We start from the raw sequence: 144,179 nt of genomic DNA, 5'->3' as shown, positions 1-144,179 counted from the left end.
AAAAATTCATTTTGACTAACTGCATACATACCCCATAGGATGCACACTTCCCTAAAGTGCCACGCAAAATTCTGCACTATTGTAAATGCTTTATAAAGACTTCACTGACCAGATAATCCCTGGAAAAGTGAAGTGGAAAATATGAAAATTTAATCCATTATCTGGAAAACCAAAAAGAGAAAGAATGTATCTTTTAAATCAGAGGGTAGCTCCTAGTGAAGAATTTCACATAGCATGTTGAGGCATCTCAACCAGTTTTACAGTTTGCAAGAGGGGAAGAGAGACTATTAGATACAAACCTCAAATCTGCACTGTGATGGTGCTTAAGCTCTTTTGGGAATGGGGCCTTTATAGATGTCGGTGGAGGTCCCTGTGGACACTGTTATTTGGCCATTTCTTCTTGGCGACCTGAACTCTTGCTCCTCTTTCTTCCTCTGTGTCTTCTAAGTGCTCTCCATTTGAAAATAGGTCAACGGCTTGTTTAAAAAGCCAGAGAGAAGAGAAACAGAAGTATGGGTGGAGACAGGAAATAGCTGTTTCTAAGATGAGAGCTCCCAAGAAGGACGAGTTGACATTGGACAAGATGTGTATGTTTTGTTCAGGGGACAGAAGGAAGAGGGAGTGAATAATGGTTGGAAAGATGATGATGTGGCTCAGGTTGACCTCCTTTACTTCATAAAGGAAGAAAGAAAGAAAGAAATGGTTTTTTGAATTTCTGAAGATGATACCTTTTGTAAATGAAAAGACAAAGAATGCTGGATTATCAGGGGTCTTCCTTCTGTGTCCAAACAGCTCTTAGGTCGATGTTTCTCTCTTCTCTCTTTTTTTTAATCGCTCTTTGGCACTGTTAACAAAATCTATTTTCATTGAAAGGCAGGGCCTGGCTACTTTAAAGGCACCTGGGCCTTTATTCATGGCCCTTGGACAATCGTGTGGCTGGGGAGGAAAGGGAGTGATGGCAGCACAGGCCTGGCCAGTGTGGGTGGCCCAAGGCATCCTCCGTCTCCCCTGTGAAGGTCCTAACCCTGCACCCTAGGGCAGCTCACCAATATCCCACCCCAAGTCTCAGACATAATTATAGAGAGGCTGCTTTTGCCTTAGCAGGCACAGTGTACAGTTGACCCTCGAATAATGTGGCAGTTGGGGGTGCTGGCCCCTGGTATAGTCAAAAATCCATATATAATTTTTGACTCCCCCCGAGCTCAACTACTAATAGCCTAATAGCTTTATTTTATTTGGGTCAGCATACAAAGTTTTGCAGGAGAAAATGCCACACTTTCGTATATGTACTTTCATGTGGGTGTACTAGATCATAGGAATTTGAGATCACTAAATCTATACTAAATGGCAATTCTTCCCTGCATAAGTGTTCTTTTTCAATAGCAAACCAAATACTGGCTATGTCCAGTCCTGCCTAGCTGGGAATTGTGAGGGTCCAGAGTGAGAGAAGACCATTCTGCCCCCACATCTTATTGTATCCTGCTTACATTTCTTTCCTCCTTCTATAACATCTCATTGTACAAACTTCACTAAAAACTGTTTTCATATCTTTCCAGGAGCAATGTATTTTTTAGCATCTTTAGTGACTTACTCCCAAGGTGGTAATGCTAAAGAGAGCTGTTTAGATAACCCCTTCAATTTACAATTCAGGAAACAGACACCTCCATGTTTACATTGAAAAAATTAGGGCCTGCCATTTAAGTATCCAAGTGGTTTATTACCTGCTTCTCTCTGGCTGCCTTGATTTCCCCTTCAAATTCCACTATGGTCCTATCAGAGCAAACACCCTTAGTGCTGTCTCTAATTATTTTGAATAATTCATGTTGTATGCTTTCACATCATTCTGTCAGATATGCTTGGAGGGTCATTTCCAACTAATTCCAGGCTGCCTGTCCATTCATATATTTGGTCAGTTCTTTTCAGCTTCCTGAACTCCTTTTCCTTTTATTTTTTATAGACATAGGTCATCTTTGATTTCAGAATTCCTTTAAAATTCTATAACATGTAAGCTGAAGAAACTTTGAGAACATAGAGCCCAGAAAGACTGTCCAGTATGAAGCCCAGAGTAATAGCTCATTTTCAACAGGGATCTAGACAAAATTTGCAATGCTGGTATAATAACAGTAACAGCTAACTTCAGTCAAACTCGCTAACTCCAAAGGTGTAACCAATTCATAAAAGAGCTATTACTGTTCAGGCCATAGAGACATTCAAGTGGCTCAGCTGGCTATGGAGGAAAAGGTTCAGCTCCTTTTTCTTCCTTTTGTGGTTGTTGATACAGCTCAGTTAAATACTGCACTGAAGGAAGGTTGAACAGCAAAGACTAAAGTGAAACCTTGTGAAGTGTTTGCTGAGGGATCTCAAATTTCTAGATGCGTGCCAACCACAGAAGGCAACTATATTAAATGATACAACAAAAACAAGATTTCGAACCTTGGGATTCTTCGGACATAACAGAGTCATTTGGAGCAGACTTTGTTTAGATATAGGATTATCAAATTGTTCCTTATAAGATTAGAAGCAGCAAACGCCTAAGCAACTATTTTTTCTAGTAGTTTTTATCGTTATCTGGATTATTATCTTTTTTGAGATTCTCATAAAAGCTATAAAGCTGAACCCAGAAAAACATGTATATGTGCAGACACAATATTTGGCCCATAATTTCAGGGAACTCATGAGTATCATCAGGCCCATTAGTGGATCCTACAGGGGATTGAGAAAACCCAGATTTAAGAGCCCCTAGTTTGGTCCAACAGCAGAGGTGGCAACTGAAACTCAAAAGAGTAAGCGAGTCATTCAGCTTCATCATTTTCTTTCTGTTCTCCCTTTCTTTCTTTGTTACTTGTACTTACCATTTTTTCTTCAATGTTAAATTGATATGTGTGCACAAAATTTATTCTTTTATTGCAAATCTCCGCCTAAATGATGGGTGATGGAAAGTCTGCTTACTGTCTCTCTCTGCCTCATTTAATTGATGTGGCACCATAAACTCCATCAAAGGGCCAATATAATTGAGCTTTATTACAATGGAAGTCTGCCACGGTGTTAAAAATTACCAACATGTCTGCCGATGCTATAGTCAGGAAAAACCACAAAAGGTCCTGGGAACTTTGTGGGGCAAAGGTCAAGCCAAGATCTACTCTGTTCCCTTAATGGGTAGCTATAATCTATTAGTACTTATGCCAAGTTCACTCTGAAGTAGTGTGGCCCTTGATTTAGAAGCTATTGGCACACCTAACCCCTTATTATTACAACACCCTTTTATAAACACTTAATGTTGGAAAATTATACATGTTGATCAAAAAGCTTCTTTGTCCTTCTCTCACCCAGCCATGAGCAGCAATATAAATAGCACTTTGGCAATCTCCTGATGTTAATACCAGACAATGTAGGAAACAATGTCTACACAAGCATTCTGGATGCTGCTGAAAGAGCTTCTACAGCCCAAGGAAGAAGCTTTCAGAATCCTGCGCTTTACTCCTTTTGCCCTTTAGAATAATAGCGTGTCCTTGCCATCTTGATCTGTAAAAAGTCTTTCTCTCTTTCTTTCTCTTTCCTTCCTTCCTTCCTTCTTTTTTTTTTTTTTTTTTTTTTTTTTTTCGTAGTGTCGTTCTATTGCCCAGGTTGGAATACAGTGGCACGATCTAGGATCACTGTAACCTCTGCCTCCCGGGTTCAAGCGATTTTCCTGCCTCAGCCTCCTGAGTAGTTGGGACTACAGGCGCCCACCACCACACCCAGCTAATTTTTGTATTTTTAGTAGAGACAGGGTTTCACCACGTTGGCCAGGATGGTCTCGAACTCCTGACCTCATGATCCACCCACCTTGGCCTCCCGAAGTGCTGGGATTACAGGCATAAGCCACAGCACCTGGCCAAATATTTTTTGTCCTAATCGATCATCTTATAATTCACATCAGATTCTCTCATGTCACTTGAGACGTAGATGCTATCCTACCCAACAGGCTTTGCTCTGCTTATGGCTTTATTTTGTTTTTATTTTTTATTTTTTTGTCATTTTATGCTATGTCCTCTTAAAAAATCTTGCTACAAAAGTGGGTACCATGTTCTTTGTGTCTTGGTAAAATGCTAAATAAATGATTGTTCTGACTCACCTTTTTTTGGCCCTAAATTGATATTTGAAAAAAGAGCGGGGAGAGGGTTAAAGTCTCGTGAGATATGCCTATACCTGACGAAGAAATTCTAACTTGAGGTTGGCATAATGACTGTGCCTTGACAGAAAACACCCATCTTCAAAGTTTTCTACTTAAAGCATAATACAAATAAAAAGCAACCACTTAAGGAGGCCAGGAAAGTAAGTTGCCATTTGTGAGCAATATTTGCAAAATGATAGGATTCAAGGACTACCTTCTGTGGAAAAGCTTCTAACCATTTAAATCACCGTCCTAGTGTTATTACCTGTATCACCTCTGGGAGTCAGGTACACACCTGTGATCTGCTGGTAATTCAGCAAAGGAAGCAGCACTCCCCACATCCTGCTTGTTGATTTTAGGTGGTTCTGGTATAGTGAACCATGCACAAAACTTTGGATGTGCAAAGACGATATGGTGATAAGTTAAGGTTACTGCTCTGCGCCTAACACTCAGCCCACAAAGCTAATAGCAGGAAGTGTTTGGTGGTTTAGCACCTCAATATGGTGCACTTAAAAGATGCAAGGCTAGTCTGGGAGACAATAGATACTGAAGTACTTGGAAGGCAATTCAGCAATTCAGCTTAAAAATGAGAGTAAATGATGCATATTGGGAAGAGCAAAAAATGGTAGCTGTCTTGTTTAAACTAAGTGTTTAAGCCACGACATGGCCATTGGAATAATAATCTCCTGGAAAGCAATATTTAAATGTATCCATCATCATTTAGGTTTTAGACACACAGTTAAATATTATTGATCATTTGCAATTGTGTGCATCCATGTGTACATATATTAAACTGAAAAGTAACAGTAGGATGTAAAGTGTAGAAGACGAAGTGTAAAAATAGTACTTGAGTTTCTAATTACCAGTTTTTAATTAAGAAAGCCACAAGCAAATTATAAACATCCAGTTTATAGCATTGCAATCTTAGAGGCTTATACTCATGAATATGGTAATTTTTTATTTTATGTCCTCTTGAGATGTCTTGTTAAAAACATTTTATTGGGGATCCTAAAATTCAGTAAATTTGAAGCCCTTGGCACCTTGTAGATAGTTAAAGTTCTTCAAAAAAATGTCAGCAATAAATATTTGGCAAATATAAAGAATATGCACATTTTCCCAAGTGGGTGATTTTTTTTTTTTTTTTTGTAGTTCTTATATTCAAGTGATGACACTGCAATTCAGAATGTGAATGCATATTGATATTTTCCTCCAGAAACTGCATGGGTTGCTGGGAGAGTACTGCTCCCAAAGAGTGATTTTTATGCGGGCACCTGGAAGTGGTGGCACACTTGCTCTGGCTTGCAGAGCTCTTTTGGACAATCAGGTGTACATATGAGCAAGTGGTCTTTATTTAGAGCAATTAAAATTCTAACATTCTCCTCTCTTGACATGCAATTACTAGGGCTCTGCTGTTTCCACTAATTGCTCTTGCTGGGGACATTGGTGAGAAGCCAATGATTTTGATGGGTAGCGGATTATCATTTTTACTTTGCTACCTGTGAAAAAAATCATTTGCAAAATCCCATGTGTAATTAGCAAGACTCATGATTAATTGTCCTGCAAAATTAGCTTCACTGTTGCTTTTATTTTACTGCTTCAAATATTAATTAATGTTAACTCCTTCCCTTCAGTTCCAGCTTTTGAATATTCAACATGGCTTTGAAAAATTATCAAGGTTTCTACTTGCATTAGCATGCTAGAGCTTTGATTTCAGAAATAAGTATTCTGATTTAAAAGATCACACTTGGGTCATAAATAATTTTTATAGGAGGACAAACAAAGCATCAGAGCATCATGGGAAGGCATTCATGCACTAACTGAAAGTAAATTGTTTCAATAATGATTCATTCCCACATGCTTTGGGGGAAAACATCAGCAAATATGCACACCACTGCATTGTGTGGGGTAAAAACTATTCCCCAATGACAAGCAATCTACACAGGCATTTTTCTACCCGTAAATTTGTGGTAGGTGAGGCCCAGAGCCTTCGTAAGAAATCATAGACTCTCTAACAGAATCACAAAGGTCATCCTGTCCAAATATTCTGTGTCCTGGTGAGCTATAGAATCACTGTGAGTTTTATGAAACTTACAGATTCCTTAAGTCTCACTCCAGACCTAATGAATCTTACCATATGGCATTGGACCTGACAAAAGCATTTTCTTTTCAAAGTTCCCCCAGGAGATCGTGGCGAATGTCTACGTTTGGAACGCATTGATCTAGTTGAACCACCTAGATATCTGAATTCCCTCTATCACATCTGGGCCAAGTGATGCTTGAACACTTCCAGTCTTGGAGAACTTACTTTGTTACCCTTGAAAATAGCTTTCACCTGCATTTTGTCTTGAATGTTTATTCCTTCTGTTATGACAACGGCAGGTGGTTAATTTAGTGGTGCAAAACTGTTAATGCCTACTGCCTGTGTTTTAAGGGCAGCTCTCCATCAAATGCATGGGAATTAGACTGATGGTGTCTACCACACTAGAGTCAGAATTACACATGTCTAGACTCCTGGGAAGGAAACTGGTGCTTGTCCTTTCCTAGTCAAAACCCTACTGCTGTGTACCTCCTGATGCAGATGGGGTGCTGTGGTCCAGAGGACCCTGGCATTTGATGGCCAATATGGGTGTGAGCCCAGCTGCACCCTTCCACCTCCAGCCCGCTCTCGCTGTTCAGTTGCCCAACTCTGGAGTGATGGCTTTTGCAGATTGGCTGGGGAAAGTTTAGCTTGGCATCCTCTAATTAGGAGATTTTGTCTTCCCTGAGATCTCTTTTGGCATAAGAGTCTCTTCCCAAAAGCCTAGGGTGAAGGAGCCACAGGGGGTGGACTCTGCTTTGTATCTTCCTTCCCTGGCTTCAGGGAATCTGCAAGTGTCAGCATTCAAGATCTGCTGCTCCTCCTGGCATGAAGCAGTGTTTGCCCTGGATATAGGCTCCAGATCAGAATATTCCCAGCAGGTAGCAGAGTTGGAGGAGCCTTGAGGATAGGAATGGGCTATTCAGATTGTTGTTCTCAGAGAGCTTCCCTGGCAAGCTGATGCCTAGACAGCTTAGCAAGTATCCTGTGGAAATTGCTACTTTCATCTGCTGTGTGACCCTGTGGAAGTTACTTAACCTCTCAATGTTCAGCTTCCTCATCTGCAAATGGGGATAAGAAGGGTATCTGCTTCATAGGGTTCCAATGAGGCTTTAATGGGTTAAGGCCTATTATTTATTTAGGGAAGCCTATGCAAATAATTGCTGAACAAATAAAATGAAATGCTACAATGACACCTGTTTAATGGAAACACACATTCTAAATCCCCAAATACTACTTCCTAATGAATTTCAGGAATATAACTTATAAAGAAATTGTTAACTGGTTGCAGGACCTAACAAAACCCAGTCCTTGCTATATTCTAAGGTGGCAGAAGTTCACATTTAGATTCATTCTTTAACCTGGTACATTTCCAAGGTTATAGGTAGGAATCATATCCGAGTTTAGAAAACTACACACTCCTTATTAGCCAAAGTGGTTCAAAAGTCATCTTTACCCTTCTGAAGCTTCCCTTATAAAGTGAAGGTGGCCTCTATGTGTTTGTCCTGAGAACTGTATTGCCATTGTTAATGGGGTCCTAATTTCCTGCACACTCACTCCACACATCACAGTGATTAATTGTCCCTTGACTGGGAAGCTGAATGAAGTCAAGACTTGTCAGAATCTCATGGTCATGTTCCCAGCATCTCCACATTGGAGTCAGGACAGGTTTGTTGAATAGCTAAAAGAGCATGGAGGTGACGCAGGGTAAGGACCTGACGGAATAATGCCTGCTGATAGACACTAGCGAGGTTGCTTAGAAATCACCCAACACAATGGCAGGAGACACCATGAGATGTTTTCTGCTGTAGAAACTTTCTCATTAGAAATAGCCCATTTATACGGGGGACTGGCTAATGTTTTTCTATGAGTTTTATTAGCCAGTATCTCAAAGTGGTGAAGAGTAAGTATATGTCATCATTCAAAAGTAGCTCAGAATTTCCGAGAAGTGGCTTTTGTATATAATGCTTCAAAGAAATGGGTTTGGCCCAGTGGGGGGTGGGGGGAGTGCCTGTGTGGGTGAGATCTGAAGGGGCAGCACATCCGTAGTTAATGTGCATGTGGCCCTGCAGCTGCTTCGACTTACCGGGCCTGGTCTCTCTGTAATTGCGATAAGACATAAAACAGAAGTCCTGACTATCTGGGGTCATTAAAGGAGCCCATGCCCCCCTCTTCCTACCCCAGAGGGATAGTTTGGGTGCTCTGGTTGAGTTGCAGCTGAATTAACTGCCTTCTGCCTGTCAATATGCCCCCCTCCCCCACCCAGCTTTCAACCAAACAGGCTTCTGGGGCATCCTATCCTGTGGACGGAACCTGTGGAAGGCTAGGCAGGGAGTCAGGAAAGGCCGGAGTCACCATAGTAGGGCTGGGAAGCTCTGGTCCCCAAAGTGGGTTTGCATCCATCCTCTCATAGTACTCCTTAGGATTTTATTAGGAACATTTATCTTTATAAGAAAACTGAGGCACGATAATCTGTCTGGCTATGGTGATAGAAGTCTGAGTACTCTTCCTCCATATCAAGGTCACTTATCGGCATCTCCTCCAGTCCCAGAAGGAGGAGTTGAGGCTGACATGGGATCAACAAAGTCTTAATTTAAAAGCAGGATGAGAAATATTGTCTGTAGTCCTCTATAGTTGAGTTTATTTTTTTTTTTAATTTAGTTTAACTTTCTTTATTTTTATATTATTGATAAAACTGGTAGAGCCACTGGGTGTTGGCAAATGTTTGAAGTGTCAGAATATAGGAAACAGGGGATCAAGAAAAATGTGGTAGCTCATATTTCTGTCTAGCTATCTTTGGTAGATGAATATGCCATAATGTGATTGGATATTTATTGCAAGTGATAAAATGGAGAAGAGAAAAAAAGGAAAGGGAGTATCTTCTGATTGCTTTTATTCCATAGGTTTTTCAACTCTAAGAAATCTGAGGCTAACAGTTTATAAAGAACTGAAAAAACCAAACAATGAGTCCAAAGCTTATCTTAACCCTTCTATAGATTTTCATACCTTCTTGAAGCCAACTTGGAGCTTAGAAATATTTATTATTGGTATTTCTAATGAAGAATGTTCTTTATACACACCTGTCACCAACAGTAACCTCATGATTTAGAGGCATTAGCTTCTTTTCCTACAAGCTTAGTGTGGGGTCAAGGTTACCCCTGGCCCAGAATATCTGGCATATGACATATTTGCAGGTAAGCTGTTTAGTATTAAAATGGCTTTGACAGCATATTTACCGTTAGGTTAAAGGACTATAGACCAGTTGTTAATATGAGAAATATAGCCAGGAGATGACTCTAACACAACGCTAACAGGAAGGTAAGGCCTGTAGAAACACTACATAAATAGTGCTCCTCTTGTGTTATGTTAATTTTTAGAATAACCTCGCAGCAACATTTCATCATGGCATTCACATCTATATACCCTAGTGCAGCCTTAGGGTGCTTCTCCAGGCACAGAAATATGTTCTTCTTGCCTGTGGCTGCCAAAGTAAATAGAAATCAATGGAAGGCAGCAAAAGTGCTGAACTCATTCCAATAAGCGAAGCGCTTGTTAATTTAAATTTTGCACTTGACATTGGTAAGGACTAATAGCAGAAAATAATGTCCTAGGCTGACTTCTAAAGTCATTTTGCTCATCACTTATCTTGTATTTCTTTGTGACTGCAAAAATAGTGTTATAAATAAGAAGTTATCTAATTGTGATAGATCATTAAAGTAAGGGAGAAAAATAGAAGTTTTGTATGTCTGAGTTTGAGTAAGTACTTGGAAAACTTTTGCACGGAAAGGATCTTATCACGTTGTACTTGGATTGAGTGCCTCATGTCAGTGCATGCACGTATATGCACGTATGCATGTGTGTGTATTTCAGAAACTTCAAAAAGCACCTCCTGCTGCTTTCAAAACCAGGCAAATATGTTTGAGGCCTGTTGCTAATTTAAAATAGGAAGATATACACAGAGCTGAAGGTGGCTACACAGGAAATTAGAAAAGGCTTGACTCCACAGAGCAAAACGAATGTGCCATTGTATCACTAAATAATTGGAGGGGTGGGTCTGTGTTGCTGATGCTAAGCAGGTGTCCATAAATCAGAATAAATGTTTGTAATTAATTGCTATTAGTGTTAATAAGAAAGGGGTTTAACTATGCTAACTTGCTTTTCTCTCAGTTAAATCTTTTAGAGTGTGGGGCTTATCATTTCAGTCCTAAGTGGATTGAGAAGCTGCAGTGTTCTTGAGGTTTCATTGAATATCATAACCTGTAATCAGTTATTCTGTTGTTTTCCTCAATGAAACTCCTAGTTTTAGACAAAAGTTAGACTCTCTGTCTGAGCTATAGAGTCCCACATGCTGTTGGAACACCCACTTCAAAGCAAAAGTTTTTTAAACAAAGGAAATTCCCAGTTTGTAAATTCTGGGGTGAAAGTTTTAGATGGCGTTGTTAGGTCACATCAACCTGTTCTCCTATGTGTCTATCTGGCCTTGCACCTGACTCAAGGAGGTCAGCTTTGTTGGGTGGGCCCATAACATCTGCTTTCTGTCTTCCCCATTTCAGCTGTTAAAGAGTAACAGAATTCTCCAGATTCATTTCTCAGATTTGTGGGAAAGCCTGAGCCAGGCACTTTGCATCCCCCATGCCTTTCAAACCTGATGGTGAGGATTGTTGTTATTTAATCCATGTACATTTCTGTAAAGGAACAATCCTAGAGAGAAAGACAGGCTATGAACTTGTCAGATGCTAGGAAAAGATACTGCAGAAAAGAAATAGCACAGTGTCTGAATTTTGCTCTGTGTTCATTCTGGGACTGTAACCTGGAACAAGGAGAGACAAAGGGAAGGAGGAGTCTGGAGCCATATTGAAGATGAAATTGAGATATGGACTATGTGGTGGATCGTTTTTATAAGAGGACATAAAAGAGGATGCTAAAGCTAATTGCCACAATTGGAACTCAAAGACCTAGCAAATGCAAGGTGGTATTTATTCTAAACTCAGCAAAGTCGTAGAAAAATAGTTTTGAGAACAGTTTTAAGGAGACTAGGGTAACAGTGAGAAAAAAGTTCATGGCTAGTCTGGACTTCGGACTTTAGGGTCGGCCTGGTAAATTGAAGGGAAGCAGCTGATACACTCTAATTGCATTGTTCCTTGGCTTTTGATGCTCTCCCATGTGCCGTAGTCATCAGTAATCTGGAGGAAATGCTATAGAGACAAACACACCATTAGATGGGTGCTCAACTAGCTAACAGGATGTGACCACAGAGTAGTTACCCCAAGAGCAGGTCAGCATGACCCAAAAGGCAGAAGAGGACATGGTTTATGAGTGTTGGGCTGAGCTCACTCCTGCTTGCACATTTCAAGAACAATGTTAATGATGGAAGGGAGAGACAGTAGAGGAAACTCATTGAACTTGCCAAATATGAGACGTAGCTGGGTTGGCTCTATGCAAGCATGGCAGAAAAGCATTTAGAAGTCATAATACACTTAAAATAAGAGCTACCAGCATAGCAGTGACATGAAGAAAGCATGTGTTTTGTTAAAAAGTTTTAAATACTTCTATAAAAGATAGTAAGGTACAAGTTGTTTGCTCAATCAGCAATGCTAATTGCCTTTGAAGTGCATGCTTGGGGTTCCATGGAGAGAGGACCCTGTTTCTCCATCCCAACGCAGATTCACTGAGTTTATGTCAGAATGTTCAGAAGCCCCCTTTACAAATTCCTCTGATTGCCTTGTTATACACTGGCCACCTCCCGGAACCTGGGCCAAGATGTAGGTCTACACCTTGGCTTAGTTCTGCTATGGAAGACTTTCCTGCAGTAAAAGTTACCTTTCTGAAACATTCGGAAGAGTGAAATGCCACATCTCCGATGTCCAGCCATATATTTGTCTGCCATCATTTGACCTGGAAGCTTAAGCAGGAAGACCACTTGGAGCCAGACTTCAGAGTGATCTGTCTCTAAGGGATAACTTTCATACTGCAGTGTTTGGGTTTGCAATTCTTCCTAAGCTACTCTAAATTCTCAGCATAAATCTGTAGAAAGACTTCACCCTCCACATCAAACCCTTACAAGGATCCGTTTCTGCTCTCATTTTAGAATCTCTTTTCTAATAGCCAAAGGCAGACAGAAGCAAACCAAGAAATCCAGACACTGCTTCAACGGGTTAAATCATATGTCAAAGGTGCAGCCATAACGTATTACAAGCTTCTCATCACATAATACATCACTCAAGAAAAAATATTTGGGGCAGCTTTTCTAATTCATCTTCCTAGTGTTAAAGGAGCACATCTCCTGTGTTCATGTCTTCTGTTTCAATTTAAGCAATCATGCCTGCTTTTTTAGGAAACTAGTAAGGTTTATTACCTCTTTGTTTCACTGCTAATATTCAGTGTCTCCTCGTGGTCTCCTCTTCCAATACATATTTTTTTCCTTTCTATCTGGTTTTGCTTCTCAGCACAATATACAGCTTTGGCTATTGTTTGATAAAATGGCCACTGTAAAGATGTAACTTGTTTAACAAATATCAACAAGTGTTTATGGTTTCGTGTGTACTTGATTCATTGAGTGAGTGGAAGTGGGCAAGAGAAAGGTGAGGTGGTTCATGTTCCCAGTAGGAAGAGAGAATGTTAGTACTCAAAATAGCTAGAAAACAGTTCACCATCAGTATTGAGACAGGCATTTGATTACTGTATGGGTAATAATTAAGAAACTTAAAATAAAAACAGCAGCCCTCTTAATTAAGAAAGTCTTCCTGGAGAGGAGTGTAACACATTTATTATAAGTGAAGAAAGGGTAAAACATTTCAAGCAGAGAGAATGGCCTGAACATACAGTGAAGAAGGAGCAGGGATGTGAGTGAAAGAGTAGATGGAGCTTGTCCAATCAAAGGAGAGGGACCCTTCTGGTGAGAGAGTCAGGAGTGGGAGCTATTGATGGTGACCTTGGCTGCAGGAAGAAGAGGCACGGATTAGAGGCAGGGATTTCTGGAGGTTCCCTAACAGAGAAAAAAATGCAATGAAAGGAAGGGTATGTGGATTTACCCAGCAATGATGTACAGGACTCCCTGGGAGAGGAGACGGCAAGAGAATAACATCATAGGTATTTGGACCAGATGCCCATTAATGTTTCTTCCAATCTATTCTGAGCAACATAATTACATGATTTTATGCTAAAGGAGGTTGAGCAAGATAATACAGAGGTAGAGGTAGAGATAGTGGCACAGAGACACTCAATTGGAAGTATCTGTAAAGATGTCATAGAAGAAATGACATTTAAATGTGTTTCATGGAGATGGTTGAAAGAGACATTGCAGGCAGCAAGAATGGCATAAACAAAGGAACAGAAGGATAGGAAAGTGGAGGGCCATATGGGGCAAGCTGGAAGTTCAGGTTTTTTTGGAGGGGCATGTGAAAGGAATCCAGAAGTAGGCTAGAATGGGGAGTGCAATGGACTAAATGTTTGTGTCCCTTCCAAATTCACGTGTTGAAATCTATTTCCCAGTGTGATAGTATTTGGAGGATAGAACCCTCATGGATGGGATTAACCCTTATAAGAAGAGGCCACAGAGCAGCTTGCTCTCTTTCTACCATGTGAGGATATGATAAGAAGTCAGCAGTCTGCAACCCAGAACAAGACCCTCACCGGAACCCAGGAACGTTGGCACTCTGAACTTAGATTTTCCAGCCTCTAGAACGGTGAGAAATAAATTTCTATTGTTCAAGCCACCTAGTTGTTATAGCAGCCCAAGGCAATTAAGACAGGAAGGATACTGGGTGTTAGCACTCAAAGGTGTAAGGAGTCTGAACTCATCTTAACCAGTTTCCACCACCATAATGGAGGCTCTCTTTCTAATATTTATTGTAAGTATTGTCTAGCCTGTTCTTGAACATGTTCATAGGAAGCTCACCACCTCCCAAGAAAACCCATGCCATTGAAGAAGAATTTTAATACTTAGAAAACTCTTCATACTGCTCTGGAATTTGTCTTCCAATACTCTAGCTATTCATTCCCTTTCCATTCCATTCCATACTCTACTCATTCATTCCCTTTCCATTCCATTTATAAGCAGGAGAGGTATCAGTTTATAAAAACCTGAATGCCAGATACTGGGTGGAGGAGTTTGAGCTTAAATCTGGGAGCAGTAGATCTAGGAATTCTGAGTAAACTTCTCAGTTTAACTGAGGCATTAAAAGTCCTGAAGTTTTTTTTGTGTAGGAGAACAACAGGATTATTTCCATCTTAAGACCAACATGGCAGCTCTGTAAAAAGAAAGCCAAGTTAGAAAGAATGTTTTGGAGACAAAGAAGACAGTGTGGAAGGACAGGTGGAGAAATCTCTAACGTGAATGCTTAGCTGCACTATTGAGAAAATCCTAGTTATTTTTGGAACTCAGTTTTCTCCTTTCAAAAAATGAGACAGGTTCCCTCAAAGAATCTTTCCAATTCTACTATCCTGTTGTTCTGAGTTTTCAGAGCTAAAAAGGGCATTTTGAAAGATGGGAGAGTTTGCATTATTGTAGGTAAAAGTAGAGCAGGCCTGAAATGGAAATGGAAAAGGTGTTGAATCCAAAAAATATAGAGAAGACTCAGAAGGCCAAGACGACAGCTTGGCTGTTTAGGCCAAATGGAAAGCAAGAATTAATCATAACTCAATTCCTGGGTTATGGGGCAAGGATGAGTCTTGGTGCTTTTTACCTTAAAGAGGACTTTTTAAAGCAAAACTAGCCAAGAAAGAGGAAGATTTAACACATGGAATTTGAAAACATTGTAGGGCAATAAAGAGGATGGAAATGTGAGTGAAAGGCTGGGGTAAGAGGTGTAGGCGTCATGGCTGCAGAGATTTTGTTGGAAGTCTTGGGACAGATGGTGTTTCTTTCTAAGAGAGGGAGAGGAATAAAAACCATGGAGATTTTCAAAGTGTTAGAATGGGAGATGCTATTAGAAGGGAGAGAGAAGGAGCAGTCAGCTGGGTGGTAAGAGAGAGGCTTCACAAAAGGAAAGGAAGCAAACAAGAAAAGAAAAGAGGTATCCAATTTGCAGCAGGGGAGGAAGAGGGAGGTTCAAGAGGATGAGAATGAAAAAGCCATTTCTGGAAGTGGCTAAAAGAGAGTACTTTCAGTGAAGTAATAGGACTGTGAGTTAGTCTGTTTTGTGCTGCTGTAAAGGAATACCTGAGGCTGGGTAATTTACAAAGAAAAGAGGTTTATTTGGCTCATAGTTCTGCAGGCTGTACAAGAAGCATGGTACCAGCCTCTTCTTCTGGTAAGGGCCTCAGGCTGCTTCCACTCATGGCAAAAGGCAAAGTGGAGCCAAAGGGAAGCCATATGTAGATCACATTGCAAGACAGGAGGAGGAAAGAGGAGGAAGGAGGAAAAAGGAAGGAGGGAAGAGGGAGGAGGAAAAGGAGGGAGAAGGAGGAGGAGGAGGGAGAAAGAGAAGGAAGGGAGGTGCCTCAGGCTCTTTTTAACAATCATTTCTCATGGGAACTAATACAGCAAGAACTCATTATCTTGAGAACTCATGACCTAAACACCTCCTATTAGGTCCCACCTCCACCACTGGGGATCGAATTTCAACATGAGATTTGGAGGAAACAAATATTTAAACTATATCAGGCTGGAAATGAATTAGTAAAGAATTTTTAAAGGCATTCATTCATCCAACAGAAATTCATTAGCCTTTTAGGGGCCTGGTACTGCTCTAGGTACAGAGAATATAGCAGTAAAGAAGACACTTGAAGGAATAAACAAGAAAAATGCCAGACGGAGATTTACAACAGAGTGACATGACAGACTGGTGGGCACTGTCAGCAAAGGTACCAGCCAGGGCAGGCCCTAAGATGGTAATAGGTTGATAATATACAGAGAATAGAACAAAGAGTAGTGTATTAGAGTGTACAGGTAGTTCCTGAGAACATTATGAGATTATGTCAAAAAGGTTTCAGGAGCCAACAAAGCTAGGGTAAAGAATTTGCACTGCATCTCAGGTGTGTTTGTAGTTATGTTGAGAAGTGATGGTTTTAAGCAAGGGTTTGACATGATCTGATTTACCTGAAAAGGGTATCTTGTCTGTTTCCTTGAAAATGACTACAGAGAAATGTAGGTGGAGGCAGGGGCCCATTGGAAAGCATTTCAATAGTCCAGATGGGAGCTGGTGGTGGTCTGCACTAGCATGGTGGTGGTGGAGATGAAGGGGAGAGGAAAGACTGGAAATGTGTTTTGGAAGAAGTAAAATTGATAGGATTTGCTGATGGCTTGGATGGAGGAAGGAGGAATATATTATATTTAAATCTTTAAGCCACATACATTGATTTGATCAAAATTAACAGGACAAATACAAATCACCATTTTCAATTCAGTTTCATTTAATGATTATCAGTGGAGCTCTTACTATGTGTAAGACATAATTTCAGATTCATTCATTTGATAAACATGTATGGAACACTGACTATGCCCAGGTACTGCGCTGGGTACTGAAATCTTGAGCAAGATGGACACAGTCCTTCCCTCAGAGGTCTTGGGGTTGAGTGAGACAGAGAAATCATCAAACAGTGAATGCATGCATGCACATCATGAGAAGGGCCAAGAGGGAAAAAGACAAAATGACTTTGAGAATGAAAACAAACAGATCTCATCTAGCTTGTGTTGGCTGGAAGGCTCCCCTAAGAAGGTGACATTTGGGCTGTCTGAAGGATGATGGCAGTGAGAACATCATGTTCAAAAGTCTTATGGTAGGAATAAACATTGTCATTCAAGGAACAGAAAGAAGGCCAGTGTGGGAGAAGCCTAGAGAACAAGCAAGGCAGGGACGATGTGACGGAGTAGGCAGTCAGTGGTCAGATCACACAGGGCCATGCAGACCTTTCTATGGGATTTTGGTTTTTATTCTAAGGGCAAGGAGAAGAAGGTGATGTGATTAGGTTTTTAAAATTTTCTCCGGCTACAGAGTTAAGGACAGATTCGGTCTGCACATTTAGGGTCTCTAGGGGAACAAGTGGATTGGGTAAAGTCTGAGTCACATAGGCTGCCAAGGGGAGGAAGTGAGACCAAAGGAAAACTGGAGATCTGTTAGGAGGCAAGGAGAGGGAATTGCCTGCTCAACATGCACTAACACAATATGTCATGGTTGCCTTTCCATGTCAACACATCTAGAAAGACTACATGTTATTTCTGTAGCTACATAACATTCAACTGTATTGACAGGTTATACTTTAATATTTACCATCTCTCTATGGGTGGACATTTAAATTGTTCCAATTTTTTTTTTTTTTTTTTTTTTTTTTTTTTTTTTTTTTTTTTTACTGTGGCAAACAAAACTTTTTTGGAACATTCCTCAACATGTATCTTAGCTCTTGAGAGACATATAGAGGTAAAAATGCTAGGTCAGAGTGCAAGAGCATTTTAAGTTTTAATAGATGATGACAAATTGCCCTGAAAAATGTGATGCCAATTTTGAGCAGTATTTTAAGAAATAATGTTGAGCTAATGTGTCAGATCTAGTAATTCCAGAATCATGGCACTGAGGAAGGATCCAGTACAGTGATCCAGGGGAGAGGCGTTGAGTTCCTGACCTCCCATGATGGACTCTTTTGGAGTTTGCCTCCAAGTGGGAAATCCTCAGATGGGCAGTGATAGTCCTTTGGCTGACAAATCCTCCTGGACAGTAAATTCCTGAACTTCTGCTGCACAGGCCATAAGGATAGGAGTAGAAGTCTTCTGAGAAAGTGGCTGTTAGAAGCCAGAATCCCAGGTGTGTTCTCCTTGTTTAATTCTCTTAGTCCCACCCCTCAAGAATCCTAGCAGGATTTGGTAAAGCCAACGCCTCTTTCCTTCCTGAGATATTCTCCTTGTCTGATCACCATAATGTGCTCTACTCTTTTTCTTTTTTTCTCCCCAGGCCATTGTGTGAGCTTCTTAACCCTTGTCACGTTGTTACCTCAAACGTCGATGCTCCTCAGGCTTTTGGTTCTGGTCCTTCTTGGCCATCTCCGAACTCTCTCCTTTGGCAATCATGATCACACTCCTTCCCATGTTCAGTGTCTTTTATATGCTAACAAGTCCCACATTTTTATCTTCAGCCCAGACTTCTGAATTTTATAATTATATCCCTGCAAATTGAACTTGACTAAATACCACACTTAATCTTCACTTCCCATTTGTGCCCTTTCTCCCCCAGTATCTCCTATATTGGTAAAAGCCAATTCTATCCATTCAGTTGTTCACATGAAGAAACTAAGAGTTATCTGATTTCACCCCTTTCCTCATCCTCTCAATACAGTCTGCCAACAAGCCCAGTGAAATCCACTTTCAAAATATATTTGAATCCACCCATTTTTCTTCCTCTTCATTTCTCCACCCCAGTCCAAGCCACCATCTCTTCTCATTTAAATATCTACCTTTCCATCCATTCTGCACACAGCAGATAGATTTTTATAAAATGCAAATAAGATCATGTTACTCTCTTGCTTACAACTGTCCAAAACTTTCTGTTGCTTCTGGGATAAAAATGCAAATGAATTACCTTGGCCTATAAGACCATGTATGACCCATCCAGGGCCCATTCCCAGCACTATCCCTGACCTCCTGCACCCCCAGTCAGCTCACCAGGGCCCTGGCTTACTGCTTTCCTTTCAGCTTCCTGAATATGTTGAGCTTCTGTCATTTCAGGGCCTTTTCACTTACCATTTGCTTTGCCAGGAACTTTCTTCTCCTTGATCTCTGCCTCCCTCGTGTCTTTTTTATTTATTTTATTATTTATTTATTTTTTAATTTTCTTTTTTTTAGATAGAGTCTCACTCTGTCACCCAAGCTGGAGTGCAGTGGTGCGATCTTGGCTAACTGCAACCTCCACCCGCTGGGGTTCAAGCAATTCTCCTGCTTCAGCCTCTCGAGTAGCTGGGACTACAGGCACATGCCACCATGCCCGGCTAATTTTTTAATTTTTAGTAGAGACGGGGTTTCACCAGTTGGCCAGGCTGGCCTCAAACTCCTGACCTCAGGTGGTCCACCCGCCTTGGCCTCCCAAAGTGCTGGGACTACAGGCATGAGGCACCATGCCAGACTCCCATGTGTTAATAGAAGTGTTGGTCTTCAGATGAGCCTTCCTTGACCACCCATAACATAGGTTCCCTGTATTTGGCTTCTGTCTCAGTGCTTTGCCTGCTTCTTTCATACAAGTTATTACAGCTTGTCATTTATTTGTTACTTGTTTGCTTTTCAGCTCTAGAAGGGAAACTCCAAGAATAATGGCACCATGAATGTCTTGTTCAGTATGGATTCCTCAGTATTAATAGGGATCAGTAAACATTTATTGAATAAATAAATAAGAGTCCTGTTAATTGACCTTATTGTGTCTGACAAAAGTTACATTTCCCCACTGTAGTGAATCACTGGCAGCATCAATCTTTGCTGTATACCATTTAGAAAGTATAACATTAGTTGATTTTCTACTTTTACCCCTCCTTTTATGTCTCCAAAGAGACAGCATCTCCTTTGCCCATCTTGGCTATGAAATTATCTACTATCTTTTGGACTTTGTCAAATCGGAGACTGAAAAACTCGAGCAGGTCTTTTTCTCTGCACAAGGTATCAACCACATTTCGTATGCTATGCAGCACCCCTAATTAATTTTCAACAAGTATATTTTCTTTATGTATATTTTCCTTTGGGTCTAGACCTCTTCATACTTTGCCATCAAAATGTATTTAGTCAGCCTTATGAAGATGGGCAAAGATCTTTGAAGCTTTGGAGTAAAGAATGTACTGTTTGCTTTTGTGGAGTGGTCCTCATACTGAGATAGGATACAAGTAGTTTCCTTGATCAGCCTCGGGGAAAGGGGACAGGTCTGTCTCTGGAGCTCTATGTATTTTTTTCCTTTGCAGCAAAAATACTCCTCTCTCATTTGAGAGCTGATCAGTACATTCACCGCAGCCATTCCTCCCAGGGTTTCAAGATTGATCAAGCAGTACATGTCTGATGAATTAACCATGACCAGTCAGCTATTGGCTCTTTGAGGCATTTAAATTTACAAAATTTAGTAGTTAGCAGGACACAAATAACAAGAGTCCTGAGTTTTGTGGTTTGTCCATCTCCCACTTCTGGGGCCTCTTATTCTTAATCTGTAAAGCAAGGATTTGAATGTTCACCCTCACCTAACTCCTGGATTCACAAGTTTTCAGCCTCCACTTCTCCCTGTCCACACTGATATGGAGAAGGCTGAAGAAAGAAGAAGGGAAGGAAAAGAGCAAATCCTTTGTTGATCTAAGAAGTCATCGTAAAAGTCCTGTACTTGTAGAAGAACTGCATACAACTTTTCTAAATAAAGTAAATCTAGCTTTTACATTTTATTTATTAGGACAACACAGATTCCCATCTCAGTTTCAACAGTCTGCCAAATGTCATTTTTTTCCCTAAAATCAAAGTTCATCATTGCTTGAACATTGGAGAGCTCTAAAGGGCTTGATTTTATTGTACTTAAAAAATTTTAAGCAAATCTGTACTAACAATGTCTTGACATATTAAAAAGCTATAGTTATTAATACAGTGTGGTATTGGAGTAGGATCAGAAATGTAGATTAATCAAACAGCAAAGAGAGCTTGTAAACAGAGCCAGGTATATGTGAAAAATTTAGTTTGTGTCAGAGACAACATTGCAACCCAATGAAGAAAGGGTAGAGAATGGCTGTATACCAGAGAAAACATAAAATGGGATTTGTATCTTATATACAAACACACACACCATATAGATTAAAGGTCTAAATGTAAATAATGTAATTCTATACCTGTGAGAAAAAAATACATAAGTATTCTTGGGGTAGGGAAAGCTTTCTTTAACAAGATACAAAAAACACATACCGTGGAGGAAAAGGTACTGAAATCTGACAATAGCAAAAGTTCACCCCTTTTATGGCAAACAAAACCAAACAAATTCTCGACCCCATTGCAGACAAGGTTAAGACAATTGAGTAAGACATATGATGCTTTTGTGCTTTAATAAATAAGTGGTGAGAAAACAAAAGGGATGAGTGTTGTTAGGGATGAAAAGAAACTTAAGAGGCACAGTGACCAAATAAAACCCAGGGACATCCTTTGGATTGTAATTCAGAGAAACCCAATGTAAGAGAATGTTAGTGGGTCAGCTGGGGAAATTTGAATACTGACTGGTTATTAAGAAATTGTAAGAAATTGTTAACGTTTAAGGCATAATAATAATATTGTAATTTTTAAAGATTTGTATTTTTTAGAGGAACTGCTGATATATTTGTGATTAAAATTATACAGTACCTGGCATTTGCTTTAATGCAGCAGGTTTGTGGGGAAGGGAGCAGGGGTGGGTGTACAAATGAAAGGAGATTTGCCATATATTCTTAATTACTAAAGCCGAGGGAGGGTATAAGTGAGTTCACTATGTTATTTTAGTTTATTTTACTCTTGTTTGACATTTCCCATAATGATTTCTGTAAAATACAAGTCGTGGATTTAGAAACATGCCTGACCTATTATAAACATCAAATAAATGTTATCTGTTATTATTATATTAATTTTTTTAAAAGACAAGTGACACATTTCTGGTGGGAGTATAAATTGGTACAGACTCTACAGAGGACAATGTGGCAAAACCTATTTTTTTTAAAAAGGCACTTAGTCTTTAGTTCTCCTCTTTTTATGAATTTATCCTTCAGATATTTGTATGTATGAAATCATATGAATTGTCACTGAATCACAATTGTTTTTATTTAAAAATTTTTTTTTAATTTTTGGGGTACATGGTAGGTGTATATATGAGGTAGATGAGATGTTTTGATACAGGCATGCAATGCATTATAATCACATCATGGAAAATGGGGTGTCTGTCCCCTCAAGCATTCACCCTTTGTGTTATAAGCAATCCAATTATACTATTTTAGTTATTTTTAAATGTACAATTAAATTATTATTGACTATCATCACCCTGTTGTGCTATCAAATAGTAGGACTTTTTCATTCTTCCTATTTTTTTTTGTACCCACTAACTGTCCCTACCTCCCGTCCCATCCCCCCACTACCCTTCCCAGCATCTGATAAGAAGCAAATTTTTAATTACACTAAATTGGAAGTATCAATCAGCAGGAATCTAGTTGAATAAATTCTGTTCCATAAATAGAAAAAGAAGACTTTGTAGCCATTAAAATAGAAAGAAAAGAAAGAAAAAGAAATACCTCCATACAAGCTGAATGGAGCTTACAGAATGATGTCTAAAATATTTTTAAATGAAAAAAACAATATGCAGAATGAATCTTTTAAATTTATTTAAAACACTGTGGAGGAACATATAGACTATTTTTTGTATATGTATAGAACTCTTTGGAAGGGTGCACCACAGCACTGTTTTTTGTCTAAGAAGGGAAACTGAATGGGGAAAGAAGAGTAGATGTGAAAGGGAGACTTTTTCACTGTGGACTTTTGTAACTCTTTAAGTTCGTAGCATATGCATATATTACCAATTCAAAAATAAGAAAAGACATTTTCAGTGGATATAATATGCAAAAGGTTACTATCCAGGATACAAGTAGAACCTTTACAAACTGGTAATAAAAAATACAAATAATCTAACAGAAAAATAAGCAAAGGATGTGATGAAAGAAAATTGTTATGCCAATAAACCTGCAAAAGGTAGTTACACTTATTAATAGGCATGAAAATGAGAAATAAAACCAATGCTTAGGCATTATTGCTTAACCATCAAATTGGAAATGAATTTAGTGTCCAAGAACTTCAAGCTTTGGCCAGCATGTGGGGGAAATGGTTCCATTATCTTCTGTTGGCACATAACAGTCACTTTGGGAGTCTTTTGGCAGCACTTAAACAAACTAGAAATATATCCTAGCACCATGGATTCCACTACTGTATATATTTTCTACATAAATACTTGTATGTTTATACAAAGAGACAAGTATAAGAATGTTTATTGCAGCATTGTAGAAAATAGTAAGAAACTGGAAAGAACCTAAACATTCATCAGTAGTGGATTGGAAATGTGATATATACACAAGAAAGGGGAAGAACTAGATCTACATAGCTCAATATGGATAGAGAATCAAAAACCCAATGTTAAGGAGAAACAAAAAGCAAGTTGCAGTAACTATCAAGAATGGTGCCACTTATTTAAATAATGAAACACGCACATACAGAAAGCAATACTATTTATTACTTGTGGCATACCTGAGTGTATACAATATCTATATTTTAATGGATTGGAAGGACCCACATCCAGCTCATGAAAGTGGTTTCTCTTGGGTATAGGAGAGTAGGCTGGTTAGAGGGGATTAGGTTTGGAATCTGAAACATATTATTTCTTTTAAAAAAACACGAAAACTGGAGGAAAATATGACCAGATGTTAACAGTTGTTAACTCTGGGAAATATGAATGGGAGAGTTTAACTTTTCTGTATCTTTTAAATTTTTCAAGAGAAGGAGGAGGGAGTGGGAGAAAATTTGTTTCAGAGGAAAAGAATAAGATAGATTTCTTTTTGAACCCTGAAGGACAAAACCAATATGCACCCCGCTTATGACAGGAAGAAATCCTGAGGTCGGGCTTTGCTTCCTCTGGAGGAAACTTTCGCTGATGACAGCCTGTTTCCTTCTTGTCTCCTCTCCCCGGCCTCCCCATAGACAGCAAAAGCACTCTTAGGAAGGCAGCATTTTCTTTTTTAGATTTTACAACTTTATTTTTTTAATTTTTATTTTTTAACTTTTATTTTAGGTTTGGGGGTACATGTGCAGGTGTGTTTTATAGGTAAACTCGTGTCACAGGGGTTTGTTGTACAGATTATTTCATCACCCAGATATTAAGCCCAGCACCCAATAGTTATTTTTTCTGTTCCTCTCCCTCCTCCCACTCTCCACCCTCAAGTAGACCCCAGTATCTGTTGTTTCCTTCTTTGTGTTCATAAGTTCTCATCATTTAGCCCCCACTTATAAGTGAGAACATGTAGTATTGGGTTTTCTGTTCCTGCATTAGTTTGCTAAGGATGATAGCCTCTAGCTCCATCTATGTTCCCACAAAAGACATGATCTTGTTCTTTTTTATGACTGCATAGTATTCCATGGTATGTATGTACCCCATTTTCTTTATCCACTCTGTCATTTGTGGGCATTTAGGTTGATTCCATGTCTTTGCCGGATAGGTACTTTCAATACTAGGGAGATTAGGACCCTATCTCCCCATATGTGATTGCATTTGAGAACAAAGCATTTCCATGACCATAATTTGTAGTTTTTAAATTCTGCAGTGTCTGTGTATATGTTATTACTCCTGGAAAACTTTCTGTGTGATGGGGAATAAATAATAAAAGTGCATTAAGATGTGGAACTTAAATTCCAAAGATCAACTGCATTTTAAAAGAGAAGTTCTGAGGGAGTGAGCAGTCCTCCCACGTTTTTCCAAAAGAAAACATTGATCAAGATTTTTCAGAAAAAAATATGTTCAGAAATTCTTCAGAAAAGAAAAATTTTGGACAATGTGGTAACTTGATCAGTAAACATATTTGGTAGTAAAAGGCCTACTTCCATGGGCCCCTTCTACTGTATCTGTGAAAAAGGCTGCTTTCGAGCAGTAAGTAGATGTCACCCCCAACTCGTGTGATGCATGGTCGGTGGGCCATGGGAACAACTTGGGTGTTGGGCCATGGGAACAACTTGGGTGTTAGGGTAGAATGGCCCCTGTCTGGACCTGTCGCTAACACTGCACTTGAGCACAGGTGTGGACAACAAGAGCACAGAGCAGGCCAGTGGGCACCAAATAGTACCTCTTTTACATTTTGCTACAATATCAGCAGCTTATGGCACTGGCTTAAGGCTGCTACCAAACTCTGCTGTCATTCCCTCGCTGACAGTGATAGAATGGTGCATCTGTTCAGTATTTAGAAATGAGACAGGCTTGTTTTGACACCACTGTTTCTGCAAAAGAAAGGAACCAGATTGGAGGGTGTAGTCATCAATTGGCAGAATCAATTAAGAATAACAACAGCACAGTGTGCGTCATTTGGGAGAGGTAAAGCGTGGCACGAGGTGCTGGAATTCATTGGGAAGTGCTAGCCCAGCTCTTCCTCCCTTAGTTTGGACAACATCTGGTCTCATTTCCATGGCTTCTGCACACCCAGTTGAAGGGAAGCTCATCCCTGCTTCCCAACCACTTAACCTCTTATGATGCCTGACATTAAAACATAGTGTGTTAGCAACTATAGGGATTCCTACTTGTAGAGATAAGTCTTTGATTCTTATTTAAGCTTTGATTTATTGTCTTTGGTTGTTTTGGGTAGAGGGATGGCTGATTTTTAACACGAAGATAAACTTACAGATGGAAATTCTTGTGTGTCATAAATACCACTAACTTGCCTGTTGCAGGGAAGTTCAAATAAAGACACTGGGACTTAGCAGCAGCTGAAATGTTTTCCTTTTTTTCCCATTGGCAAAATATATATATATATATGCCTTGCCGTTGGTGGTTTCGCACCAGGGCCTAATCTGTGCCTGCATACATAAGCCATTCAGAGTTCCTATTGCATAGAAAGGAGACAGAGGATGACAAATTGGTCTACACCAGTTGACCTCCAAAGTGAAGGGATAACTTTACCCAGCAATCTCTGGAGGTTTCTTTATCTGTTTTATTTAGCGTAAACACTATTCTTCTCCAGTACTCCCTATTTCTCCTAGCAGACTCCAAGGATTAATTCTGGGTCACTAGCTAAATTCACCACCTCTGCTCTGCTCCCAAATTGCTTCTATCTTTTTCCTTAGCCTTATGCAAATCCTGGAAGATATCAATTCTGAGGGCTGGGGTGTATCTTGATCACCTTTGGAATCTACCACTGCATGGAGCACAGCACTTACCACCTAGTAGGTAAGCAATAAATGCTTGCTTATCAATTGATTTATTCAGTAGACTCAGTGCTGTGTACACATTAAACACCTGGGGAGCTTTAAACAAGAAACGAACAAACCAACAAATGATGCCTCAGCCTAGAGACTAACACAATCCTGATCTCAGGATGTGGGATCCCAGCACTGGTAAGTTTGTAAAGCACCACAGGTGATAGTAGTGCATGGGGAAGATTGAGAACTGCTGGATTCATTAACCTGTTGGTTTACTTGGCTGCAGTTCTGTTTGTTTCCAAGTTTGGAAGAAACATATTTGAATCCTTTTGAGGAATTCCAATCCCTGACAAGATGCCAGTGCTATTTTATAGCAAGAGTAGAAGAGAAAGGCTATACTATGTGGTCCTGGGCAAGTTATTTAAATTCTCTGTGCCTCAGTTTTCTTAACCGTAAGATGGGAAGAATAATAGTTACTACCTCTGGAGGCTGTTGTAAAAGTTAAATGGTTTGATCTATGTAAAACTCTTATAACAGTACCTGGTAGACAAGTGTGTGATAAATAAAATCCAATATGAAGAAGAGGATGATGTATTTGTTGTCATTATTGTTGTTCTTTGCTTCAGTTAATGACTCCAGCTTCCTCCCAGACTAAGGTCCCAGAAGACTTTTGACCCCAGCCTCTCCTTTGTCCCTTCCATCTCATCCCTGGTCAAGTCCTGCTCCTCTGACCCTGCACTATCTGGAATCTGCCCCTTCCTTTTCATGCCCCTGGCCCTAATTTTAATCCTCACTCTCATTATCTCTCTTCTGGATTATGGCAGCCACACCAACTGTTTTGCCTGTCAGCCACCCCTAGATGGCTCCCAAATTGCCTTAAAGTCAAGCTCTAAGCTTGGAGCTGCCAAGCTCAAAGCTCAACTTATATCCTTATTGCTGTGAAAATCCAAGCCCAAATTGTGTGATTTTGACAGTTTAGTTACTTTCTCTAAGCCTCAGTTTCCTCATCTTTTTTTGTTTTCTTTTTTGAGACAGAGTCTTGCTCTGACACCCAGGCTGGAGTGCAGTGGCGCTATCTCGGCTCACTGCAACCTCACCTCCCAGGTTCAAGCGATTCACCTGCCTCAGTCTTCCGAGTAGCTGGGATCACAGGTGCACACCAACATGCCCGGCTAATTTGTGTATTTTTAGTAGAGACGGGGTTTCTCCATGTTGGCCAGGCTGGTTCTGAACTCCTGGCCTCAAGTGATCCGCCTGCGTCAGCCTCCCAAAGTGCTGGGATTACAGGCACGAGCCACAGTGCCCTGCCAGTTTCTTGATCTTTAAATGGGGATCATCTAATAACACTTTCTCCTCAACAGGGTTATGGGAATAAAGGAATTCTTGTATATAAAGTGTCTAGAAACCTTCATGGCACACAATAGGGGCTCAATACAAGTTGTTGTTATTATTTGAAACTTGACTGCTAGCAACTCCTCACCAGCCATCCTGGGCACTGACCACATGGAAGTCCCTGCTGTTTCCAGACACTCTGTGCCTTTTTGGATTTGGGTCTCTGCTCACATGGTCTTTACTCTTGGGATGCCTGCCACTCCTCTCCAGGTGTCTGAATCTTAACAGTCTTAAAGGGCCAAATCTCAAATGCCAATTTCTTCTAGAAGACTTACCTGGAAGTCAATTACTCCTTTGACGTCCTACAGAATTCACTTCTTTTAAGGCAGGGGCTCTCCAACTTTAGCATTCGTCAGATTCACCTGGCGGGCTTGTTAAACCACTGACTCCTTAGCTGATCCTGGAGACCATAATTCAGTAAGACCAGGGTAGGACCCCAAAATTTGCATTTCTAATGAGTTACCAGGTGATACTGATCTGCTGGTCCATACTTAAGTAGCTCGGTTTTAGGGCCACTCATGGAACACCTTCCAACTTCTATGGCTGCTTGAATACAAATCTCTTCTCTGAGAAGACTGTAAGTTCTTCCCTAGAAGGGCCAAAATCTACTTTCCCTTATATCTGGTAGAAGGAGGTGGGCTTTGAGGCTGGGCCTTGAAGGCTGGTTGGGATTTGAATCCACTAACATCAGGCAAGAGCCTGCAAATGGGGAGCCCAGGAACAGGAACAGAGAGCTGCACAGCTGTGGGATGGTAAATGGTTAGGCTATTAAGGTGCAATGGAAAATGGGGCTAGAAAGCTGTGTGCCGCATATCCAATGTGATATGGGAGTTTTGAGAGGGGAGTGTGGAACCTTGAAAAGAGGCAGAGGAGTGCACATTTGATCCCATAACCTGCAAAGCACAAGGGCTGAACTGCAAGGTCTCCTCATGATGGTTCCTTCTACAAGCTGCTGTGGAGTTTGGGCTCTCTTTGCATTTTTAGCAAGGCACACTTCCTAGATGTGCAGGACATGTTTCTGTTCTACCTCCAAAAGTCTGTCATTCTTTGAATTACTGTTACCTACGAAAACGTGGACAGAGGTGAGGCTCAGGCCCCACACTGCTCCTGTGTGCCCGAGCCAAACCAGAGCCTTGAGGTAGTTGTGATTGGTGCCTCCTCCCCACAAATTCTGGGCTCTTCCTTCCCTTAAAATCACTTTTGCTGGTTTGGAAGTTGCTTGACCAAGAAGCTAGAAATATCATTGCTTCTAGAAAATGGATTCTTTCCCCATTTTCAGAACAAGCTTGGTTTAAAGGGATGAACACAAGAGGGAAAGAAGGAAGTGGCCACCTGGAAGCAATAGATCTGGGTTCAGTATGAAGCCGGTGGTTTTATTCTGTGGGTTTTCTGCTATGCCTGCCTCCCAGGTACAGATGAGGTTAAATAATTAATGTATGTGAATGTACTTTGTAAGCTCTAAAGCACTGCAGGAATATAATTAATTATGTTTATAATTACAGGTAATATAATTATAATTACTTTGTGGGTGGAAGCAGAATATATATATCTCATGCCCGTTCTATAGTAGGATACCCTTGGTGGATATCCTTGGTTAGATCATCAATTTGGATATTTGAGCTTGACTCAATTTCTCTGACTTTATTTTCAACATTGAGACATATATGAGACTTTGGCCCAAGGACCTCTGTTTTTTTTTTTTTAAATAGGGTAAAAGTGAGGCTGGGAAATTCAACACTCCAATAGTAATATTATCTGCCACTTATCTATCATGTAGATAAAGTTAAGGCAATTTAGTTAACTTGCCTATATACAGCAATAATACTTGCAGAGATCCTGTAGTTAAACACAAAAATATATACACATAACAGTTTCTATAAGTGATTTATATCTACATGTTACTCAAAGAGTTCTTTCTAGAAATTCACTAGACCCTACTACATTCTAAAATGATCATGTAATTACTAAATCAGAAATTTGTTCTATATTTCAGGCAATGCTCATTAATACTAAGATAAAAATTTAATGCTATACCATTTGCTTGTTTAGCAAAACTAATAAGCTTAATGGAAGTGCTGGGTAGTTATTTCCTTCAACATGCTTAATCTTAAAAAGTGATTGTATTTGGGTCCGTGTTCTGGGGCAAGAGTTGAGGTGTATTTGTACCTGAGGGAAACATTTCTGCCTGCAGTCTCCCTCCTTGAAACTGCCAGATTCTGCCCGAGAAGCTAAATGTCGCATTTCTTCAGCGTCTCTGACCTTCTACCATTGTTCCTATGCACTGTTAATTGTTGTTAATTTCTAACACATCATTAATTATTTGCCATTAAAGATGTGGGAGACAGAAATGCCCTTCACTCATGGGTGGTCACACGAATTAACCATTAATAATTACAAAAAGTGTTACTTTAAATGTGAAAAGTGAATTTGAGCCATTTGCATGAAAGTTGCTGTGTTTCTGTGGCTGTGCTGTGACACACTGGGAGCGTGGGTGGGGATACCATGAGTGATCCCGTCATGGCTGGGGAAGAAGCCATCTCCTCTTGCTTCCTTAATGACTGTCACATTTGGCCTCTGGAGCATGATGTACTTTTCAGGGAAATTTTCTCTTTACAACTTTCTCCTCCTTTGTACAAGAAGCCTAAAGTGGAACAGTTTTCTCTGATGTCACAGCCCCAAGTCAGTCACCCAATTAGTACTTATCGTGGAGTTCCTGACTCCCACTCCTATTCGGCCCACCAGACCATGCCGAGAGGTAAGCACTGGCAGGTGGAGAGGTCCACTCCCACCTCAGGCTTGCAAAATGATGAAGCCAAGGCCGTTTCACTGACATTGGGCTCTCAGTCTTTAAAAAAATAAGTGCCTGGATTGCCATTTAGTATTGAGATTTTAATGTAGTGCCTATCTTTAAAACACAGGCAGAAAATTCTTCCCACAAGTTTATCAGAGTGCTGAGAATTAAGAATTATATTGGAAAAGAAGCATCAGATATGGTCTCTAGGTTTCACCAATCAGAAGAAACTGTTAGGGTATAGATAAGAGATTTGGGGAAAGTGTATGAAATATTATTTTGTGAGTGTAGATTTCAACCATGAAATCAAGACAGCTTAGATTCCATAGCTAAAAGTTAGATTCATTACAAGGAGACTAGTTTGAACTTGAGGAGTTGAAGATGATTCTCTCTTGCTGAACCCCTTGTTTTGCTATTAAGAAAATGGAGATCCAGAGATAATCAAAAGACTCCTTAAGCTGTGAATGTGGGAAATAAGAAAACTGTGTCACTTAAGTGGCTTTAATGGTTTCATATTATGATTCCATTCTTCATCTGAACTGTGATCTCAAGAACAAGGGCAACCTCTTTTTTTCTTCCCCCTTTCCCCTCCTCTTTTTGTTCTTCTGTGCTAGACTAATAGAGAGATCAGAGGGGACGATGTTCTGCTTGCTGGAATAGACTGAACTAGACCAGGTAGCTTGGGGCATCTAATGACATCATGGGTGAAAGGCCAGGTTGGAAGTCTAAACAACAGCCTGCTTTCAAGAAATCACTTAGCCTTCAGGTCCCCCATTCCTTCTCATCTGTAAAATGAGGCACTTAGAGTTTAACTCTTAAGGCTTTAACTCTCAAGACAGTTGGATTCTAAGATCTAAATTCCTCTGAACTGTTCTATTGTTTTAACCATTTTTTGAAAATGCTACACAGTAGCCTACAGTCAACATATTTCACATTTTATTTATTCCCTCTTCTATTAATGGATATTTAGGTTGTTGGGAAGCTTTTCTTCAACTTAGAAGTAATGCTGCAATAAACATTTTTGTACAAAGCTTTTTATGTATACGTGTAAAAATTTCTCCAATGTTTCAGTTTTACCAAATGATGCCAAATCAACCTCCAGAAACAATTTACTAAGCTTTACTTCCTTTATCTCTACTCCCATAAACCATTATGGGGGGTTTGCCACCTTCCCACATCTAAAACTGGTGGACAGGACCCAGGTCCTTATTTTTATTTTTGGGACCTACGCCCACCAACATCTCTATTCCCATTGCTTCCTTCCAAATATCCCCTTCCATCAATCCTGGGAATCTTTTCTTTGGTAAGAGGTAGAAGGGAAAACCTACCTTAAATTCACATTATTTTTTCCCAAATCTTTTGCCTCTGCCTTAAGTCTTCACATCCCTGAGGGGCTCAGCTTTGGAAACATGCAAGTCAGGAAAAGAATTCTTCTCTTTAATACTGTCTTATTCTTTCCCTGAGTTAAATAGCAGAGACATGTCCAGCTTCTTGCATGGGGAAGGAGGAAGGTACAAAGGGAAAAAAAGAAATGAGAAAAAAAAAATCAGGTAATATTTAAACATTTTTATTCTTCAACATAATGAATTTTTCAAGTTGATTTTATTTAAAATAGTAAAATTGTATGAAATATGAACTACCTGGGCAATCTAGCTCTTGAGGCCATTGTTCCTATAACACTCATGATTTCTGCGTTGGATTATGGGTATTTCATTATTTGAGTGTTTTATATTTCCTACAGAAAGGCAATGATCTAGAATTAAGTAGACTAGATAAATCCCCAGGCAGGGAGAGGATAAGAAGAATTCAATAAACATTTTGAAGGGAAAAAGTTCGAATGAAGGGAAAGGAGGGAAGAAAAGCTCATGATTTTGAGGAGTGAAGCCTGGGAAACAAGAAAGATGCTTATTCCTTTGATAAGGAATGGAAGGAGAATGTAGCTTGGGGTGACTGGTGGAATATGATAGATCTGAATTTGCATGTATAGTACATTCATCTCCAAGAGATGTTCATGCCAGGAGATGTTCCTTTCCTTTAAAACTGCAGCCAGGATGAACCAATACTTTTGTTGTGTTTCCACATATCCACAAGGATACATGCCAGCATGCAGTTACCTTTTTTCAGCCTAAAGGTTGTAGTCATCCTCCTTCAGCCTACTGTGTGGCAGCTTTCTTCTTATTTGGTGCTTTCCATTCTCATCTCAAGTCCTGGACATCTGAGCTGTACATAGGATGCGCGCGCACACACACAAACCCACAGACTAGAGACCCTGAATGCATGCTTTCTCCCAGTGGAAAGGCAAACTTCCTTCTGAATTCTTAGAATCTGCCTTTTATTAACTTTACCTGTGAGCAACCTTGAATGAGGAACAGCCTTACTACAGAACGTTTGTTAATCTCAGAAAAAGTGAATTACTTCATCACCAGGGGAATGTTCTACTGGAGCTTCCCAGTTGGTATCAGCAGAATGACTCTCGACTCTTCCTTTTTATCCTTATGGATAAAACATTGGTATTTCTCATTCCATTTAAGGTTTTGAAAAAATAAATTATTCAGTTCCCCTACTTTCCTCTCCCACCACATCAAGGCTATAGACACCTCGGTGCTGATTGCACTCCTAGTTCTTCCCATCCAGGGGCAAACAAAACAAGGGCATTGCTAACTAGTTTATTTGAAACACTTTCTTCAACAGACGACTCTGAGTTATCAGTGGTGTCCTGTTTTTAGGACAAAGAATTATTGCTCTGACCTCATAGTTGCTCTTTGCAAGGACTCAGGTTTAAAGGTTATGAAGAGCTATTCAAACTCATTTATTTCTAGTTCCCTTCTCATTTGTTGTTCTGCCTTTCAACGTGCAGTGGAATGCCCATTCATAGTCATAGGCCGTTTAAAGTAATATATGCTTCCAAGATTATAAAATGGAAATCTATTCCTTTATTTACCCTCTCAATCAACATTTCTTGAGCACCTTAGTATGCTATGCACATACACAAAAAGGTGCTGAGGGTCAAAGACATCCTGAGAGAGGCCTTCTGGAGTGGAACCCAACAACAAGCAGTTGGTTATAGTGAACCTGAAACAAATTGCCCAGCATTTCTATTGTTTTGTTTTTTCTACTTTTCTCTTATAGACTTATTTTTCATTTTTCTCATGTTATTTTTCTCCTTTTTCTGTATTTTCTGTATTTTTCCTCTTTTTCATTGTTATATGATGCCATATTTTCGAAAGGCCAACCTTGTCTTCTTCTGTTTCCCTCATTCCACGGTAGCAATATTTATCAATGGCTAAAAGACAACTACCTTGTCCAGTCCAAGGTCACTGTGGTAATTTTAGGCATCTGAGAGTATACCAAAAGGATGGAAAATATACAAATCATTTAATAAGCTATTGGAAAGAGAATATGGGTTTATGACTTAGAAAGAAGGGCTGTATTTTCTGAACAAAAGGTTACTTCCTCAATTAGTCAGGATTTGGCTGCATTTTGTTGTAGTAATGAACAGTCTCCAAACATCAGTGACTTAATCCAGCAAAAGTTTATTCTCACTGATTCTGCATGTTCAACATGGACCTGTGGAGGACTCAGCTCCACTAAGTCATTCAGGAATCTAGGCTATTGGAAACTCTGTCATCTCAACACATGCTTCCAAGATCACTTCTGCAGGGAAGGAGAGAGCTGGAGGGTATTACATTGACAATCAAATGCTTTGGCTTAGAAGTGAAACATAGTAACTCTTCACTACAACAGACAAATTACATGGCCTGTCCAACTGCAAAGGAGCCCAGCAGTGCAGCCTTTATATACCTGGAAGGAGAGGGTGCTGCACTCTTTGTGACACTAGTAGTGTCCACCACAGCACTCAGGATGATCAAGTTTGAAATGAAGAGTATAGAAAACTCCAAGTGTCCAGTTGATGTACTTGAAGGACAAGTGTAGAAGTGGCTGACCTGTGATTTGCAGCAACTGGCCTCTCACACCTAGCCCTTCCAGTGGCTATTTTGTGAGGGTGTCTCTGGTTCTACAAACCCCTTGCAACCTCAGGATAATCTTTTCTGTGGTTTCTTGTTCATGAAGGCAGTATTTTAAAATAAACTCATGCATGCCCTTTTATCCAATAAAATGTCAATCTTAAATTACTAAGATAATTCATCCCTAAGATGAAATACTCCTTTTAATTTACTTTTTTAATTAAGGGAGGTGTGTGGTTTGTGAGACTTGGACCATTAGGAGGCTTCAGTGTTCTGAGTCAATACTGGGAGGCCATCCCTCGCCTGTGACAGTGTGTTGGAGCGAGGCTGCCAGTAAGCCAGGGTGTCAAGGATGACAGCACAGCTCCATATATTGTGGCCACCAACCTGAATTCATAGCCAAGTGCATCCCCTCCCTCAAACACATTCTTTCAAAGTGAAATTAACTTTATGGGGTGTGCAATAAGGTTTTTTTTTTTTGGATGGTTTTATATAATGTCCCTGAAGTTTTTAGACAAGTGACTTTTGCACAGCTATAAACTAGAGTTAGCATACACTTCTGGACTTCCTGGAACTTCAAAAAAAAAAAAAAAAAAAAACTCAAGATCGTAGGGTCATTCATCTAAGAGTGGGTACATGCTTATGACTGATCCCTTAGGGCCCAGTCTAAAAGAGGAAAAAGCTAACAAATCAGCCTGACGCAGTGCCAGTTAAGAACTGAGATTTCAAATCCAGACCAGTTCTGAGTTTGGATCTTGACAATCCACTTAAGAGCTTGTGTGACCTTGGGCAAGTTATAGAACATCTTTAATCTTTAATCTCCCATAGATGAGGATTAAAATAGTATTTGTCTCATATGCTTGTGAGAATTAAAGGAAGCGATGATACTTAGCATAGTGCCTGGCTCATGTAGGTGGTCAGAAAACATTAACTGTTACTAGTAACTGCCGTCATATTGTTCAGGGTAGCAAGCATGTAGAGTGTGCACCACAAGCCAAGCACTGTGCTAGACACAGCAAAGTGTGTATGAGAGAATTAGGATGTAAGAGTACAGTGGAGCAAAAAGAAGCAGGATAGGAAAAACAAAGATAGCTAAACATAGATAACTAAAATGAAACAGGTAACATTTATTTGTGGGCATACTCTGTAAAAGGCACTGCATAGATCTTTACATAACTGATCTCATTTAATGTTCACACAACCCTATGGGTAGGCATTACTATCTTCATTTTATATTTGAAGAAAATAAGCCTTAGATCAATTAACCTGCAGTGGCTAACACATGGAGCTAGGGAAGTGGAGGGAGGATCGGGCTGTGTGGTTCAGCTTGACTGGAGCACAGGAGAGGACTGGCTGCATGGTATGTTTCCAGGTGTTCCAGGGAAGCCTTGGTTACCAGCACAGGTGGTCATTGCCCATACAGAGTCCAAGACCATCTGTAATTTTGGCCACATAGTCCTTAATGACGTGCTATTTGACGAAGAAATAGGAGACTACCTTGAGGTGGTCACCATGTCTTTGAGATGCTGGAAGACTAAAAAATGTATTCAGGATGTGCTTAAGCACGGCTTCAAATCACGCAGCAAATCTATGACATGCCAGGAAATGGCAGCCAATGGTAAACCAGCCCTGTCTGGGGACCACTGGTGAAAATGTCATGGTGATCTGTGGTTGACCACTAGATGAATTATTGCTGGGTGTGATAACACCACCTGGGGATAATGGTTGAAACCCAAACCAACCCCTCCTCATCCCTGCACCTCCACAACCTAGAGAAGATTTTAGGATGTGCATTTGTCTTTCCAACACTATAAGGCTAAGACCACCACCAATACCATAGATCCTGTTCCCACTAATATGCTTTATTATGAGTTCAAAGAAAACATAAAGTATAAGGAAACTTGAAAACTTCCAGGTCCTTCTAGACTTTTGCCCCATTAACACTTTGGGGGAAAAAGCAATCTCCATGTAAAATCTCCATTAAAATAACCTTGAGGGCTTATCTGAAATTAGCACCTTCACAGTTTTTGTTCTGACTCTTGGTTTGGTTTACCTACTGTGCCTTGATCTTATACTTGATATGCCCCTCTAATCAGATAAAATAGTTGAAGCATTTCTGGACTGTAGACCAACCTTAATGTTATTCAAAAATAGGAGTTAGGCTTGGGGCTCAGATTTTTACTTTTTTTGTGTATGATTTAGTGTTCATCCTGCACTAGACACTAAAATGCATTGTTTAATTATCTGAGCTCAACACACCATTTTATAATTCATTAGTCAGTTGCTCTTTGCAAAAGCTTATTTCTTATGAAACAAAAGTGGGAATCATGCAACTGGACTATTTATCTCTCTTTAGGGGTTGGGGGTTAATATCTGATAGCTCATAACATCTTTATTATAATGCATTTATAATGATTTACTGGAATCATTCTATGGCTAAGTATCTAATGTCAAAGCCGGGATCTGGCATGAAATAAAATGCTGTATCCTTGGGTAGCTCTAGGGAAAAAAAGGCCCCAGCCAATATTTTCTGTGTAATTCTACAAACTGTAATAAGGGTAGGGGTAATTGCCTTAATGTCAATTAAGCTATTAATAATGCTCATCTTGTCATTCCTAAATATAGCAGTGTCTCAATCATACATTACTGTCCCCTGTTAAGGCTACACAGAAATGAGATCACAGCCTCTGTGGATCAAGAAGTCTGTCTAGCAGCCATTCTTATCTCCTTTACATAAGGGAAGGTTTGGGGGTTTATTTGGTTTTAATGAAAAATTTCTACTTAGACACACATATTATTTGTGAGGACAAGCTCTGGTGATTCTTGTGAGCAGGACAAATTCAGTTTTAAAAGCGAAACTGTTCCCTGTTCCTATTCTGCTCCTGATGACTAGGAAAGGTGGTCCTGATCAGGACTCCTGTTCCAGGGTCCTGATAAGGTCTGAGGACCAGACAGTTCAGTAGCAATCATACATGCATTTTAGCAAAGTATGTGGGAACTAACAAAGTTAGGGAGCACTCGTTCAAGCTACACGTGGTGCTGCGTTGTGTGCGTGTTGTTCCCAGGCCACGCGGATGCACACAAGTTCCTCAAGGACAGAGGAACAACAGGACAAAGAAAACGAGGCTGAGACACTGTCACTGAGACAAGAGGCCAGTGTTGCATCAGCAAATTTCAGCAAAGTCAAGGGTAAAGTCATATTTGGAAGAGGGCACAAGAGAAGATGAGTTATAGGATTTTGGCGAATAGGGAGAATATCGCCAAATCTCCCCAGTTGACTCTAAATCAGGACCACTTACCGTACAGTGAAGAAACGGGACAAGACCCTTCTTTACTTGGCACTTATGGTTCTCCTGGGCCATGAGATTCTGAGCAGCCACTTCCTTCCGCCCCCCTCCTTGTTGCCCTGTCTTGAAGTGAACTTCTACTTGATGATATTTAGAGCTCATTAATTTGTCCCAAGGAAGCTTATTGTGTGGCAGTTTAATGACAGAAACCTGTTTTAATGCAAATGGACATGTAATCCCACTAAGCCACTCTGAGGGTGTAAATTTAAAACAATTGCTAGGAACTGACACTGGAATTTAATAAGATGGAGGGCTGGTTCCTAGATCCCGGTACGCCCAGGGGACCCTGCTTGGACACCCAGCCCTGGTGGTTTTAGAGCAGCCCTCAGTTACCATGGCAATTAAAAATGTCAGGGAGCTTACTGGAGCTCCTTTCAGGTGGTGGGGATCTGAGCTCTGGAGGAGTGCGGGAACACAGGGAAGGAAGAAGTTTCAGCGCAGAGAGGAAAGGAAGGGTGAGTGGGTGTCTTCTGCTCATTACTCCTCAGGGCACAAGGTTGGACAAGATATGACTGAGACCCCAGGAGGCGGCTTTCTATCCTGGCTTAGTAGAAATGCTTGATCCAGGCAAACTCCCACACACAGAGCACAAAGCCTTGCCCGGGACCCCACTTCTCCCAGCAGGTAAAGGGGGAAGCCTGCTTCTGAGGGGTTGGTTGGAAATGAGGCGGAGGCGGGAACTGTGTTTGAATATTTGCTAGACTATAACACTGTTGGGTACTACCTCATTCCCCAGAGGGCCCTGAATAAGGTTATTATGGGTGAAGTCATTTTTGTAATAACGTTGGCTGTAACTCTGGGTCATAAATCACAGGTTCTGGTACTAAAAAAATTACTAAACATGCCTCTGTTACCACAACTGTCCTCCTTTTAAATACTTTGATTTTACTACAAATCTCCCATTGACTGAGCTAGGGGAAATAGACACAATGAGCAAACGATTCCTTCCGTCCCCGGCAGCAGCCCTGCCGGCATCGAGGCCTCCTGGAATGATTTCCTGAGGTGTGATGTTATTTATGGCGTGCTTTCTCTATCAAAAAGGCAAACAGCATCCCAAGTGACCTCGGAGTATTTGCATCATTGCTTCTCTTGCTAATTGATTCATCCCCTGGCAGGGCCTGAGACACGGGCTGTTGGCTGGACACTCGCTCCCAGCTGCATATCCTGTGGATTTAAGGTGCATGAGAAGCAAAGATGTTAATAAAATCGTTAAATGTCAAAACTGCAAAACCCACACCCATTCAGAGTTCATCAGCTCTTCTGGAATGATCTGTAAAATACCATCTCCTCCCCTTGTCCTTTTCTCAGTCTAAACTTCATAACCTTTGTTAAGTAAGGAGATTAAGAACTGTTATTAACAACACTGATTGTTTAATTTCTTTCATAACTTCTTCCTTTCAAATGAGAGTCCAGTATAGAATGAAAAGGAATGTTATCATATGAAGTGCATTTCAGACGTAATAAAGCAGAAAGGAGAGGGTGGCCCCAGTGGCAGTTGTAAGAGGGACGAAGTGTGGATCTCTATAGCTCAGTGGCTGCAAAGCAGAAAATGAAGATTGTAAAAACGTCACATAAAGAAAAAATGCACAGTGGATTCGTTTTGTGATGCCCATAATTCAGTAATGCCTTTAAGTAGCTAGAAGAAATATAATAAATGTTTTTCCACAACATTGATCATACTGTATCAGAGGAAATATTAGTGTGCAGGGAGCCATGATTATACTGGTAGTAATTCTCGGTGCAGAAAACTAGTAGACGATAGGACCCTTTATAGGCCGAACTTTTATTGACTGCAGTTATTTACCTTTAAGAATACGCCTAATACATTGTCCTATAGCTAAATATTTTTGTGAAAATTCAAACCAGCACTATCTGTAAATCAGAAGTCCTGCCACCATTTTATAGGATTTATATATATTTTTCCCTGCAGATGCTCTCATATGTTCCAGAATACAAAAACCAGCCAATTGACCATGTAAAAATTCTAGAAGGCCTGTAAAACAGATTCTTCTTCTGTATTCTGAACCTGGATAGGAGCAGACAGGTTTATGGCATGTGATTCCACCCAAATGCCACCTGTATATATAACATCTCTCTAAAGAAATTAAATGGATTATTAGATTATATACCATAGTAAAACTATACTTGGAGCTGCAGGCCAGGAGAAGATATGCATGTTGTGCAACTGCTTTTTTTTTTTTTTTTTTTTTTTGTCTTGAAACACTGAAGAAAGCTTTACAAAACAGGCTTTTTCTAAATTTAGGGAGGAAAGAATGGAACTGATTCTTCATGCCAGCCTCTTGCTCCTCAGACTGGCAGGAGCTGGTAATGCGGTGGCTGTGGCAGCGTGGGTGCAGAAGGCCCTGCATGCTGACGGGAAGTTTCACCTTCCCTCTAGCTGGGCTCCAGCTCGACTTCAGAAATCATCCAGTCAGAGTTCCAGGGAGCACAAGATAACAGCCCAGCCAGACTCCTGCAGAATTAAAGGGAGAGGTGAGACCTGGGCATGCTAATCTTCCATATATCCCAATAAAGTCCTGCTGTGAAAATGACTAAGAGAAGCAAGAAGCCAGAGCAATCTCCGAGGGAAGGTACTCTGAGAGCAGTGTGTACTGGAGGGTGGCATTCTTTGACTTTAGTATCTGCATAAGCCAGCTTGCAGTTCAAAGCCCTTGTAAAAGCAAACCAACCTGGTTAAAGGCTGCCGACTCACCTGCTCTGTCTCAATGCACCTCTCCCCTAACTCTCACTGACACAAATGGGAAGCATTTCTCAGAGTGAAAGGAGGCTATTCCTTTCTCTTTGTCCTAGGGCTCTTTGCTTAATGCAAATAACAGGCCTCATGCACACATGCTCTACCAATCCAACACATTTTCTGTGTGTGCGTGTGTGTGTGTGTGTGTGTGTGTGTTTATGGAGTTACATATCGATTTTAGTACCTTCTGTTGGAGTTAATGTTTTGTTTATTTGTTTTGTTGGTTTTTTCTTCTCCTCCAGCAAGGAAGAAATGGAAGAGGGTGCCTCTAAGTTCTTCCCATTCTGAGAATATTTATTTGTTTAAGTTATGGGGTACATGTGCAGAACGTGCAGTTTGTTACATAGGTATACACGTGCCATGGTGGTTTGTTGCACTCATCAACCCATCACCTACATTAGGTATTTCTCCTAATGCCATCCCTCCCCTAGTCCCCCATCCCCCTGACAGACCCCAGTGTGCGATGTTCCCCTCCCTGTGTCCATGTGTTCTCATTGTTCAACTCCCACTTATGAGTGAGAACACATGGTTCTTGGTTTTCTGGTCCTGTGTTAGTTTGCTGAGAATGATGGTTTCCAGCTTCAAAAAGGCAGGTGATTGAGGGAAGAAACCCTCCAATAGTTAGGGATTCTAAGGTTGAGGAACAGCCTGACACAGATGACAGTGTATCTGGTGTGGCTTCTGGGAAGTTGGTGTGCAGTCACCTGGTGTGCTCAGCATCGACATACAGGCCAATGACATCACAGGCTTCTGTTAAATTTCTTCCTCATCATGGAGGACAGAGATGCTTTTGAAGCACGTTCCTATAAGTGGCCCCGTTCTAGGTTCTTTCTGGTAGTAGCAGTCGTTTTCAATTTTTTATTTTTATTTTTTGAGACAAGGTTTCACTCTGTTGTCCAGGCTGGCATGCAGTAGAGTGATCACATCTCACTGCAGCCTTGAAGTTCTGGGTTCAAGTGGTTGATTCTCCTGCCTCAGCTTCCTGAGTAGCTGGGACTACAGGTGTGCCTGCAGGATTTATTTTTTAGTGAAAAAAATTTATTTTTGCCTTAATTTCCTGGCAGTTGAAGTGCAATTTTAAACAATAATTTCTTGGCCAGGCACAGTGGCTCATGCCTGTAATCCCAGCACTTTGGGAGGCCAAAGCGGGTGGATCATGAGGTCAAGAAATCGAGACCACGCTGGCCAACATGGTGAAACCCATCTCTACTAAAAATACAAAAAAATTAGCTGGGTGTGGTGACACATGCCTGTAGTACTAGCTACTCAAGAGGCTGAGACAGGAGAATCCCTTCAACCCACAAGGCGGAGGTTGCAATGAACTGAGGTCATGCCACTGTACTCCACGCACTCCAGCCTGGTGACAGAGCGAGATTCCGTCTTTAAAAAAAAAAACAAAACAACAACCAATACTTTCTTTAGGAGGCTAATATCTTCATTGCCAAGCCTTAATAAAGATTAATGTGTAGTCATCTTTCTTCTCTCCTTCCTTCCTTTTCCTCCTTTCTTCCTTCCCTCCTTCCTTTTTTCTTCTTCGCTTCCTTCTTTCCTTCCCTCCCTCCCTCCTTCCTCCTTTCCTTCCGTTTTCCCTTCTTTTCTTTCATTTTATTTTCCTTCCTTCCTTCTTTCTGAATCCTTGTTTCTCTTCAATGACTTAGAAAACATCTTAATGAACTTCTTAGAGCAATTCTGCAGCAATGAACATGTCAGGATCACAGATGTCTTTTCTCCAGTATTTACTGGTAAAATGCAGTTCCCATTTTTGCTGTCTGTGTAGTACGCACACCATCCCATTTATGCCTGTAAAGACATCCAGTGTGCTTAGGAGGGCCAGAGAGACCCTTGGAGAGTAGACTTATTGTAAGTTTACTAAAATTAAAACACAAGAAGGTAACAATAACAAGGCTTAGGAATTTGCTTAGTAGATAAACAGTGCATTTTTCATTACTTGGTATCTAGCTTGAATTATTGACTTGCATATTTCCAAATACAAAATATAGACAATATTGGACAACACAGAATATTTGATTCTAACATAAAACTATGTATTTTAAAATAAGACACACTTGTAATTATCTCTACAACCACTTGATGTCACTATTGCATATGTCAGGCAGTAAAAACTTCCTATCTAGAGAGAGAATCTGAAACTTATTTTAAGAGCTGTCAGTTGCCACCTTGGTGTGCTACCTTTTGATGGAATATGCACTATCGTGCTAAGATGACTCTTCCCCATTCCGTGCAGTCAGCCCAATTTTCAATTATGCCACTCTACTGGGAATTCTAATTTACACAGGATGAGATTCCTCAAACACAATTATTTTCTTCACTATATTTAAAAGGAATATGGTACTTCTATAATAGTTCTCAACATTGCGTATTAATTATAACTAGCACATTTTGGATACTAAATGGTGTGAAGTGAAAACATAACCATAAATAACCTAGATTTATAAACACCCACCCCCAAACCCTGCCAATTGCTTACAACAGTTTTATATCTATTTGCTCATCTGTATTCCTGGCATCCCTGGGGGGTTACCTGCTTTAATACTTTTATGAGTCAAAGTTGACCTGTGAAATAAATTGAATCAAGTAATTATTTGCACGGGCATCCCAGGAGTAAAGCACAAGTACACACTGAAAGTGTGTTCCAGACAGTTAATTCCAGTTTGCAAAAGTTACTAGTTCAGATTTTGGTAGTTCTGTGATTTTTCAATTACTTAAAAAATTCCTCAGTCCATGGACCCTTTAATTCTCCTTTTAAAGATTCATTTAAAAAAAAAATCTAGGCCATTTTGTGAGGCTGACATGATAGAGAAAATAGGTCTTTTTCCAAGCTGAAAAAAGGCTGGCCCAGTTCAAGTGCTAGTTAGAGCAGGACCAGGAAAAAGAACGTGGTGAAGGAATTGGAAAAAAGGTTTGCTTTCCCTATAGTTAGAAATGGCCGGGAGCTTTCAAAGAGCTATCCAGTTTAGTTTATTTCCTTTTACTAAAACCCTGGAGTCGTCTTCTTCAACTTCCTCACATGCCCTTGCAGCTCTGGGGAAGCCAGAGCTGTTCTTGGAGGACTACTGGCCTAGATTTAGTGGGGGAGGGGAGATACTCTCTGTTCTAGTGAATTATCAGAGAGCTGTGTTGCTTGCCATCTATGGGATGCTTTGATCCAAAATTTTAGTCATTGTTTCCACATTTAGGGGCTGGAATGAACATCAAAGAAGTGGGTGCATGGAATTTACTGAATGCCAAAGAAGTACAATAACATACAGAGGATATAAGCAAATCCCAGTGGTAAAATTTGCTGCCAATTCTTGCACATAATAGAGGCCCTAAAGTGACAGTTTATCTTTGACAAATGCATAATGATACCAATGCCAAGGGAAGGAACTAGCATGCTGAAAGGTGAATAAAAGAGTCGGGAACAATTCAGTGGACTTACACATTTCCTCACCGTGTTTTCACACAACAAGGAAAGCAGATGACACAAATGCATGAGGTAATCATCAGACAGGCCTGCAAACCCACCAGCCATTTTAAACCAACCTGGTTCTTTCAGGATCCAGCTCTAAAGATGAGAGTAAAATGTGGTTAGAAATCATTCATCTTCTGGAGGAAAAAAATGGAACAAGGAAAGTGAAAATAGCTCTCTTGTTCTGTCTTGGATAGTTCCAGATTTTAGAGCCCATATGTTGTTTGCTATAACTTCCTCGCCTCCCAGGGCCAATGCATTCCAAACGCTTCAGCTAGTGCACTGCACTGAGTAGTCTCAGAAGTTAGGGCTCATTTGTATCCATAGTCTTTGTTCAGATATGGATTAATTTTGGCTAATTTCAGTGGGTGCACATAAAGTAAAATGCACAGAACTGAAACTACTGAAATCAGGCCTTTGTGTGATCATCTAAAAATCTACTTTTCAAGCTCCTTTAAGTTTTATTTTTGAAATAAAAACAATAAAATGACAGTAAAAAGTTTTCAAAAGCATTGACATTATGAGCAATTGCTAACCAAGGCTATTCCCAGAATGATTGAGCAAAATTTGGATATAATTCGAGAAAAGATAACTGCCCTGCAGTGCCAGCTATAAAGACTCCATTCAGGAGGTGATTTCATAATGATCCTACGGAATGTGTCTCTTGTCTCTAGGGCTGGGTATCCATGTGGATGCATATGATGCTATTGTCACTAGGGCTGGCATTGGAGGGCAAAGGCAGATTCTTGTCCTCAAGCTTCAATCTTTACACTATGGAGATTAATGTGTAAGACCTGCTGTAGGTTGCTTTAAAAAACCAGACTGGGTTTGGATATTTAGAGGAAGAGGTCTCAAAAATGCCATAGTACGTGGAAATAGCCTAGAGGGGTTCTGGGCACAATCTGGTAGTGAATCAGGTATAAGCAAAATCAAAATGTGTGTGTTTATTTGCAACTCTACTTGCTTGAGCCAGAAATTGTGCCAGCTGCAAATCGAGCCAGCATTTCTGTCCTTGGCTTTAGACAATTAGAGCAGATTTGCTTGTATACACCAAAATCATTTCCAACACAGCCCCCACAGTTCTTTGTGCTGCTTACAAAATTTCCTCTGTGGCCTTGCACTGCATAATAAAGGAGCTCTTGGAGGGATCCTGGTCTGTTTATTGTGCATGTTAAGTAAATGCAATGATTTTCATTATTTCAAACTCCATAATGAAATGACTGAGTGCCCAGCAACATTAGATAATGGACAAACAACTATTCAACTGGCTGTATGAACCATGGCTTTCTCGCATTAAAAGTGTAATATTTATGAGTTAATTTAATCATAGAAGAAAATATTGAGTAGGTGACTGAGTAAAATGATGACTGTGTATTATGTTTTTGCCATGCAGCTGGATAAACACATTCAACGACAGACCTTGGCAAGAACTGCAAAGATGCTCTTGACAATGGCATGAATAAATATTAGGTGTTATCTAGAATTCACCGCATTTGAGGTCTTGTGCAAAGCCAGGTAAGTTTTAACAAAAAAGAATTGTAGCAGAAGCCATGTGTGCACACTGGGATTATGTAAGTACTGGAGTCTTTTTCTGCTGCCCAGGAATTGCTCTAACACTCATTCTCATCCACATCACTGAGAGATTTTCTAAATCATTACCTTTGTCTGCACTGCTAGGAGTGCACTTTAGCATAAGACCCAGGTTTTAGGAATCTCGTGGTAAATTTTTCAATGACATGTACTTGGAGAGAAAAGAAACACTTTGCCTAGGCTATAGAGCTGACAAAAAAAAAAAAAAAAAAAAAAGATTATATTTTGGAGTGACCCAACCCAATCCTTGCAAACAGTAAATTAAAATATTGCTTTGACTTGCTTCTTGAATTTCTTTAGAAGACATAGTTTCTAACTACAAGACGGACCATAAGAAAAGACCGTTTTTCAGAAGATATTTTGAGTGAAGGTTCAGCAAGACTGATAGTCACTTATTGCACGATTTGTATCCAGGGCAGAAAGAATCAGTGTGCTAAAGAGTATCATAGAAATGTGCCATTACGGTTTTTTTTTTTTTTTTCTTTCCTACTCAGAATTGTCATATTACCAATACGGAAAGTTTCTTATTAAGGTCTTTGTTTTCATTTGTTGGAGTGTGCACACAGTCTCTAGAAGATGAGGAGGGGGAGGAGGAACAACAACAACTATGTTCTCTGAGCCAGTGTATGTGCCACAGATTTCTGCTAAATCAGTGAATTTCCTATATTATTCTCTATTTTTTAAATTATACTTTAAGTTCTGGGGTACATGTGCAGAATGTGCAGGCTTGTTACATAGGTATACACGTGCCATGGTGGTTTGCTGCACCCATCAACCCATCATCTACATTAGGTATTTCTCCTAATGCTATCCCTCCCCTAGCCCCCAACCCCCTGACAGGCCCCAGTGTGATGTTCCCCTCCCTGTGTCCATGTGTTATTGTTCAACTCCCATTTATGAGTGAGAACATGCAGTGTTTGGTTTTCTGTTCTTGTGTTAGTTTGCTGAGAATGATGGTTTCTAGCTTCAGGTCCCTGCAAAGGACATGAACTCATCCTTTTTTATGGCTGCATAGTATTCCATGGTGAATATGTGCCACATTTTCTAGTCTCTATTTTGGTGTTGTCTCGGCACTAAAATATGAGGAGAGGATGTGTTAAAGAAGTTAGCAGAGCTTACTAGGAAAAAACACTCTTGCTGGCATGAGTATTCTGGTGTCTAGTTTCGCTGTGTGACCTTGGGCAAGTCACTTTGCCTCTCTGAACCTCAGTTTTCAATCTATAAATTATAATAACATCTGTTGGCCTATGCTAAAGGGTTTAGTTGTGAGAAGAAAACTAGATAATTGATCTAAGGCATTCATTTACTTTATTATTAAACCACAATGGATTTAATTTTAACTGCTTTGTTCCAGAAAGAATTTCAGTTGCACCTAGGGAAGTTAAAATGAAAATTTAAGATATTACTATGACTACATGTACTAATACTACACGATATAGTAAAGCAAATATGATGGCCCATGAGCTTAACATTTTTTCTTTTTTTTTTTTGAAGAGACCTTTCAAAATCTTTAAGAGGAAATCTAGCTCACTTCCCAGCTACTTTGTCTTCCTGGTATCCTTCTTAATTACACATATTCTACCTCGACACTTATTTAACAACTATCTGGAGTGCTTAAACCAGATAGAAGTAGCAAGAGGGGTGTTTTGGAGGTATAATCGTCATAACGTGGTGATGGATTGGATATGGGAAAGTGAGAGAGACAAGGTATCAAAAATGACTTGCAGATTTCTTATATAGAAAACAGGAGAAGGACACAGTTTGAAGAAATTAGGCATTTTGTTTTGGATAAATTCAATTTGAGATGACTGTGAAATACCCAAAGGAAAAAAAATCCAGTGAAAGACTGTAAAGGCAGCTATAATGGCAAAAAGCACTGGGGTTGAAGGAAAAGGACTTCAATTAAGGCCATAATTCTGCATGACCTCAAGAAGGGATGTATTCTTCCTGCGTTTTAGTTTCCTTGTCAGTAAAATGGAGATATTAGTATCTATCTTATCACCTTGTTGGGGGGATACAATAACAATTTTTGAAGGTATTTTATAAGTTACTTTATTTCTTATTATAACAGAGACACAAGAAATAGCACAAAGAAACAGGGTGGACTCTTTCTCTACTGCTACTAGTTGCTTTGGGAGCCTTGGGCTACTGTGTAAATAGGGCCAAGTCCAAGAACCACACTACACACAACTAGTCCTGAAAATGGAACAGAAATGGCATCAAGAAACCCCTATGTCAAAGATGTAAATCCCTTAAAAGGGTGGGCCCAAGTTCCTGAGGAACATGCACTTTGCCAAGAAGCACAAGAAGGGCCGGAAGAAGATGCAGGTCAGTGATGGCAAGGCCACGAGTGAATCAACTGAGGCTATCAGGGCCCTTGTGAAGTCCAAGGAGGTCAAGCCCAAGATCCCAAAGGGCATTAAGTGCGAACTACTTGCCTGCACTGACCACTCCAAGCTCAGGAAATGTGCTCATCCCTGCATCATCAAGGGTTTCAGGCTCTGCCAGCCAAAATCAAAGACCAGGGCTCAAACTAAGCACAGGATGTGGCTCTGTCTCCAGCTCAGGCTCCCAAATGTGGCCAGGCCTCCACCAGAGCTCCAGAGTGGAGGCCTCTTTCTGTCAATATGAGGACAGAAGGATTGGTGTGGCCTCATAGCTACCATCTGCCTGAGGCTGGTGACCTCCTATGCTATTCGTACAAGCTGGAAATTTCTCTCCTGGAAATATCCCCACTAAATAGTAAATGTCTTTTTCTTCTTGGCATTTCACTAGCACACCTTGAGTCTTGGGCAGCATTGGCCTTCTTTTCCTTTGGATTCTCTACCTTTAGGGTAGGCTACAACCATGACTTCATCTGGAAGGGTACACAGAGTTAATGTGGAGAAGGCTCTCCTATGATTCATAGTTCATTAGGGTAAAATTCCCAAGGGCAAGAATCATGGCTCTGGAATGTTATGGGCTTCCAGTGAATACTAATTGATTGGGATTTAGCATTACCATTTTACTGCTAGGCTTAAATTTGTGAGAAGAAGAAGAAATTTTAGCCAATTGGCTGGAAGGGGAAACATCTCCCTCCCTACTCAACTGGACTTGAAACTATCCACTGTGCGTGCAGAGTCAAGCACCAGCTTGTCCACACAACCTGACGACGGACAGAGGCCATGGAAACGTGAGGTAAGGAACTAGTCCCCATCGCTACCACCATTTATGTTTCCCCAGGGTGAACTCCTTAATCCTCCCTACAACCATACACTGAAAATCAACGTGTGATTAACTATTTTTTGACCACCTCAAAGCCAGGCAGGGAATCTGGCTGCCAACAATAGTTGGGGTAGCTCTGGCTATTGCAGAGATTATTGGAGAAGGCAGAAAGCAGCTCTCTTTACACAGTCTAAGAAGGCTCATTCTTAGAGGAATAGGGTGAATAGACTCTCTAATATACTGTTAAATATAGACTTTAGAAAACTCAAACATTTTAAAAAACCCTAATGATGCAGGAAGGAACACAGAAATATCTGAAATGCTTCTCAGTCTATCTTTTTGGAGTGAGTCAACTAGTAGATAAATGACAAATGACTTGGTCTTGGATAATGTCTTTATGCAGTAATGTAAGTTTTGTTCTGTTATCTTTGATTCTTATATATTTTTTGTCTCTGTTTCATGCCTGAGAATTTCCAAGTGCAGCAACAGAGAATCAAAACGTTGGTCAAAGTATCTCTATATTTTCTAAAATTGAATGCTGTTTCTGTACTAATTTTCCAGATATGCTCCATGACCGGTATCTGTACACAAACTCTTCTTTCCTGGGTATTAAATTTCTTTAATTACTGTCTCTAGTATATCTGGCATATGTAATATAGCTAGCATATTTGGCCTGATGTTTTAAAATACCCAGTCATTAGCAAATTTTCATGGCTATACAAGGAATCATTGTGAACAGATTTGGATGCTATACTTCTCTGTACATGTGTAGGCTCGAATATATATCACTTCAAAGAGAAAGGAAGACCATTTGCTATTTTGTAGCTTATAGTAAGTCTACATAAGCTTTCTTAGACTCTGTGTAAAGAGAGCGACTTTCTGCCCCTTCTCAGAAACGCACGCTGCCAAGGCAAAGCATTTAGGACAGAACCTGGACCACAGATAAGTCCTATATAAGTCTTAGCTGTATCTTCATCTTCTACTATTACTACTACTACTGCTGCTAGTATTGAAAGGCCTAAGAGTTATGCCATGACTAGGGGTCAACTGGGCTGGTTTTGTTAGGTCTGCCTTGCCCTGGAATGAACCTAACACATGTGCAGTAGATTGAGTGTTTGCTCCCCACCTTTGAGAGATGCTTTCAAAAGCCATCCTTGTGGATCACATTCTTCCCATCTGCTGTCCGCTTGGAACTGTCGAATGTCAGGGTAAAGCCCTGGGATGCAGCGTGCTTTGGGGCCATCACTCTATACCAGTGCATCTCAAACTATCTGTAGTGAAGGATCAATTCTGGTTTTTTTACTTCTAATCAGTCACAGACTGATATTTGGCAAAATGTAATAAACATAACTTAAAGTGAAATAAAAAACCAATACATATAAAACTCAAGTCCCTTTTCAAAATTTTAAGATTCATACACAAATGCATGCTGCCAAGTGGCTCTGACAGTTCTAAATGCCTGCTCTCAACTCCTTACTTATCTCTGAACGGTATCCCACAGATGACAGATGGTGGGCCTCACATTCAGTGGGATGTCATAAAGGACAGCAAGGAACCCCAAAGGCCCTTCATTTCCGTACTGATTTCCTTCCATAGGGCTGTCATCAAAGCAGGGGACGCAATGGGCCAGCAGGTCTCAACCCTAGATTGGAGAGTGCAAAGCCCTGGTGTGAAGCTTGTACATTGGAGGTGGCTCAGACAGGCCACCAGTGGAAGCTGCCCCCTGTCCAGCTGCTGGCCATCCACATAGCTGGGAATTCACAAACAGCTAAGCAATAGGCAGTTTAGTGAAGATACACAGGTGTGGAAACAGTTTGTGATAGGCAGGTTTATGGCAAATAAACACATTGTATGATATACTGTAATCAACTATATAAACAACTTTAAAATTGTCTGTACTTCATATTTCCAGCATTTGGCTTTGTTAATCATATGTCTTCCTGACAGCAATTAAATAACCTTGAGAGAAAATGTACACCTGCTGTCTCCCCTGGGGAAACTACATCTCTTTTGTGAATGACATAAGTTCTCCATAAAACATAACTGAAGCTAGGAGAATTGAATTTGGAGATATGCCGCCTTTCTTGTTTTATCTCTAGTTGAATTGGAGTGCATGGCTTAATATAGCTAATCTTTTTCTAGATCCTTATTCTGAGCTTTTATTTAGACCAAACTATTTCCCCAAGGAGCAAATTGAAGACAATGGATAATAAATGAGGTTGTAATGAGTACCACCACACAGGTTGTGAAAAGTACCACCACCAGCTCATTTGGCCTGAACCTTCACCCTCCCCCTCCCCAACTTCTTTTCTTTCCGCTTTCCACAACAGATTCCATCTGCTTCCACGAACAACATACTGCTTTCCTTAAAGCATGACAAACATAAGTATGTTTGCTTGACTGAGATCCAAACAAGGTTTATTCATTAGGATTAATTGAGTAAAAGTCTCTGTTAATTTGCAGGCTTCCAGGGCTCACTAGATGAGGTTGCTGGCAGTGGCCCCCGCGCTGCTGCCACTGCTGCTGCTGGTGCGTGGAGCTGCCATGTGGGTGCTTGGGGCTCCAGGCAGGTACACTCTGGACTGGCCGAGGCTGGACTCCTGGCTGCTGCCACACTGATTTGATGAGACCAGTTTCAGAGTATTTGTGCACTGGGGAGTGTTCTTGGTGCTGGTGGCTCTGGAAGGGTGAAGACAGATCCACTACCAGCACTTCATGTATCACCACTACCTGCCTGGCTTCAGCCATGCAGACTTTGGGCAGCAGTTCACAGTAGGCTTCTTCCAGCTGAATGGACAAGTGGGCCAATCTCTTCCAGGATTTGGAGGCCAAGTATGTAGTCCTGATACAAAGCATCACAAACTGGCTGAGTGTCATGTCTTAGAACTTAAATTCTAAGGACATGGGGGTCCTACCAGTTGGTGAGTTAGAAAAAACTGTCTGGAAGAGGAACATACACTGTGAACTCTATCACTTATTAGAATGGTTCCATTCACTTTAGCTACTTGATTTAAAAAATGGCTTCAAAACACAGCATTTTGGTGGTGAAAAAAACAATGCCATGGCTATATGATCTTGTTAACAGGCACAAGTCTGATATGATTTCTGATATGATTTGGTCTAATAAAGTGAGCATGCCCTGATACTTATTTGAACTTGGCTCTACAATGATAGCTCTATCAAGGAAGAGGTGGTAGTAAATGACCGATGGGGTCAGAAAAGCTCCTGTCACCATGGACAATACTACAACTGTCAAGAGAAACTTAAGCTGGGGAGATCGCAAGACCACAAGTGAGAGACATGTACCACCATTGACAAGAAATTCTGGGTCAATGGTTGCAACATGGCAATGACTGACTTTGCAAGTGAATCTGAAATGGTTTTGGAACTGCTTCAGACTGCAAGTTTAAGAGGCAATTGTGGTCTCAACATTGGACAAGCTAAAGATAATCTAACTGTTCCTGTCTTCCAAGAAAGGCTTCTTGCTTTTAGGAAGTGGCTGAGCATCATTGGGGAAGCTATCTATACCTCTAAACCATGGAAGGTGCAATTGGAAAAGAACATGACATCTGCATGGTATACCTCTAAAGGATCAGCTGTTTATGCCATTTTACTGCACTGGCCAGAAAAATGGAGTCTTAAACCTTGAATCCCCCATAACCACCTTGACTAGTGCTGGGAAACAACAATATCTGAAGTGGTCCACAGGTCTGGACAAAGGCCTTCTCCTTTTTCTACCCCAGTTATCCTCCCCCACTCTCCCACCTGACTTTGCTTGGTCTGTGTGGACTGATTGTTGGAGTTCAAGAGGAAAGGGGCATTGCCTGCTGTTTGCTGCTTTGATTTGCCTTTTATAGTACCATCATTGTAATCAACTCACTTCCCTTCTCCACCCAGAGATGGCTTTTCCAGAACTTTTTAATCAAAGGAATTGAATATATTACACTGGTGCTTCAGTGGACCAAGCACCTGAGTTCTCTTGCTAGCATACCTCTCTCTGGTCAGCAAAAGAAGGACTGAACACTTAAGCTCCAAGTTCTTCCATTCTTAATGTTTACAATTATCTACAACAGAAGCTTCCCTCTATTCTCTGTGTCTGATAACCTCCTTGTTGACTCAGATACTTTAGATAAAGAATAAGCCAAGTCTCCCTGTTGCTTGTAGAGGAGGTGGAAAGGGTTTGGCAAGCAAAACCACGCACTATTTATTTAGCATCAGTTGTCACCAACACACTACCTCCTCCCTACTAAAGTGCAGGAGAGCCTGGAAGGGAAGAAAAAAGCTTGCTGGGCTGCTAGTAGTCAACTGTTCAAAAATTTCCAAAGTGAATTTAGAGCTCCAAAATACAGCCTGTTTATAGTGATAGTATTAAGAAAGTGAATGTGATTCTGCTCTGCCTTTAAAATAAAGTCAAATGAATGTTTGCATGCCAAAAAAAATTATAAGTTTCTCAACCATATCTCCTACCTCGCCTTTGCAACTTGTTTAAGTTATTGTTGAAGAAATTGGCTGTCTTGGAATTTCCCAGAGTTTGGTTTGCTGATGGCATCCCTGTGATGTTTAACATGTTCCTATGTCATTGTAAGCTGTAAACTGGTAGTTGGATTTAGAAGCTTGACCAGATTCAAGTTCAATTATTATTTTTTGTCAAGAATAATGCACATATAGTGTTCTGCACTTCTGTTAGGAGGTACATAATGTCTAAGTGTCTCTCTCTAGTGTTTAGCAGCCATTAGTGAACACTGTCCAGAGCCATTAATTCATTAGAAGGTTGCAACATGCTGATATCTCAATTCTTTCCATCCTCATTTATTTATTAGCTGGAAAAATTCTATAAAGAGAAACTTACCCTTGATTATTTGATTACTTTGAGGCCAGTTTTTTTTAACACAATCCTGTAGCGTTCTTTAAAGATGACTAATGAATTTAGATTTTTGATATCATTCTGAACTTACATTTATATATACTTGATATGTTTCCATTGAATTCATTTCATTTATCATTCCACTGAAGAGCTCAAATTATCCCATCTTTGGCCAGTTGGATCCTCTTTGGACAGAATCATACTACTTTTTCATAGCATCCTTGATACCTGGCATGACAATATATTCCAGGCTCATTTAATAAACTTCCTGTCTCAGATCTTGAATCAGCCATATTTTTTTTTTTTTATACTTTAAGTTCTAGGGTACATGTGCACAACGTGCAGGTTTGTTACATATGTTTACATGTGCCATGTTCGTGTGCTGTACCCATCAACTCGTCATTTACATTAGGTATATCTCCTAATGCTATCCTTCCCCTGCCCCTCCCCACAATAGGACCCAGTGTGTGATGTTCCCCTTCCTGTGTCCAAGTGATTGTTCAATTCCCACATATGAGTGAGAACATGCGGTATTTGGTTTTCTGTTCTTGTGACAGTTTGCTGAGAATGATGGTTTCCAGCTGCATCCATGTCCCTACAAAGGACATGAACTCATCCTTTTTTATGGCTGCATAGTATTCCATGGTATATATGTGCCACATTTTCTTAATCCAGTCTATCATTGATGGACATTTGGGTTGGTTCCAAGTCTTTGCTATTGTGAACAGTGCCGCAATAAACATACATGTGCATGTGTCTTTATAGCAGCATGACTTATAATCCTTTGGGTATATCCCCAGTAATGGGATGGCTGGGTCAAATGGTATTTCTAATTCTAGATCCTTGAGGAATTGCTACACTGTTTTCCACAATGGTTGAACTAGTTTACAGTCCCACCAACAGTGTAAAAGTGTTCCTATTTCTCCACATCCTCTCCAGCACCTGTTGTTTCCTGATTTTTTTAATGATTGCCATTCTAACTGGTGTGAGATGGTATCTCATTGTGGTTTTGATTTGCATTTCTCTGATGGTGAGTGATGATGAGCACTTTTTCATGTGTCTGTTGGCGAATCAGCCATATTTCTAAGAGGTGGGTTCCTGTTGATGGAAAATAGTTTTTAGAGATGCAATCAGGGTTCTGGAGGTGCTCATTTCTAGTAGTAGTAGGTTGGCCATTGTTTCTAGGCCTTTCCAGTGGAAAGAACTCAAAAATGTATGCTTTTAAACCATAAAACACATTATGAATTAGTATTGCTACTCACATTTATTTTCAGGACTACAGCATTTTTACCTCATTGATCTTACAGTTGTATCTACTCTCACCCAAGCTGAAAATTCCAGTTCTCAATGACATCAACATATGCATATTCTTGCTTTACCCCACACTACATACACGACAGTTTCAGAATACTAATACCAGTACTACTATAACAACATGATTCCTGAATCAGTAGATGCAAACAAAATCAGTTAGAAGATATAATGGAATAGAAGACCGTGTATCTGATAGCTAAAAACAAAATACCTCAGTGTAAACTTAACAAGAAATGTTCAAAATCAGTATTAGGAAAATTATTAAACACTCATAAAGGTACAAAATTAGATTTAAACAATTGGAAAGGTAAATGATAGTCACACAGAAAGTATCAAATATCTTAGGTATTTCTATGCTTATTTAAATATTTAATGTAATCCCTGTGAAAATCTCATCACATTTTTCCTAGAGCTAGATAAATTGATTATATAGTTTGTTTGGAAGAATAAACATGCAAGAATAGCTAGAAAATGCCTCAAAAGAAGAGCAATGGTATTGTAATAAAACACAACCTCTAAAATTGAAATAGTTTGGTGTTAATGAATAAGCATAAGAATGGAAAAAATAGAAAATTCAAAGGCATACCTAGTTGCATATGAATAATATATGATAAAAGTGGTATCTCTTATTAGTAAGTAAAGGATGGAACTTTTAATAAATGGTGTTAGGGTAGCTGGGTAGCTGTGTGCAAAGAGATAAAATTGAAGCCACTCCTTTTTACTACATATGTACTACATAACAGGACAATTTTTTTTTTTTCTTTTTTTGAGACGGAGTCTTGCTCTTTCGTTCAGGCTGGAGTGCAGTGGTGCGATCTTGGCTCACTGCAAGCTCCGCCTCCCGGGTTCATGCCATTCTCCTGCCTTAGCCTCCCAAGTAGCTGGGACTACAGGTACCCACCACCACGCCCAGCTAATTTTTTTGTATTTTTTTTTAGTAGAGATGGGGTTTCACTGTGTTAGCCAGGATGGTCTCGATCTCCTGACATTGTGATCCACCCGCCTCAGCCTCCCAAAGTGCTGGGATTACAGGTGTGAGCCACTGCGCCTGGCCAATAACAGGAAAAATTCTAAGTGGATGAGAAATTTATGTGTAAAAGGTAAAACATCTAAAATATTGGAGGGAAAAAGCCCTGGGTGAATTAATCTATAACCAGGATTGGAGATGACTCTCTAGATTACACTTGAAAATCCAAAAGTAAAAAGTAAAAGAACTGCCACTTGTGATTACATGAAAACAAATGCTTGACATTTGATCCATGTGAGTTATCTTAAGCCCATTTTGCAGATGAGAAAAACAGATTCAGAGACATTTTAGTATGTTGCCCAAGTTTATACAGTTAGTAAATGGCAGAGATGGAATCTGAACATGTGGCAATTGTAACTCATTGCACACTGAGCCACCTAAATTTTTGTTCACATTAAGTACACAGAAAAAGAAAATAAACATTTTCCAGACTCTACTCACAATGGGCAAAATAATCATTTGTTGTTGTCATTGTTGTTGTTTGAGAGAGTCTCGCTGGGTCACCTAGGCTGCAGATGAGTGGTGTGATCATAGTTCGCTGTAACCTCAAACTTCTGGGCTCATGCAATCTTCCTGCCTCAGCCTCCGGAGTAGCCAAGACCACAGGCATGGGTCACCACACCTGGCCAATTTTAAAATTTTTAGTAGAGGTGGGGTTTTGCTATATTGCTCAGGCTGGTCTCGAACTCCTGACCTCAAGAGATGCCCTGCCTCCACCTCCCAAAGTGCTGGGATTATAGGCATGAGCCACTGGACCCAGGCTAAAATCTTATTAATATTGCCAGGCAAGGTCCCATCCATTCAATTTAGACTTAATGTAAAAGAAGAATTACAGAAGAGCTTTAAAAGGCATGAGACTCTGGGGAGAAAGGAAGACTTTGGTCTATTTTGAAGACAAAACTAAAATGTAGTATGATATAACATGTAAATTTATACCTCTTAATTTTTATTCTCTTGGTCAGAAACTCTTTGTGATATCACACCTGCACCCGCATCTAATTCTTGCTCAGAAACACCATATCAACCCTAAGAATCCGGTTTTAAGTACATGAAAGTTGAAAGATTATTCAGATCTTTTAATTTATTATCAGCAAAGACAATGGCTTGGCCAAGTCATTTTAATAGGAACAGTTCAACTGGTTGCTGGGCTCCTAAAGGCAGGAGGTGCCAAGTGACTGAAGGCTTCACTTCTCAGGGGGCGCCTGGTGTTCGCACAAACTAAGCAATTAGTTACAACATTTACTTCCTGCTTTTCCCATCATCTAATTTGTTCATGTTTTAATTCTTCAATCCATTGCAAGGTATCTCACGGCTAGGCAACAAATACTGAATTTCTCTTTCTGTTCCCTCAAGAAAACTTGGAAAGCCGATTATGCTTTCTCTCCATTAGGGGCATGGTTAATTATTGGCTTGTGAAAGCAATGCAATCCATTCATTGATTTTGCAGAGATTAATTAAGCACCCACTAATGTGCCAGACATTGTTCTTGGTGTTAGAGATACAGGGAGGACAAGGCAGACAAGTTTTTGCTCTTGAGGATCTTACATTTCATAGGAGGAGACAGAGGAAAGAAACAACCGCAAAGCCAGGTAATATCACAGAGTGATTTGTTCAGTAAATAAAACATTAAACACAGTGATGTGATTGATAGGGGCTGGGGCAGGGAACTTCCTTAGCTACAATGATCAGAAAAGTCCCTGACTAAAGTTCAGGCCACATGAAGACCCAGGGGGATTGATGACCAGGCAGAAGGAACAAGTGCGAAGGCCTAGAGGCAGGAATGCACTTGGGGTGTAAGAGGAAGAGAAAAAGCACAGTAGTTGGAGGACAGCAAACTATACTGACATATAACTGACCTCCAAGTATTTGAGGATTTGCCCGTTTGTTTGTTAGTTTGTTCATTTATACTCTGCCTTGTTCCAAAAAGGATTTATAATAGCCCTTTGAATGTTGCTGTTCCTTACAGTGCCTATAGATTTGAGAAAAATAAAAGCGAGTTCTCTAGCAGGTAAAGTCTAAACAATATCTAAGATGGAGCATTAGGACAATCCATGCAAGATGCTTGCTTTTTCTTTTGAAGACTCACACACCTTGAAATGTTATTTAAGAAATTATTTCTAAAGAAAATGGTTGCACTGAATTTCAAATCAGCAGACTCATTCTCTAATTAATCATGGCACATGCTATTTACAAAACTCCTGTTAAAAACAAATTTCTTTTGTACACATTACAAAGAAATGTTACATAAAATTAAGCACCAAGTAATGACTTTAATTTGCGATTAGTTAATAATACACAGATGATCACGCGGCTGTAAAGGAAGCCGCTTGGGACATTAACAGATATGCTGGCACAGAGGAATTGGAAACAGGCAGACTGTGAGGCATTGGGCTCAGCTCTGGGTGGAGAATAAAGAGGGCTCAAGAATCGATGGATATTTGATGCTTTGACTTTCAGTAAGAGGCAGAAGCCTGATGAAGCCTTTGCTCAGAGAAGTCTGACTGACCTTTAGGGTTTTTCAAATGGTTTGTAAGTTATTTTTTACTTCTTGCCCAGCAAAAAGGCTTTACAAAACTTAATGACATTTTTATTTAGCTGAGATTTACTGAATGACCTTGGCTCAGAAGTACTTTTTGGCTTTGCAAGAAGCTATAATTGTCCCAAGTTCTGTGAGCCACTTTAACTCAGCTGATTTCTTGGTACTTAGTGATCCCAAGCTAAGGGACTCCGACTTTATATTTTGGGAAATGAAAATAAAATAGAGTAAAGCTCTAATATTTGAAGGAAACCAATACTGTATCGCTCTGAAAGTCTGCAGGCTACATAAGTTATCATATAAACAGACACAAAAAAGAAAATGTTTGATCCCACATTGTAGTGAATGGGTGGGAAAACCAATGGCCTCATGGCTTTGTGATTAAAGATGGTTTAAACCTCAAGAAATGAAGAAGAGTGGTTAGGAGACTGAAAATGGTTTGCCTTTCTCTTATGGAGAAACTTTTCTGATATTTTCTCAATTCTATTTCCTCTCATCCAAAAGCCAGAGTGAGGCAGGGAAAAGGGTGAGCACAATGAGAGAGTCCTGGTGCCCAGCCCTGGGAAAGGACCTCAGTGCCCCAAGACGTAGAGACTCCCGCAGGGCATTCAGGGCTCCCCTAGCTCACAGTGTCTCTTATTTTTCATTTCATGTGTTCACACGCCTCCTTTGTTTTGTAGATGAAATGGTTATCAAAGAACTGTAGACTCCATGGTGACATTTTAGCTCCTTAAACAGGTGACAAACATCCCTGGCATATCTCTAGGTTGGAGATTAAATCAGTGCCATCATTACTCCTCTCAGGCATCTATGGCTGGTCTCTGTTTCCCATGGAAGCTGAGTTAAGTCATTCCTCCCATGGAACTGGATGGGAATGAGGAAGTCTGTAAACTTAATCCACAATAAAGTCTCACTGTCGTCCTTATTAGGCTTTGGGGCAATACAATAATACACTCACTGAAAGAGGCACACACACCATTACCAGACTAATGATGAGCTGAAGATAAAAAAAAAACTTACCGAAGCTTCCGAATGGGATTAATCAACAACTCCAAGGCAATATCATGCTGTGCTTATGTTTTCTGCAAATATTGACATTGAAGAATTAAACACGTGGCTAAAAAGGATATCTTTGTCCCTGTGAAAGAAAGTTTCTATGTTACTATTTCAGATCAAAGAGAATGCAGAACAATAGAAGCAAGAAGGATCCCAAATATAGTGTTGCAACTCTCCTCACCTGCAGGAAGGGACGAGCGCGCTGTATATGTGTGTTTGCTGTTTTTGTTTGTTTAACCTCTATTCCGTCACCAGCAATAAGAGTAATAATTACATCACACACACACATATTCTCTCTATAGATACAAACACATAAATATACCCATACACATATATATTAATACATACACACAATTTAAGCTGGAAGAAGAGTGATAGGAAAGGACCTCTGTTTTTTCCTTTTTTTTTTTAAATTTGGAAAGCTATTACAGACTTCTCAGAAACATTTTGGTACAACAGGGAAGTCTGAACACAGGAGATTTGCAAATGGGGCAACAGTGAAAGTAAGTTCAGGCGATTCAAACAGCATGGAATACAAGGCAGAGAAAGCAGGAATGATTTCTTGAAAGACAAGGCAGAATTGATTCTGGAAACCAGAGATCCCTCACTGAGTAAGTCGTGACTGTTTCAAACAAAATCAGCTGGGAGCTGACCAAGAAGGCAAGTGGTGATGCTTAGATGTGAAGTATTTGTACACATGGTCCCACAATATGAGACATGGATGTATGCTTCCACATAAACTTGTCAGAGCAGCCTGTTTCAGGCAAAAATAGCTCCTTTGGTATTTTCTTGACTATATTCCATGACTTGTTTACTGACCATTTAAGTTAGGGCTGGAGCATTGTGATAGATTAGATTATCATTTAGCAAATATTCACTCCCTGCCCACCATCCCCAATTCCCGCCCCTCTGTACCTCCATGGAGGCGGTACCTCTGCTTCATTGACGTGGGGTTTGGCCCTGTGACTTGCTTGGCTCGATAGAATACTAGTAGACTTGATATAAGCAGAGCCTGCAAATGTGCTTATGTAGATGGGCTGGCCCTTCTGCTTCTGCCATGAGAAGAAATGTCCTGGTTAGCCTGGTGGTCCAAAGAGGGTGAAGAAGACATAAGGAGCACATCTGGACCCAATCTGTAGCTTGAAATCAAGCCCAGCTGAACTGAACCTGGATCAGCCAAACCCAAATATATGAGGGAGAATAGATGATTTTTCTGTTAAGCCATGGAGTTTGAGTGTGGTTTGATGTACAACATTAGCTGTGGCTAACTGATAACAGCAGAACTGCTGAATGAGTAAGCGAAGGAGGCAATGAATGCTCATTGCATCGTGCTTATAAGGCACAGTGAGTAAGCGAATGGCGGAGTCTCCAGCAGGGGTGTACAGAACATGGAAAGTGGGGGCTACCATGTAGAGCACAGTAGCATAAGTCTCTGCTGAGCACAGGTGGAGGGTCAGAATTTGGCTGTTTGCAGAACAACATAGAGTAGTGGCTATTCTGTGTACAACTTTGTATAATCTGATATCCACAAGAGCTCTTGTTTTTGGAGCAAGGAGAGTGTGTTGGTGGTGATGGTAGTGGTTTGTTTTTGTTTGTTGTTTTGCGTAGTTTTGAGATGGGGGCATAGCCATGGAGAGTTGAAGCCATGATCTAACTGAACTGCTGAATGAGCAAGTGAAGGAGGCAAGGAATGCTTATTGCATCGTGCATTATAAGGCACAGTGAATAAGCGAATGGAAAGTTTCATTGAGGCAGTATCTTGGTAATATTCTCCTTTCAGTAGGGCTGGGTTGTCTGCTGGGCTAAATGGGCAGTTGAACAGAGACACCCGCCCCACCCTCACCCCCATTCTCCAGAATCATCAAGAAAGTTCTGTGGGTAGCGACAGTGGGAATGAAACTTACCATCTGCAACTGATCCCCTGGACTGGGTAATCACCTGGTAGGTAGAAGGGTAAGGGAGTCTGAGGGAGCTATTTTCAAGAGACATTGTCCCCTGGACCCCAACATGGCCACTCTTGTGCATATCAAAGTATGGCACAGAACTAGGGTGAGGATCATTCTTCCCTACTTCTTTGAGGCACCCCAGACAGCTCTGGCTCCTTGAAGACTAGCAAGTTAGGGAGATGTCACCAGTGTTACAAACACTTCGTTCTTACCATAGGCACCACCAGCTGGTGCTACAATGAGGTTCCCTCCAACCTGGCATGAGTGGAGGATCCAGGAGAGGAATGTGGGGGGCTGATTAAGGACCTGACTGGCAGGCATGTGAGGAGATGAGACACTCCTTGGGGACTCCCAGGAATTCACTGGGAGGCCTTGGCAGGGACGTTTGAGCAGGGTGGGACAAAAGAAAGAAATTTGGGATAATAATGCTAATGGGAGCTCATTTGAATGCACATGCTGATGAGGCCACAGAGACATCCCAGTTGGTTTATGCATGTGTTGAAAGTTAACTGTAGCTGGCTCAATTCCCACTGTCGATACCCACAGAACTTTGATGGTCCTGGAGGATGGGGTGGGGCGGGTGTCTGTCTCTCTCTTCAACTGCACATTTAGCCCAACAGACAGCCCTACTGGAAGGAGAATATCACCAAGATACTGCCTCAGTGAAACTTCCACTGCAACACTTCAGGATGAAAACTCACAGGCTCATAATAATGTTGCCAGTTTACGTTGGTGAGAGTTACCAAAGACATGTAATTGCTCAAGAGAAGTAGATGTATATTAAGAGAGAGAGAAAGGAAGAAGAAAGAAAAGAAGGGGGGGGGGGTAGAGAGAGAGAGAGAAATAGAGAAAAGAAAAATCCCAATTAAAGATGTAAAAACTTTGAGATATACAAAGGTTCTTTTCTAACCACTGATAACACCAGTGCCTCTTTTTCCCCCAGATAATATGATATTTAACAGAAAACATAATACATTTATCATCAATGATGTAGAGATTATACCATTTCAGGAACATAGAGATGGAAACGGTCCCTTAATATTCCATGGCCTTGGTATAAAAAGTGAGTCACATCCACTCACAACTCAGGAAATTTCTTGATCTAAGTACATGCTGCACTGCCCACCCCCGCCGCCAAGATGAGATAATAAATTCCATCTGTTACTCTTTTTAATTTTTTTAAAAAAAGTTTTGGTATCATCTGTAGAGTTTAAAATACCAGTGGTTTTATGATTCCCAAAGCAGTTGGTTGTCTGAAAAAAGTCTCACTGTCCCTGGGAAGTCTTCCCAAGAAAGAGAAGTGAAAGATATTACAATTTTAATGTAATAATTGGTCTATATAAGAGAGAAACAGTGATATTTACAACATTGTAAGTGAAAGCTTCTCATTAGAAATTCTCACAGAAGGAACTTAAACAAGTTAAGGGAAAGATGGACTATTAATGAAGGGAAACACTTATTCTCCAGTCAGTCATTCATTTATTCATGCAGTAAATATTAGTTGCGTGCCTACTCTGATTGAAGCCTTGAGCACTATGTTTGATTCTCCCTTCTCAGCTAAAGATGAGAGAAAAGCTCTATATGACAGCCAATCCTCTCATCAATTTAATCTTTCTATTCTTCCAGTTGGTCCAATGTCAATGGGAAAAACTGATTTCTGGCTATGCAGCTTCTGGGAGCAAAGTCAGATAATAAATATAGTTCGGATCATGAATAGGCCTACCTGGCTCCAGCTTGTTGTGCTGGCTCGACCAGCTCATGAGCTCATTTTCCAGCCCTCCCATGCTTCATACTGGGGAAAATGATCCATGGGCTACCCAAGGTGCATTCCAGTATGTCCAAGGAGCATCCACAAAATCCAGTGTCCTTAAGTAGCAAAGAGAAGTGGAGGAGAAAATCAAAAGATGAGCAGGAAAAGGTAATGTGGTCAGTGGGTCAGTATATCTAGCAGGAATCCTACCATATTTTCAGCTGGGGATCTAAAATAGAATTTTTTTTCCCACACTACACCTGAAAAAAGCGATTTTCTCTGGGATGCAGAACCCCTGAATTCTCTGTATTGGTTTCTATGTCTAAATCTCAAATTCCAAACAGGGTTATCATATATGTAGGAGAATAGCTATGTGCATAAGCTCATGGACATTGAATCCCAGCTCTGTCACTCACTAACTCTATGACCCTGGGTAAGGTACTTAACTTCTTTGTATTAACTTTATTTATTCACTCAAGTAACACTAAGATCCTACCATGTGTCCAGGTGCCCTGCTAGGCAGTGAAACAAAAGACACAGGAGCTCTAACCTCAGAACATAACATACTACTGAGAGAGACAGCAAAAAAAAAAAAAGAATGCAACAAATGAAAAAAGGATTTTTTTTTTAATGTGTGAAGTGTTATGAAGAAAACAAACAAGGAGCTGAACTGGAGAAAAAGACATTTGCATTAGATAAAATAAGAGGAATCTTTACATAGAAGGATCATAATCTTGGGAATAATCATATGTTTATGTGAAAATTGGAATAATAACACAGTCTTCATTGGATCATGGTGAGGCTTAATTAGATGATGCATGCAACACATTTGATTTAGTGCCTGGAGTATAGGAAATGTTCAACAAATGTTTATTATTATTTTTTCTATCCTAGGCTAGACTTAACACATAGACTTAGTACATAGTACTAACACATGGTTTTGTACAAAGTAGGCATTTAATGTGTGTTGGTGGTGAGTTATGATGACAGTGTGGTGACACGGTGCCACTCCTCCATCCTATCACTATTCATTGTCTCTGGCAGCATCAAAGGGGCTAAAATTGCACTCTTAGGCACATACCTGTGATAGAAAGGGGTATATCACCTTCTGGGTCCCCAGAGTGGGTCCCTGCAGGACAATATTATTCCAGGCAGAAATCAAGATAACCCTGGCACTGATTTGTGTCTCAGTTGCTCACAGTATAAACAGAAGCCACCGGGGCTGTCCACTCCGCACTTCCTCCCAGGCACAGGAAAAAAAAATATTTCTTTTATAAAAGAAAGAGGAAAGAAGGGCATTTTTAGTCTAGTCTGCAGCTCTTTAGAACATAAACTGCTCAGCCCAGGGGAATTGAAATGGATGAAGCATATGCAAAGTCAGATAATGAATGGAGTTTGGGAGGAAAAGATGATAAAAGAAATTGCTTGTTTTTATTTTTCCATCCATAGTGATTGATAGATGAAAAGTGGTCAGTGGTACCAGTCTCACTGATGTTGAACATTTAGGGAAGAGGGCAGCAGTATCTCTGTGATCTCACAATGAACGGAACAGGATTTATTATTTTTAATTTATAAAATAAAATTTCCAATGGATATAAATCATGTGAATTTCTAGGACTACTACTTATTATACATGAGAAGTAAAACTACCACATTTACTGGTCTGCTGGTAGAATTCAGGAGACATACTTCTACCCTTGAGGATGGTATGTTGGTCGAATTATTAATGAGATGAACTATGGAAAGGGGAAAGAACACAGACTGAGGGGTAGACAATGCCTTCTAGTCCTGGGCTGTCACTCACAGATGTGGGCCAGACATTTGTGTTCTCTGGGCTTCCTGATTTTTGTGCCATGCAGTGGTTACAGGTATGTTGTGATCTAATGAAACTCTGGCCCGTGAGGCCTGGGATAAATGAAGTCCTGAGCTGATCATCAGTCCAGGATTCCTTGAAAGCAGTCTGAGGGGATTCTGACAGCATGTCCCATAGTACCTTCAGGTGGCAAATACCACAAGCTTATCTGCAACACACAGAGTGCTGGCAGGAAAGTGCTCCTCACTGTCTGTATCAACAGTCTGCTTCAGTGCACGCTGCTACCTTGTGTGGGCAAGAAATCTGCAGAGATGCCAGAGACTTCTTGTTCCAGGGGCCTAAGGAGCTTGCTATGAGGTCCAAGTCTTGATTGAGTGTGGGAGATGAGGAGATAGGACAGGTGAGACTCCAGCAGGGTAGAGTTCAAGGGCTGCCCTTCACCTCTCTCTTCACATATGCTGGACACTTACACCTGTACTTGCAGTAGCAGCGCCCTTTTTATGGAGTCCATACAAACAGCAGGGCAAGAGCTCCAGCACTGCGAGCACATTCTGCATGTTCAAGCGCCTTTCTATTGAAATACTTGGAATGAAAAAAGTTTGACTGAATTTGAAATCCATTCTCATTATCAAAAGAAATTTTAACATTTACATTGGTCAAAGAAAATAAAAAAGAAAAGCTCAGATTCTTTAAAGAAAGGTAATTTCAACTGTTGTAAATTTTTGAATGACTGTAAAAAATGGTGTTAAATTTTTTATCACCTACTTGTGAGAACAAAGTTTCTCATCAATGGTGACTATCAAGAATTTGAAGAGATCATTAAAAAGACTTGATCAGGACTTGCTTGTAGCCATTTCAAACATAAAACTTGGTATAAAACAGTTATGTACATGGAAGCAAGCTCAACTGTCTCATTAAAATTCTTGGAAAAGATTTTATTTTGAGCTTTTGCACACATTCACTATTCAATATCCATTTCTAATGTTCTTTATTTTTATTATAATAATAAAGTATAAAGAAAATGTAAATGTTTTCACTTTGTTTATATAGGTGTCCTGAAGTCCCCCCCGCCCCCCCGCCAACTTGTATTAGGCCATTCTTGTGTTGCTATAAAGAAATACCTGAGCCTGGATAATTTATAAAGAAAAGAGGTTTAATTGACTCACAGTTCTGCAGGCTGTACAGGAAGCAAGGCATTGGCATCTGTTTGGCTTCTGGGGAGGCCTCAAGGAGCTTTTACTCATGGCAGAAAGCAAAGTGGGAGCAGACATCTCTCATGGCAGAGTGGGAGCAAGAGTCAAGTGGGGAGAGGTGCCACACACTTAAACAACCAGATCTTGCAAGTACTCACTATTGCAAGGAGAACACCAAGCCATGAGGGATCTGCCTCCCACTAGGCCCCACCTCCAACACTGGGTATTCCATTTCAACATGAGATTTGGAAGGGACATCTAAACGATATCACCTCTAGTTCATTTCTGTGTGACTGGTGTACAGATATTATGTCATAGTTTGAGTAAATATCAGGACACACACATGTTAATGCTGGTCAAAGAATGCTGGCTTTCTTTGACCCAATCCTACAAGTAACTTGGGCCTCCACTCTCCCACCTGTGAAATGACTGGATTAGATTAAATTATTTCAGTTACTCCAATTTCCAAGTTTCTTTTAACCATCCATGTACTTCTATGCATGTCAAGAATTTACTTCTTATGAAGTTTCATCTTAGTAATTGATCAATGATTTTTTGAATAACTGTAATGCAAAATGGTCTTGCTACAAACCAAAGAAACTTGGTATGCATCACCAGATAGTGGAATCGCATAAACTTTGTGATAAAAGCATTTATTAGCAGGAGAAACTTAGCCAGCACCTTGGCTCCAAAGAACTCAACGTGCTATGTTAATGCTACAAGCCTATTTTTTTTCAAGTTAAAGTCCCTGCAAGCGTTTCTCTTGCTCCTCTAAGTTTGGAAAAACACATCAATTTGAAGGAAGCCATGGCATAGTAGTTCCCTTCCCTTTGCATTCAGAGGGCATTGATGATATGGCCTGTATTCATGTTGATCACTTTTATATTCCAACATACCTGCCCACTGATTTCCAGCCATCTCTTTCCACCTTTGAAAACAATCATCTCAGATACCTTTTAATCAGCTTATTTGGAGTTAGAATCCTGCCTTACCTACCTTCTCCTCCCCAGTTCCCTGCCCCTCTATGGGCAAACACAATTTTTTTAAGTAAGCCAGATATATTCAACAGTCAAGAGCAGAACAGAGCTCTGGTGCAGACCTTAAAATCCACATGCTTTAGGAAGAGGTCTGGGAAAGTATATTTCTGAATATCAGAAAATGTGGAAACAGTAAAGCATTCATTTCAAATGAAAAAATTTAAAATAACTGAGTACACATTACCCTATCAGACATGGACAGCTTTGGCATAGACCATTGAATATGTGAGTGCATAACTCCTAAATGCTTGCAGCTACTCCTAAAATTAGAAATATGTGCAGCCCAGAGAAATTTGGGCAGGAGAAAAAGTGTTATGTACTATGATGCCTCAGACTTGCCCTTTGAGAGATGTGGCCAGTCTTTCTAGGAAGATGAGCATCAAAATCTATGTAAAGAAATGATCTAACATTGTCAGCACATTTGTTCCAGGGATTAGCATCAACATCACACAAAATAGGTAATACAGGGTATAAGCAAAAGTTCAGGGTTTGGTCTTCAGGTGAAGGAGATAAAGCAAAAATCAGGAATTAGTAACGACTTAAACAATGAGGTCTCTTGGGTTTCAAGCAGGAGCTCAAGTTACATAAATGGACCATTTAGCAAAGATGAAGGACACCATAGAAAACCTTAAAATTCAAGAACTGATATTGTAAAATCATAGGAAGAAATCATATTTATTAAGCACCATATGTAGGGCACTGTAATAAGTGCTTTCACACCTTGCAAGCTAAGTATGACCATAGCATCATTCCCCTTTCTAATTGATGAGAAGACTAGGACTAATAAAAATGTTAAGAAATTTGTTACAGGTCATACAGCTGGTAAATGATCAATAGCTGCTAAGCTCAGACTTGGTGTTGACTTTAACCATAAATGTTATGGGTATGTCTATCTCTTGGCTTAATTGAGGGGAAATTCTCCAATATCATAATACCTTCCCTACTGGCTCCATTTAATTCCACAGTTATAGGTAAATTCCTTAAAGTCTTAATGATTTTGTTTTTAAAATTTCTGATCTAAATTCAGTAATCCAAGGTGGGGGGCATCTTAAGTAGCTCCCAGGCATTTAATCAAAAGGGACATGTTGCTTAATGAGCTCTACCAGGAAGCCAAGTCCTACAAGGTTGAGGGGAATCTCTTCTGGGTTCTGGGGCTGGTTAGGGGATCACAACACTATGGCACCTTTTTTCCTACACTTTTTGGCTACATACTCTTTGGTTGACTCTTCATATGACAACTTTGTAATATTTATTACAGAGAGCATAGAATAATAACTCAGTTTTTAACATGATTGTTCAAAGTTTGATAGTTTATTGTTGATAGGTTTAAAAAGCACCTTGAGATTCAAACTTATTACTTAAATTCCCTATCTGTGAATTTCCTCTGTAGTTACGTTCCAAGAACAAAAATGCTCATAGGAGAAAGGGTGTTCCTGCAAGTTAGCCACCTATTTCATTATTTGCTGATGGCCAATTAGATGCAGATACAAGGCATAGATGGAGATTAAAATTCAAGGTCTTTTTCAAGGCTCAGGTGCTGTCTGCAGGAGAAAGCAACTACCCCAGCAAGAAGACAAAGTTGCTAACTCAGCCTGGGGGCATCACTGCCCTTGCCTGTCATGGTCCAGGGGCTGCTGGTTGGCCTGGTGGGCTCAGAAAATCCTCTCCCTCTGCCTACACCTAATGACAGCTCCTTCTGATAGGCCTGCCATGAGCATCCTGACCCATTCTTACCTTCAGTGATAGGAATCTGAACCAGGTACTGCTCATTACTACTTTGACCTAGGCTTCAGAGCACCCTGACTCCCTGGCCCCCTTACCCTAGGTCAGACCTGGTGAGGAAGAAGTCAGTGAGAATATGTAACTGGGAACAGGGAGGTGGAGTGAGTGGCTGACCAGCCAGATTAGAAGGTTGACAGTCTCTAAAAGTTTTGGCCTCAGGCAAAAACTGCCAAGGAATTCACAGATACGGCATTGCCAATAAAAGACTGAAGTGAAAAGTAACTTTTTGAAACCAATAATGACCACATTTTGATCAACCACAGTAAAGACTGAATTATGTTTTCCTCTCTAGAAAAAATTATAAAATTGTTATATAAAGAGACAAAGAGTATAAAGGCAAAGATGAAGGGAAACAAGCATTATAGAACTGCAATTAGGTGCTTAATTACCAAAAACATAATGTTACTTTCCTTTCTGATTTTTTTTTTTAATTCGTGATATTTGTCAGTGTCTTAGTTCATTTACATTGCTATAAGGGAATAATAGAGACTGGGTAATTAAAGAAAAAAGGTTTGTTTGGCTCATGGTTCTGCAGGTTATCCAAGAAGCATGACACCAGCATCTGCTTCTGGTGAGAGCTTCAGGCTGTTCCCACTCATGGTGGAAGAGGAACCAGTTTGTACAGAGATAACAGATGAAGGAAGAAGCACAAGAGATAAAGAGGGGAAGTGCCAGACTCTTTAAAATAAGCAGCTCTTATGAGAACTAATGTAGAGCAAGTACTAACTCATCACTGCAAAGATTGCACCAACCATTCATGAGGGATCCACCCTATGACCCAAACACCTCTCATGAGGCCCTGCCTCCAACACCGAGGATCAAATGGAGGAGTCAGATAAATTAAACTATAGCAGTGAGTTTTATAACATTTCTGATTTGATGCAATTTCTTTTTGACATAAAATTCTCCCATGCATACCTACGTTTTAACTCAACTTTTAAAATTATTTTTCTTAAAGAATGACCCACAAGTTTAAGCTTTAGGTCCCATAAACCTGGATCTATCGTTGGGGCCAACCTTGGAACTTCTGCTGTGACATAAAAGGCCATGCCCAGCATCCTCATGTTTTCAGAGATGGAGTCTCTGTCTAGAGGGATGTTAGAAAAAGGTGCCTGGTACAGTTTCAGGGAAAGAACAATAGACTAGAATGGGACTTCAGTTCTATTTCCAGATTCACCTTGTTCTAATTATGTGCCCTTGGGAAGGAGGCTGTAATCCTCAGGGAAATGGGATTCTAAATAAGAGCCTCTGCTCATCTCACAGGGATGTCTTGCATTAGTATTATAATATAAATGTTAAAATCTTTGAAGGCAGGTGACAAAAAGGTAAATGTCATTGCTACCACTCATTGCATATTTTCCCTGGCTAGCAGCAAACTTCAGAGGTTACTGGTAGCATTTACGTGAAGTTTTATCATCTTCACATCTTGTTCCCACACCAACTTTGAGACAAATTGAAAACTGACACGTTCCTTTCTAAATTTCTCCTAAGTGTTGTTGTTGGTAGTGAAGTTCCTTTTTGTTTCTTTTTCTTTATTATACAGGGGGGAAAAATGTGAAAACACTCATTTCTCTCCTTTTCCCATCTTTTTACCCTTCCTCCTCCACATCCTGTGTTGTCCTCCTACCCCCCTCAACAGCCCAATGCCACTGCCCTCTACTTCCTGTCAGAAACTGCCCTCTACTTCTTGTCAGAAACTGCCCTGTACTTCCTGTCAGATACTGACTTCTACTTCCTGTTAAATACTGCCCTCTACTTCCTGTCAGATATTGCCCTGTACTTCCTCTTCGTTATTGAACTGGCCATTGCCCTTGTCCAGCTCCTTCCAGGGTCTTGTGGAAATATCCTGGAATTGGGCTGACATTCCACTCACCTCAACTGATTAAGAGATAATGGAAGATAAACACAGAGTGGGGCTTGTTCAGATTTGAGGAAGGCTCCATAGTGATGAAACCAAAGTCCTTTGTGTACCTCACTGGTCACCCAGTGAGGTCACTTAGGCTCCTCTGGTACATGAAGAAACTCCTAACCTGTATCCTCTTCCTTGCCACACCCTTACCCCACCCCAAGCTATTTTTGGCTTCTGCTATATGCAGAAAATAAGCAAATAAAAATGGGGAAATAATCTATAAAGTCAATGGCTAATCAGCCACACTTTAATATCCAAGAAAGGAGAATAACACCCTCAAAGGAGTCATCAACCAAAGTGAAGGGCAATGAGTTGGTCCCTTCTGGAAATTTTCTGTATCTCTATAAATTTGTTACTAAAGGTAAATCACCAGTCTGTCTAGCCACATTTGTTAACAATGCATGTAACTCTTAACGGCATCTCAAAAGCATACTTACTCTCAATTTCGCTTCTCATTCGTTTTTATGATGCCAGAGAAATTCAGATTATATAGGCTTTCTTTGTGCTGAGATGGTAATTTTATATCACTGTAGATTAATAGCATTTTTAGTGATATTTGGTATCACTCCTTTGTCTCCTATGGTCGTAAAGATATATATTTTTTCTAATTTGGCTTTGCCAACAAATAAAAAATAAGAGTCTTTTTCTGTTGAATGAGCGAAAAAGCCATTCTGATCATGAAGAATTATTCTCTTTTAACATACCCACAATCCACCATCTAATTGTTTTGGTTATTGCAGCAATACAGTTTCTACAAGAATGTGTGTGTGCATGCGTGCATATATACAGTCTGGCCTGCAGAAGATTTTCTCCTTTTTGCTACTTGATCTTTACTTTGAGTTCTCATTACTGAGAACTCTGTTATAGCCTGTTCATCCAGGCACTCCTGTTTAGGAAGATGTAAACTTTCCCTTCCTTTCCCTTCCTCTCCCTTGATCCTAGAGTTTTGCAGATATTTTTACTTTGTGAACATATTGATATTTCTGGAATTCTATTCTGGGAACTGATTCTGCAGTGCTCACAGGAACAAGTACCCATTCCAGGGATGGTTATTATGAAACAGAAAGGCAGTCAGACTTGGTTTAGCTATCAGCTTTTAAGAGCTTCCTCCATCTGCTAAAATGTGCACTGCAAAGTTGCACATAAAATGCTGATTAGTACCTCAGTGCAGATTCATATAATGATCCACTTTCCCTTGGTTTACACCACACTCTCCTAAGTACCTATTCACCTGTTCTATTGGAAAATTTTAATCATCTCTCTGACATTAGCTTGGCAATTTCAGCGGCCACTTCACAATCTTTCAAAGTCTTTCTGCTCCATTTCATTCCTATTTCTTTTCTGCTTGTGTTAATTATTTTTGCAGCCAGCATACATGTTTGTCAATAATGCATTACATTTTCCATGTGTCAGTTCTTCAGCCCATCAAAGAACCCTGCTTTTACATTCTGAGTCTATTTTCCTCTTTCCCAACTCAGCTCATTTTGCTCTGGGCCTGCCTCTACTCCTCATTCCAAATCCATCAGAAGTTGCATGAAACTTGGTAACTGCAAGGCAGTCCCCAATTTAATTGGGTCTAGTTCTCCACAGAGCATTACCTTTGGGCCTACAGCGGGCTGCAAGTTGTCCAATAGCCTGTACTTCTTTGATAACTGAGGTGCCTTAAATGTCCTCACCTCTGGGATACCCACTTCTGGAATCTGCACAAGACAATTCTTCTGTCTTGAATCAAGGGCCAGGATGTAAGTCCCTCCTTAAGCCCAAGGATCATGTAAATCTCTCCTGACTCCACTAACTTCATTCTCAAACATGATGTCTTTGCTTAATGAAAAAACCTTCTCTCACTAAAACTCCTAGCACCACTAAAAGAAACTCCTAGCATAGTGGTAGGTACACTCCAAAGCCCTATGAATACTTACACAATTGAATGTGATAAAAACGTTTAGGATCCACAAGCTCCCTGGGCTGTTTTGGAGGTTGTGGAGGGGATGAATGTTGCTCAGTTTTAAAATATCAGTACCGTTCTTCCCTCTGTCCCAGCATAACCTATTCTTGGGAATTTTCTAATGGTTACCACTTCCTTTTTCATGATTAGTGTCAACGTTAGCAACAAGCTGTTATAATTCCAAGACTCTTCTTTTGCGGTTGCTTCTGAGAATCACTGACTAGTTCCCTCTCACAGGCCAAGGAAACACCATTTTAAGAGAAATCTACTTCTCAGAATGAATGCTCCTTTGGTGAAGGGAAGTTTCTTGTTTTGCTTTTGTTTAGAATTCCCTCCAGGGTTATACACATCCTGTTCTAATTCCCTGGCTTCTTGGGGAAACACTCAGGCCATGACAGGAAGAGAAGGGACACAGGCCCCAAGCCCGTGGACAGGGAGATGGCATGAGGTGCCTCTGCATCTGGGCTGCCCATTTTGTTTTCTTGTTGCCCCAAGTTAGTCATTCACGTGCACCAGAATCGTCCGAGTCCCACACACTGACCCTTGGTAAGATTCCATTTCTTACTTCCCTTAACTATGACTGTCATTTGCCAGCTCCTTCTGATATTTTTATCTGCTTGCCATCACTTGGAAGTCCTTCATCTCCATGCTGAAAGAGAGTGCTGGAAATGTCCGGGCAGGGCAAACAGAAATGTGGGAAATGAGAGTGTTAGGAGGAGCAGGAATACAGACTTGGATTGGCAAATAATACTAATGCCAATCCTGCATGCTTAAGGCGTGTAGGTAATCAGAAATTTCTTTCATTGTTAGCCCTTTTCTAATAATCACTACAGATGATAATTTTCTTCTAACTATCCCACAAAGAACATTGCTTTTTAACTGTTGTTCTGCCTACTCTCTAGCAGTCATGCTAATAAGCAAAGGAACTGGCAAAGACCTGCTAAAGGGACAAGAAGAAAGGGAAAATGAAGTCATGATTTATTCATCATTCAGATATTCACCTCATTATTTGATCTACTAATAGAAAATTGAGGCTTTTTCCTCTCTTGTGGGTATCCTATCTTTTTATTTTTAGATCTTCTTGGAAATATCTTCCTGAAACTTGAAGATCCCCTCTAGATATTATTTTCCAGGATGAAAGGCCTCTAGCGGAGTCTTTAATGTGCAATAATGAGGAGATGAAATATTATTGTGTTTCCTCTGGACTCTTATATTTGAACTTGATCCAGGATTGACATTGGGCAGCTCACCTTTCCCACATCATGGTCAGCTTTAAGTCAGGCTAAGAAATTACCTTCCCTGGCCACTCCCTGCTTTGTCCAGTTAAATAAAAATGAATTTTTAATTTTGTTTAGTTAACTAACTCCATGGGCCAAGGTAAGCTAAAGAAAAGTAGATGTATGAGAGGAAACGTTGGCAAATTCTCTGTACTTATTTACAGTACAGGAAAGATCCATAATTAACCATGCTTTGGGAAAATACTTTCTTGGAATGGGTCACAGTGAAGGGTTTGGTTTAAAAAAAAAGTTGAGGGTTGGGGCTCCTACATCACATCCTCTGCTACATGTTTTAAAAATTAAGATTTCTGTAATTTTTTTAAGAAATGAAGGCTTCTATAAAATTCATGTAATTTTAACCAGGGATAATCTCACTCAGTTTCCACAGGTATGAAATGGGGATTATAATAGTACCTTTTCTTGGGCTTTCTGGGACTACTTTATATAACATTTAGAAGAGTACCTCTCCAATTATCATGCTGTACACCTTGAATGTATACAATTTTTGTGTCAATTATACCTCAATAAAGCTGGAGGGAAACCCTCATTTCCATAGTAAAAATAAGTACCTAGGCACACAGCTCATATTCTAGTCTATAATTCTATAAATGTTAGCAATTATTGTTATTATCAACTAATAAAATTCCCAATTACCCTTATACCATATGACCCATTGGGGGAGAGGACTAATAGTCCATGAATAGTATGGAATCTGCATGAACAGAGTTTTAGAAACTTTTGTTTTCATTGCTGCATTTTAAAATAGATAGCTTTTCTTCTCTGATAAGTAATGTCCAATATTACTTTAAAATGGGAAGACCTGCCTGTAACACCCGTCCTTCGTTCCTGCAAGGCAACAATGAGCTAGAGCTGAAGGGCCTTTTTAGACGGCGCGTCTCACCAGTTTGCAAAATCCCCCAGCGTCCTCCAAGCAGCCACTTGGCTCATTTACGCATCTGCATTTCCCTCTCCTGTCTTATGCTCAACCAAGTATTTTTATAGAGGCTCATCTCTCTTGTTTTACACGAACAATGAGACAAGAGGTTAGGCAATACTATCTATATTTTACAGTTGAGAAAATTAATAAAAGGTTAAAGGAATTTTATAATGGTGCACAGTGAGTCACTTGGGACAGGGACTAAAATCCAGACCACCCTCATCTCCAATATTGTGCTGCTTCCCAAACCACGTGAACAAACTCCTTCCTCAAATTTCATTAGAAATAATTTGTCCTCTGTCAATTGCATCCGGTGTTCTTTGCTATGATTTTAAGCAGCAGGACAACATGATGCGCCAGTTTTAAATAGCAAGTTAAAATGTGACCTAAGGTGTTTGAGGCAGCGTCCTCTCCACTCTACTAATAATCAGGGCAGTTTCTAATTATTTGCATGGAAGTTGGCTCCCAAGATAATTCAGTGTCCGTGTGGCTCCATTTCACCTCTACTTATTTCCATTACCTTGCATATTAGCTATGTCAAGTTGATGGGCCTGCTGTTCCCCAGGGTGGCTATTATAAATACTGGTGCTACAGTGAAATGCTTCCAGTCTTCTGGAACCTCGTTTGAACTAAGCAAGTTCTCCATAATGATCATTAATGATGTATTGCTTGCATAAAAATGTTGGATATTAATCTTTTGTTTACTTTCTTTATGCCACCAGACTTTTAAAATGTTCTTTGTAATGTGAGTTAACTGATGACCAGGAGTAGCTTCTCCATTGGGGACTGGATGACTTTTTATAGCTGACAATTTACTATGGCAGGTAAAGGAGCTATCTTAGACCCCTGCCTGAAAAATCCACTTCTCTTGGCAGATATGGCTGCCTAGAGCTCTTGTAGCTAAAATAGCATTAATGCCTATGTACAAAACCTCATCTGAGTCTCTTTTTCAAGTCTGCAAAGACTGCTGCCTAAGTGTCATAAATTTGGAACGGGAGCATGTTTCATGCCAAGAATTTCCTGCAAGGTGACTAGGATGAGTCTAGTCACCAACCCTTGAAGGAAGGGCATCGTGGGTGCTGGATAAATTATGTTCCTTTCTCACAGGACCTAGATTTGGTCCATGCTGATGAGTGTGAGAGTTCATCTCTGGTCTGGATCCTTCCACAAATTCCCTTCTGTTGAGACCCAGATTTCAAGTGCTAGATTAAATCTAAGAGAATCCTCTAAGGCTTAAGATAAGCTTTTCTTCCAATTTTGAATTGGATTGGGAGAAATGCCTGCAGTTTGGTTTAGTTTGCCCTTATATCATGGGACTGGACTAGAAATAGATGTGCATATGTACAGGAAATGATGATACTCTCTGTGGTACAACATCACTGAGCTTGAGCTCAAGAACATGATAGACCTGGATTTGAATCCCTGCTTGCCACCTACTAGCTATGAAACTTTAGGAAGGTTTCTTAAACTCTCTTTAAGATTTAGTTTTCTGGCCAGGCATGATGGCTCAGGCTTGTAATCCCAGGACTTTGGGAGGTCAATGCCAGCAGATCACTTGAGGTCAGGAGTTCGAGACCAGCCTAGCCAACATGGTGAAACCCCATTTCCATCAGAACTACAAAAATTAGCTGGATGCCTGTAATCCCAGCTACTTGGGAGGCTGAGGCAGGAGAATTGCTTGAACCCAGGAGGCAGAGGTTGGCAGTGAGCCAAGATTGTGTCACTGCACTCCAGCCTGGGTGACAGAGTGAGACTCTGTGTTGGAAAAAAAAAAAAAAAAAAGATTTAGTTTTCTGTTTGTTTCATAGGAATGCTAACAGTAGTCACTTCATAGGATTGTTGTGAGGATTAAATGACAAGATATATATAAAACATTAAGCCCACAGTACAGTACAAAGCAAGTGCTCAGTACAAAGTACAAAGGTGTAATATTTATTTTATTATTATTATCATTTGAACCCACATAGGTCTCAGCTGTATAGAGTCCCTTTCTAATTTTACTCATCCTGAAAAAGAGAGGGTGTTTGCTAGGCTGTCGCCATGTGTCTATTCCTGCACTACCTGCCGTTGTGATCAGCAGTTAGAATGTAATAGAGGTAAAGAAGATCTTGCTGGATTTAGTTATGAGCAGGATGAGGAAATGGCCCTATGCCAAAACTATAAATTTACCAGAAATCTCTTATAGTAAGGAATGCACATTAAAATATATTAGAAGCAGACATGCTTATGACATGTAAGCTCTTATCTGAGGAAGGTGTGGAGCAGCTCTTGGGTAAACATAGACACTAAAGCCACCAAGGTGGGGATGACATGGTCTGGGGACACAAGGAAGTTTGTTAGGACCATGGTTGTCAATGCAATTGCCACTGTCCTTCAAATTCTTATCCTCTCTCAAAGTACTTTTTATTGTATTGTATTTTTTTGAGACAGGGCATTGCTCTATCACCCAGGCCGGAGTACAGTGATGCAATCACAGCTCACCATGGTCTGAGCCTTCCAGGCTTAAGCAATTCTCCCACCTTAGCCTCTCAAGTAGTTAAGACTACAGGCACACAGCATGGCATCTGGCTAATTTTTCAATTTTTTTTTTTTTTTTTTTTGGTAGAGACAGGGTCTCATGATGTTGCCCAGGCAGGTCTCAAACTCCTGGCCTAAAGTGATCCACCTCAGTTTCCCCAAAAATGTGCTGGGATTATAGGTGTGAGCCACCACTCCAGCCATGGATACCTATGGCAATGTTTGCTGCCATCATCCTATTCTTGTTCTAATTCATCCTTCCACACTGCTGCCAGAGTGAGATTTATAGAACACAACCCTAAATCATGCCATTTCTCTGCTTAGTGGTCTTAGCTGGTCCCCATTGCTTACCCAATTAAGTTTAGTGGTCAGAATCCAAAGGATAATCCCTTAAGCCTATGCACTATTGTCAATCCCTTGATCCCTGAATCCAGAGGAAGTTGGTGGTCCCACACTAGAGGACAGTGCTAGGAAGAAGCTGGAAAACTCAAGGAATGCTTTTCACCACATCCTCTAAGCATTCCTCCAGGGGTCTGATTGAAAAAAGCTTAAGGGAAAGACACATACGAGTTTTCCCCTCTTGACTGGAGATTAAATACCTTCATGACTAGGAAATGTTTGTTGCTTCATATACCTGAAAAGCTGTTCAATCCCTGTATTAGTCCATTTTCACACTGCTGATAAAGACATACCCAAGACTGGGCAATTTACAAAAGAAAGAGGTTTAATGGACTTACAGTTCCATGTGGCTAGGAAGGCCTCACAATCACAGCAGAAGGCCAAAGGCACTTCTTCCATGGTGGCAGCAAGAGAGTTGTGCAGGGAAACTCCCATTTTTAAAAACATCAGATCTTGTGAAACTTATTCACTATCATGAGAGTGGCACATGAAAGACCTGCCCTCATGATTCAGTTATCTCCCACTGGGTACCTCCCACAACACGTGGGAATTATGGGAACTACAAGATGAGATTTTGGTGGGGACACAGAGCCAAACCTTATCATTCCACACTTGGCCCCTCCCAAATCTCATGTCCTCACATTTCAAAACAAATCACACCTTCCCAACAGTCCCCAAAGTCTTAACTCATTTCAGCATTAACCCAAAAGTCCACAGTCCAAAGTTTCATCTGAGACAAGGCAAATCCCTTCCATCTATGTGCCTGCAAAATCAAAAGCAAGTTAGTTACTTCCTAGATACAATGGAGGTACAGGCATTGGTTAAATACAGCTGTTCCAAATGGGAGAAATTGGCCAAAACAAAGGGGCTACAGGCACCATGCAAGTCTGAAATCCAGCAAGGAAGTCAAATCTTAAAGCTCCAAAATGATCTCCTTTGACTCCATGTCTCACAACGAGGTGACACTGTTACAAGAGGTGGGCTCACACAGCAGTGGGCAGCTCTGCCCCTGTGGCTTTGCAGGGGACAGTGCCAACTCCTGGCTGCTTTCGTGGGCTGGTATTGTCTGCAGCTTTTCCAGGCACACAGTGCAAGCTGTCAGTGGATCTACTTTTCTGGGGTCTGAAGGATGTTGGCCCTCTTCTCACAGCTCCATTAGGTGGTGCCCCAGTAGGGAGTCTGTGTGGGGGCTCTGACCCCACATTTCCTTTCTGTATTGCCCTAGCAGAGGTTCTCCATGAGGGCCCTAGCCCTGCAACAAACTTCTGCCTGGACATCCAGGCATTTCCATACATCCTCTGAAATTTAGGCAGAGATTCCCAAACCTCAATTCTTCACTTCTGTGTACCTGCAGGCTCAACACCATCTGGAAGCTGCCAAGGCTTGGGGCTTTCACCCTCTAAAGCAACAGCTGTACCCTGGCCCCTTTTAGTCATGGCTGGAGCAGCTGGGATACAGGGCACCAAGTCCCTAGACTGCACACAGAAGAATGACCCTGGGCCCAGCCCATGAAACCATTTTTTCCTCCTAAACCTCTGGGCCTGTGATGGGAGGGCTGTTGCAAAGGTCTCTGACATGCCCTGGAGGTATTTTCCCCATTGTCTTGGTGATCAAAATTCGGCTCCTTGTTACTTATGCAAATTTCTGCAGCCAGCTTGAATTTCTCCTCAGAAAATAGGATTTTCTTTTATATTGTATTGTCAGGGTACACATTTTTCAAACTTTTATGCTGTTTCCCTTTTAAAACTGAATGCCTTTAACAGCACCCAAGTTACCTCTTGAATGCTTTGCTGCTTAAATAAGTTCTTCTGCCAGATACCCTAAATCATCTTTCTCAAGTTCAAAGTTCCAAAAATCTTTAGGACAGGGCAAAATGCCACCAGTCACTTTGCTAAAACATAACAAGAGCCACCTTTGCTCCAGTTCCCAACAAATTCCTCATCTGCATCTGACACCACCTCAACCTGGACCTTGTTGTTCTTGTCACTATCAGCATTTTCATCAAAGCCACTCAGTAAGTCTCTAGGGAGTTCCAAACTTTCCCATATGTTTCTGTCTTCTTCTGAACCCTCCAAACTGTTTCAACCTCTGCCTGTTACCCAGTTCCAAAGTTGCTTCCACACTTTTGGGTATCTTTTCATCAGCACCACTCTACTGTTACCAATTTACTGTATTAGTCCATTTTCACACTGCTGATAAAGCCATACCTGAGACTGGGCAATTTACAAAATAAAGAGGTTTAATGGACTTACAGTTCCACATGGCTAGGGAGGCCTCACAATCATGGCAGAAGGTGAAAGGCATTTCTTACATGGCAGTGGCAAGAGAGGGGGCTTGTGCAGAGAAATTCCCATTTTTTAAACCATCTAATCTTGTGAGACTTATTATCATGAGAACAGCACAGGAAAGACCCACCCCATGATACAATTATCTCCCACTGGGTCCCTCCCACAACATGTGGGAATTATGGGAGCTACAAGATGAGATGTGGGTGGGGACACAGGGCCAAACCATATCCCTAATATTGATTCTGGGGTCTTCCAGAAGAGTCACTACAGAGGACTTGGGACTCAGCTCTTCCAATTGATTACCTTCTCTTTTTGGAATGATGTCTTCCTCTCTTCTGCCTCCATGCCTCTGACTTACTAGTCTTCTGCTTTTTCTTTAAATGCATGCCTGATTATCTGATGGGCATAATCTGTGTGATTCATAGGGAAGCCTCAATTACATATGGCTTTTTAGTGTTCCATTTGTAAACGGGAGTTGAGACTGCTCACCTTCAGAGTTTTTAGAAAAACTGAGTTGTCCCTTGACAATTACAAAAACAACTATTTTTTCAAACCTAAGGGGCTTCACTCAAAGTCAATACAGGTAATTTGACTGAGGTAGCAGGTACAGGTCCTCTTGTTCTTCCCCCAACTGTTTTCAATTTCTTGGCTCCCACATCAGCAAGCTAGAGGACTCTGCCTGTCTGCTGGGAATTTAGGAGATTGCCTGGGAAGGTCACTGTGGTAATGATGGTAGCAGCAGCCTTTCTCTAGCCATTACACTTCGCTCCAGATGTGGCTATCATTATATGACATGTTCCCATTTGAATAACCGAAACCAAGAAAGATACATTATGTTCAGCTCTTCCCCAATACTTATCTCAAAAAGAAGTATAGGTTGGGAAAACATTTATATTTTTAAAATCAATGATCTCTGTGCATTGAGATTTACCTAACTGACACAGATCAGTAAACTTTTGGCCTCTGGTTTTGGATTAAGCCAAAGCATCTTGGCTTATGGCATACAGAAGACACCAGGAAGCCTGAGGGTCCTCTGACAGAGTTAACTGCTCTAGTACCAGCTACCTGTCAGAGGCTTTATTTACCTCAATTTATAAAATACTTTGTTTTAAGCATTCACTGAAAATGGGTATGTCAATTCCATATCATGGTAGGCATTTCATGAAGACACAGAAAATAACTTTTAATATTTCTCCTTATCAAAGAAGAGGGTTTGTGAGATAGTAAAAATTCTCCAACTCCTTGCTAGAAATGAAAAAACTCAATGAGAAACTCAATCTTTCTACAAACAAGATTCCCATCTCTACAACCATTAGCTTCTAAGTCCTATCAGTTAAGAATCTAACAAAACATTGGTTTCTAAAATTATTGACCTATGTTTCAAATCAGTTTTTTAAATAGAAAACTATTTTACTCCCATCACCCTTGTTGGGCACTGGAGATGGCTTGAGAAATGCCTGCCATCAAACTTGTACTCAGCAGCATATTTCCTATTAAATTAGCAGTGTGAAAAACAAAAATAGAAGTTAGTCATTTCCTACAGCCCCTAAACCACTTTATTCTTCCAACAGAAATGTTGCAGCACATTACTCCAAAATGTAGACTAGGACCCTTGGGTATTTTACAAGTGAACAATGGCTGAGTCATTTAATTTAAGAAACACAGCTAGCTAAGCACTTATTTATTTGAGCAAAAACTTCAGAGGGCTTTTATCATGCTTGCACAAGATCCAGATATCTGAAGACTCTGTAAATCCATAAATACCCTCTGGCATGATGGGCCATTATGGCTCTTAAAGACTCATTGCTGTCTATAGGATCAAACACGTGCTTCATGTGGAAGCCAGGGAGGAAGATTTATATGTTGACCATTCCAAATCACATCTCTATTTAAAACTCACTATCTTGGGAAAGAACCTCAAACTATTTTTGCCTGCTGGTATGCAACATTAAGTTCCCTGCAGAGTCCTAGGAACATTTCAATTCCCTAAGCTCACATCTGTACACACCTGCAACCAAATCTCTTCCCTTTTTTTTTCTCCCCGGGAGATGGAACTCAGCCTAGCAGATAAATCTCATGGGCTCAGACCTACTACTTAACTCAATTTTCACCAGAGTCACATAAATCACTTAATCTTTTGGAGAGATGAGTGTTGGAATGAAGAGCTAAATTTCTTTCCAAAGGACGTTTGTGTTTTGCTCATGACCAGAAGGAGAAGCAGGGCAGTGCCACCTCATTAAAGAAACAGAAGGAGCTTCCAGAAGCCGGAAGTGTTAAGCAATGTCATGTGGGCAGGAAAGGTTAGAGAGGATAAGAACTCTGAAAAGAACCTTGGGTGCCAACCTTTTCCCATTTCTCACTCCAACGGGTCATTTGGTCTTGTTGATTTTACCTCTACCATGTTTTCAAACTTGACCCCTCCTTTCCATTGGTTCCCTGTAGCCTCAGTCCAGGCCATCATCATCTCAGTTCTCTGTTTTCTCCACGTTGTTGACAGCAATATCTCTGTTATCTGTACAACTGATTGTATGTCAAGCCTGGTCCTCCTCAAATGGAAAGTGTTTCTTCCACTATCCTGTCCTCCCCACCACCAGACTTCCTGTTGTTTCCTGAAAGCACCTCAGCTCATTCCTATTCCCCTCTGCTTAGAACATCCTCTTAAATCCCTGCCCTCACTGTTGAAGTTCTAAGCTCCCAAGAAGCCACTTCAGCCCACCCAGTGGGAATTCAGAGCTCTTGCCTCATGTCATATCCTCAAAGCACCATTTTCATAATATTGATCTCCTGCCTTGTGCTATATTTATTGGAGTACATCTGCCTTTTCCCCACATGTAAACCCTCCAAGAGCAGGTATCAAATCACCCAATGCTTTACATAGAGCCCTATATGTAGCTGATACTTAGTAAATATGCTTGGAATAAAGGTGTATGTGTACACAGGTAAGTGGATTTGGCAATTGATTTTTGAGAGAAGAGAGTTAGTGGAGTCAAAGAGATAGAACTCAGAATTCAAGAGAGTAAGGTGAGAAAGGGGAGTGAGAAACTAGAGGTCTCTTGCAGAATGTTATGAAAATATTCTATGCATCTGTGGAGTTTGTATGTATGGAGATTGTTCTTATGTACTACTAGCTTCTTTCTTTCTATTTATCTGTACCCTAGACAATTCAATTTCTTATTCTCTTATCCAGCACTGAGTTGTTAGCTATAGCAAGGTCTTTGCTGATCTCTAAGCCTCACAAATCTCAGATTTGTTTACTTAATGGTATTGGCATGGAAATATTTCTACAGCCTGGTTTCTGGTTCATCCTACATTACTCCGCTAGTGCATTCTGACACATCAGCTATTTTTTCAATCATTTTTATCTTCAGAACATTCTGAAATTATCTCTAGGTCAATTCAAGTTTCATATTTTATTACATTCTTATTTTCCCTGGATATTAAAATGTATTTTACTCTGTCACCTTAAAAAAAATGAATACCAGCATGTGATGTTGTTTAAGGCCTTATGAACAGGTTTCTCTTTGCTCCTCAATGTCACCACTTTTCTACAAGCACAAAACCTTCCCATTTGTACCATGACATGTTGAGACCCTGTAGAACCTCTGGTGTCTAAAGACCTTCAATTGGCTTTGGCAAAATCTCTGGGGTCAAAACCCAGATTGTCCTGACTTTGGTTTGCATACTAATAGCCAACATTTACCCACAGGGCCCCTTTCCCCACTTCCCCTGTCTTTATACCCACATGTAGCATAATAGCTGTAACCCACCTTTTATGGCACCCAACAGCTACTGGGTAAGAACCCATGCAATTCTCATCACTTATTGCCACCAGGCCAACTTCTAGAATGGTCTCTGATTTGCTCTCCCACACCCACCACTTGCCTCTGCTTATCCCAAAAGATTCCCATCCCTTGGTCGAGGATCCTTAATGATGGAAAATCTTGCGACATTAGGTGAAGAGTGGATCCAATCTAATTTCATTTCTCACCACCTGTATGTCCTCAACCCCCATTGTGCCTTCCCCTATTTTTTCTTTTATATGCTTTCTGATGCTTTTCTATGATGCTCCAAAGAGAATCTCATTGCCCTGTGCTCCTCTCTACAGCTCTAGTTCATTCATCCTTGCCTACAGAGCTATTATTTGTAACAATAGCTAAAAATGATTGAGTCCTTACTATAAGCCAGGCCATGTACTTTTATGTGGATTGTCTCATTGATTCTTCATGATAGTTTTATAAGGAAAGCACTACTATTTTCATGCCCACTTTATAGAGTGGAGAACTGAGGCTTAACCTGCCCGAGGCTGCACAGCTGGGAAACAACAGCCACAGGAGTTTGGTGCATTCACTCTCTTTTTCCCTATCATGCTCGAAAGCCTTGCTTGCTGGAAGCTGGGTGCTGCTCATGGATTGTTCATACAGCAGGATACTTTGGAGATGTTGACATCTTGCATCCAGTCCACTAAGTACCAGTCAGCCTCCCTGGCAGAGCGCCTAGTGACAGCTGCCATGGAAACGACCTTTCTCCACACCTGCTCAGACTGCATCCATCTAGGGGAGGCTCCTTGGAACCTAGGCTAATTCTGATCTGATCCCTTCCTTCTGAAAACTCCACCCTCAGGTGACATGCCAACTGGCATCGGCCAGAAAGCAGCCACCTGTAGCCCAACCTGCCCTTGGAGAAACAGCATTGAAACAAACTTGTACAGTTCATACCAAGAACTCCTTCCCCCACATACTTCTCCCTCATAGCTTGCATAGAACTACCAATGCCATTCTCCTGCCCTTGCCTGCAACTTCTGCTTATAGTGCTGATTAAGAACTGATGAAAAATCTGAATATAGTAAAGAGCAAATACAGACACAAAGACTTTTCTCACAAATTCTTCCCTGTCATCTTTTCCTGCCCTTCACTTAGACCATTCTCTGACATGTATTACTTGTATTTCTTCAAATGAAATGTTTGTAACTAATTGAAGTTGTCTGAAATATTTCAGAGTAAATAAAACAAAGTTATGATTGCCATCCTCTTGACCAGTACTGTGTATGATATAAAGAGCCAAATACCAGACTGGTTTTAGCTCCAGCTTAGCTTTGAACTTCAATTTTTTGAATGTTTCTTCTTGGTGAACCCCAATTGCCACCATTGCCAACGCCCTCACCTAGAATCCCATCAGAAAGGTTTTGAAGAAGAAAAGTTACTAGATTCTGATTTTTTGGGGGTATTATGATCCTGAATTTTAAAAACAACTTCCCTGTTGATGTCCTCAGAAATTCTTGACATATACATCAGGTTTTAGAAGCTAAATGGTTTTTTCTAATTTTTTTTCACCAACTGAATATTATCATTGACATATTCTTTATTAATAGAGCTCAGCACCCAAAACCACATTACCTAGAGATTCAGCATCACTGTTTTTGTGTGTCTATGTCATTGTTTTCACAATGTGTCCTCTGAAATATGACCACTTGGGCATGCAATGCTGCCATGCTCTTTTCCTGCAAGGTGATGGGTGGAAATGGGGCAGAGATGGTTAAGCCTTGATAGTGGTGGTGGAGGCGCTGATCAAGGAAGAACAAACCTGGGCATTTGTGGACAGCAGGATAGGATGGGCTGGCTTAGGAGAAGGGGACAAAGTGGATGAAGGAAGGCAGAAGGACTGAGGAAAACCATGGTGGTGGGGAGACCGGGTCAGTGCCCAACAGAGCTCCAGAGTCCAGGGTCCACCCTCTCCACATCCACCAGCTGGGCCTACTGATTTGTTCTTTTTGGCTCTCTTTCTTCTCCTAGTCATCAATTCGTCTTTCACTCTTGCTGCAGCTGCACTTTTCCCTTCTCCCAGACCTCAGCTTCGGCTTTGCCAGTGGTGCCCTTTTGTCCTTGCTCCTGGCTCCAGAGCTCCAGGTGTTACTGTTGCCAAAAGCTACCAGCTTTGGGGGCTGTGATTGAATTTCTATTTTCAACATGAGGGAACAGGAGGTTTGGAGTCTCTGTTGGGCTGGAGTTTGAAATGTGAACTCCTGAGCTGTCTTCTGGGTGCCAATCTGCATTTATTACACATCTGAGCAATGGTGGTAGTGTCCCGTGTCATTTAGTTGCCCTTTAGTATTGAGAGTATATGCTCTTGTGCAACAGAGGGTGAACCTGTAATAAGGGCCTGGAAGATGTATCTGGATGCATTGGTTTGTGGAGTGAATAGGAGGGAGTGAAAGTATTAATAAGCTGTGGGCTGTGTCAGGGCAGCCACTTGGTCCCTCTATGCATCTCTCCACACCCAGCTTCAACCATAAGCATGGGCCCAATCACTGAGTTAGAATTTACTGAAGACAGGAATGAATGAATGAGTGAACAAATTAATAATGCTGCATGGAAACAAAGAAGGACAGGAACGTGAAAGTAAAGGATTGCTTTGTCCGAAAACCATACAGGCAGTAAAGGGCACACATCTTCCTGGCACTCGGGGAAGCCGCACCGCCAGCAGCAGCTCTTGGGAGCTAGGACGCTGCACAGAAGGTATGGGAGCATCTAAACAGGCTGCACTGCTTGATGGCTTAAGATAAATATTCATACTTAATACTGGTTCTAGGGTATGAATTTTTAGACTATAATTCTTTAAAATTTATTATAGTTTTAAACTTAATTGGGTGAAAATATTTATTGGTGGGGGAGGGGATGCAATTACCCAATTATCAAAGCTAGAATGAATCCTAGGAGGGACACTAAAACTATCTTTAAGTACTGAGAGGATTTTATTACAGCAACTCTTAAAACAATAATGAATGTTATGTGTTCCTCAGCCATTTTTACAACGGAAGAGAAGCACATCATTTTCAAACAGAAAGCAGATTTGCGTCTGTGGAGGAAGAAGCAAGAAATGGCTCCGTGCCAACAAATCCTCCTCACAAACCCCCACCACTAAAAAAATCACTTTTTCTTTGAATGTTAAGAAAAAGGAGGAGTGGGTGGAGAGGGAAACTCTAGTGAAACGACAGACAATACAACGGAGATGTGGGAAATAGCATTAAAAATATGTTGGCATTTTCCCAAATGGGGAGTGCTGACAAGTATAATCCTATTACTCAAATCATATCAGCAATGAGATAAATGAAATAAAAACAAGATCTCGTGTGACCAGAGTGGCTATTTGTCCACCGACTTTCATTGCATTGAATCAATCTGTACCCCCCAAAATGGGACATAGTGGAAAACATTGTTAAGGAGGCTTTTAAAACATATCATCGAGATTACAGCACCTTTTAAAATAAACAGCACTGAATAGCAACACAGGTAAAATGTCATTGTAAGACGGGGTTCCGATATTCAACGGCGTGCTTTATGGCTTTCCAGTGTGTGATAAAATCTGTTCACCAGATGTACTATATGTCTCCTGTGTAGCATACTTGAGCATCCTGTAGGCCCGAGGCACATTTATTTCATGTAACTGCCTTTCCTGTGCACACCTTGGGGCACCCTAATTCTCCATTTTATTTCAGGCACTGTACAGGGTACCATCTGGTAGTTTTAAACTCATCCCGTTTTATGGCACTACTGCAGTGGCTGTATTCAGCTGTACTGCAGGCTTTCGATGGAGACAGACTTCTTACTACCAGCTATTTATTTTTGCCTGAAATAAAGTAGCCTTGAACTATCAACATGCAGGATTCACACGTAGATTGTCACAAGTCCATACGAGCTAGACAGAGATTCCCAGGCAACCTACAGACTCGAAGCATTTCTGAATTGCTTTACGCACAGCTGTTAACTTATAGAATTGGGATTCTAAATTCTTCGCCTACTTCTGCACGTAATGATATCTTTTTACTATCTCATTTGTATTATTTCAGTTCAGATGAGCACAAAAATAAATGTATTCCATCACATCTGGAAAAGTACCGCAGAGAAATCGCTTAATATACAAAGCTGCACACCTCATTACGAGGTTCGTCACTCATTTCAAACCCAACCTTACCTCTGTCCCTCATCAACATGGCTTTTGTTTTGCTGCTGTTTTCCTTAAATTGTTAAATCATTTTTTTTTTTTGAAGGGAATTTGCAAGATCTTGAAAAGGCGAGTTTGGAAATAATATACTTGGCAGAAGGAAAATAAATCTCAGAAGCACGCAGCTTTTCTGCAGCAGGTCCCCCATGAGCACACCATCCCCAACCTGTGCACTAATTAGACAGCAAGTCACTCTGTTTTGTCTGAGAATTCATCTTCTGCTTCTGGCCAGCACGCCCCTCCCCCCCTGCCCACCCCACCAATGTGCCCACACAGCTGGGCAAGCCACTTTAACAAAGGGTCTCTGATATGCAAATAACACACACCCAGCTGCATGTTTCCAAATGAGTCGTCGTTCACCTGCTGGTTCCTGCCTCACCAAATCCCTCTTGCTGCATGTGTTATGCATTCCCCCTTCTCCTATCCTTTTCTTCCCTGTGCAACAGCTAAGGTCTGTAGGCCCCCTCGGAATGGCAATGAAAGGGGTCCAGGCTGGTGATGGGATGAGGTGAGTGATGAGTTGGCTTGCGAGTCACTGCTGCTCTTGACATGTGTTATCTCGGCATTGCCCAGGGAGAAGATTACTAGTCTTTGGCCTGAGACACAGAAAGCCTTCCAGTGTTCAGTCTGTTACCTGGCGTCAATGACTTGCATAAATAAACCAATCAGGAGATACTGGCTTTACTACTGGCACCTCGGCCTTTGTTACTGCAATGGTAACAATTACAGATGGAAAAAAAAAATATTTAGGGTAGAAAAAGGCTGGATCTTGACCTGTTTGCCACGGATTCTTTACATGTTTTGCATTTGTGGCAATGACAAATGTAGCTAAATGCACCTGGTTGTAGCTGTCTGCTGTGATCTAAAGCCTTTTTGAATGAAAAGAAAAACTCCCTCTGTTATTTATTGTTGGAAGCAGAGTTTACTTTGCTGTCTTTAACCTCGGCAGAATCAGAAATGCCAGTTTAACAGCAAGCTGATGAGTTCTGGGGAACAGAGCAAAGAGTCGTTGGTTGGAGTCTTGTAAATCAGTGGAAGACCAGTGACCAAATAGATTCATATTTATTTTCCTGGAGTTTTCCCCTCTTCTTTGACTCTCAGGCAATCTTGTTCTATAAAAATGTTAATGCTGGTCTGAATATGATGGGTGATCTTTTTCTCCCACAACTCTGTCAAACAGATCTTCCCAATAATTAAATGTGCATCCTTGAGCTCTAAGAGCAGTCTTGTTGAACAAAGCAACCGCAAATCCAACTAACCTTTGAAGAATGAGAGTGTCAAAGTATAAGCAGATGTTTTAATTTGCACAATGCTAGGATTTTTTGGATGCCAAATGTTCCTAAAATAGTTATTGTATCTAGACAGCAGGAGAAAGATATACTCAGAAACGACCTACAAGCCTCTCAGTTACAGACATTGTTGCCTTCAGCAGAAGTGATATTGAATGTGTTGTTAAGAAAGCTGTATGTTAATCAGCAATTAATGACAAGGTATTACAATTCTATGATTATAATATATGAGAAAAAGAAAACAAGAGGGCACTGCAGAATTTTAAAGTACACACACCGACACACACAGTCTTTGTAAAGTCCATAGCTAAAACAAAGATGGGACACAATAAAAGGGCTCATGTTCCCTTGTGTGGGTATTAAACGTTTCTAAAAATGACTTAAGAGATGCCTGCTATTACACCAAAAAAGGAGGATATATACTTTAGCCATGAAATTAGAGCATAATGTTATCTAGCCAGTTGAACTTGCATTGCTTCAGGGAAATGTTAGTACATGTTTTTCACAAGTGGATATAGGCAGGAAAGATTTACATTAGACATCAGGAAAAATGTCCTGACTTTCAAAAGAGTTGTGAGAAGCCAAATAGTTTACCCAAGAAGGCTATGGAATTTACCTCCTGGAGATTTTTAGCAGCAGACAGGAGACCCATATGTTTGGGTTTATTTCGGAGTCTTTGAAATGAATAGAATGGTCTTATTAAGAGTTTCCTAGTCCTTTTCTTTCGTAGCTTGCCTGAGAAGAGGTTAGACATTCAGTCTACGAAGCCAGGCTTCTGTCCGACCTTCCCGTAAGTCCATCTTCTCTCAAGTCTCAGCCATATCCTACCAGAACCTCTTGATCTAAAGGGTTAAACTAAGGGACTCTCGTGCACTGCTGCTAGTAGGTTGAGGGGAGAGGGAGTTTAAATTGGTACAATCTCTAGGGTAGACAATTTCGCAAAATCTACCAAAATTAACCAACATGGCACATGTATACATATGTAACAAACCTGCACATTGTGCACATGTACCCTAGAACTTAAAGTATAAAAAAAAAAAAAAAGTGTGTTTGTCCTGTGACCCTACAATTACATTTCCAGGACTGTATCTCTTAGATCTATTCATACATTTCAAAATGACCTATGGATTCATGATTTATTGCAGCAATGTTTTTAATAGCAAATAATTGGAAACAACCTTGATATCCACCAAAAGAAGAGTGATTAAATAAGTTATAGCATATCTGTGTTAAAGAAAGAGACAGCTCTTCATGGCCTTGTAAAAAAGGATTTCTAAGATACACATTTTTAAAATTAGGTGCAAAATATCACATATACTATGCTATTGTTCGTGTGTTTTCAAAAAGGAGTAGAAGAGAGACATACTTTCCACAGCATAAAAAAATAATTTTAGAACTATTATACCTTTGGCATTGGTACTATCTATAATATCTATTAACATCAAATAAATGAATATTAAATAAATGACTAAGAGAAAATAAGGGAACTCTTTTCCAAACCAAAATCCCCCAAATAAAGTAGGGAATTCATTCTGTCTTATCTCTGGTTCCCTTCTTGATTCTTAAAATAAAATAAAATAAAAGCCACTAGGATCCGATGGCCATGGCAGGGTGCAGGGTGGGAGTGGAGTGGGGGACATGGGGACATGCCCGTTTGACCTATGTTTTCTTGTTCCCCTCCTGCAGCTATACATTTCAGAAGATGGAGAAGAGGAAGAAGGAGGTAGAGTCTGGTAGGAGGGCACCAAGGAACATTTCCTTACTTCACAATTTGGTAAGTAGAACTGCCTGACATTACACAGAGGGTAAACTTCTGCCTAGGGCCATGGAAAAAGGCAAAAAGGTCCCGTGACCAAGAGATGACCATTTCCACAGAGGAAATGCAGGCCCACTCTCCAACTGGACCCCACTATGCACAAGGTGAGAATTCAGCCTGTTTATCAGGGTTCCTCTTATTAAAGTATATGTCAAAAAGGCCTGGTAGAAATGTAACTCTGTGATGTTAATTTTGGAAAGTCTCATCTAGAACTTTCTGGGAAGTATTTGAAAGCAGAGTTGTGGAATCATTTGACGACTCAAACATATAAATTAAACACTCTTCTTGGATACAGCAGTTAGAATATGCAACAGATAGGGTCTACATTGGAGAAATGAGAGATGTAGCAAGTGCTTAGCTTCTCTGAGACGCAGTCTCAATGTCTCACCATCAAGGACAGCTAGCTAGCTCACGGAATTATTGTGAGGGTTCACTGTTGTAATTTATTCCAAGGTCCACTGCAGCACTGAGGACATAGGTGGCATTCAAGAAACAGTGGCCAGTGGTATTCTCTGCTAAAATATTTGCCACCTCAGCCACTTTGATTCTGCTCCAGAGGGCTTTTTTGCTCATCCCATTGGTGATGCAAGGCAGGTTAAAGATCCTCTCACCTGATCTAAAAATTCAAGACATCAGTCCACAAAATACCAGAATCACCATGGAGGCAGCTGTTTAGCACTGTGGATAGTCTATTTCTCCCCCTCAAAGCAGCCTACTTCAAAGAGGGTAGAGTTAAGTTTCCAGGATCTGACTCCTGAGATTTTTATTTAAAGAATACCCCATCTTTACTCGCAGCTGAGAGGCTGAAGATTAAAAATTAGCCACTGTATAGTAGCTGAGCAGTAACAATTTTTCATAAAGGTTTTTAGTACACATTTGGGATTATAATTTCAATATTATGCAAATGCATTTTATGGATCTGTAATACAGAATGTGTACTGGCGTTAATGTGCATTAGCAGGCGAGAAGAAAAGGCTCCAAATGAGCCATTTTGGTGTCTGCTTTCAACATGTATTATGAATAATAAGTAAAATGTTCTGGTTTAGAACAAATAATATAAAATCTGAATTCCTCTTGATGTACATCAGTGACACAGCCCTACGCAACTCCCATGGAATTCTTCCATTGGACACAATTTAAAACTGGCTCTTAAACAACATATTCCTGTTTCTGGCTTCTCTTCTTGAATGAGATGTGAAAGTAAAATAAATACATTTAATATGAATAAGGAATATTTTCCCCCTGTTGCTCAAAATCAGGGCATGAACCAGATGAATACATTGGAAAGGCTATAACACCACAGTGGTCAAGAGAGTGGCCCAAGCTACTGCTAATTTGAGAGACTCTGAGTATTGAAAAGTGAAGAAGCATCTAAACAGTTATAGAACCTGCATATTTTCAATGAATAAAATTAACAAATGTAATCCCTTTAACATAAAATATTTAATACAAGATTATTGTATTCCAAAGATGTGTAAGTAATGTAATTAATGTAAGTTATGTAAGTAAGGTAATGTGCTGCAAGCTTTGTTCCAAAATGGGAACTTGAGTTGAAATTTGTCTGATGTCTATTTTCTTTCAACATTGTCAGCGTGTTTCTGTGATTGCAGATTAGAATAAAATTCTTGAAAACTAATTAGAGGCTTTTCCTAAAGGCAGAGGACTGAGCTAAACAACTAGCTTCTCATGATAGAGTCCAAAAATGTTTCCTTTTTAATTAATATTTCCATGTTCCAATTTTGCATGTACAGAAGGTGGTAGCTGGTTATTTTAGGCATAATTCAAACTTTCTATTTGCATTGATTTAGTTAAGACATTCAGATCTATTGATCCTGTTTCTTGAATGCATGTTTCACACCCGCCCCATTCTTGGGCAATCTGCAGAAATACAAGATCACACCGTCCAATGAGTATGGACTAAGCATTCAGCTAAGTAACGATAATACAATCATCTTGTCTCTCAAACAGCTGCCCTTAACTTAGTGTTTTTTAAATTGCCACCATGTCCATGACATCTTCAAAATGATACTAAAAATATCCATGCAATGAGTTATCTATGTGTTAAGTGTTTTACATGCATTATCTCAACTGACTTACAAAGCAACCTCACAAGGTTGGTTTTACAATCCCCATGAAATGGTTGAAGAATTTGGAGTCTAAAAAGACTAAGTAATTTGTAAAAAATCACAATTATACAGGTCTAATTTTGCAATCCAAATTCTTGACCAGTATATAACCCTGAATCCAGTATTAATGTAGTAGATAATTGTCTTGGCTTAATTTATCATGTAAGTTATAGATATGGTGTTTGGTCCTTACTCTGACATAGGCACTGTAATTGACACTAAAATCTGATTCAATTTCAACCAGTCATTGCTTCATTTCACTACTTGTGTACATTGCTGCAGTTGGTTGCTGCTTTCCATTTCCCCCGATATTTTTCCATTTGAGATGGAGGTCTGTGGAAGGAAAGATGGATACAGCAAGAGGGTCTATCCAAGAACCCAATAAATATGTACTGCATAAATAAATCAGATGTTTTAAGTTTGGCAATTAAAATTCAGCAAAAAGTATTTGACAACCTGCGGAGTGTAAGCTATGGTTTCTATCCTCGCATCCTTAAAATTTCAAAAAGCCCCAAATTCAAGCTTATCAGTAACAAGGAAACCCTTCCAAATATTAACTTATAATCAATATTGGAAAAAACTGAGTAGTATATTGTGTCCTATTTTGAAAACAAGCTATTTTCCATGTGTAGATAAGATTCCTACTCTAAAGATATCTTTTTAATAGTTGAAATATGAGATGCTGAGTAATAAAACTTGAAGTACAGTGGAGCAGCTTTGAGAGAACAAGTGGCACATTGCCTTGAAATAATATTCTCAACACCATTTGCTGAGTCTTCTATGCTCTTGGCCCTTTGCACAACCTTCACTGCACCCTCTAAGGTAAATATTATCTTCATTTTACAGATGAGGAAATTGAAACTTACAAAAATTGTCCGAGGTCACATACTTAATAAGTGGTTGAATGCAGATTTAATTCGAGGTCTGCTTGATTTCAAAGTGATTAAGTGAGTGAGACAGAGAGAAACAAAGAGAAGATAGTGGTTTTTAAAGAATGAATCTCAATTTTCTAAAACCCTATGGCAACTCCTGCCTTTCTTCTGGCTCTTATCATATTCTGCTGTTATTTCTGGATTTCTTACATAACTTTACTGAATTATAAGCTATTCTATTTGGGAGAAGGGACCGCGCACAAACCATTTCTGTATTCCCCCAGGACGTTGTTCAGTGCCTGGAACAAAGTAGGTATTCAAGATACATTTCACTTATTCCTCATATATTTGCTGGGTGTTTACCCTGTGGTTAAGCCCAGTAAAGAAGACAAGTCGGCCAGGTGCAGTGGCTCACGCCTGTAATCCCAGCACTTTGGGAGGCCGAGGCAGGTGGATCACGAGGTCAGGAGATCGAGACCATCCTGGCTAACACGGTGAAACCCCGTCTTTACTAAAAATACAAAAAATTAGCTGGGCGTGGTGGCGGGCGCCTGTAGTCCCAGCTACTCAGGAGGCTGAGGCAGGAGAATGGCGTGAACCTGGGAGGCAGAGCTTGCAGTGAGCCAAGATCGCGCCACTGCACTCCTGCCTGGGCGACAGAGCGAGACTCCGTCTCAAAAAAAAAAAAAAAAAAGAAAAGAAGAAAAGTCATGCCTTCCAGGACCTTCTAGCTCAGTGGAGAAAGTAGTTAAAGACCCAGCGTTCTAAACTGGGTGTGGCACTACAGTGATGGGAAGTAGGGGAAGCCAAGGGGAAGCTGACTGACTGGTGGGCTCAGCCAAGGCTTCCCGGGGAAGATGTCATCCAAAACCATTCTTGAAGCATCAGTAAGAGCCAAGCAAAGAGAGTGGGGAAAGCACCACAAAGCGAGAAAGATCAGGAATGCACAAAGGCCCTGAAATTAGAGATAAGCACAAAGCCTGTTTCCAAGGATTACAAGTCACCTGGAGCTTGCTGGGGGACAAGAAAAGGGGAGAACCAGGGCCGGGCGCGGTGGCTCAAGCCTGTAATCCCAGCACTTTGGGAGGCCGAGACGGGTGGATCACGAGGTCAGGAGATCGAGACCATCCTGGCTAACACGGTGAAACCCCGTCTCTACTAAAAAATACAAAAAAACTAGCCGGGTGTGGTGGCGGGCGCCTGTAGTCCCAGCTACTCGGGAGGCTGAGGCAGGAGAATGGCGTGAACCCGGGAGGCAGAGCTTGCAGTGAGCTGAGATCCGGCCACTGCACTCCAGCCTGGGCGACAGAGCGAGACTCCGTCTCAAAAAAAAAAAAAAAAGGGGGGAGAACCAGAAAGAGAGATGGTGGCAAGGTATCCGCTGTGAAGTAGAGAAGGACTGTGTACACCATGATAAAGTATTTCTCTATCCTGATCTTTCTGGGGAGGGTTTTTTTCAGGGGAGAGGCAAGACAAGGCATATATTTGAGAAAGAGGATCATTAGCTGAATTGTGGAGAACAGACTCGAAGAGGATGCTATTGGTCACAGGGAGCAGGAAAGAAAACCAAGGAAGCAATCACTAACACCAGTGGGAGGGAGGGTCTTGCCATTAGAGAAGAGAAGGCCATTTTGTATACACAGCTAACCCTTGAACAACATAGGTTTGAACTGTGAGAGTCCACTTATATTTGGAATTTTTTCAATAAAAGTTACATGGATTGTGCCTGCCTCTCCTGCCTCCTCTTCCACCTCCTCTATCTCTTCCACCTCCTCTATCTCTTCCACCTCTGCCACCCTTGAGACAGCAAAACCAACCATTTCTCTTCCTCCTCTTCCTCAGCCCGCTCCATGTGAAGATGACAAGGATGAAGACCTTTATGATGATCTACTCCCACTTACGGTAAATATATTTTCTCTTCCTTATGATTTTCTTAATAATATTTTCTTTTTGCTAACTTATTTTATTGCACAAATACAGTGTATAATACATGTAATATACAAAATATGTATGTATGTATTTCACAAGGCTCCCAGTCAACAGTAGACTATCAGCAGTGAAGTTTTGGGGAATCGAGTTACATGAGAATTTTTTTTTTTTTTTTTGAGATGGAGTCTCACTCTGTTGCCCAGGCTGGAGTGCAGTGGCACGATCTCTGCTTACTACAATCTCTACCTCCTGGGTTCAAGCAATTCTCCTGCCTCAGCCTCCCAAGTAGCTGGGATTACAGGTGTGTGCCACCACGTTCAGCCAATTTTTGTATTTTTAGTAGAGATGGGGTTTCACTATGTTGGCCAGGCTGGTCTGGAACTCCTGACCTCAAGTAATCCCCCCACCTCAGCCTCCCAAAGTGCTGGGATCATAGATGTGAGACACTGTGCCCCGCCACATTAGAATTTTTTACTGCACGGGGGTCAGCACCCCTAACGCTCGCACTGTTCAAGGGTTAACTGAAATTTAGACTGACACACAAATATTTGTGAGATATTTTTGGAGTAACCCCAAATTAGTTTTATCTCATTATTAATTTGTGGGAGCCCCATAGACTAAAACATTAAAGGAGTCTTAATTTTGAATGTCCTTGTGTTTAGACATCTAGTGTAGCTCTCAGATTTCATTAGAGCTGTGTTGAGGCACTTTTTATCTTAACAATTTCTGTGAGTAGAGGTAAAAAATAACAGGAATCGATATAAACAGCCTAACAGGAATACCTCAGAAAGATAGAAGTATTATTTTTGCTGATACACATTTTTTATTTTGAAAAATCATGAAGATCTCCATTAGGAAATCACTCTTCCTTGGCATTGTGTTGCATGCTCAACAAATAGAAGGTAAATATGCTAAAATTGGTGTCTTTTTCATGAAAACCATATAACTGTAAAGCTCTTTGTTTTCACCCAACTGCTGCAAACATTTGTGTAGGCAATTTCAGTAAACATTTGGAGAATTGGAAGTGCTCTCTCCTACACATATGGTTCTTTATGAAGAGGTAATTTTTATCTATGTTCTACTCAATTGAATATTTATAAGTCTGTTTGGCCTCAAAGGTACCTGATCTGCCCCCAAAACACAATTGCCCTGTAAAGCTAAAGTGAGATTTATTCATTTACCCTTTAAGAACTTTGCAAGTTATTTTCATTTTCTCCCTATGAATTTGTTCCCAGTACAATCCTAAATTTGTCTAATTTGCTGTGTTATTGCAATTAGTCAATTCTCCCTCAGTTACACAAATAATAGCCTTATAAGTTTGAGGCTGTAAATCACTCATCCATTAAAAACGCCATTTCCTTGTACTGCAAATTCGATTCATTTAGAAGAGAAAAACCATGGCATGGAACAGAATTATGCAATGTCATGGACACATTAACATTTGGATCAAAATTTTACATTGTCTCAGCCAGTAAACAGTATAAATGGTTCAGATTTGCAATAAATAATTGTCTATTAATACTCTGGCATGCTGTAGCAAATTACAGTCTCACTTCAGTAAGCACAGCTGTAGGTAGGCACCAGGGCTGAAGGAAGCAAGTGCCACAATTGGTTTGAGAGAAAAAGAGCCTGTTATGCAGGGATGCAGGGCAGCTCTCTTCAGCAATGGAGGCATAGCTGTGGATTAAATGCTTGTGTTTGTAAACACGGGAGGAAGGCCAGTGGGCTTTTACTGTAGCTGGAACATTAGACACCAAAACGCAGCCCTTTGCTAGAAGATGTGTCTTTGTGTTCGCTGAATGTGAAAGGGATGGTGGCATATTCTATTAACCACAAAAATGTTCCTGATGATAGGACCAACTTTGATGTCCCTCGGATCTAGGAGCCAGGGTTATGGCTGGAGCAGCAACAACATTAGGTGTTGATTATGGAGTCACTCAGGAACCACCAGAAGTTCAGATTCTCCCCAGAGGCTACCTTAAAATGTTGGGGGGGGGGTGGATTTAGGCCCTTTTTCCCTCTCTCCCTGCCATGATCTTCCTCACTAACCAATTGAGGAACCTATAATTAATACCATTTTCACTGTTTGGCTTAAGGCTTTTAAACCCTTTTAAAATGCAAACAAGATATCTGGAAAAGTTGACAAGGAGATATGTGAACGTTCATTGACATCTCGGCATGCAGCAGGTTCTCAACTTAGTCAAAATTAGGGCACTGAGTAGGGTGAACTGGAACTCAGGGCAGGCAGCACAAATGATGGGAAAATGAAGTGTTGCTGAGAGGACATCCTGATGGCCAGGATCACTATGTACAAAATGCAGGGGTACGCAGAGAGGATTGAGAATGAATCTAAATGGTGACTAATATTTGCAGAATTCATCTATGAGGGCAGGCAGTACTATTATCCCCACTTCCCAGATGAGAAAACTGAGGCCCAGAGATGTTAAGTAACTTGCTCATCAAGTTTACCCAGTCAGTGTGACAATTTATACTGCAGAATTGCATAGGTCTAAAAACTAATTTACCTTAGTCCAGAATTTAGCCTGAGGCTATTTAGGAATAATAGATCTTGCTTAGCTTAAAGCCATGATGTTAGATTAATTTATATTGTGACCCTTCGCAAGTATCAAAGTTTTGTGGAATTCTCCATAGTAAAGACTCTAGACTTTAGAAAAGTCAATTCAAAACACTAAATTTTTTCTTTTATTCCTATTATCCTATTCTGTTCCTTAGCTCACAAAGGAAAAAATAATCCTCTATTGACCTCCAAATTTAGCATTCATTTGATTTCATTTATACATTTAAAATAGAGAAGAAGTAAAGCAACCTTATAAATTGTATTTTAATAAGAATATTGATATCTGAAAAGCTAGCAACCTAGAGAAATGTTTCTCTTGCTTGACAGATAATATTTTCATCAACATTATAAGAAAAACAAATTGAGCCCTATGAAGTATATAGGGCGTGCCCTGGATTTTAGATGATTGCCTAATTTTCCTTTTCATGTCTGCTAAAAGCCAAGTTTAATTTGGAGCTATTTCTCAAGAAGGGCGAGCAGCTGGGACTGATTTATTTGAATACTTTATAACATTTAAAAATAGTTTTTCTAATTCCCTGGAGAATTATTAAATCCTTGTGGCTGTATGCTCTCTTTTGTAGTCTTAGGTTCTCTCATGCTTGGACAATTGCTATGGGATCATAACTTGTGTCTTTGCCAATAATAGCTACTTTTTCGTGCATACCACTAAACTAATCCTCGCAAAAAGTCATTTTTGTGACATCATTCTCCTGTCCCAAACTGTCAGTGGCTCTTCACTTCCTCCCAAGTAAATTCTGTGTCAGAGCCTCCTCTATCTGGGTGCTGTTTACTATTCAATACATATTTCCCACAGCTTTCTATGCAAGCCCACTGTGCCTGGCACTGTCTCTGATCCCCATGGGGCTACACGTCTGGCCACCACCCTTTCCTCCCCTCCCTTAGTTATTTGGCCTCCAATGCCTTTACTATCTATCTCTCCAGCCCCCTCCCATATACTCCCACATCTTTGAAATCTTTTTTTATTTTTTATTTTTATTTTTTTAATTCTAGCTCGTTCCTCTCTCTAAAACTCAAGATTTGACACTTACTCTAGAATCATAAAAGCCTAGAACAGGAGGTGGAGCTATTTGTCATTTTTAAATATAGCTTCTCTCAATCTTTATTTAGTGGACTTGCTCTGGATTAGGGATGAGAAGACCTGACTCTACTGTTTTCTTGATAAGTGACCTTGAACCAGACACATGTGCTCTTTGAGACTCAAGTTCCACATCTGTAAAATGAAGATACCTGCCTTCCTACTTCACAAGGTTCTTTTGAAGATCAAACGTAATACTGCATAACAAAGTGACTCATAAATTATTTTTTTTTTTTTGGTGACGAATTCTCGCTCTGTTGCCCAGGCTGGAGTGCACTGACGCAAACTCAACTCACTGCAACCTCCGCCTCCAGGGTTCAAGCAATTCTCCTACCTCAGCCCCAACTAGTAGCTGGGATTACAGGCATGCACCACCACTCCCAGCGTTTTTTGTTTGTTTGTTTGTTTGTATTTTTAGTAGAGACAGGTTTTGCCATTGAACTCCTGACCTCAAGTGACCCGCCCGTCCGTCTTGCCTCCCAAAGTGCTGGGATTACAGGAGTAAGCCACTGCGCCTGCCCTGACCCATAAATGCTAAAGTACTAAGTGATGTCCTCATATATAGCACAGTCTCTCCAGCCCCTGCAATTCGAAGATACACCTCACTGTACTTAGGAGAGTTAGAATGGAGGCATGACTTTAATTGTTAGCTGTTTATCTCCTATAGAAAGTGGTCAACAGATCTTTGTTGGTAAAATGAATGAATATTCATTTCTTATCTTTCAATGAGAATGTGATAACTTTGGTTATTGATGTATACTTCCATGTAAATTTGCTCAAGCAATTTCAACCACATCCCCCAGTACAACTTTCTACCATGCTAATTGCTCCAAACATTTAAATACCAGCATAGGTATGGAAGCTACTAACTGTTAACATTTCTCACATTTAGTTGCTGAATGTTTCTCACCTCTACTTGCTGAATGTGTGCTTTAGACAGTCTTAAAAATATGAATAGTATGTCTGATAAAGAGGCCCATCAGTCCTCAAAATGTCCTCATCTTTTAGTTTTGAAACAATAATGATAATTTGCTTCATTTGTGCTCTACACACCAATGAGATGAGCTAATTGCATATCTGCTATGAAATAATGTCTATTATTACATGGATAACTACCCATTAACTCCATTGGAAACACTAGTAATTACACAGTATGTTATGTTAATGCACCTGTGTTATCTTCTGATTGCCATATTATTAATTCAAGTGACCTCTATAAATCTGTTTCCCACCATTATTTTCTGTTATTCTGGAGCCCTCTGTAACACTTTAGAGATTGTTGGCTAAACAATAAAAGTATACAGTAAAAACTATTTTCAAAAAAAGAGGATCTGAAGTGTGATCCTATCGATGTTTGTTGTTGTTTTTCATCACTTCTTTGCTTGACATATATAAACAATTTTAGAGCTATAGCATATTACCTTCTGTGCAAAATTAGAACAGTTTTTACTTTGTGGAGAGTTGCAGAAAGATTTGACTTTTAAAAACTCTGAAACATGTCTGGTTCACAAACAGAATCACATCTTAAAAGCCCTAAGTTTGCTCTGAAAGTGTCAATCAAGCTTTCAGCACACTAACACATGTAGTAATGAAAGGTTTGTATTCGCTCCTAAAACCTGAGTTGCCTCCCAGTCACTTTACATCTGGTTACATCAAACTTAACTTTTCTACAGTCCATCTAGTCCTGACCTTCCCCTCTTCTTACAAGTCCCCATTTAACTCAAGAGACTCCAGCGTAGGAGATGAAACCCCCATCAGCATATTCATAGTTAATGACAGGGCTACAAAACAGAAAATAACAGCGGGAATCTGAAGCCAGTGCTTTTATTGGACCAACTAACGATATAAATAAAATGGTCCCTGACTGAGCTTTGGAGAATCACTGTCTCTTTATCAGGCCATAGAAAACAGATCCAGGAGGGCAATAAATACAGCACATAACAGACTGGAATTAAATGATTAGGCCTGAATTAACACCCTGTTTCTGAGCCTCACTTAGTGTTCCATGGCCCCAATGAAACACTGCAATTCACAAATGCTCAAGGCCCATTTAATTTTTATTTCAAGCTAGTTCAGAAGAAGGGATTACCTATAACTCCCCCCTATTTCATTGTATAACTCTTGAAGTAACAACACTGATCCTGTCTAGATAGCTGTTAGTAAAATAGGCTGTGCTATAGGAATCACAGAGTCTATTCAGAATCCTGCCTCTACGAAATCACATTAATTAAAAGGGACCAAATCCCTCTCTCTGAAAGTGACAAGGCTGCCCTTGATGGGAAAATAATGAATTAGTTAAATAAACTTGATTATTTTCCATGGTATTAACAACAAACCTCTGCAACTGTCAGCCCAAGATTTTTACTTTTTGAACTGTGGCTTTAGCATGCCAAAGATCCTAATCAAGTCTTAACTGCAAAATGGAATTGAATCTCACCTTAGAGGGTAATATATGGAGGCCCATCCCCCATTACACCATATGCCACAGGATAAGGTGGGTGAGTTTAACTTAAACCCTATTGGAGGGGAGTTAATACTGTTCTATACTTCTCCATTTATACAATGGTTCTAGAGCAAGAAATCCAAGGATGGCATTAGAGGAAGGCTTTACTGTACCGGTGAAGTACTTAGACATTTTAGACAAAATATGCAGCAGATGAAACTGAGTCATTAAAACCACTTGCGTACCTGTGACTTGAAGTGATGTATGAGACGGAGATTTATTTAGAAGGCAAGGTCCTCAAGAGTCAAGAGGTAAGAGAGCTTGCAGTTTTGAGCACTTAGGAGATGCTGTGTGCTGGTTTTTATTTTTCCTCATTTAATCCTCATGATGTCCTATAAAGTTGACATAATTATTCCTATTTACAAGTAAGGAAATTGACCCTCAAAGAAGAGTGTAATAATTGCCCAAGTTCACACAGGAAGTGGTAAGGCTGAGATTCAAATCCAGATCTAACTGATCCCAAAGCCAGCCCTTTCCATCAATACTATGACTATCACCTGCTTAGAACTCCTGACTGCCGCCTGGAGCTTTTACTTGGGATCTTCTAGAATAACCAAAGAAACAACACACAGAAGAGGATGAGACTAATGACGTATAGTCTCAAACAGTAGGAAAAAACCCAAAGGGCTTTGGCACTGGATGAGATTAGCTCTTATAAAGCCCCAGGAGATCCAGACATTCTGTGAATTAAGGAGCCCTCATCTGAAATTAGATGAACCTGCCTGTCCAAAACTGCTTCCGAGTGTCAGCCATGGCGTACATGGGGTCCAGACTCTCTCATCACGCTGAAGGGGCACCTTGAGCCTTAACTGAAGTAGAGCAGGAAGGATTCTTCCACATTCTCAAGAGTATGAGGTTTGACCACACCCAAGTTTACCCTACAAGTTGGTTCAGCATAGCATGTGGCTGTGTATGGGACAGAAAGGGACACGTACTAGATGGAACCTTCTGCCCCAACGCTTTTGTACTACAAAATAACCGTAATTGTAGCTCAAATTTATGCTTAAGTAATTTCAATGAAACACAATAACACACACATAACTCTCTCAGAAAGCAATCTTACTCAAAAGACTTGGGCATTGATACATTGTGAATAAATTATACAATATGAAATTTTTAAAAAAAGGTAATCACTAGAAAGTTTACTGATGATAGATTCATGCTAGCAAAAGAGTGTTAAGTTGTGTCTGTTGAATTATGACTAGACACTTATGGAAAGTGTCTAATTTCACTTTCTATGTACCATCTTTCTGTATTACTAGTACCCAATAAATTAAATACTTTTGACATTCAATCAATGTTACATGGTAATAATTACATCTTTTCCATTAAAAAGGATACATTCCTTAAAATTTTATGTTTTAAGAAAAGGTCTTTGTTTACCAAAAGGGATAGTAAAATGATTTAAGCGAGTTTCATTTGAATTATTAATTTTTTGTTCCTCGGCCAGCAATTCTTCAGCAAAGGTCTAGGTTATGGTGATTGTTCTTGCTTGTGGTTTTTAACAGTAATGACAAGGCCCTTGATATCCTCTGGCCTTGACTTAGTCACAATTGCAGGCCTCCTTTTCACCTTCAGTTTTAGTATTAAGGAAAATCTATCTCACTGTCAGCAATAAAAGCCAGACTATGTCTTTGAATTTGAGTCCTTGTCTACTTGACTCCACAGCAAGCCATAGTTTTAAGCAGCTTTTTTGGGAGATAGGACCACGTGAAGCATCTGCCATGCCCATTTACTTATTTAAGTAGTTGTTTTTGTATTTTGAAAGCATAACTTCAGTTTAAAAAATCCACATAAAAATGGGGTAAAACTTGGAACAAAATTATGGACTACCAGAGGTTTTCACTTTCAACTGGCTACAGAAGCTGAGTGCAATGCAATCACAAAGAATTATTCCTTTAAAATTGGGAGGTATCACATCTGCATTTTTGAGGGAATGGCTGACTATGGTAAAGAGACCAGTTTTACCACTGTAAAGCTGTATATCTCTTCCAAGACATAGTTCTTTCCTCTAACATGCGGATTGCAATAACTTACGGGATTGATGTGGAAATCAAAGGCCATACAAATGTGAACTGTACTTAAAAGAAAAACATAAAGTGGTGTGCAAATATGAGGTATTACTATGAAGAATTCTCAATGAAGACTGCCCAGGATTTTAAGTTCTTATCCTTGCTGTGTCATTTTTTATGACCCATCAGTGAAAACCCTGCCCCTGTGGCCTTATTTCAGACTTTGTAAACTTGGGCCTCCTTACAACAATTAATCACTGATCCTGTAAAGTTTAAACCCACGATGCCAAACTACAAGCTGCTTCTGGAAGGAACTACATTGCCTGACCACCTTGGTATCAACTCCTCTCTTGGTCTAAACCCTTTCATTTGAGCTTCACAACACATTTTCTTTTTGGCCTGGGTTTTAAAGAAGTAAAATAGTCCAGGTAATTGTTTTGCTAGACCCTCTTCTTTTCTATTTACACAGGGTCTCGCTCTGTCGCTCAGGCTGGAGTACAGTAGTAGGATCCTAGTTCATTGCAGCCTTGAACTCCTGGGCACAAGCCATCCTCCTTCCCATGCCTGTGCCCCCTGTGACTCCCCACCCCACCTCAGGGACTACAGGCACGCACCACCGCTCCTGGCTATTTTTAAAATTTTTTGTAAAGACGGTGTCTGCCTTTGTTGCCCAGGCTGGTCTCCAACTCCTGGCTTCAAGCAATCCTCCCGCCTCAGCCTCCCAAAGTGCTGAGATTGCAGGCATGAACCACTGTGCCCAGCCTGCTTTTCTGATTTAACATTAAAGAAGCTATCCTTTCAGGCAAACATGGAAAGTCACTGCACCTCAGGGGGTTCTCAGCTCAAAGTCCTGTGACGCAGTCTGTATGTTTGTTACATGGGACTTATTGTTATTGTGATTTGAAACCATTCTGTTCAACTACAGTATTTACTTACCTATTTATCATCCATCTCCCTCCTCTGAAATGTCTGTTCCAGGCGAGACGGGGCAGTGTTTGTCTTTTTCACCACAATCCCCTGGGTTTCGAATACTTCCTGGAACATAGTGAGAAGCCCAATAAATAGCTGTTGAGGGACCAGATGAATTGCTACAAATAGAAAAGGTCACATTTGATATCACTAAAACATTTACGTTTGAATACAATTTTTTTCCTTCCCCAAATGAAAGCTTAACACTCTTCTAAGCTCTCACAATAAAAATTTCACCAGCCAGGTCCTTAGTAATATTAATTCCTTGGTCCTATCACCATCGTTCTCAGGGCCCGAGGCTGGGCCAAACATGACTGAGGTTTTCAAAAAATATATTTTTAATATAATTTTAAAATATACTCACTAGGGGAAGGCTCATAAAATTCAGCTTCAGCCACAATCTGGACTATAGGCTGCCAAGTGCTGCATAAATAAATCACCAAGTCATTTTGGCATCCTGTGGGCCAGAAGGAATATCTTCCTCAGTAGATTTAAAGAGACACAGTTCTGAAAGAAATAGGAGCAAAGTGAGCCATTAAATATGTACTCTCTTATAATCTTCCAGACCTTGGACAGATTCCTTGAAGTGTCAATTGTCCATTTTACTAAGGGCAGATTCTTTTTTTCCTCTTTCATTGGAATCCATCGAGGAGTTGAAACAATTCATCCCAATATCCACAACAAATGCCCCTACCTGCTTTGCAACTATTGGTACACTTGAAAGAAAAAAAAAAAAACACAAAAATACAGCAGCCAGAAGATCGGGTTATGAGGGCAGCTTGTAACAGTGTATGTGCAGCATGGATTCAGGTAAGTCAGAGGCCATGCTCAGCTGAACAAAGGAAATCCCCCAAAACAGTGACCAGTGGCCAGTGCGGTGCAGTAGACCAAAGGGGCTGCTTGATAGAGTCTGCATTGATGGCCCAGGCTGAGTGTCCAGACTAGAGCTCACCTGTGCATCTCACACACACACACACACAGCTTCCCTTATCAAGCCTTCCTGGCTAATTTAAATCTAAATCAGCCTGCTCGCTGGCCTTTGTAAACTTGCTAGAATGAAGAACACGGCATAAAAACAATAGATCTAGGTCCCATGGATGCAGAAGACAGGCCAGAAATCTGAATCCTCCTGACCTGCAGCTCTGAGGTTTGCAGAAAGCCCTTTCTCAACATGGTTCATGAAAAGAGACTGTGTAACAGTACATGAGGGCTACAGGGGTTAAAAATTGTATGTCTTTTCCAAACTGTTGATTAAAATACAGCCCCATTGACGTACAAAACTCAATCGATTCAAAGGGAAGCTGCAAGATATGTGATGGACGAGGTACTTGTGGGAACACACATTCAGACACAGAAGTACCAGCGGGCCCTCTTGTACCACCTCATGCTCTCACACACAAGCACAAGTACACATGCGTGCATGCATGCACACACAGCAACCCCCTTCCTGACAGCATCCATTTTTTTTGCTACCTCATCTTTCATGTAACCGTGACTAAAAAATAAAAACAAAAACTGTGTATATTTCCTTTTGTGCTTTGCATTTACGGAAACCCAGGCCAATTTGGCTCTTATTCCCAATAAGAAATTTCTTATCTGCTCACTATCTGGATCTGTCTTAGTCAGTAGCTGATAGACCCTCTTTGGGTTATTAACCAGTTAGTTTCTTCCAGAAAAGAGGTCATTAGCATCTAACATTACTCAGGGGTGTCAGGAGATGCAGGTATCAGATCCTCTCATCCTGGTTTATCTTTAATTTAATCTCTAGATTTTTCAGCTCTAGCTGTCGGTTGGCTTCCACTTAATAACACATTTTTATCTGTTTTTGGTTTTTGTTTTTTTTTTTTAAAACAACTCAATAACCAATATAATGATGACAGAACTGACAAATTCTGCATTAATGGATTTCCTTCCTGCATCTAGGCTCCAAGCCGCCAAATGCTAGAAATGCTGAAATAGGTTCCAGGCAGTTACAGGTTAAGGATCATTTGCATAAATTAGCAAGTTTTGCAAATGAATTCATCTACTGAGAAGTAAGACACGGGACACTGCATTTTAATAATTGACATTCCACATGAAATGCAATGTTCTTGAGGAGGAAATTGAGCTCCAGGTTGCTATTAGAACCAGCGGACCAGCACGAGTGGAAAGAAATGCCATCCCCCATTATGTGAGCTACTGCTCCTGCATAACAACTACCCCATTCTGATGGACTCCTTTTAATAAAAGTACTAGTGTGCGCTCACCGAGAGGAGAATAGAGAGGAATCTACTCATCAGCACTATCAAACAGGAAATGAAAATAAAGAGTTCTTCAGCATACCGCCTTAATGTGCAACCAGCAACTCTATATTCTCTTTCTAAAGTCATCTTGCATTTTCCGCTTGATTTGGCAGCCGCTCCCCACCCTACCCCAACCCCTCTTCCTTTTCAGTTTTCTGAAACACTCAGGAGATTATTTACATATATACAGAAAGCAAGTAAAAGTTTTAAATTGCCCAATTTGGATGTTGTCTCCCATAATGTTGGTTAAATTACAAATAAAGATAAGTGGGCCATTTTGCTGCCTCCTCCTGGCCTAATTTGTTTAAGGACATGCCACATTGCAAATATTAGTGAGAATGCCAAATGAATGCCTTTCCTAAGGTGTTAGTCAGTCAAAGTCAGGGTATTCAGCATGTCGGAAGTACAAACTGCTCACACATGCAATGTGAGCTGGAAACAAGGCCATCCGTAATAGTGTTTCCTGGCATAATTTATAATTAACATAAAATGAATTAAATCACTCACTCCATAGACTTTTTTCCAAGTTCATGTAGAGTAAGTGTGTCATATCAATTAATTTTCAATGAACTGTGGCAGCCAATAAAATTTCTCCCAGACACTGGTAATAATCCAAGATATTGATGGAAGAGGTATTATCATTAATATGAGTATAAGCCTCAAATCACGTACAGGGAACAGGCAGAGTTCCTTTCTTGGAAAGGGAACATGATTCTTGCTAGCTGCCTGTTATTCTTTCCAATTTGTTAGGCTTTCTGTCAGTTCACTTTTCATACTGATAGCCTTTTAATTTTGCCTACATAACTAAATTCCTCTTGTGCAGCTGTCTGCTTTTGTGGGCTATCTAATCTGAAAAAGTTAATATACATGAACAAATTAAACAGATTCACATAGGAAGAACAGATTATATTGCCCATTTAGTTGAGAGATTTTCAATGGCTTTCCTACATGTTCACAACCACAGATAACTGATAAATTAATGCAGCCGATCTCTGGTTTGTAGAATTCAAATAGGCATCTTAACTGATATTTTGGGGGAGGTTTTGTTTGCTTGTTTTTTTACTGAATTAACCAGCTTTTTCTGGCACTATGTAAACAAAGCCCAAGTGTGTCACATTTCTTTGTTAATAAATGATTTTACAAAGAAACTAACCACCATTCATTTGATCTTGTTAAATGAGACATCATTGATTCCTCTAGCTTTTTCTCAACAATAACACCTGTTAGAAATGTTTATGATTTTACATGCATTTTTCTTTCTAAGGATATACTAGTTTCTGGGGAATACTAGTTGGTCCTAGGGCTAAATACATTTGATAGTGTGAGAGGACAACCTTTTGTCTATGTCATTAGCTGCATGCTTATGACCATATCAAATACAGAAATCCTGCCGAGCCAGTTGATATGTGGAATGAGTTGCCGTGGCTCCTCTCCCAATAAAGGGTGTGTTCAGACTTTGCTTATTTATAGACCAATAAAGAGAAATTTCCACTGTTCTCTTCAGCCAGCTGAAGATAAATAGCTCTTCCATTTCTAACATTTAATGTTCACAGACACAAAAACAACTGCTCTGAATATTAAGCCAACATTTGTAATTTTTTTCCTATGAAGGGGAGAAATCCTTGAATATGAAACAATGAAAGGTTCAGATATAATCTTTCCCATTTTAGAACTGTTTTATTGCAACTTGTTTTCCTCAACAAAGAGGCTCTCTGGGCTTAATTTGATTACTAGGTGAAGCATCGACTCACGTGCTTCAATAATTTTCTCCATGACCTGAGAGCTTAGGGCTCCATAGAATGAAATCCAATTCCTGTAGACGGTGCAGCCACAGCACCAAATGTCCTCCGATGAGGCTGTTAGGGTTGGTTCAAGCTGCTCCTCATGAGTATGTGTGCAGCAAATGCTTTCTATTTTCATATTCTAGAGCAAGGAACAGCATAAATTATTCCTAATTCTTGATTCTGTGATGAAGTAGCCATCTGGTCTGATAGTACGGTGACAATGATATAGGAGTGAACACTCTATGCTTGGTCTACTGCACAGAAAAGGACAATAGGACATATTTTAAAATGTCAGGATCCATCAGAACCATATTCAGGAAAGTTTACATTTATGAAAATAGATAGTATCGAAAATACATCATGATGCAAATCTAACCATGGCTGTTGGGCAGCTGAATTAAATTAAGAGTAAATCTGAATGTTTCTAATTAAAATTGTGTTATTCCATTTCCTGCTGTGTTTTTCATGTCTGTAAAATGAATCATTATTTTAGTACTTTTGGGAAGTTGTGTCACAAAGGAGGTTGACCCATCTGCTTCTCCTTTGACACATGGATGTGGAGCTCTTAGGCTACAGATATTTAGTGGCTTTGGCTATTTCCAGTCTGTTGTTAGTGAAAATTGTGTTCACCACTACATTTGTGTTCATCACTAGATGAGGCATATGCATCACTGGCATGGGGACAATTAAGAAATCACATGTGTGAGCATAAGGTACATTGATAGAGCAATAAGAGGGTTTTTTGATGGCCTCCATTTAATATATTTATCTATTCTTTTATTCAAAAAACATTGAGTCCTTTTCATGCACTAAGCACTGAATTAGGTGTCTCACTGAAGTTAGGGGAGGAGAACAATAATATATTTTGAGAGTACTAATGTAGTTTATGAGCATGGCTTCAGAAAGAATCACTTCCAAATACATGAAGCAATTGCCTATGAACGTCCAGCGGCAGTATCTGGATCACTGTTGGAAACCAGTCAAATGACTATCGGAGTGCAGGGTCTTGGTAGAGACACAGGAGAGGCTGATTGAGGCTAGGTAGAAGGCCTGTGCATTGGGTGTTGTGGGTGCTAATCCACCTTATAGATGCTGGTAGAGACACCAAGTCCAGAGGATCTAGGAAACAGCTATGATTCAAAGAGTCAAGACAAGGAGGTCTAACCCAATGTGTATAACACAGCATCAGGACCTGAGTAACAATGCATGCCTTTAATTTTTGGTAGAGGTCAACTTTGAATGAAAACTGAGGCTTTATGATCTTAATTTCTAATAGATACATGACACCATTCAAAAGACCTTAGCACTCTTTCTTTATGGGTCTTATACATTGGGAAATAGTCATTTCTTTTTTTTTTGAAAGAGAAAAGAATTCACATATTTAAAGAATAATGAGTATCTGTTCCGTGTCACAAACAGCTCAAAATCACCATGCACAGAACTGTTCCATTACCTTCTCCATACCAGCCTGCCTCTGCTGTTTCTCAGTGAGTTTGGCCCCATCATTGCCCAGTTTCCCAAGTCTGGAACCCTGGAAGTCAGCCCAATTCAATTCACTTACAACTTTCCCACCCTGACTACCAGTAGTTCACCAAGTCCTGTAGAGTCTGTTGCCAAATATTTTCTCTCTTTCTTCAGCACTGTCATAGTTCATAAAATCATCTCTAGGCTACATGGCTGCTATTGTTTCTAAAATAAAAATCTATTCATGTGTTATAATATGAATCCCACAATGACTCTACATTAATTTTAGAAGCAAATCTATGGTCTGGCTGCTATCCATGTCCCCACATTCATCTTCCATTTACTCCCATTCCCCACCCCCAGATGTATCAAATATTACAGCCATATTCTGTGACTTGAGTCCTGCCTTTCTCTCCCAGAATGTATGTAGCCTTCCACTGGGGTCTTCTCACTTCTTTTATTCCAATCTCCATCTAACCTAATGAGAGTTTCTGCTCCTTTTTAAAAGCTGGCCTAAACAAGCATGGTGGCTCATGCCTATAATCCCAGTACTTTGGGAGGCCAAGGAAGGACGATTGCTAGAGCTCAGGAGTTTGAAAGCAGCCTGGGCAACATAGAGAGAACTGATCTCTGCTGAAAAAAAATTAGCCAGCTATGGTGGCATGTACCTGTAGTCCCAAATACTTGGTGGCTAAGGCAGAGGGCAATTACTTGAGCCCAGGAGGTCGAGGCTGCAGTAAGCTCTGACTGCACCAGTGCACTCTAGCCTGGGTGACAGAGTGAGCCCTGTCTCAAAATAAATAAATGTTGGCCCCAAGTAAACCAAACTCTTGGTACTCCCAAGAGCTCCGAGATCTTCAGAATCTTCTTTAAGAGCAAAGACAGGGAGCAAAGTCCCAGGTTCTATGCCTGTCTATACACTTGTGTTCTTATTCGAAAGCGTCGGTATCCCCTAGGATCCTTGTTCCCCTGTCCTTAGTCTGCTTATCGTTACCCTTCTTCCCAAGACACAATAGAAGTTCTTTCAATGGTTTCATGCACTCTGAGAAAAGCATCCTCATTCTATTGCCTCACTGAGCAATGCTTCTCATTCCTGATTTTCCTTTGGATGGCAGAGGTTTGCTTCTTCCTCAGAGGCTTGCTAAAATTCTGGAGCCTGGTACCACAAATAGTCTCTTATTCAAGGGAAACTCTACTTCCTGCCTACATGGGGTATATCTTTGACCTTTATCACCCAAGCAATAAAACAATACCTTTAGCAAAAAATAATTTTAATATCCGTGTAACAAAAATCACTTATGAACAACATAGTTATTTTATAAACAAAACTATGTCCTACTTTTAGATGTATAATTATAAGCACAGATGTTATGTACATTCAGATATGACACTACTAAGCAAGATTTTGTGTAAACACAGTGACATTGATAGAACGTACATTTGCAAGGAATAAGATGCCACAAGTTTGCACACTCCTTCAGAATGCTGAACATTCCCTGAGACAGGCATCTGCTGTTCACTGGAAATTCATTTGTTCCCAAGTGATTAGGATTGGCCAATCATTCATGAGCAAGAGCCACTTCTGGGTTGAAGCATTCAAGAGTCAGTGTATTATTCTGACCCCCTTTTCTCCTAAGGAGCCATGATACAAAGAAGGGGATATATTGACATGGTGGAGCTAGAAGGTACAAACAGCCTGGATCTCTGTGTCACAGCATGGAGGGCAGTTACCCTGAAGGAATAACCAACTCACATTGGGGCTAGCATAAATAATAAATAAATTTGTATTATGTCACTGGGACTCTGGGGTTATAGTTTTACCACATTGGAGCCCGTGCTATCTGACATATACATTCCATTATCTCAAATTCCAACATACACAGATTATGAAATAATATTTTTAAATTGATTGAAGTATTGGTATAGAGAATCATATCAATTAATGTCAGTTTTTATAATAGTTCAGCTCATTTTATCTTAACATACTAGAGACATGGAGACTATTGATAACTAGCTTGAGAGCTTTCAATGTTGGCATATTATTTCAGTTAATGTGAACTTTTATCACTGAAACTACAGACAGGTTAAGAAGTTGGACTCACACCAAAAACACATGCATTGCAGCAAATCATTCTGAAGACTCAATAGAAGCCTTAAATATAGGTTATGTAAAATGAAACCTTTTATATCTAAATTTGATTTAAGCCCAGCAGTTCAAAGAAGATTTAGGGCACAATTTGTCTGATGGAACTGCTTGTGGCATAGATCTATTCAGTTTTGGAAAATAGATTCCACATTGAAGAGATTGTTTTCCTTTCTATGGTGGATATATAATCCACATTCAGCCACTTAGCAGCAAATCCTTGATCTTTGGAGAGGTGTTGAACTTGAACATCTTTCTTCTTTTTGTTGCCCACTTATATATTACTTCCCCCACATCAGCCTTAAAATATTGGACCAACAATACAGAAATAAATGTGATTTCCAGAATGTTTCTTGACTTTCTGGGTTTTTTGCCCAGTGTAGGTTCATTAAAATATTTTTAAAATTTCTATAGTTGTGTGTTTGGGAGATAAGATGAAGGTGGGGTTGAAAAGGAAGAGGAATTTTATTAGAAAATCTAAGCCAAAAATTGTTATTGTAATTAAACATTAAGTTTAGCTTTGAGCTTCCTAGTTGTCAAGAGTTTTGTTTCGATTTTGGCAAAAATAATGCTAAGAGAAGATTACTGGCTGACTATTTAGAGCATTTTAAAAAAATTCAATAGTCTAATTTTGAAGAGCACTGCATCCTAACCGAACTCCACAAAGTTTACCCTCAATGAAACTAAATCAATTCACTGGTTAAATGAAATTGTTTTATATTTTTTAAATGCTTACAGGAGGAACTTATATCTGACAAGTAGATAAGCAAATTTAGCAGGAGAGAAACTCACCACTCACGATGATATCTGAAGATTTTCCTCCTAGAGACTTTTTCCACTTAAGTCAATCAGTCGTTTGAATTAGTGTAGATGGTGGTTATCAGATCCTTTCTCAGGAAATTCTGGGTAGGGGTGTCTACAAAATGTGTAACAACCATTGTAGTACTGGGGAAAATAGTCTGATTGATGTTTTTTTAAAAAAGTTATTCCACATGGGTTATTAAATCTCAGTCTTGGGGCCGGGTACAGTGACTCATGCCTATAATCCCAGCACTTTGGGAGGCTGAGGGGGGCTGACACCTGAGGTCAGGAGTTTAAGACCAGCCTGGCCAATATGGTGAAACCTCACCTCTACCAGAAAAAAAAAATTAGCTAGGTGTGATGCTGTGCACCTGTGATCTCAGCTACTTGAGAGACTGAGGTAGGAGAATCGCTTGAACCCAGGAGGTAGAGGTTGTAGTGAGCTGAGGCCACGCCAGTGCACTCCAGCCTGGGCAACAGAGCAAGACTCCATCTCAAAAAAACAAAACAAAACAAAACAAAACAAAAAAAACCAAAAAAAAAAAACGCGAAGTCTTTATCAAGTTGTCCCACCACAATCTGATCCAGTATATTTTTCATAAAGAGAGTTGTTACAAAGAACTAACATGCTTCTTTGTGGTATCCTCTGATACCATCTTATCCTTCTTTGTTGGTTTTTGTGGGCTTCATGGAAGTGTTTGCAAATCTAAGATAGGATGCCGAGTTACCCAAACCCAGAGCAGTCAGAGTCTACTTCAATTCTGTGATTCCTTGAATGTGACTAATGGTGAAGCCCAACCCAAAAGACAGGCGTTGGATCACAGACAGTCACTGTGAAGTGGCATCTTTGCTCCATTTTAAAATAGAGACCTCTGTTTTGTCACCACTACTGCAGTTTTCTGCTTTCCCAGAAAACTCTTAACACTGACCTGTCAACACAACCCATGGCCCCCAAAGTCCAGGAGATCAGACACAGAGTCTTTGAGCCTGGGTTGAGATCAGTGCTCACTTGACTCCGACACCATAGAGACTACAGGCAGCATGAGGCTAACAAGCACTACAGCTCTTGACGCTAGGGCTTAGAGAGTAGGCTTAAAGCCTCTTTCTAAGCAAATTTGGCATGTGAGCCTAGGTGACAAACTCCTTGCTCAGTCCCTCTAAACAGAAGAGTGATCCATCTAGGGATCTGTCTGGAAGAGTTACCATGACATTCACCTCTGAACGCTCCTCTTTCTGTAGCTCACCAGTGGTGGAATGGAGGCCACAGGAATTATAGTTAGTCTTAGGTCAGATTCCCAAGGAAAGAGACTGGGATAGATATTTACATGCAGACAGCTCATAAGTGATTGCTGTATAAAGCAGTACCTGTAAGGATGTGAGGAAAGCAGGCCTGGGCAGAGGAGGAAGTTGAACTGTGATGCGGTTGCAGCAGAAGTCTCATATGATCCCACAGAGAGGTCTGGAGCTGGGATGGCTTTCCAAAGATGCCCTAAATTGAGGCAAAGGGGTTGGCCCTTTATTTGTATTCAATTATAGTCCAAGCACGTGATACGGGCTGCCCTTGCGGAGGGCATGTAACCTTGGGAAAGGCAATTCCTGAGGAGGGTTTCAGCTGTGAGCTGCCTGCAGACAATATCCCGAGCAGCTGGGAATGACACTTTGGCTCAAAAAGGGGCACTTGGGCGGCACACCACAGCACTGACTACCCCCTTCTTTCCTTCTATCCCATATCTTCAAATGAACAATTAAGCTTAGCTTCAGAAATATTAAGGAGAATTAATGATACATTTAAGAGAGGAAATGATGGATTGACTCCATCCAAACTATAATAAGGATACACACAAAGTAAAGGGCTAATTATTAAATAAACTGTAAGACCATAGACAACTATAGACAGGTGAGTGGAATGACTACAGGTGATTCTCTATAAGCTATTAGAGCAATTTTTTTTTTTTTTTTTTTTTTTTTTTTTTTTTTTTTTTTTTTTTTTTGCTAGAGTCTCTCTCTTTTTGCCCAGGCTGGAGTGCAGTGGCACAATCTCGGCTCACTGCAAGCTCTGCCTCCCGGGTTCATGCCATTCTCCTGCCTCATCCTCCCAAGTAACTGGGACTACAGGCGCCCGCCACCACGCCCGGCTAATTTTTTGTGTTTTTAGTAGAGATGCGGTTTCACCGTGTTAGCCAGGATGGTCTCAATCTCCTGACCTCATGATCCGCCCGCCTCGGCCCCCCAAAGTGCTGGGATTACAGGCATAAGCCACTGCGCCCGGCCTAGAACAATTTTTCTAAAGTGGTGGCAGGGAAGCAGGGGTTGTTTTTGCTTCCATGACCTAATAAGAATCAAGCCATCTGAGGTTCACCCACTAGAACCTTTTCAGCTTGGAATACAGCCCTGAATTGCTTATCTTTTGCTCCAAACTTGACTTTTGGGGTCTCTGTGGGAGGCATACTATCAGCTCATGATCATCAGGTCTCTGGCAATGGCCTCATAGCTCTGACTTTCAGAAGACCACCAGCCTCAAACTTCCCTTGTCAAGATAAAGCTCAGGGGAGCCCTTGCCATTAATAGTTATCTTCCTTAATGACTCCTCAATATCATTTTAAGTCCTATACTACATTTAAACAAGTACATATACTTACACATTATCAGAAAATACAGAATAGCAAAATGATGAATTAAAAGTTACCTTTAGGCCGAGCACAGTGGCTCATGCCTGTAATCTCAGCACTTTGGAGGCCAAGACGTATGGATCACCTGAGGTCAGGAGTTCGAGACCAGCCTGACCAACATAGTGAAAACCCATCTCTACTAAAAATACAAAATTAGCTGGGCATGGTGGTGCATGCCTGTAATCCCAGCCGTTTGGGAGGCTGAGGCAGGAGAATGCTTGAACCTGGGAGGCAGAGGTTTCAGTGAGCTGAGATTGGACCACTGCACTCCAGTCTGGGCAACAAGAGCAAAACTCTATCTCAAAAAAAAAAGTTACCTTTAATCCCACTACTGCGAACATAATAGTACACATTCATCTTTTCAATCTTTTTTTTCTTACCCATATGCAAGTCCTATTTTAAAAATAATAATTTTAGTATGAAGTCATACACTTCTGGATACAAATCTTGGTTCCACCACTTAACAGTGTGACCTAAAGTAATTCACTCTTGATTTGTTTATTCATCTATAAAATGGGAATAATTACACTCACCTCATGGAATTTTGTTAGGCTTTAAAATGAGATGATATATATAAACCATTTATCCCATTGCTTGGTGCATAACAAACATCCAATAAATGTAATATCCCTTGACGTCCACACCTGAGGAGCTAAATTGCAAAAACCGCATAGGACTCAACTTCAAGAACTGACTTATGATCTGAGAAAAGCCTCCTTTAAAAGATCTCAAGCTTCATTGCTTAAATTAATTCCAAACTTCTTAAAGATATTAAAAGGCAATGCACAATTTGATTCAGACATGTAACATGAAACTGTGTAATTAAACATATATATCCTGAAATTAATTTTACATTCACTTTTATAATACAGTACACTTATATAGAATAACACATGGCTCTTGATTAAACAGCAGACTGCTGTTCAATCAAACAGCTCAAGATAGATCATAAAACGTGAAAATGCAGCATCAGCACCAAAATATGGTTATGGGATTTTAATATTCACTTCCATACTCTTACCTAGGTAGCATAAAAGTGGATGTTTCAGAGAGAAAATATTAAGAAACCGTTAAGCATTAAGTGTATCACATTTCTGCTTAAATGCTATTGGGTCATCTAGATTTATTGTGAATAAGACAAGAGGAATTTAGGGATTTGTCTTTCAGAGTAAAGTTAATTAGGGCCAATATAATTTTGGTATAAAAATTTCAATTATGAAAATAAACTTTTAAAGGCATTTGAGTTTATTATTTTCTCTATTTCATGGTTCATTTTCAAAATAAAATCCACTCAACTGTGCACATAGTATGATGGAAATATTTTCCAAATCTCAACTCTTAAATAATACAAATTCTTGCCAAGTTTGAGGAGTAGGGCAAAAGATAAATGAGATTCACAGATGATTCCTTAAATTTTTGTTTCATTCTTTAATGTGATTTTCTTCCCTTCTGCAAACCTTCGTCTGAACAGTAAAAAAGATAGTAAAATTGGCAATTTGAGTTTCATTTCACTCAACCTCCCATGTCAGAAGACCTTTTGGGTCGGGAAAACCACCTGCTCTACTCAACTGTTCACCGTTGCTCATGTAAAAGTTATTTTTCCTCAATTTGATTATGCCCAAATAAGGCCTAGCTAACGCATCAGAGATTTTTAAGTGTAAATCTTTTGTTGAAATAGATTTTGTTATGTGATAATTCTCCAGAAGTCTCTCACATTTCTGCATGTCCTGTGAGCAGTGAGGCACTGACAACTTTTGTTCCAGACTATCTTTCCAAGGATGTTTGTAGACAGAACAGCTTTGGAAGACACATGGCATCTGCCTCTCAAGCAAAGGACAGGTTTGTTTATTATTTGCTATAACAAAGACATTGCCTCCCTCCAGGACAAAGATAGAGCATGTTGCTTGTATCTCATTATGAAAGATCTGGGTTCTCTAAACTTGAGGTTCCTCAGCCATGACACAAACCCACTGCATGTACAGCATCCATTGTAGCCTCTTCTGTGCAATTCTGGGAGGAAGACCAAAGGGAACCAGAGCTAACATAAAGCTCACGCTATTTGCCATGCTATAAGTCATAAACTATTTTGTCTCTGACCTAGGAATATCATGTCTTCTGCCAGCATTCATAAAACAATGGCAGGATTGCAAATAGAGTAGACTCTCAGTCCCTTAACAGTTCTTGATGTAATACACATTTAAAAGGTACACATTCTGTGAAGAGAGGATTGAGTGAAGAAAAAAAAAAGAAAAATAAAGGGAGAAGGGAGGAAAAAGTACGCAAATCACAAGTGTACAAGTAGGTGAATTTTTATGAAGTAAACACATTTATACAAACAAAACCAAAGGAATGGAATAGAAGCAGAACCTCAGAACTCCCCTTGTGCTCACTATCAGTCATAACTCCCCTACAGAGCAACTGTTCTCCTCACTTCCAACACCATAGTTTAGTTTTGCCTTTCTTGAACTTCACATGATTGAAACCATACAGTGTTTAGTCTTTTGTATGACTTAATTTGCTCAAAATTATGTTTTTGGAATTTATCCATGTTGTTGCATATAGTTTTAGCTTCTCCATTCTCATTACTAAATAGTATTCTATTAATATCATGTCAGTATGCCACATTTCTAATGAAGTCTTTCTGGAATCCCCTAGCTTCTTCTGAATTCCCCCAATCCTTAATTAGGACCTTTCCTGTTCGACTCACCACTTTTTTACTTTGTATTTTAGTCATTAAAGTATATTTATTATTTTCTGTGCTAGACTAGTGATTACTTCAAGACTTAAGCCCCAAGGGAACTTGAGAAGTATATTCATTCATTCAACTATTCTGCAAACATTCATAGAGAACCACCTATGTCTGCAGTGTTAGCTGCCAGCACTGTGCTCATCCACATAACCAGCACACACACACACACACACAAACATATGATAAGTGATTATTTAATAGGCAGGAAGAAAAGTGAAAGAGGTCACAAGAAAATGGCTGACAAAATTTACCAGCCAGAGAATGTGTCCTGACTAATGTACAGTTGACTATATTACATGAGGAATGAGTCTAGTTTTTATAAACTACAAGGACTTATATGACAAACTGCCTATTAATATATTCACATGATTCCCTGATATACATTTCTCAACCTTAGCAAAGGAAAGCCTGTGATTCACACATCCCCTCCAAATTTGTTCCTCCACAATTTTTTCCATCTCATTAAAATATGCTATAGTCCATTTATTTGCCCAAACCAAAAATACTGGCATCATCTTCCTTATTCCTCACATCTAGTGCATCAGTACACTCTGTAGAGCCCGCCTCTAGAGCACATCCCAAATCCATGCTTTTGCCCATCTCCACTTCTACCAATCTAGTCCTCATGTTTCCCTGCATCTCATCTGTCCCTGTCTCCATTCTCCACATGGTAACTGCAGTTATCTTGAAACATATGTTAGGTCATGTTATTCTCCTGATGAAAACCCTCCAATAGTGATATAGGTTGGATATTTGTTCTCTCCAAATCTCATGTTGGAATGTGGTCCCCAATGTTGAAGGTGGAGCCTGGTGGGAGGTGTTTGGTTATGGGGGTGGATCCCTAATGAATGGTTTGATGCCCTCCTTGGGGTAATGAGTGAGTTCTTATTGTATTCATTCACAGTTGTTTAAAGAGTCTGGCACATCCTCCATTCTCTCTTGCTCTCTCTATTGCCATGTGCCTGCTCCCCTTTCACCTTCTGCCATGATTGAAAGCCCCCTGAAGCCTCACCAGAAACAAGAAAGCACCATGCTTCTTCCACAGTCTGCAGGACCATGAGCCAAATAAACTTCTTTTCTTTACAAATTACCCAGTCTCAAGAATTATTTTATAGCAATGCATAATGAACTAACAAAAATAGTATCTCATTGCTCCTAGAACAGAATATAAACCCTTTTCTGTAGAGTTAAAGCCCATTCTAAACTGTGATTCTAGTTCGTCCTCACCTATGAAATTCTAGTCACCAACCTTTTATTTGCCAGGCTTACCTTGCCTAGAACTTTTGTACATTCTCATCCCTTAGTCTGGAAAGCTTTCTCTCTTACCTTCATATGGCTGATTTGCTCTTTTCACTTAGATCTCAGCTTAAATATCACCACCCCAAAGAACCCCTTCTTGATATTCTAATCCAAAGAAGCCAATCAGTTACTTCCTGTCACATCACCATATTTTAATCCACTGCATAGTACTTTCCTTATCTGACATTTTCTTTCCTTTTTAGTATTAACTATTTTATATCTTAAAATGTAAAAAGAAAAAAAAAGATACTTATAAGCAAATACTACTTATAACTGAAACTTCCATATTCTCTATTATAGTTTTGGTAAATATTTTGTCTGACTTTTGACCTAACTGCTACAGAGATATGAATTCTTATGTTTATTTACTTGAGTGTTTTAGGTTGAATTACGTCCACCCCCCGTCAAAAGAGATGTTGAAATCCTAACCCTCAGCATTTCGGAATGTGACTTTATTTGAAAACAGGGTCACTGCAGATGCAATTAGTTCAGATGAGGTTGTGCTGGTGTAGGATGGATATAACTGGTGTCTTTATAAGACAGCCATGTGAAGACACAGAGACACAGGGATAAACTCCTGTGAAGGCAGAGGATTGCAGCGATGCATCTACAAGCCAACTCTGCCAACATCTTGACTTTGGACTTCTGGCCTCCAGAACTGTGAGACAATAAATTTCTGTTGCTTTTAGCCACCTAGCGTGTAGTACTTTGTTATGGCAGTCCTAGGAAGTAAGCAGATGTGTTTAAAGGGAATAGATAAAACATACATGTTGATGATTTAGGGTCTTTCTATGACAGAGGAGTGGGTCACAGCAATGAAATCAAGTTCCTCTACTTGTGCAGTTTCTCTTCCTTTTGCAGGCTCCACTCCAATAATGTGTGTAGTGATACCACAAGGAGCCCGAGAGCCAATCCCAAAATTAAAGGGACTTTAGAATGTACCAGGGTATATGAGAAAACCAAATAGCTCATTTTCCCCAGGACCTTCATTGTCATCGGTTGAATCAATCATTGAGTTGCATTTATAGCTATTATTCATAGCATGTCTGGTAGCATTAAGACCTTTCAGATCTTATTATCTTAGTTGATGTTAGTAGAATTACATTTACATTGATTTCTAAAAGACAGTGTGTTTGAGAGCATGCTTGGGTGGTGTTTACTAAATGGGATTGGCTAGGTAAACATAGACAAAGAGTTAAGAATGCTACAGAGCTGATCAGATGACAAAAACAAATCTTATTTAAGAATAATTGGATTTATGTTACCCATAAATCTGAATTGTATCTGTGAAATGCTCCCTCTTATCCAATAAGTATATGAGTAGGGATAGAGTGAGAATAATACCTATCTCTCAAGATCATTACCTGACACTAGAGATCAGTCATTACTATTTTGTTTCTAATACGGAAACCCTGAGAAATGCCAGTGCATGATGATGGTGCCTCCTCTGCTCAACTTGCAGTGGGCATTTGGTAAATATTAAATCATGTTGTTTGGACAAAAGTCTTTGACAATGTGGAAAATAATCTATTTATGTTCATTATTATATGATGTCATCTTTACATGAGTCATCTTGATCTGGTCAAAAAACTTTATTTGGTTGGAGATTTGACTAGTGATGGCACACATGATACACTCTCAGATCCGAGTGCCTTCGGAATTACACATGGCCAGATAACCTCTCTATAGAAGGCTGATGGAGTAGTGGCTAAGAGCCCAGGCATTGGGGGCAGATATATCTGGGTTTGAGCCCTGGCTCTATTCCTTACTAACCACAGGCTTTTAGAAAATTATACAACTTCTCGGCACTTTCAATTCTTTACCTGTAATTGGGAGCAATGACATGTGCTTTGTAGAGGTCTTTTGAAGATTAAGAGATGAGACATGTAGAAATGTGAAATGGTTAACTTTATCTTAACTTGCTTAAATCTTCAAAGACCCTATTTCCAATGAAGGTTACAGTTCTAAGAACTGGGGTTAGGACTTCAGTGTACCATATATTTTCTTGTGGGGAGGGTCAGTCATGGAGACACACAATTCAACCCATAAAAAGGCCTTGTCCCACTAGGTAGTCCCTGGGTGAAAAATTAATGAGGTTTTCTGTCCCTGTGCTAACATCAAAAGCCATGATTTAAAAACTAAGAGCCTTTCATCTCTACTCAAGCAAAAACATACTGGACTGAGGACATTTGGTCAATTTCAGAGGAGGGCAAAGCTCATCAAGCTTCAGTACTATGAGGCACTTCAGAGACTTCTATGAGTGACCTACCCACTTTACAGATGAGAAAACTGAGAGTCAGAAACATGATTTAGCCAGACTTTCAGAGCTCATCAGGTTACAGACAAAAAGCAGAACCCATATATTTTTACTCCCCTTTCATTATTCCATAGGTGTTGGAATTTCTTCACTTTAACTTGTCTGTGTAGACATAACCTTGAACATAGTCCCTAAGAAAATATTTCTCAGAGACATCAGTACATCTAATAAGCCTCTAAGCATAATAATCAGAACCAGTGGGTAAGGCATTCTAACAATCCCCAAATGTGTTTTTAACACTGTTATTGTTGTTTTAACATTGAATACACTTAACCAGGAAATCCAAACTTCTTTCTGAAGCATTCCAACTGTTGTGTTTATACTCAGTTGCCACACAACATTTTCTCCTACTGTGTTTTAGTTGGCAAGAGCTCCAGGACAAGTTTTCATAGCCAAGTAGCCTCAGATAGGGAATCTTTCCAATCCCCAGAGACCTGGCATAGCCCCAGAATCAATAGTCACAGGAATAGGTGCCAGACTCATCCCATCCAGGGCTTTAGCTAGCCTTGGACCAAACCCTATTTAGACCCTGAAACTGGATAGGAAGAACCAGCTGAAAAAATAGAGCCATACAAAGGTTATAGATAAATAAGTAAAAGCTACTTTTCTTCCATCAGAAAAAAAGGGAATCCTGCACAAAATATATTAAATTCTTCATTCACCCTTGCTCCCACCACCAAAAAAATTGCATATGCAGCCATGTTGCCAATCTCTTGAATTAAAAGTGGATAATCACATTCAATATTTTACTATCATTATGTATTTTTCAGAACACAGAATATGGAATTCTGTCACCATTACAGGGTGTTTCCTACTTTCATTACACAATTTGGAGATTGTGAAATGAAAATATATATGATTTAAATGGCAATGTATAAATCTGGCATCTTTCTCCATAGGATATATCATTCATTCATTTAGCGAACTTTGAGCATGCCAGCACAGTGCTATGCCCTGGGATTCTTAGATGAATAAATCTGAATTAGATGAATAAATAAAGCTGCCTTTGTTCACTTTTCTGACCAAGCACCAGATTATACCCTCCAACTAAAGACGAACCGGGAACTGTAGTTGTCCTAGAGGTGGGGAGGAAAAGAAGGGTAGTGGTGGGAGAGCAAAAGCAGAGAAGGAGAGGCTGGAGGTATGGAGCTCATCTGGCTTTATTTGGATATGCCTCATCTGGCTTTATTTGGATATGCCTACAGACGTGCCTACAGATTGTAAAGGAAGACATTGTGTACCACCTATGGTCCATGATGACACTTGCTATTAAAAAGGCATAAGGGGAGCCGGGCACAGTGACTCACGCCTGTAATCCCAGCACTGTGGGAGGCTGAGGCAGGTGGATCACCTGAAGTCAGGAGTTCAAGACCAGCCTGGCCAACATGGTGAAACCCCGTCTCTACTAAAAATACAAAAATTAGCTGGGCGTGGTGGTGGGTGCCTGTAATCCCAGCTACTCGGGAGGCTGAGGCAGGGGAATCACTTGAACCCAGGAAGCAGAGGTTGCAGTGAGCTGAGATCATGCCATCATACTCCAGCCTGGGCAACAAGAGCGAAACTCCATCTAAAAAAATAAAAAGGCATATGGGGCCAGGTGTAGTGGCTCATGCCTGTAATCCCAGCACTGTGGGAAGCTGAGGCAGGCAGATCAGCTGAGGTCAGGAGTTAGAGACCAGCCTGGCCAACATGGGCAAAACCCTGTCTTGGCTAAAATAAAACACGAAAAATTAGCAGGGTGTGGGGGCACACACCTGTAATCCCAGCTACTTGGGAGGCTGAGGCAGAAGGATCACGTGAGCCCATGAGGCAGAGGTTGTAGTGAGCTGAGATCATGCCGCTGCACTCCAGCCTGGGTGACAGAGTGAGACTGTCTCAAAAAACAAACCAACAAACAAAAGGCATATAGACAGTGTTTTAGGGGTTAATATGAATGATTAAGTCACCTTAGAGGGAAACATGGAAGATGGTCAATGTGCTGAGAAAGGTTTGGTCTAATTGGTGTTTTAGAAAGATGACCATGGTAACAGTCAGTCAGGCCAGCAGGATGTGCATACTGTATGCATACTCTGGTCCCAGGCCTAGGCCATTTTATGTGACTATTTTAATTTTCCGTCAGCTATGTCCTTCTAAGAAGGCAGACAGGGTACAAGCAGTTTTTGGTGATCATTCTACTATATCCTGCTGTGAAGAGGGTAGAGCTCTGCTCAGCAAGCCTCATCTTTCTGCAGATGGAGCTGGTCCACTGTGGGCTGGGGCACTGCTGGCGATCTTTTGTCCAGCATCCTGTCCAGGGAAAAGCTGCCTTTGTTCGCTTTTCTGACCAAGCACCAGATTATACCCTCCAACTAAAGATGAACTGGGAACTGTAGTTGTCCTAGAGGTGGGGAGGAAAAGAAGGGTAGTGGTGGGAGAGCAAAAGCAGAGAAGGAGAGGCTGGAGGTATGGAGCTCATCTGGCTTTATTTGGATATTGCTCTCCTGGACTCCAAATGGAAAATAGAACTGAACACCCAAGATTAAAAAATGCAATTCACACTAAGTAAGTCTAAAGTAATTTACACCAGGCATTAAAGTGTTTTGCATGAGAATATAGTATGATGTAGACAACCCAAGAATTATGTCTTTCATTAAAAGGTTTGCAACTCAGTGTGCTGTGATATAACTATAGCAGTTTTTCTGTCTTGGTGATGGTTTTTTATTTTAAACACTGCCTTACAAATCGAGGAATGCAAATGCATCGGGAACACTCGGCCTCTGGGTTTTAACTTATTGTCACCTCTTACTAATCACTTCCTTTTTGTACTTTACCTGCTTGTGCCAAGGTGAAAGGTGAACAGTTATACTGCCATTGCCCCTCAACCCCATGTATCCTGAGCCCAGCTATAAAGTAAACTGTCATTTATTTCTTCATTATTCAAAGTTAGCATTTGCTAGTTCAAAGCCCATTTGAGATTATGCATCAAGAATGATATACATTAAGGCTGGGATTAAAGGAAAATCAGTTACATGAAAGAAAGGTGTTTTGCCACAAATCTTGTGTGGGTATGTCAAGAAGTATATTCACTGCCTAATTTAAAAAGAAACCAGGACAACCCTCAGAGATATATACCTGCATCTGGCCAGTTTTTTTATAAGGATACTTTCTGTTTGAAGTTGGACTGGGAAGTTAGAGGAAAAACATTTCTCCCTGGCTACTACAAGCAGTTTATTGAAAAACAGTATGTAGATGTAATTCTGATTTTAGGCACTCATGAAGAGTAAAATCAAAAGTTGATTCATCCTGAACATGCTTAGACAGGGTAAAGAAACTGGGCTTAGAAGTAAGGCTGACAGATTTAGGTCTGCTATAAGGGGAGATCACATGAATGTTCAAATTCCCTTCTAACCCAATAATTCCATAATTGTATTGATTACTGCCTAATTATACTCATGATCTTGTTGGCCTGTTTGGAGGGACCATTTGCTGATTTGGTACAAACCTTGGTGATGCTCAATGTGAATCAAGGGACCTATAATGGGCCAGGCACTGAACTAGGTACTTTTCATCAATCATTCCATTTAATCCTCAAATCAGTTCCAAAATTTGGAAATTACGAGTTTCTACTGTGTATCATTCTCTTTGGCATAACTTATCATACAAATTAGACTGTTTTTTAAATTAGGCAACTAAGATCTCACATCTGATGCAATACTGAATGTAAAACTACTGTGACTATATTCTATACAATGCCTGGAATTCTGTGAGCTCATACATAGAAAACAACAAAAAATTATAATGGCTGTATTGTTGCTGGACCGGTTTTGTTGCTGGGCTGTATTGTTGCTGGACACAGAGGTTATCATGTGCAAATCAAATGTTTGAATATGAATTTACCAAGATACTGGTGCTCTGGAGATTGTGGTTCCAGAGACTAAGTGCCTTCTCGTCTCTGTGAGGGTCCTAATGCCACCCAGGCTCCTGGTAGTATGTCTACCATTTGGGACCAGCTTGATAAATGTGTGTAGAACAGAATTGAAGCATACTAGCCTCTTTTTCAGGCCTCTCCTAAAGCACCCTGAGCCCCCTGGTTTCCAAACATTCTAGTGGGAAGGTCAGGGGGCAAGGCCTTTCCATATGTTTCTGGCATCCTCTCTGATCAAGATTTGATAAGCAAGAGTGTTATCTGACGCCTCCAGAGCAGATGCTCACAACCCATTTCTGCTTTTAACTCAAAGTCAGATTTTGCTAAAGGACTTTGGGGGTCTGGATAGGGGATGTGTGACCTACAGACTTGGAGCAGAAGCTCTCTTTTATAACTCGGGGAAGGTGCCAAGTAATTCCATGGGTAAAAACTAGTGAAAAAATACCTTGGTCTCATATTTTTGCACCCAGCTTAGCCACTTCATCATCTCCATCTGGCTTTGCTCTTAAACAACAAAAACATCAAAGTGCACTTGGCAAGGCTCATCCACAAAATATGCTTTCATTTTCTACATGAGCTCATCTCTATCCAGTCAATAAAGAATATTTGATTGTGGTTAATGTCGTTTGTTTCATGAAAAGAACTAACTTAACAACTGTACCTAGCTCTGAATAAATCCAATGGTTTTAATAATCAAGGAGAAACCAAATACTTATTAAGTCCTTTAATTTGGACTGGTTGTTTTATTTAATACAACCCTGTTTCCAGTTATCTATTTTACTGGTGAAGAAACCAAGGCTCAGAAAATTGTACAATTAGCTGATGATCACAGAGTGAATTAGTGGAGTTAGTGACTAAGTTAGGATTTGCACTTCAGTCCATTTGAGAAGGGAGACTGAGCTTTTTCTACTAGACTTAAAGACTTTCATCAGCTCAACAGAGACACAGAATCACTGAATCAGAACTCTGCCTATGTATCCTGACATGGTACAAGTTATTCAGGGCCACCCTCTTTTCCAAGGAGGACACAGGAAGCACTCCCTCCCCAGGGTTGATAGCCACCTTTGTGTACATGGACACTGGGAAACAGCTGCTGGGTGTGCTGGAGGCGTTGCAAAGGACTAGTGGAGGCATCACAGGCCACCTTAGCACCCTGAGGAGCCCAGATGGCTGTTGTCATTCATATTTTCAACCAAAACAATGTCAGGGTGGCCTTTGAGGCTCTGGATGGAGATGACTTTCTCAACCCAACTGAGAGCACTGCGGGGCTGAGCAGCATTTTGCAGTAGCAGCATCAGCCTACAATCAATGATTCCTGTTTTTAACAGTGAATTCTAAAAGTATACAAAATTGTAGATCTAAACCATGGCACTGGATATGATTTTAAGGTCATCCATCATACATACCACTATCTTTACATGAAAATAAGTGTCTATACCATTTAAATGAGCTCACATGTATTTGTTAAGCAGTCCATTCTCTTCATTGTGGAATGAAGTTAATGGGTAAAACGAACAGAATCAGCATGCTTTTTCATTCTGTTGGCATAAATTTTTAATCTTCTTGGCTGAGGAGGTGAGTGCCTATTTCTCCGGTTGATTTAAAATACCATGCGGTTAAGGTATACAAAACTGAACTACTGCACTTGACTGGGGGAAGAGTGCTTAGTTATCACTTTTGTTCATTGTTTTCCATGGAGAATCCATAAGATAGGGAAGCAGGCATGAGTTTGTTTTCAGACATAAAGAAACTATGGCACAGAGAGGTAGAACATCTATCTCAGAGTACACAAGAGGTGGAGAATTCTAACACAGGTTCCAAGTTTCCAGCCAGAGCAATCTTGTTTAAATAACTGACAAAATGCCAGTTGGCAGAGATGTCAAAATAATATCATAGCAGGACAAAAGGTGCTTGGAGAAATCATGTCTATTCCCAGACAAATTACTGAAGTTATAGTTTGGAGCAAAACATAAAATCTAACAAATCTGTGCCATCCAAACCATTTCCTAGTCTTCTCTTTCAATGGCATCTTGATGAAGGTTTTTGCCTGTGAAAAATATCATTTAACTTTGGTAGCTATAGATGTGTGTTTTTTCTTTCATTGTAAACATTTATTAAACATCTTTCCATATGGCACCTTACTTAATTTCTACTCACAGTTACCTCACAAGAAATGGAAGGGAAGCACAAGGGGATTGAGCACCTTGGCTGAAGCCCTTGGTCAGCAAGTGGGAGAGCAAGCATTGGGATGGCAGCTTCCAACCTAAGCATGTGCTCGTCTCGGTGCACTGCCCAGAACCTGCTCATTTCAGCTTCCTAGAGGGGCTCTCTACTCATAAACTTTGGAAAGGAGAACAGTTCTTCACGGAGAATGTGAACAATCAAGCTGGACTCTCACAGAACTTCCTAGAGGCCCTACTCTGGTCCAAGATTGAACCACAATGAAATGATCAGTTCTGCATTGGATGATCTCACTGATCAATTTTCTTTCCATTCTGTCATTTGGTGCACCCTTCCTCTACCTCCAGAGTCATCTGGACCCATGACTACCACCAAAAGATCTTAGCACCCTGAAATCTCAGTTCTGGCCTGCTGACTTCTTAGATCCATGTATTTTCTAACTTTATCCATCCTCAAAACCTTCCCTCCTTGGGACCCTGTTTTCTAATGATAAATAAGTAATGAGTCTTACAATCCAAGACTCATTGACAGGGGCATTGCAGAAATTCCCTATCCACAGGTGTGACTATTAGAGTAGAAATTTCAGACACATCGACAGATGAGTAGATAAATCTTATAGGAAGACTGAGGATCTTATACCCCAGCAACCACTCTGCCATTCTGAATGGGATGTGGCTGGCCCTAGACCAGCTACAAATGCATGTCATGCCCTTATGTCAGATTCATCAAATGTTAAATCAGGAAGTCATTTGGATAATACATTTCTAGTTATAAATTACAAAAACTGACTCAAGCTAGCTTAAGGGAAAAAATTAATAATCTAAATATATGGAGGTGAGAAATCAAGGAGAACTCAAGGAAAATCTGAACAAGCAGGTCTCAGGAATATGGTGAACAGGGGCCACTCTGAGGACACATGAATAAGATTCCAAAAACTTTCTCTTGTTAATGTGACTTGGTTCCTGTCTTATTCTGGCTGAGCTGCTGTACCAAAATACCTTAGACTGGGTAATTTATAAGTAGCAGAAATTTATCTCTTGCAGTTTTGGAGGCTGGGAAGACTAAAATCAAGATGCCAGCAGATTTGATGTCCAGTGAGGGCTTATTCCTCATAGATGGCACCTTCTTGCTGTGACCTCACATGGTGGAAGGGACAACAGGCTCCCTCAAGCCTCCTTTATAAGGGTACTAGTCACATTCATGAGGGTGGAGACCTCATGGCCTAATCACCTCCCAAAGCCCCCGCCTCTTAATACTATTACATTGGGGATTTAGATTTCAACTGTGAATCTGTGGGGGACACATACATTCAGACCACAGCAGTTCCTAGTACCCAGACATCATGACTGACTCTGACCAAAGCTTTGAGAGAAAGAGCCAGACTAAGTAAGGTGACCACTTTGATCCAGTCAGCTGTAGCCTGTGGGACAGGGTCATGAGGTTCAAACACAGTGTGGGGAAGAGGAGGGGAGAGTATTCAGAGAAGAATGTCCATTATGTGAGGCCATAGTGACTACCCATGAGTCAACACTCCTCGTTTTACAGAAGAGGAAGCAGGGGCCCAGAAGAGTAAAGTGATTGTCTCAAGGTCAAACAGCTGGTAGTAGAAGAGCTGGACTAAAATATAGCCCCCTCCTGGCTCCCCAGACTGAGGTCTTTGATCTGCCCTTATGTTTCTATTCCTTGCATGTTTTATGGCCTCAGTCTACCTTCCCTCCCACCTGCCGTCCCCACTGCAGACACAGCAGTCTTCAAAAAGCCCAAATGTGACCATGACACTGCTCTGCAAATTAGCCATCTGTCACTTCTAGTCCAGATTCCTTAGCAATTCAGGCAAAGCCCTTTTAACACTGACTCATAGAGTGTAGGAGTCTGCTAGAGCTGCCATGACAAAATACCCCCAGAATGGGTGACTTAATTGACAGAAATGTATTTCTCACAGTTCTGGAGGCTGAGAAGCCCAAGAGCAAGGAGCCAGCAAGATAGGCTTCATGCTGAGATCTCTCCTTTTGACTTGTAAGTGGCTACCATCTTGTTATGTACTCACATGACCTCTTTTCTCACCAGAGATCTCTGGTGTCCCTTCCTCTTCTTATTACAACGCTAGTCCTATTGGATGAGGACCCCACTCTTATGACCTCATTTAATCTTAATTACCTCCTTAATGGCCCTGTCTCCAAATATAGTCACCCTGGGGATTGGGGCTTCAAGATGTGAATTGGCAGGGCAGGGGGATGCAATTTAGTCTACAACATGGAGCTTTTTCCATTCTTCAATACAGCCTCTCTCTTCCCTGTTCCCTTTACACTTAGCTACGCAGCCTACCTCGCCCCAACCCCACAAGGCATGCTCTTTTAAGTTCCCTCTGTTTGTCTGCTTGTGCTTTAAGCCTCAACTCAATGACTGTTATGCCATGGAGCCTCATGGGTGGTCATCCTCTGGTCAGATGTTCCCCATATGCTCCTTTAGCCCTGCCATGCATGTGTGTCACATGTGTGCCCTATGCAGGGGTCACATGTGTACATTACTGCATTTGCCACATTCTATTTCAATTAATGTATTTATGCATTTGTCTCTCCAACCAGAATGTGAATGCATTTGCCACATTCTATTTCAATTAATGTATTTATGCATTTGTCTCTCCAACCAGAATGTGAACTCCTGGAGAGCAGAAACTCTCTCATTGATTTTCATCTTCTCTCCTTATTGCCTACCCAGCGTTTGGCACAGGGCAGGTATTCAGTAAGTGCTGGTTGAATAGACAAGCAGCATGTTATAGAAAGGAAAGACTGGTTACCATATTCTTTGTCTCCATTTCATCACCATTTATTTCAGGGAAAATTTTTCATGAACCATGGAGATATATGTGTATCAGAAATTGAAGGGGAAAGTAAAGAGTAGGAATTAGAATACTTTTCTAAAGTGATAAAGAAAGCAGAACTTTGCTTACTCACTAACATCAAAGGGGAGACTCACCTCAGATTACAAGATTTTTGCACAGTGGATCCCTGGTACATAAACAAGGGACGGATTAATCATATTCTTTCATGTTGTGCTCTAATATTGCTACTGTGCTATGCAGCATCTGCAATGGGAAGCCCCATGAAACACACCAATAGACAAATGCTAAACAAACATGATAAAATACAAGAGCAGCACACCATAAGACTCATTTTTCCATTCATTTTGACAAGGGTAATGTAGTTTTAATTACTAATGATAATGTATATTGCCTACTAGTAAATGTCTGGTGGTGAATTTTGTAAACTTTTCATCTTGGGATACCATAGTACTCCTGAATTTGTTCATTAAATCCTTTGTTGCAAGCCAGAAGAAAATGAGCAAGTTTGTGAATTAACAAGGAGGCATAAATAAGCTCCTACCGCAGCAATTATATATGGTACTTTGAAAATTAGAGAACAAGATACAGTGGCCTTTTAAAATATTTTTATTCAATTGGAATACTATAATTTCAAAATTAATAAATTGAATGAAGGCCATATTCAATTCTGTCTTGAAATGATTGAATAATTGATTAAAACCTAGTTTCATTTTCAAGGTGAAAGAAGTATGTAAATTGTGTTTGCTGGACAAGCTAGAAGAAACAGACAATTGCTTAATTTTAGTTGTGTTTACAATTTGTGCACTCAGTGTTCCTATTGATGTGTGTTTGTTCTCATAACAAATCATGTACAATTATTAATAAGAATTCAAAGAATACAGCTAAAGTGTGAAATTATACAAATAATTCCACTGCAAAGAAAAGGCCCTAGAGGTGAACAGTATATTGAATTTTTCAAAGGAAAATTATGTACTTGTGAGTGTGTGTCATTTGAAGAAATGATTGTCATGGGAAATTAAATCCCACCTTGAAAGAAATGAGTAAGAATGAGAAAAATCACCATAAATTCTCTCTTTATAAAGGAATTTTACTTTTTGACAAACGAAATTTTCTCTAAGCTTCTAATCATACATGTCAATTACAGACATACGTTCATATATGGATAATGCAAAAACACTTTTGCTACACTATATTATTTTAGCTTAATTCAGATTTATTTCAAAGGAAAATAAAGAAGTTACGCATCATCTAATTCAGTTATTTTTCAAAGCATTGTCCATGGACTGCCTATATCAGAATCCCTGGCATGCTGATTGAAAATAAAGCTTTCCAGGTCCTAACCAAGACCCGAAGCCGAATCTCAGAGGTAAGAGCACACCTCAACCCACTTCCTAAGGAAAATCAGTGTCTCTCAGTCTGCTTTCAGGAGAACCAACCTGGCCCTTCTTGGTGAGAGGACTGTACACTGTGCTCCAGAAGAGAGAGGGCCTTATAGTCACTGCTCTGGAATGGCCCAAGGCAACAGAACACTACCGTCTCCCCGCTGTTTCTATTCCCCTCTTTGAGGCCTACTGATAAAAGTTCTGCACCTCTTCCAACTTCAGTTTCCAGATGACCCTATTGGGAATACTTAGGCCATACCCCTTTACTGCCAAATTATGGGCTAATCCCTGCTCTAAACTGGTGAGAAATGATAAACTATGACCATTAACTCCCCTCTTAGGACTTTCCCTTTCTTCCCCACTAGGTTTTCAGAAAATATGAAGCATCAAAAGGCTTTATTGTATTTTTCCGACTCACCATGTTATATTCCTGTGTAAAAGCAAACTCATTTAAAGAAAAATGATTTTTTTCTCTCCCTCTTTTTCTTACATTTTAAAATACTGTATGTTATATTCAAAGACTGGACATAATGTTTATAGCATGTTACTAAAATTAGAGAACAGATTGCAAAAACATTGTATACCACAGCTCTATAGTTGAAAGAAGCACATGTTATACAATACATTGCATGCTAAGTACATAGTATGCAAAGTACTATGTATTGTAAGGGCATTTAAGATGTTAATAAAACTTCTGTGGAGATTAAATTCATAGGCTATTTTTATATATTTTCTGTTTCCTCGTGATTATTAAAAATCAGTAACAGCTTTTTTCCTGAGGACATGCTCAGGGTGAACATGTGTCTCTTTTGCTGCCCAGGGAAACCCTGACTTACTCCTGCTGTCCTGATATAATTATTAATACTGTTCCCTTTCACACCCAAAAGTGTCCCACATTGGATAACTTTGATGCTCATCCTACTTATGCAACCCAAACTACTAGCTAACAGTGTGCTCTGCTCACCTGTTTGTAGGAAAATCACATGGCAAGAATCTCAAAAACAGATAGTACCTTGCAAATCCTTTTACCTGCCTGCTCTCACATACTCCCCTTCCCATACACGCATTGAAGCTAACTATTTTTTACTCAGAGGCAGTGCGCCGTTATTCCACATCAGGATTTTGAGAGGCGCTGTCCAGCAGATGGACACTGGTGTCAGTCAAGTTGGAGCTTCTATTTAGGGTCTGGGCATTTTGTGCCAACGACAGTATCCAGGGGCCATTCGAAGGGTCCTATTCTCCCGCATTCAATTTCACCAAAGTTAAACTATTTCTGCTCGAGGGCAGACACAACACCTCAAAGCAACTTAGACTGGCCTGGGGTAGGGGCTACATTTTGACTGTGGTTCCTCTGCTCTCAAGAAACAAGTGACTTATGCTAACCAAAAATATCCCAACCTCACCGAAATAGTGAGGGGAAACTTAACATATTCTTTATATTTGCTTCAACTAATCACCAAGTAAGCAGATAAAATAAATAGCTTATAAACACTAATTACATCTAATCCTCACAACAGCCCTACTGGATGTTTTTGAATATAATTACTCAGCATTTTCATCTTTATAGTTAATATTAATAACAGCTCCCACTTCTTAGTGTTCACCATGTACCAGGTACTGTGTAAGAGACTTACAGTCAAAAGCTCATTTCACTTCACCATACTAGTTGAATACAGGTTTATTTGTTTATTATCTACCATGGCCACTATAAGCTTTATAAGGACAAAAACTTTGTCTTGTTCACAATTGTATTCCTGTATTTGTAATTTTGTCTGGCACAGAGAAAGTTCTCAGTAAATACTTGTTGAATTAATAAATAAATTATTAAATGAGTGAGTAAGCCAGAAAGCCCACAAGAAAGGTGTTCTTATCTGCATTTTGCAGATGCGAAAACCAAGTCTTACAAAGAGTAAGGAATTCATAAAGATTTTATAGATCGCAAACTGGGGGCTGTCAGGTTCCAAAGTCTTGAACATGACAACCCCTCCCCACTTTCCTGATGAGAAAACCATGGCTCAGGGAGTTAAATAACCTGCTCAGTACCCACTAACTATTAAGCTATTAGAACTCAGATCCAGGAACTCTGATTCTAACCAGCCTTATTTTCTCCTCATCATGTTGATGGACGGCAGGATCAGTCACCATGTGGTTGGCATGTACAACCACGAACATTATCATTTGACAGAGGACAAGGGTAGGCGGTTCCCCCCGAGCAAAACACAAATCCTCTGGTAGGAGGGGGTCATCATTCTCTGACTTAATCCTGGGCATTAGTGTTTAGCCAGCTGTGTTAGGTCATTCTTGTATTGCTGTTAAAAAAAAAAATACCCGAGGCTGGGTAATTTCAAAAGAAAAAATGTTTAATTTGCTTATGGTTCTGTAAGAGCATGACACCCACATCTGCTCAGCTTCTGGGAGGCCTCAGGGAGCTTTTACTCATAGCAAAAGGTGAAGCGAAAGCAGGCATGTCACATGGTGAAAGCAGGGGCAGGAGACAGTGCAGCAGGGAGGTACCATACTGAAACAACCAGATCTCATGGGAACTCACTCACTGTCACAAAGACAGCCCCAAGAGGATGGCACTAAGCCATTCATGAGAAATCCGTCCCTATGATCCAATCACCTCCCACCATACCCCACCTCCAACATTGAGGATTACATTTTAACATGAGATTCTGGGGGAAAAATATCCAACTATATCACCCACTGAGAATGAAATAGGGACCATAATGTATTATCTGGGCTGGGATAAAGCCTACTGCTCTGACAAACCATACAATTTCAGTGGGTTATCACAAAATATTTTACTTTTTAATCATGTAGCAGTACAAGGTAGGTGTCATGGTGAGTGGCCAGCTTTCCTCCATGTGGAAACTGAGAGATCTAGACTCCTTCCACACTGTGGTCCCCTGACATCCTTAAGGGTTTCTCTGTTAACAGTACAGAAGGGGAAAGAGAGGGTGTGAAGCAGTCTTCTTAAACACCTTAAACCCATAGACCAGTGGTAAAAATGAGTCCATGGCTCTACCAAGATGCACGTGGGACTGGGAAATACGATCTCCTGGGCATCCACTTTCCAGAGCCCTATGGAAGGAGGAGCACACATTTTTGATGGGCAGCCAGCATCACAGCCATTATGAGAACAGATTGGGCCAGGAAAAAAATGGGAGCTAGGAATCTGGGCTGCCACCTGGAGAAGGATGCATTTGAAAACAAAGCACTGGGGAGAGGGCAGCAAATGCCAACTTTGGCAACCTTTGGGGGTTTTGTAGACATTTCCTCTCCAGAGGTAATAGAGGTGGAGCAAATATGTCTTTGCTGCCAATTTGGTGCACACTTGGAGTAAAGCATGCAACCTCTCATCCTAATTAACATCAAGCCACCACACTCAACAGTACTACCCAACAGGTTTCTAATTTCCATTCATGCCCGCCTCTGCTTTCTCTATCTGAGCTGTAAATTATGAATCTTGCAAAATTGGACAATATTATAAAAGCTACAAGATGTATCGAGTGCCATAGCCTTCAGTTATCTTAGCTCATTAAACAGAAAAATAGGTACACTTTTTTTTCTTTATGGGAAAACAGTATCAGGTAATGTCACATAATGTTTCCAAATAGAATTTGTCTTTGTCAGCCAAGTAGTGAATAACAAGGAAACACTGAATGCTCTTTTTAAGAAATGATTTGAAATTACTTTCAATCCATTCTGATGGTATAGTAAAAAGAGAAATATAGACTTCAAGATGTTTCTTTTTTTTTTTTTTTTTTTTTTTTTTTTGAGACGGAGTCTTGCTCTGTCACCCAGGCTGGAGTGCAGTGGCCGGATCTCAGCTCACTGCAAGCTCCTCCTCTCGGGTTCACGCCATTCTCCTGCCTCAGCCTCCCGAGTAGCTGGGACTACAGGCACCCGCCACTTCGCCCGGCTAGTTTTTTGTATTTTTTTAGTAGAGACGGGGTTTCACCATATTAGCCAGGATGGTCTCGATCTCCTGACCTCATGATCCGCCCGTCTCGGCCTCCCAAAGTGCTGGGATTACAGGCTTGAGCCACCGCGCCCGGCCTCAAGATGTTTCTTAATGTAGATTGCTATAGTAACTTAAAAGCAACAAATAATAATAAGGTAATTATTCTACCATGTTGCCAGTGTGCTTGACAGTGAATAGTATATTTTTAAAAAATAAATTTGCCACTGCAATATATGCCAGTGGTTAGACTCTAGGTATTGCTTTCAGATTAGAAAGAGTCATAGGATCATATTCATGTATTTTAGAAAATAATTATGGTGACAGAGATAAGAATATTACAAATATAATTATTCACAGCCTTTCTCCCTCTCTTGCCTTCTAAAGAGGATTGTTTTGTATGAGGAATAATGGATAGCGTGGGATAATAGGAAGAGACACAGACTTGGAGAAACTGAGAGACTTATTTGACCTACACACACGTGGACACAAAGCTGCCTGGAAAAAAACAAAAGGTCTGAGAGGTAGGAAGAAGGAGAGAAGATCTTGGCCAGAGAGGGAAGAACTGAGAACTTTTTGGAAGCTGAAATGAGTAGCTATTATGGGGAGGGGACTGTGGGAAGAGATTTCTAGTAAAGAGAAACATTCAGAAGTCTCACTGTGTGCTATGCATAGTCAGTCACCATGGCTGTCATTGTTGGAGAAGATCTCTCCTGAACTCTCTCCACAGCAGGCCTTTGCTGTGGGGAGTGATGCCAAGATAGTTATAATAACAGCTAATGCCTACCTAAGCTAACCTCCTATGTGCCAAATAGCAAGCAAAGCTCATGACCTGCATGAACTCTTGTAATCCTTACAACAACTCCTTGAAACAGCATTAGAATTAATGCTCTTTTATAGATGGGAAAACTGAGGCACAGATGGGCTACATAACTTTCTCAGGATACACCAGCTTGTTGGTAGCATAGCTGAGATTCAGACCCAGGCAGTCTGGCTCCAGGGACTGTGTGCTGAACCACGATGCATAACCACCTCTCAGGTTGTTGAAAAGTCAACCTAGTCAATACATAAGCCTTATGTCATATGGGAAATTGAAGATCTGGACTAAACTCTGAGTCAATGTGCACCCTTTCACATAGTATTTCCTTAAAGAACATAGTATATGATAGTAGGTGCCAAAATGTCAAGTTGTTCATGTGCTCACAATATTAACAGCTCATTATTTGATAAACTTTAGGAAATAAAGCTTAGGAAGTTAAAAAAAATAAGGGATCACTCTTTTCCCAAATCTCATTAGTCTCTGTCCTATTTTCCATAAGTATACACATTTGGTAATAGCTGAATATTGTGAATAATCCCTGCAACATTCAGACTGTCTCTCCTTTTTAAGGGCTCCATTCTGACAGATGGTCTGGCAAAGTTCTTGAAGTTAAGATCACAGACAGACTCTTGTGCCAAATCTGGAAATTGACAATTCTTAAATTGATTCTAGAATCAAGCCATTCTCTCATAGTTCACAATGGAATCATATAAAGAACATTGATCTTTAATTGAGATTAAAGATAAACCATAAGATGGGTACTTGCAGAGCTTGAAGTTACTCCAATCAAAAGATGGAGTCAGGTGCTTTGGGAAATGCTAATCTTACCGATGATGAACTCTGGGCAGATAAGTTGTCTTTAGCATCAAAGTAATTATTTCCTCTATTCAAGGTTGAGTACATGACTATAGAGTGGCCCGTGTGCCTTGGATCTATTTTTTTTTCCATGTCATGTATTATCACCAAGAAGTAAAGTACAGTTTTTTAGCTAACTAAACTCCACAAGTGGTCACGACCTCCAGGATGCTTCTTCGTGGACTTAGATGGGGATAAGGACTATACCCTTGTTCTTGTCCAGAAGTGAAAAGAGGACAGAATTCTGCCTTTCATAGGTTAAGAGACAGTAATGCCTTGTCCTGCACAAGTAGATCGGAAAACTGAGTTTCATCAAGGGGGATCTATTAGGTTAACTTCTTAGGGGTAAGTGTTGAGGACAAAATCACTACGAGTGACTTTACCAGTGAGATGTTGGCTTAATGACTGATCTTTAGCCATGATAGCAAAGAGGACAGGATGACCAATAGCAGCAAACTAAGATAACTGCAACTGGTTCAATCTTTTCTGGAGTCAGGGCTACTGCCTCTATCTTAAGATAAATTGCATCAATCATGTAGGTTACAGAACCCCTATCAGTATCAAAGAAAAGACATTACAGTTTGACATTGTCAATTTCTGAAACTGTCACACAGCTACAGGGAAAGGCTCAGTTAATTCCAGTTTCTAAATGATACAAAGCAGAAAACCAAGATGATAAATCCAAAATGCTGCAAATATTTAAAGTTGAAATATATCAGTTTTATAGATTTGGGGCCAAAATCTATGGTATGGAAAACTTCACCAAAACCTCCTTCAGCAAAAAAAAAAAAAAAAAAAAAAAAAAAAAAAAAAAAAAAAGGTTAAAAAGCTCAGAGTCGGAAAGTGTGTCATATTTGTCAAAAAGGAAGGCAAACTCTGGTCTTTTTTTAAATGGCAGGAGTACAACTATACTAACAACAGGTAATTTTTCATTATTTGAGCTTAGTCTGTCCTACTGAGATTTTAACTTCGTTTTCTGCTCTTCATTTTCTGATGCAATTAGTATCTTACGTTCAAAAAGCCAGAAATACGTTTAACCTTTTGAGACAAATGAGTTCTTTAAGCCTCCTAGATAGTAAGTCAGGAAGAGCCTTGGAAACTGCTCTGGGTTACTTTGGCTATTTTTATAAGGAGTGTTGCACATCTGCCTGTCCACATGGAGCCGCAGGTCTCACCTACGGGCTCTCCTCACAGCGGCTTCATGCAGCTTCATTTATCTTAGGAGGGGAAGCGTTGGAGTGGAGCCTGCCTGATTCTGGACCTGTGATTCCAAAGTGGACAGAGTCCAAGATTGTCGTTCAGTCCATTAAGCAATCCCTTTTAGCTGAAGGGGTTCATCTATCAATCTCACTTTTCAGGCAGTAATCTGCTTATTTAGAGGTTTAATTACATTTTCAGGTCACCCAAGCGCTTCTCCTAGATATTTAATAAAATGAGTCCTATTTTATTTCTCACATGTTTTATTTTATGTGGGCTATCCAGTATTGGGATGGGGGGAGCAATTACTTATAAAAAGATAAACAAGTGAGATTTCCACCTTCAAAGTGTCCAGAGTTAACACAGAAATTATTTGAGTCTTGGGTACAATGACAATAGCAGATTGATCTAAAACTGCATGTAGCAGCCACCATTCCTGAAACAGAAAGTCAAATATTGATTTCCCAGTGCTTTTATGACCCATTTAACAACAGGCATTTTGGATTGGTTATTTCTTAGGGCCAGAGAGGATTTTCTAGCCAGCCTCCTTCCGAGCTCCTCTTAATTATCTTCTCTGAGAGATGGGTGAAAATTGATGTTCATCCCTGGCTAAACACACGCACATGCACACATACACACAAAACATAAAGGAGGCTGACACACCTTGCCTCTCCTAATACTATCTAAGTTAGCTTGGATGAGTGTATTTAGATATTTTCCAAAATAACTACCAAATTGGGTTAGGGGAGGTCCACTGGATATGTCTGCTAACAAATTCTCACTAATTGACATCAAGCCAGTTAATTTCTATGTAATAAGTGTTGAGTGATTCAGGGCCAGCACCACGAGCCAGGGCTAGGGCTATTCAAAGACCTCTACCTGTTTGGCTCTCAAAACGGAACATTTAATGTTTTGCCAAATTTTCAAAAATGTTGGGAGTAAGAACAGCGTTTTTAATCTTTAGCTCTTTGGGCTACTAATTATGTAGCAAAGGGTATAAAGAGGGCTTTACAAATCATTATTTCCATTAGGAAGGTGTTAGAACCCATTCCACCAAGGGCACCCCTCCTATTAGCGCAGCTGCTATTCCCTGGGGAGGCGGCCGCTGTGGTGCCGGTTGAAGTGGGGCTTCTGTTCTGTTTCCCCAGCACTTGGAAGAAAAACAAAACAGTCTTAATGAAAAACACATACGGGAAATGCTTTATTATTTCATCATCCTCACCTACTGCGCTCTGGCACAGCTCTGTGATTAGGAAGGACTTTTCCCTTCGTAAGCGGCTGAGTGAGGTGGTAGGAGGCTGATACTCTGTCATTTCCTGTCACATCGTTTTGGAGGAATTTGCTCTTATTTCCTCCTGGCCACATCCCCCTGACACTCATCCCTCTCTCCCCAGCCTCCACATTGGCCACGCGCCCACAGTTCAGTTGTGTTAACTTCAAAACACAGTGTTTTAAGTTGAGGGGAGAGAATCATGGGAACTCTGGGGCACCAAATACAATCAACCTCTAACCTCCTGAAGCTGAGAAATAGGTCAGAGCCACCGAGTGGATCCTAACCTCCCGAGAGGGCCAAGGAGCACCACTGCACCAGGAAAACAATGGGTTGTTTTGTTTTGGGGGAGTGGAAAAGGGAGTGCTGAAGTCAGTTGGAATGCTAATTCAGATTACAATCTTCCCATGTGCATATTCTTGACTTTTCACCAGAAAGGACAGTCAGATAGCAGACATTCCCCAAATCTCGTTGGATCACTAGCCAGTGAATAACCTCTTTCATTAAAAATGTCTCCATTTCTTTACTTCACACAGCATGAAACCTGGGTATAATATACAATGCATTTATTCACATGCTTCTCAGCAACCCCTACCACCAAATAATCCAGGCATGGTCAAGCAGGTATGGCTACCCAGGAAACTGGAATGCATTAGCCCAGACCCAACTGGGGCCACCAATGCCTGTCTGTAGTAGCATACCAGGAACAGTTATTTTCTCTCATTACAGCTTGGCAACTTGGGAACAGTACCATGCCTTCTAATGGAAGATGCTTAATACATATTTGTTAAATGTTCAGTAAGTATCTAATTAATTGGGTTGAGACTATATATCAGAGGGCAGAGGGCTAAGCCACCATGCCCTAGTTTTGTGGCAGTGAAAAGTGGGTGCCTTCATGCTGTGCCATTCTGTGGAGGGTCAACACCATGTACCACCATCACTACATAAGAATAATCCTAAAATATGGCTGTATGGACACTCTTTTTAAATTAAATTTCTATCAAACTGGCTTATAATGGTAGCTGTTTTCTAATTTCTGTTGAACTACCATCAATGGCCTGGGTAATACTGTACTATTACTTAAATGGTTAATTCAATGTGTGGTGTCTTCTCAGTGAATATAAGTTGAATAGATCAATGAATAGTGGGATATTGATATAAGTAGAAAGGACCTTGTGTGGGGGTCTTACGGTAGGAATTGGTCTGTGTGTAGCTCCACCTATACACTGTTTGTCCTGCCTAAATGCAATTCCCAATGGAAATGTAGAAATAAATCATGTAAAGTAGCTTGTCTAATGGAAAATTTTCGATATGAGAACAAAATGATCCTCCAAAGCAGAACTGGGTCAATATGCCTACCACGAATAGATGGCATGAAAGTATGTTCAGGGTATCTGTACTTCATTTTGAAGCACTGATGAATATTATTCATCCCATCATAACCGATAAATACAAAAGCACTGAAAATCATGAAGATGCTAAATGTATGATTATAATGGAAATAAGCTTTTTTTTTTTTTTTTTTTTTTTAATGTGAAAGAGCTAAAGTAGTAAAAGTGCTGAGAAAAAAACCCTAATTCATCAATATGGAATGAAATGTTTGACAGTAAGAATAATTCAGAAGGACAATGAGTATTTATTTGATGTATGGAAAGCTATGCATCTAGACAATAGACAATCGTTGCCAAGAAACTGATAAAATAGGAGCCATTTTGTCTGGGCTATTACAGTGGTTTTCAACTCTCACTGCACATTTGAATCACCCAAGGAGCTTTTAAAACAATACAGGTTCTGGGGCCATATTCCAGACGAGTTACACTAGAAGTTCTAGAACTGGGGCACAGGCATCAGCAAGTTTTAAAGCCCCTCATATGATTACAATGTACAATCAAATTTGGGCTATAACAATGGTTCTCAAATTTTAGCATCAGAATCACCTGAAGGTTTCATCAAACTACAGCTTGCTGGGCTCAACCTCCAGAGCTTCTGATTTACTAGGTTTGGGGTGAGGGCCAAGAATTTGCATTTCTAATAAATTACCAATTGACACTGATGCTGCTGTTTTGAGGGCACACTTTGAGAACCATTGGACTAGAGGATCAGTGTCAAGATTTGCATCCTATTAATCTGATAATGAATCTCAGGGTTTGTTCCTGACTTCGTGGTGATAATCCACCTGATAAAATGTATTTTTGCCACTTACAGTTGGTTCTTCAGTTTCAAGGGCCACATGAATCTATACATGGTGAAAGTAAGCCCTGGCACAGGGCGTATGAGATATTGTAGCTGCTAAATTGTTTTCCAAGATGTTTGGGTAGATCGTTAAGGAATGTGACTTCCCTCCACAGATTTTCAATGTAGATAGAATTGGTTTGTTTTAGAAGAAGATACCAGATAAGACATACATCAGTAAGGGGAAGAGAATAGCCGGTTTTAAAGCATGGCAGAATTTTATCTTGGGATCACAAGTTCATACCCTTCCTTCACTTAGGTTTTACTGACAACTGAACTTATAAACTCTCATTTGGAATTTGTATATTAGCCAATGCAAATTTGCTATGTGTGTGATACTAAAATTCTGATAAGCACTATAAATTAGAAACAATGAAATGCATTCAAAATTACTTGTGAGAAATTAAGACTTTTAAGAATTTGGCTTTGAAGAGTTAAAAAGTAAGATAAAGACTGTGAGTTAATTACCATGCCAATTACTGTTAATTCCTAGCCAATAACAGTTCTAAGGTAGAGTCTAGGTTTCAATTCCATTGCCATTTCTCCCTGGCCATGTGCCCATCTTCTCACTGCTTCCTGGAGCAGACACAGTCATCACATAAGTGTGGAAGGATTGACCATCTCAGGTGTGCCAGTAAGTGTGGCCATCATCACCATCTCTTC

The 144,179-nt window shown here is 40.2% G+C and overlaps 1 long non-coding RNA gene across 4 annotated transcripts; it reads left to right on the top strand.

The window, feature by feature from the left end:
* Positions 1–44,694: 44,694 nt before the first annotated feature.
* Positions 44,695–134,389, top strand: LOC139357157 (uncharacterized). Of its 4 annotated transcripts, XR_011609888.1 has the most exons (6): positions 44,695–45,090; positions 45,183–45,304; positions 91,147–91,234; positions 94,070–94,224; positions 96,117–96,176; positions 128,933–134,389. It is a non-coding gene; the product is annotated as an uncharacterized lncRNA (long non-coding RNA). The 4 variants fall into 4 exon arrangements; XR_011609886.1 differs by having other exon boundaries at positions 44,695–45,304; XR_011609889.1 differs by lacking the exon at positions 128,933–134,389 and adding an exon at positions 118,208–118,285 and having other exon boundaries at positions 44,695–45,304.
* Positions 134,390–144,179: the final 9,790 nt, after the last annotated feature.

This window comes from Macaca nemestrina, chromosome 11, assembly GCF_043159975.1.
Source record: "Macaca nemestrina isolate mMacNem1 chromosome 11, mMacNem.hap1, whole genome shotgun sequence".
Classification (NCBI taxonomy): domain Eukaryota; kingdom Metazoa; phylum Chordata; class Mammalia; order Primates; family Cercopithecidae; genus Macaca; species Macaca nemestrina.
Note: the sequence above shows the minus strand (reverse complement) of the source record. Positions and strands in the feature narration are given on the sequence as shown.